The 142,564-nt window shown below is 44.0% G+C and overlaps 9 protein-coding genes across 13 annotated transcripts in view; 3 read left to right on the top strand and 6 right to left on the bottom strand.

Annotated features, from left to right (window-relative positions):
- LOC103716909 (probable lysophospholipase BODYGUARD 3) overlaps positions 1-1,174 on the bottom strand; it is a 3,079-nt gene extending 1,905 nt beyond the window's left edge. Inside the window, exons 1-2 of the mRNA XM_039126675.1 lie at positions 238-1,174; positions 1-134 (exon numbers count right to left, since the gene is read on the bottom strand). The exon at positions 1-134 is cut by the window's left edge and continues 201 nt beyond it. Coding sequence (XP_038982603.1) covers positions 1-134; positions 238-838 — 735 coding nt within the window. The 5' untranslated portion in view covers positions 839-1,174. The remainder of the gene's footprint in view (positions 135-237) is intronic.
- Positions 1,175-30,623: 29,449 nt separating this feature from the next.
- Positions 30,624-32,135, bottom strand: LOC103716907 (transcription factor MYC2-like). The gene has a single exon (XM_008805106.3). It carries the CDS (start codon positions 32,061-32,063, stop codon positions 30,747-30,749), a length of 1,317 nt encoding a protein of 438 aa, XP_008803328.2. The 5' UTR covers positions 32,064-32,135; the 3' UTR covers positions 30,624-30,746.
- Positions 32,136-50,496: 18,361 nt separating this feature from the next.
- On the bottom strand, positions 50,497-57,758 carry LOC103716906 (rho GTPase-activating protein 5-like). Its single transcript, XM_008805104.4, has 5 exons — positions 57,019-57,758; positions 54,230-54,350; positions 54,020-54,139; positions 51,329-51,559; positions 50,497-51,235 (listed from the first exon to the last, which is right to left on the bottom strand). Exons 1-5 carry the CDS (start codon positions 57,399-57,401, stop codon positions 50,687-50,689), a joined length of 1,404 nt encoding a protein of 467 aa, XP_008803326.2. The 5' UTR covers positions 57,402-57,758; the 3' UTR covers positions 50,497-50,686.
- A 3,604-nt stretch (positions 57,759-61,362) lies between these two features.
- LOC120110927 lies at positions 61,363-65,382 on the top strand. Its single transcript, XM_039126972.1, has 2 exons — positions 61,363-61,790; positions 61,902-65,382. Exons 1-2 carry the CDS (start codon positions 61,363-61,365, stop codon positions 65,380-65,382), a joined length of 3,909 nt encoding a protein of 1,302 aa, XP_038982900.1.
- Positions 65,383-68,583: 3,201 nt separating this feature from the next.
- Positions 68,584-92,754, bottom strand: LOC103716905 (ubiquitin fusion degradation protein 1 homolog). 2 transcript variants are annotated; one of them, XM_017845154.3, is made up of 10 exons: positions 92,557-92,754; positions 89,875-89,913; positions 88,203-88,283; positions 73,493-73,517; positions 73,362-73,394; positions 73,123-73,244; positions 72,881-73,011; positions 72,503-72,729; positions 70,007-70,260; positions 68,584-68,920 (listed from the first exon to the last, which is right to left on the bottom strand). In XM_017845154.3, exons 2-10 carry the CDS (start codon positions 89,875-89,877, stop codon positions 68,828-68,830), a joined length of 969 nt encoding a protein of 322 aa, XP_017700643.1. In that variant the 5' UTR covers positions 89,878-89,913; positions 92,557-92,754; the 3' UTR covers positions 68,584-68,827. The 2 variants fall into 2 exon arrangements, with proteins under 2 accessions (XP_017700643.1, XP_008803325.1); XM_008805103.3 differs by having other exon boundaries at positions 70,007-70,266; positions 92,557-92,704.
- Positions 92,755-95,491: 2,737 nt separating this feature from the next.
- Positions 95,492-102,511, top strand: LOC103716904 (V-type proton ATPase 16 kDa proteolipid subunit). The gene is made up of 3 exons (XM_039126674.1): positions 95,492-95,701; positions 95,818-96,103; positions 102,084-102,511. Exons 1-3 carry the CDS (start codon positions 95,626-95,628, stop codon positions 102,214-102,216), a joined length of 495 nt encoding a protein of 164 aa, XP_038982602.1. The 5' UTR covers positions 95,492-95,625; the 3' UTR covers positions 102,217-102,511.
- LOC103716903 (lysine-specific histone demethylase 1 homolog 3-like) lies at positions 102,326-117,124 on the bottom strand. Of its 3 annotated transcripts, XR_005511961.1 has the most exons (9): positions 116,752-117,124; positions 115,297-115,441; positions 112,374-114,890; positions 112,179-112,272; positions 108,106-108,593; positions 107,273-107,989; positions 106,714-106,788; positions 104,744-106,428; positions 102,326-104,654 (listed from the first exon to the last, which is right to left on the bottom strand). XR_005511961.1 is itself a non-coding variant. In XM_039126672.1 (8 exons), the coding sequence occupies exons 1-8, from the start codon at positions 116,976-116,978 to the stop codon at positions 106,363-106,365; spliced, it is 4,329 nt and encodes a 1,442-aa protein (XP_038982600.1). In that variant the 5' UTR covers positions 116,979-117,124; the 3' UTR covers positions 105,515-106,362. The 3 variants fall into 3 exon arrangements, 2 of the variants coding, with proteins under 2 accessions (XP_038982600.1, XP_038982601.1); XM_039126672.1 differs by lacking the exon at positions 102,326-104,654 and having other exon boundaries at positions 105,515-106,428; positions 115,297-115,438; positions 116,749-117,124; XM_039126673.1 differs by lacking the exons at positions 102,326-104,654; positions 116,752-117,124 and having other exon boundaries at positions 105,515-106,428; positions 112,374-114,874; positions 115,297-115,426.
- Positions 117,125-125,932: 8,808 nt separating this feature from the next.
- Positions 125,933-126,694, top strand: LOC103716902 (histone H3.3-like). Its single transcript, XM_008805099.2, has 2 exons — positions 125,933-126,078; positions 126,176-126,694. The coding sequence occupies exons 1-2, from the start codon at positions 126,007-126,009 to the stop codon at positions 126,512-126,514; spliced, it is 411 nt and encodes a 136-aa protein (XP_008803321.1). The 5' UTR covers positions 125,933-126,006; the 3' UTR covers positions 126,515-126,694.
- Positions 126,695-127,874: 1,180 nt separating this feature from the next.
- On the bottom strand, positions 127,875-134,274 carry LOC103716901 (NAC domain-containing protein 37-like). 2 transcript variants are annotated; one of them, XM_039126670.1, is made up of 4 exons: positions 134,119-134,274; positions 130,390-130,599; positions 129,913-130,184; positions 127,875-128,699 (listed from the first exon to the last, which is right to left on the bottom strand). In XM_039126670.1, the coding sequence occupies exons 2-4, from the start codon at positions 130,577-130,579 to the stop codon at positions 128,133-128,135; spliced, it is 1,029 nt and encodes a 342-aa protein (XP_038982598.1). In that variant the 5' UTR covers positions 130,580-130,599; positions 134,119-134,274; the 3' UTR covers positions 127,875-128,132. The 2 variants fall into 2 exon arrangements, with proteins under 2 accessions (XP_038982598.1, XP_038982599.1); XM_039126671.1 differs by having other exon boundaries at positions 130,390-130,555.
- Between the last annotated feature and the right edge of the window lie 8,290 nt (positions 134,275-142,564).

Here is a 142,564-nt window from a genome sequence, read left to right as displayed (position 1 = left end):
CAGGTCCACCGCAAGCAGCCGGTACCTCGCCCTCGTCTCCTCGGAGAAGTTCGGGAATACCGTCTCCGTCCAAAACGCCGACGACGATATGAATCCATGTATGAACAGCACGTCCTCCTCCGCCACCCCTCCATCTACCCACACCACATGCATCACATTACCCAATTCACTCTCTCACGCCATTTCTAAATCCTGCATTAAGTTTCAAGGCCATAAATTCTGACTGGTAGTAGTTACCTTTGGGGGCTTCGGCGTGGACGAAGAGGAGGGAGTCGCGGGAGCTCCAGGAGGTGCAGGTCGGGCAGTCGCAGTCGGACCACCGCGGCACGGGGTACGACTTGCCGCCGCCGATCCTGCCCTGGAGCATCTGAATGATGGTGGATTTGATGGTGAATTTCGTGGTGTTGGGCGACGCGGATCGAACCCCGCCTGCGCTCCGCGCGGCCGCTGCAGGACGCCGGCTGCCTTGCCGCCCCGTTTTAATCCTCCGGAGCTCACGTACCGTCGTCCGGGAGACCTCGGAGACGAGGGAGGGCCTGGAGTACAAGGTGTCTGAGATGTCCTCCAGCTGGAGTTTGGTGGAGGAAAGCCGGACTACTTTCGAGCCCCCATTCTCCGACACGAGGATCTCGCCGCTGCTGGTAACCATGTCCTTGGGGGAGGAGGAGCAGTAGCAAGGCTTCCACTCGGATTCCATGGCGTAGTCCACGAGCTTATAAAAAAGACATAGCATTACATCAAGCAAATCCAAAATGGTGAACACGATGAAGCTCACGACGTCGTTCGCCATCCGCCCGGCAAGCGCCGCTGCCGATCTCGCCGCCCCGCCACCTCCCATTTTGTGTCAGTACAACAAGAAACAAGTGCTGCCACTCCACGCTAGCCTCTGCGTCGATCAATAATAAGAGAACGAGACGAAAAGCTTAGGCTTCTTTGGATGATTAATCTCCAAGCAGCGAGAGAGTGTCTGGACTGGAATTAATAAGCCACCACTCAACAGAGTGGGATGGGGGTGATCGGGGGGTCGAGGAGGACGTCTCCGCCTGTGGGGGCTGTAAGATTAAGGGCAAGGGGAGGGATGGAGAGATGAAGGACTTGATTGTTTCATTAAAATCGTTCGCTGGCCTTGGCCTTGGCCTGTTGGCCATGGAAAAGGGGTAGGTGGTGGTTGGAACTCCCCGGCTAACACTTTACTTCGGCCACCCCAAGGCGCCATTTTATATGCGATGGGCACGTGCCTCGCACAGGAAAAGTCTGGACTCAAATTAAGGGACTTTTTCAATGGCTACTCACATCTCACATGAAATCTTTGTTCAGATACAGTTGTTGAGAAGAGTTTGATTTCAGACAAATGCAGGTATTACATAAAAAGCAACGTATTTAGAAATCATGTAGGTATCCAAAGAACCATAGCAGATGTCTAAATTGCCGCGAGGGGAGTAAAGAAGACGGTTATGAAATATATCTTTATTTATTATAAAAGAAAGTGACTATATCTTTAGACATGACACATCGCCTTCTTATTATAAGTTCACTTGATAAAAGAGCCTATAATCTTGGCGTATATGCCAGATGCATGACCGGATAGCTTTAAATTATAATTTATGCATTTTGTTTGTACGACTGGATCTAGTTGGGCATCAAATTAACCCCATCCTGTCGATGTTGCCTCTAATTGAAAATAACACGCCATGGCCACAAGCTAGGCTCTGTTGCTAACATGTTATGAAATTCTAATTCTCACAAAAGACTGTTAGTCGGGATGGATAATCTCGACTTGTTTAATCTATTTAACTTGATCCAATTCTTTGTAGATTGGATTAGTTTACCTATTTAATTAAAATGAATCAATTTCAACCCATATCTACTCCAACCAACTTGACTGCTAGCCCTAAGTTCACACTTTATCAAAATATTACTAAAATGAAAATTTTCAGTATTATAATGAGAATTCTAGCTTTCATCTATATATTTTTGCTATCAATGAGGAAGAATTTGCCTACCTTTTAGGTGATGGATCATATTTAATCAAATGTTATGTGGTAACATGAGAATTTGAGCTTCCATCTAGATATTTTAGTGGTGATCTGTCTGATGTATGTGTTTATAGACATTGTATTTATTTGATGAATGTGCAAACTGGTGGTTCAAGATCAAATATAATTGATGGCAAATAACTACTGTGTTCTCAAATAGAAAATACAATAATCCTCTCACTTGGCACCAGCCTTGCGATATGTGGGTCGGGTCCCATAGTTGTTTTTTTTTCTTTTTTCTTTTCTTTTCTAGAGAGAGAGAGAGAGAGAGAGAGAGTGAGTGAGAGAGTGAGTGATCTTGAGTCTTTTATATTAATACAAGAGGTTTTACTAAGTTGATTAACACCTTGGAAGAGAAAGATTGCGTCTTGCAGCATTACTCATTTACTTAATGTCTTTGAGAAACAGATCACAAAAATTTAAGAAAAATTCCTCATTCACTCAATGCAGAATATAGGCAAGTTCCAACCCGACCTCACCATGAGGTTGGACAACTGTTTTGCTTTCTGCTCAAGTAAGAAAGCTTAGATTCTTTTTGATACATTTACCTTTGGTCCTTAGGTTAGGAGATATGTCCTCTTGCAGATATCTACGTAAGATGATCTGATACTTGACTACAACATACTATTTTTTTTTCTCCTATATTGTATATATCTTTTATCTTGGTTAGTAGAAATTTGTTTCTCTCAATATTAACAAACATGCGAATTTCAAATCCCTCTAATAACTTTTGAATCTCCTATATGCTGGGTATGCATGTGCATGGATATAACTAAGCAATTTTACGTGTTCAAAGTTTGTTTAAAATTGAGTTTTATACATTACTCGATTTTTGTTTAGAAATTTTAATGATTCTTGTAGATATTTGAAGAATTACATGTCAAGTAAACAAATCTAGAAAAATGTCCACAGATATGTATTCTTGCTAGGCATAAGTTAAAAAGGAGTTTGATAATAGACTACTTTACATTACTATTAGTTCGGCGGGTTGGCACTTTCCTCTGAAAGGAGTTTGATATGCATTCTTGTTTTATTATCAAACACTCTAACCTAGAAGATCGATGCATTCATAATTGTCATATACATTTCAATGTTATGTCTCCAAAGATTTTGTTTTTTATTACATACTTTCTAAAATGGATCAAGATTGCCAGATAGCTCAAAAGTAGGCTCTAGTTTAACCATATTTTTCTTTTCCTATATATTAACCACTACCCCCATCATTCTATATTACGCCAGGCACATAACTTGCATGATTCGTAAGCCACACCTTTCCTACTTGTTGGGGGAAAAACCCAAGTCATGTCGCCTCGGAGGCGCCCGACCAAAAGGGGCGCCAACCAGCAGCGCTCAACTAGAGAGCGCCGACCAGCAGCGCTCAACTAGAGAGCGCCGACCAGAGAGCGCCGAATAGAGGCGCTCGGCAAGAAGGAGCCGACCAGAAAGCGCCGACCAGAAGCAACCCCGCCACAGGACACTCCCTTAGGTAACCAGCTCGGCTCGGAACCCGGGCCGGGCCCGTGCCTTAGCCAAAAACTCAGTCCCCGCCTAACCCTCTAAGGGACCTGACAACTCCACTACAACCTGCCACCATCTTTTAAGCCATCAAGACACAAGATCTCCGCAGGTATTCGGCACGACCTATCATTAATGCATGAGACCCCCTCAGGCCTCCAATGCACTCAGTCATTAAATGAACACGGCTCAAGATGATCTCCGGATCACTGAACCATCAAAGCGTATGGCTCTCCCTGACCGCCGGTTCACTCGGTAATTAATGCACTTACCATCTACGAACTCCAGGCCCACCACGGCCGACGGTTCAACCACTCCAACGGGTCTGATCAACCGCGACAACTCCCTGACTCCGGTCTGATTCGACCTTATTCTCCACTACGCCATTAATGAGCCAAATCGTGCTCAATTATCACGAAAAAGGACAAATCCCTTGTCACCTCCCAGGTAACAAAATACCCTTCTATAAAAGGAAACCTGGGGGGAAGGAGGAGGGGGACCAACACGAACACAAATACAAACATGAAGAACAAACATTCTCCTCTTTTCCCCCCCCCCACATATTAGCCCCCTCTGACTTAAGCATCGGAGGGCCGGCGCCGGAAAGCCCGGCCACCGGCTTCTTTTTTTTTGCAGGACTCTCTCTCTCTCTCCAAGGAGGACGCCACCAGCCGGCACACCGCCGTCCACCGTCCCTGCGGCGGAGCTCCTCCCCCCTTGGTTCGCGGCGGCCCCCGGGTCCAATTTCCAGCAACAGTTGGCGCTAGAGGAAGGGCCCGAGTCGCTGCCATGAAGCTAAGGAGTAAAGGGGCTTCCAACACCTCTCGACGTCCTCCACCTAGTCCTGAACATTCTGTCCGAAACTCGCCGCCTCCGGCCGAGACAACTCCTCAAGTTCGGCCGGAGCAGTTTGATGCCCTGGTGCAACAGGTGCAAGCCTTGGCTACCGCTGTCCAAGGCTTGCAACCTAGGGGCATCCCGACGGCACCACTTCCTCCGGCTCCAGTTCAACCGGAGCCCCCTACAAGCGGGCTCCCCCTTCAAGGCCAGGACTCTCAAGTCCAGGCCTCCCTCTGGAGAGAACACCCAGTCAGAGGCCCTGGAGGCTGGCCACAACCCTCAGAGGCTGAGTCGGTTCCAGGGCAACTTACACCCGAACGAACCGCCGCAGCGGTCCTCCAGAATGATGAACTCGACAAGAAGGTCGAGAAGTTGGAGCGCCAGATCCAGGCACTCCACGGAAGGAAATCAGGACGTGATGGTGACTTCGAGTTCACCACAAAGTCCCCCTTCTCCTCGGAGATCGAGGACGAACCAGTCCAACTGCGGTTCAAAATGCCCCAGGTGGAGCCTTACAACGGCAGGGCTGACCCCCTCCACCACCTGGAAAGCTATCGGATCTTAATGGCCCTACAAGGAGCCTCGGAGGCCATGATGTGTAAGGCCTTTCCAGCAACACTCCGAGGACCGGCCCGGCTTTGGTTTACCGGGCTGAAGCCGATTACAGTCTCCTCTTTTGAGCAGCTCGGCAGACAATTCGCTGGCAATTTTGCCGCCAGCCAGCCCCAGCGGCGGACATCGGACTCCCTCCTTGATATCAAACAAAAGGAGGGAGAATCCTTCAAGGAGTATTTGGACCGTTTCACTGCCGCAACATGGGAAGTCCGGGAGCTTGACCAGTCAATTGCCATGTCAGCACTAAAAACTGGAGCCCGGTCTTACAGGTTCCTCTTCTCTATTGAGAAGAATTTCTCTGCGGACCTCACCGAGATGCTTGTTCGGGCACGGAAGTACGCCAAGGCTGAAGAAGCCGTGGCTGTTAGGCGGAGCGGGGCTGAGCAGAACCCCAAGAAACAGAAGAGACGCCGCGAGGAACGTGGCCAACCCAGAAGCCCGTCCCCGCGTCGAGCTAAAAATCCGCCCCGCTTGAAGAGTCCACCCCGGTTACGGGGACCGCCTCAGCAAAGGTCACCGCTTCGCCCGAGGTTCCCACCACGGGCCCGTGCATCCGAAGGGAGGTATGAAAACTATACTCCCCTCACTGCTCCTCGGGCTGAAATCCTCATGGAGATTGAGGGTCGGGATTGCATCCGGCTCCCACCTCCGAAACAAGATTTCAGAACCCGGCGTGATCCCCGGAAGTATTGCCGTTATCATCGGGATCATGGCCATGATACCGAGGACTGCTATCAGCTCCGGAACGAAATCGAATCACTCATCCGCCGAGGGGTGCTTGATCGATTCGTGCGAGGCCGGCATGAAGAGAAGAAGCCAGCCGAAGGAGCCGCTCAGCCTGAGGGTCCAAATGCCAACAGGCCCATCGCTGGCACCATCAACACCATCCGAGGCAGGGCCTCGGCTGGAGAAGCTCCAGGGGAAGGAACCTCCTCGAAGCGCCTGCGCGCCTCGAAAGCTATCTCCTTCTCAGATGATGATTTAGAGAAAGTTGAAACTCTCCACGATGATGCCGTGGTCATCTCTATGATCATAAATAAATTCGATGTAAAACGCATCTTGATCGATAATGGAAGCTCGGCGAATGTTTTGTATTTTGATGCCTACTGTAAAATGGGGATGACAAAAGAGCAGCTACGGAGGATGAATGCTCCGTTAGTTGGATTTACTGTGGATTCGGTCCCAGTAGAGGGCGAGATCGACCTCCTGGTCACAGCCGGGCTCGCCCCCCGTGAAAGTACCGTGGGGACAAGCTTCCTCGTGATACGTCTGCCCTCGATCTACAATGCCATCCTCGGAAGGCCAGGTCTCAACGCCCTCCGAGCAGTGGTCTCGACACGCCACCTGCTCATGCGATTCCCCACCAGCCAAGGAGTTGGCGAAGTTCGAGGAGACCAAATGGTAGCAAGGCGATGCTACCTGGCGACCCACGAGGCAAAACGACCAGCCGAGGTGCCTATCCCAGCAACCGACCAGCCCCCAACTAAGACTCTGGAGGCACGGGTCAACCCTCAGAAAAAGCGGGTAGAGCCTGGTGAGTTATTAATCCCAGTTCCTTTACGCAAGAACTTTCCCGAGCTAACTGTGCAGGTCGGCTCTGGCCTCAATGAGTACGAGAGGGATCGCCTCGTCAACTTCTTGCGAGACAACATGGATGTCTTCGCATGGTCGCCCGCGGATATGCCGGGAATAGATCCAGAGATCATGGTCCACCGGCTTCAAGTAAAGCCAACCTGCAAGCCCGTGCGACAAAAGAAGCGAGGCGCCGCCCCTGAGCGACAGCGAGCAGCAGCCGAGGAGGTCGATAAGCTCCTTGAAGCTGGCTTTATCCGGGAGATATCCTACCCGGAGTGGCTCGCCAATGTGGTCCTCGTCAAAAAAGCCAGCGGAAAATGGCGCATGTGCGTGGACTACACCGACCTGAATAAAGCCTGCCCAATGGACAGCTTCCCACTCCCCAGCATCGACCAGCTCGTGGACTCCACCTCGGGTCACGAGCTCCTAGCCTTCATGGACACCTTTTCCGGATACAATCAGATCCGCATGGCGCCAAAAGATGAAGAAAAAACGGCCTTCATCACCGATGGAGGAACCTACTGCTACAAAGTGATGCCATTCGGCTTAAAGAATGCCGGGGCAACTTATCAGAGGCGGGTCAGCCGGATCTTCAAAGATCAAATAGGCCAGAACATGGAGGTCTATGTAGACGACATGCTGGTAAAAAGCAAGGTAGCGCAAGATCATGTGGCCGACCTCGATGAAGCATTCTCCACACTCCGAAGATACCAAATGAAACTCAATCCAGCCAAATGTGCATTCGGAGTCACCTCTGGCAAATTCCTCGGCTTCATCATTACACAGCGGGGAATCGAGGCGAATCCTGAAAAGATCCGAGCCCTCCAAGAAATGACGCCTCCCAGGACGGTCAAGGAGGTACAACGACTCACGGGTCGAGTTGCAGCCCTCGGGAGATTCATCTCCCGCTCGGCCGAGCGCTGCCTCCCATTCTTTGCAGCTCTTAAGAAGCCGAAAGACTTCTTATGGTCGGACGAGTGCCAGCGGTCTTTTGAAGAGCTCAAGCACCTTCTGGCTTCCCCTCCCCTGCTCACAAAGCCTCAACAGGGTGAACTTCTTTACCTATATTTAGCCGTTTCCCCTGTAGCAGTAAGCTCGGTCCTGGTCCGAGAGGATGGCAAACTCCAAAAGCCAGTATACTACACCAGCCGGGTCTTGAGGGATGCTGAGACCCGATACTCGAAGCTGGAGAAGACTGTCTATGCTCTGGTGATCTCAGCTCGGAGACTCCGGCCCTACTTCCAAGCCCACACAATGGCTGTGCTGACCGACCAGCCAGTCAAGCAGATCCTGCAAAGATCAGACCGTGCAGGCCGGATCACTAAATGGGCCATCGAGCTCGGGAAATTCGACCTCGAGTACCGACCCAGACCGGCGATCAAAGCACAAGCGCTCGCAGACTTTATAGTCGAGTGCACCATACCGGATGAGGTCGAGCCCGAGCCTGAACCACCAACGGAGCAGACCCCGAGTTTGACATGGACTCTGCACGTCGATGGCTCTTCAAACTCGGGGGGTAGCGGAGCAGGTCTCATCCTTACCAGCCCGGAGGGGGTGGTCGCTGAGCAAGCCTTGCGCCTCGAATTCCCTGCTTCCAACAATATGGCGGAGTACGAAGCACTCGTCGCCGGGCTCAAACTAGCCAGAGAGCTGGGAGTAAAGGACCTGAAGGCCTTCAGCGATTCTCAGCTCGTCGTCAACCAAATCATGGGTGACTTCGAAGCCAGAGACCCTACAATGCAGAAATATCTCCAGAAGGTACGAAATCTCGCCTCGACCTTGGATTCTTTCCACATCCAACATATTGCCAGGTCGGAGAACCTTAGGGCTGACCAGCTATCAAAGCTGGCGTCCTCCCGCATGAGCGAGCTCCCCAAGGCGGCAGCACTTGAGTATCTCCAAAAGCCCAGTACAGAGGAGCCCGAGCAGGCCCTTTGCATTGAGTACGAACCAAGCTGGATGGATGAGCTCATCAGCTATCTGCAAGATGAAGTCCTCCCCAGTAATGAACAAGAGGCTTGCCGAATAAAGCGCTCCGCCACCCGGTACATACTGCATGAGAGAGAGCTCTATCGGAGATCTTTCACCTCTCCCCTCCTCAGATGCTTTCGCCCAACGGAGGTTGATTATGCCCTGCGCGAAGTCCACGAAGGAATTTGTGGAAACCATCTGGAAGGACGAGCATTGGCCCATAAAATTCTGCGCCAAGGGTACTATTGGCCGACACTCCAGAAGGACGCTGTGGACTTCGTCCGAAGATGTGACCGGTGCCAAAGAAACGCCAATGTCCAACGCCGACCTTCGGCTCCCTTAACTTCAATCAACTCTCCTTGGCCTTTTGCCCAGTGGGGAATTGACATTCTCGGGCCATTTCCACTGGCTACCGGGCAAAGAAAGTTCCTGGTCGTCCCATCGACTATTTCACAAAGTGGGTGGAAGCCGAGCCTCTTGCCCGGATCACCGAGCAGAAGATGCGGGATTTTGTCTGGAAGTCCATAATCTGCAGATTCGGGCTCCCCCGCATCCTCATATCCGACAACGATCGCCAGTTCGACAACATTCACTTTAGAGAATTCTGCTCCGAGCTTGGCATTGACCACCGCTTCACCTCGGTCGCACACCCTCAGACGAACGGAGAGACCGAGGTAACAAACCGTACTATTTTGCAGGGGCTCAAAGCCAGGCTCGACAAATCTAAAGGACAATGGGTCGAAGACCTATACAATGTCCTGTGGGCTTACCGGACTACGTTCCGTTTCCCCACTGGCGAGACTCCCTTCAACCTGACATATGGGACGGAAGCTGTCATCCCGCTGGAGATCGGGCTTCCTTCTCCAAGAGTCGAGCATCACGACGCCAGCTCCAACTCCTTGCGGCTCAGAAGTAACCTTGACTTGGTCGAGGAAACAAGGGAGACCGCCCGAATTCGTATGGCGAGGTACCAGCAGAAGACAGCTCAGTATTACAACGCCAGGGTCAAGGTCAAATCCTTCAAAGCAGGGGACCTTGTCCTCAGAAGAGCCGAGGCCTCCCGACCAGCTGAGCAAGGGAAATTAGCTCCGAATTGGGAACGACCCTACCGAGTCACGCGCATCTGCCGACCCGAAACTTACAAGCTAGAGTCCCTAGATGGGACTCCCATTCCACGAAGCTGGAGTTCTGAAAACCTCCGCGTGTACTACCAGTAGAACCCCAGGGGGTCCTCAGTATTCAACCATAAGTATCATTTTATGATAATTTGTACTGGTTTGTGCACTTGTTCGAGCTCATCAATTCTCCTATCTTATGATGCCAGGCTCATTATTCTACCCTGACCACGGTCGGGATGCCTCCATATTTTGGGACGAAGTACTTACGTGGACTCCCTGAAGATGTTCGTGAGTCCGCGACCCGTTCTCCACCGACCAACGAGCTCGGCTCGTTCTCCATCGGCCAACGAGCTCGGCTCGTTCTCCATCGGCCAACGAGCACGGCTCGTTCTCCTACCCCGAGACGTCGGGATGCCCCGATACGTCGGGATGCCCCGAGACGTCGGGATGCGTTCTCCACCGACCAACGAGCTCGGCTCGTTCTCCATCGGCCAACGAGCTCGGCTCGTTCTCCATCGGCCAACGAGCTCGGCTCGTTCTCCTACCCTAACCACGGTCGGGATGCCCCGATACTTTGGGATGCCCCGAGACGTCGGGATGCCCCGATACGTTCGGATGCCTCGAGACGTCGAGATGCGGTCTTCACCGGCCAACGAGCTCGGCTCGTTCTCCATCGACTTCAACCAACGAGCTCGGCTCGTTCTTCATCGGCCAACGAGCTCGGCTCGTTCTCCTACCCCGACCACGGCCGGGATGCCTCGAGACGTCGAGATGCCCCGATACGTCGGGATGCCCCGATACGTTGGGATGCGGTCTTCACCGGCCAACGAGCTCGGCTCGTTCTCCATCGACTTCAACCGACGAGCTCGGCTCGTTCTCCATCGACTTCAGCCAACGAGCTCGGCTCGTTCTCCTACCTCGACCACGGTCGGGATGCCCCGATACGTTGGGATGCGGTCTTTATCGACCAAGCGAGCTCGGCTCGTTCTCCTGTTCATGATCAGCGGGAAGTCCGTGGTTGGCAATAAGCTGAATTCTCCTATCTCTGCCGACGTCCTCAAAGAACGGACTCCGAGCAGAGGAGCGTCTTCAGTCGCCTCGGCGTAAGAACGCTTGCGGTACCAGGTACCCATTTATTTAATATTTTTACATTATCTTATCTATTCCTGGATTTTTTCTCTCTGCCGACGTCCTCAAAGAACGGACTCCGAGCAGAGGAGCGTCTTCAGTCGCCTCGGCGTAAGAACGCTCACGGTACCAGGTACCCATTTATTTAATGTTCTTACATTATCTTATCTATTTCTGGATTTTCTCTCTCTGCCGACGTCCTCAAAGAACGGACTCCGAGCAGAGGAGCGTCTTCAGTCGCCTCGGCGTAAGAACGCTCACGGTACCAGGTACCCACTCAATGTCTACGTTCTCAATTTACTTTCATCCCTGATTAATTATCTGAATAAACCCCCGACTGACGTCAAGGTACCTGGTCGGGCCAATCATCGCCCGGCCTCGCCCTTCCTACGTACACCGATTAACAGCAAGCTTAGTTTATACTAGGCTCGGTGAATCCCCGTCGCGAGCTGACGAGCATTCAACCCGTTCGTCGGAAAAGAATCCGGTCCACCCCGGCAACTCGAGGCTCAGACTCAAGGTTCACTAACTTGCTAAAAAATTCAAGTCCTAGCGACCGTCCTAGGGCTCGGCCGAATTCTGGGCTAGGCTCGGAAAGACTTCCCGAGCCCAAACACCCTAAGCGTAAGCATCACTATATTGCTGGTCGAAGGACCGAGCAATGGAGCTCGGCAAGCCGAGCTTAAACGCAAGTCCTGTGGCGGACGAAGTTGGGGCCATAGAGCCCATGCCTTTGGAGCCTAAAGAGGATCCAGGCAGAGGAACCTAAGCCTATCAAAGATAAGGCATCGCAAATATAAGGAAAATACGTGTATATTCATTTCAAAAAAGGCCCGTAGGCTAAGTACAGAGCTCGGGCTCGGCCCTTACAAGTGTGGGGACCATCCCGACTTAAAAAAAAAAAAAAAACTACTACACTAAGGCTCGGCTTCGGCAGCTTCGGAAGCGGCCGGCTCTGCGGTCGGGGCTTCCTCTTCGGCGGCCTCGGCAGTAACAGGAGCAGCTTCCGAGGCAGTCTCGGTGACTTCAGGGACCGCCTTGAGCAGACTTCCCTGGTCAGCCTCCGAAGCCTCTGCCTCCGACCTTTCGACCCCTGCTCCCGGTTTGAGCAGGTCTACGTCGAAGTCCGGAAGGAGCCGCCGCAGTTGGTTGCGGAAATCTCTGAAGCCTTGGATCAGCCCTTTCACACCTTCCTCTTCTAGAAGGTCACGGAACTCATCCGACTCCCGGAAAAGCTTCACCGCGCTCTGAGCCTGCTCCCGAGCCTCGTGATATGCGGCTTTCCGCTCGAAGTTTCTTATTTCCCGCTCAAGCTCTAAGTGTCTGAGGCGGGCATTTCCCACCTCCTGCTCGCGGGTAGCCAGCGCCAGCTCGGCCTCGGCCAAACGGGCCTCCACGGCGCGCACTTCGGACCTCGCCAGCGTGTGCGCGCCCTTCTCCTCATCGAGCTCGGCGGTTAGAGCCCGAATTTCCTCCTCGGCCGCTCCCACCCTTGCCTGGAGCACCTGGCGCTCGGCCTCGGAGGCCTGGCACCTCGCCTCGGCCTCCTCGTGTCCCCGCTGATGCCTCCGGGCCCGCTCCCTGTAGTCTTGCACAATGTGCATCAGCGTCTCCGTCTCGTGCAAGTGCTGCAAAAGAGACGTGAAAAACGTGATGAACTAAAAGTAAAAACTTTTTATAACTATACCGACGGAAAAACTAACTTACCCGGACGGTGTTGCAGAGAGTAGCGTCCATGAAAGCGCCGTAGCTCATGGACCGTATTTTCACCTGGTCGGCCGGAAGCAGCGCGACCCGAAATACTTCGCGCGCCACTTGAGGGTTATCGAGGGCTGAATCACCCTCGAACACCGACCAGACGGGTGCGTGAGGCACCCGCTCCCCCGAGCCTGACGGGCCCGGAAGGCCAACTTCGGCTGGCCTGGGCGGAGCCGACCCCGAGGCCCCCTGGCTGCTCCCCAGCTCGGAGCTAGAGGGCTGGGGTCGGGCAGGCGGCCGATCCGACTGCCGCAAAACTGGAGCGGGGCGCGCAAGCGCTAGACCCGCGGAACTTCTCCCCTGGTCGGCAACTGGGGCATCCTGCTGACCAGGAATCTGCGCCAAGGGCACCGGGCATGGGAGCACCACCGAAGCTCCCCGGGGGCCCGTGCCCCTGGAATCCGCGCCCTCCCTCCGACCAGCGTCGGAGTGCGCGGGCCGAGAAGCGCCCGCCTCGGCCACTGCTGTCGCCGGGGTCGCCGAGGTTTTCGCTTTCTTCCTCGGCTCGGTCGGCTCGCCTGAGAGCTCGGCTGCCCTCTTCTAAAATCGGGCGTAGAGGACCTCGCTCTTGGTCACCATCTTTGCGATATCTGCAAGGACGAGCAGGATTAGACAGAGAACAATAAACAAATAAAAGAGACACTACCGTTACTCTTACCATGGGGACGCGCCGAGCTCAGGCCCACGTTCACTAGAGCGTCCTCACTTATGAGGCCGTTCAGTAAAATGCCGTCCCCGAGGCTGCGGATGGTGTCGATGATCCCCTGCTCACGTGGAGAAAGCCGGGGGGGCTTGTTGATAGACCTAAGCTGGGTCGGTCTCCACCTAGGGTCATACCCCCACGTCCGTTCAGAACCCAGGAAGAAGAATTTCTTCTTCCAGTCATGAATAGACGAAGGGGCACCCTGAAAGAGTGGCCGACCCGCCCGAAGGGCGATGTAGAGCCACTCTCCGTCTCCCGGATTCGACTTCAAAATAAAAAGCCGCCGGAAGACGTTGACAGAGGTCGGAATCCCGTGCAGCAAACACAGCGACAGGAAACCGATCACTGTCCTCCAGGCATTTGGAGCGAGTTGTGCCGGAACCAGTTGGTATACCGTCAACAACTCATTCACGAAGCCGTGAAGAGGAAATCGTAGGCCGGCCCAGAGTGATTCTAGATACACTCCAATCCGGCCTACCGGAGGATCGGTTACCCGATCCCCCCACCTGGCGGGTTCCAAACGGAACCCTTGAAGAGGGAAAAACAACTCCTCGGTCATTTCGACCTCCAGGACGCTCATAGTGGACTCGACTTCACTCGGAATAGAACCCATTACGAGGAAGAAAGAGATTAAGAGAGAAAAGGGGACCTGCGGAAGACGCCGGAGAAAGGAAACTTCGGACTGAAAAAAGCTGGAGGAAGAAGGCAATAAGAAGGGAACGGGAGACCAGGGGAGAGTTTATATAGACCTCCCCAACGGCCCAGATCAGCAAGAAAAATGCTGCATCTCGTTTAGATAACAACACGTGTCGGCCCGAAAGACAGAGCGCCGCATTTAATTTAGGTTGACGCTTCGAACACCGAAGCGCCCCACCGGATCGAGTGGCCCCATCATGAGCCCACGACACGAGGACGCCTCGGAGAAGGCGTCCCAATAATGAGATATATCGGAAAAGAGTAGACGCCGCCTACTAAAGGCACCTCGAAACGCCCGATAATTCAAAACGCGCAATAATTTAAAATTTTCGGAATCTGTAATGACCCAACTAAAACTACTTCCCGCGCTCAAGCTGGTAGCCAGCTAGAACTCGGAAGTCGGGGGGTAGTGTTGGGGGAAAAACCCAAGTCATGCCGCCTCGGAGGCGCCCGACCAAAAGGGGCGCCGACCAGCAGCGCTCAACTAGAGAGCGCCGACCAGCAGCGCTCAACTAGAGAGCACCGACCAGAGAGCGCCGAATAGAGGCGCTCGGCAAGAAGGAGCCGACCAGAAAGCGCCGACCAGAAGCAACCCCGCCACAGGACACTCCCTTAGGTAACCAGCTCGGCTCGGAACCCGGGCCGGGCCCATGCCTTAGCCAAACACTCAGTCCCCGCCTAACCCTCTAAGGGACCTGACAACTCCACTACAACCTGCCACCATCTTTTAAGCCATCAAGACACAAGATCTCCGCAGGTATTTGGCACGACCTATCATTAATGCATGAAACCCTCCTCAGGTCTCCGATGCACTCAGTCATTAAATGAACACGGCTCAAGATGATCTCCGGATCACTGAACCATCAAAGCGTATGGCTCTCCCTGACCGCCGGTTCACTCGGTAATTAATGCACTTACCATCTACGAACTCCAGGCCCACCACGGCCGACGGTTCAACCACTCCAACGGGTCTGATCAATCGCGACAACTCCCTGACTCCGGTTTGATTCGACCTTATTCTCCACTACGCCATTAATGAGCCAAATCGTGCTCAATTATCACGAAAAAGGACAAATCCCCTGTCACCTCCCAGGTAACAAAATACCCTTCTATAAAAGGGAACCTGGGGGGAAGGAGGAGGGGGACCAACACGAACACAAATACACACATGAAGAACAAACATTCTCCTCTTTCCCCCCCCCCCACATATTAGCCCCCTCTGACTTAAGCATCGGAGGGCCGGCGCCGGAAAGCCCGGCCACCGGCTTCTTTTTTTTTGCAGGACTCTCTCTCTCTCTCCCTCCAAGGAGGACGCCACCAGCCGGCACACCGCCGTCCACCGTCCCTGCGGCGGAGCTCCTCCCCCCCTTGATTCGCGGCGGCCTCCGGGTCCAATTTCCAGCAACACTACTAATATCTATGCCAATACAATTGCATGCAGCGTCCACATCATCAGAATTACGTCTCACGTTGCATACTTGTGTATGTACATCTTGGCATGCATTTCTGCCCTCTCGTGCCTCGTAAATCATTAAAAAATTCAATACGACATGTATCACCTCTCAAAAACCATAGGGTATGTCTATAATAAGTTTTCAAGCAGAAAGCAAGCTAGTACCTCTTAAATACTTCAAAGTACTGGTACTTCTTCAACAGTACCATACCTAAAGCCACCAGGTTCAATTTTGGTAAACGAACGTCAGCGAGCAAAGTCCATCTATGGGAGCCAAGGCAATGTCCCTATCTTTTCTACCACCCACGCTGTCACTCCGAGTATGGATGCTCCACGGCATAATATTGTTCAGTATTCGATGGCCACTATTAGGAAATAGATCGCTGTCAACGATCGTACGTGTCATATATAATATTTTTTATTTGATGCCCATCTATCTCCGTATTTATTAAGTACTATACAGTGCTTTATGGTGCAAACAGTATACCAGGGAGTGTCTTGAATCTGGTCACCCTCATCCCAATTAATGCTTGCTGTTTTATGGCACATGAAACCCCGTTCTTTTGCGACTCTAGCCTCGCACCAAAACCCCACCGCCGTCCTCGCTTTTATGAGTGGACGTATGATAGGCCTTCGTCCGGGGGATGATTTATTTGGAATTAGCAAACAGAGGGAAGCATGAATTAAAAACCATCACAAGCTTCCAAACACTAGCTTAAGAAAAGCTCCTTCATGTTGATGTGCCATCTAGCTACCTGGCCAGCCATTAATATTGGTCATGGTGAAAGTAAGCAAGCATTAGAAAAGGTTGGACTGGGATATGCTTGGCACCGAGCATTAGATAACATGATTGTTCTTATCCTGATGTTCTATAACCGAGAAAACGGCTTCATTTAATACGAGTCCTTATCATCAATAGCAAGTTTAATTTATCAACAACAGTAAGTTATTTTAATGCTAGAGAGTATGCCAGGTAGTAATAATTATAGGCAAGTTAAGTAAGCTCATCAAAGAGTGCATTAAAGCAAGGAGTCATCTTTCCATCAATCAACATATACAGTACATGGCCGCACTTTAATCTGCTGCATGACAATTAAAATAATTTAGGATAGGATCTGGGTCTGCTGCGAAACAAAGATAGAGGGCTGTCGGCCGAACTGGATGTCATTTGAGAATTTTAGATTCATGCATGTCAAACTTGTCACATCCCCGGGACCGAGTCAGATAGTCCTCTTTCCGTAGTCTGCGGTGCCTGGTGCATGAACGTCAAACCCTATCAGGAAGCCTTGTGTCGAGTTTTTTTATTTCTCTGTGGTCTGTCTTGACTTTTGCACTCCATACGGTATCAAGTTTTGGAAGCTTTTGGCATATAATTGTTTGCTCGATTGCCTTGCATCAATGGTGTTACAGTGTGCGATCGTCAATGGAATAGATGATTTCTCTGTTTTGTTCCACAAGCTGCAAGCACAGTGTGCAACAGATGTGATAAATGTAGGTAATTTTGTTCGCATAGTTTGATGTTTTACCTGTTGATACCTGTTGAGGTCAAGGTGAGGTCGGGCTTTAGCCCGCACGTCCAGCGTTACGAAAAAGTTTTCCATCTTCCGACCTTACCATTGATGAGGTCAAGTGAGGTCGGACTTCGGCCCATGCATCCAGCACTACGGAGGATATTCCATCCTCCGACCTCACCATTGATGAGGTCAAGTAAGGTCGGGCTCCGGCCCGCGCGTCCAGCGCCACGGAAAAATCTCCCGTCCTCCGACCTCACCATTGAGGTCGGCCTCCGGCCCGCGCGTCCAGCACTACGGGAAGATCTGCCGCCTTCCGACCTCATCCCAACTGGTCTCAGACAGCGGATGCGACTGTTTCTCCTCAGAGGTATTATTCGCTTTGGACGCGTCGTGCGCTTGGGGGTCCGCATAGGTACTAAACCCTTGGGTTGCATCATGCGCTACCCTCACGGTTTTGCCCCACAAAAGGCGCCTCTGAAGAGAAAAGGGTAGCCCCTCTCCGTTTAAGGAACAAACCTCTCTGCTATCTAGTCGATGTGGGACTAAGTTCATACCCTTTATTTCCACAACATAGCCCCTCCCCCCGCGGAGAGGTCTGTGCCGGGGTCAAGGGCTCTCAATGAAAGCACCATTATTGAGGTCAAGGTGAGATCAGGCTTCGGCCCGCGCGTCCAACGCTATGGAGGAATTTTCCGTCCTCCTACCTCATCATTGATGAGGTCAAGTGAGGTCGGGCTCCGGCCCGCATGTCCAGCGCTACGGGAGGATCTTTCGTCCTTCGACCTTACCATTGATGAGGTCGAGTGAGGTCGGCCTCTGGCCCGCGCGTCTAGCGCTACGGGGGGATCTGTTGCCTTCCGACCTCGTCCCCACCGGCCTCAGACAGCGGAAGCAACTGCTTCTCCTCAGAGGTATTGTCCGCTTTGGGCACGTCGTGCACTTGGGGGTGCGCGTAGGTACTAGCCCCTTTGGTCGCGTCATGCGCTATCCTCACGATTTTGCCCCACAAAAGATGCCTCTAAAGAGAAAAGGGTAGCCCCCCTCCATTTAAGGAATATATATCTCCGCTATCTAGTCGATGTGGGACTAAGTTCGAATCCTTTATTCCCACAACAATACCAAGAAATGTTAAAGATGTGGGCTTAGCAGCAGTTATGTGATAACTGATTCTGTCCAATTAAAAACCAACGGCTTTCCACATTTATTAGAAAATGCATGCTAAGAGAACTAACTCATTTCTCAGAACAAAGACGTACGGGGCTGTGGGAAGCTAGTTTATTAACGTGGCTTTTGGATGAAACACCGCATGGCTTACTCTTTTTTCAGAGATATGGTGGTTGTTTACCACCACTCAGATTTGCATAGTTATTAAAACAAGATGGGATCAATCAATTGAAAAAATTAAAATATTAAAAACGGAATTAATATAGAAAATGTTTAATTGTTGATAAGGTTTTATTTACATACTACCTTGTAGGTTACACGGATCAATATTTTTACACTACTCTCTAGGTGTATCATAAGTAGAAAATAATTATGAATCATTTATTTTTTATATTATAAGAATTTATATAAATCTAGAAAACACATGAAACTTACTGATGTTTTAATATTATTACCAAAGTGCTGGAGATATACAGAAAACAATGAGTATTTACATTGTTCATTTAAAATATATATGGAAACCTATTTAAAATAGTCGCACCCTAATGACAGGACTAAGTGTAATAAAACATCTTAATGGTTCAATGACAAGCAATTGTATAGTGGTTGGGAGATTTATGTTATTTTAGGTGTTAATAATTTGAATCCTAGTTTTGGCTCCGATGTTTTTAAGCTTTTTCCTGATTCACTAGAAATTGGCCGGCTCGGCAGTTTTTGAAGGGTCCAAATGCACCTCCAGTTTCATGAGAAAAGCCAACCAGCGAAAGATCTTATTCACATGCCGAGTTTAAGAACCATGCATATTTGATCTTAGGACGTCTCCTACCAAGCGAGGGGTGCCAACTAGCTAAGTTAACAGCTGGTGACCAGATGATAGTGTGAGGACTCGTATAAGCATATATTTAGTCCCATATCAGTTATACGCTGGACAGATTTTAGGTACTTATATAGGATCAACGAACCCAAATAATACATTTTGGCTAGCTATTTTGGATGAGGTTATAGGTTGTTACAAATGGTATCAGAGTGGACTCGGCTCATAACCTATGCGGACTCGGAGACATTGCGGCACGGATCTATTGAGGTTAAGTACCACGGGCTGATCGTGGTGCTTGTGATTAGATTTGAATATATTAGAATATTTAGTCTGACAAGTACGTCGGAGCTTAAACAAAGAGAGTATGTGAGAACTCGTGCAGGCATGTGCTTGGTGTCATATCGGTTATTCGCATCAAGAAATCCAAATAATACTCTCTAACTAGCCATTTTATGTGAGATCCTGAGTTGTTACAGTTAGTTTGACCACTCTATTCATAACAAGAAGAGCAATAAGTTGGAATCCTCTCAGATTACTGGTTGAAGCACAAAGATCCAGTCTCCCACTTACAGCTACTATGTATTGCATGGTCCAAGACTCTCGATCCTAGAAGAGACGAGGGATAGTACATTGCATGATATCATGTAGGATCCACTCAACGCACCGCCATCAAAGTCTGAAATAGTGATTCAGGGACTGAACGTCTCGTTCAACTCTAAAATAGAGAGAATCCTAATTCGAAGTCTGCGTGGGGTTAGGAGGAATGGGTGTCAATCCAAAACCGATTCAAAGTGTAGGATTTGGGTACGAGCAAAAACAAAAAAAAATCATTAAGCTATTCAACTTGAGTCTAGGTTTTAGTAGATTCATACACAAAAACCTGAAACCCAGCCCAACTATATGCATACGTACAAATATATGCATATACATTCTTGCACATAAAAATATATGGATACACATATTAATTTGTATGTATGTATGTATGTATGTATATATATATATATATATATATATATATATATATATATATATATATATATATATATATATATATATATATATTTGTGTGTGTATGTGTGTGTCTGTATATCTATCATTTCTATCCTTTTCATTCATAAAATAAAAAACTAAAATAGAGCATAGTAAAACCATTATCCATCTTGCTCGAGCAAATTTCTATCTATGTTATTGATAGTAGTCTTTTAATAATATATTTGCTATAGTTTAATATTCATATCGGACTTTATTATTGTAGGATCCTTTCATAATTTTACTCTTCATATCTTTTGTTGGTATGGATGTTAAAGTAACAAAGATATATAATAGTTGAGTACATACCCTCTTTTAATATAATTTTTATATATTTTATATTGTTATTTTTTGTGCATTTTAAGTTTATGAAGTAATATCTTGGGTGCATTATATAAAAACAGCATCCCAATGTATAAGAGTCCAGAAAAAGTTAAATATACACAGCTTTACCTCCATATGAAGACGAGCTATTTTCATGTTTCAAACATGTGATATCTACATCACAATGGAGCAGCTTCATTGCACCATGATCTACCCTCTTTCGGGTCCATTAAATAATTTAAGAAAGTAGTTCTAAAATATAGTAAAGTAACTTGCGAAATATCCAATTTCTTACCAAAAATCTAGCCCAACATACGACCTTTTTCTATGTCCAATATTGAATATGGGTAAAAAGTTTTAGCTGAATTAGGATTTAGATTTGGATCTAATAAACATATTTTGGATTTAGATATGAATATAGATATGGATATGTCAAACCCAACCTTAATACGACCCACTCACACCCTGGATAGAGGCAAGGATTTCAAATAGGCTTGTAAGAGCTCTAACCTTCCAGACCGTTCACTGTAATTTGATCATCTGATAGGGCCATTTCACCTCGTGACTCTTTGCTCAAAAATAAATAAATTGAAAGTAATTAAAAAGAATCACCCTGTGACACAATTCACCTAATATTAATAAATTGGCTAAGTTACTAGTTGACCTGCCGTGGTCTTCCGCAGGAGAGAGTGGATCCTAATAGGGTTCCCAAGTTCCAAACAATGCCGTGGGTCTTTGGAGGTTAATTAGCTGGGGACGGATCATTTCCGATGGAGACTACTCTATCAAAGACTCCAAACAACACAATCGTACTTTCCCCTGGTCTGCTTCCACATAATGACCAAGTCCACGCAGGCTACATGCACCAAGTACGTGGCTACCTACTTTGCAAGCTAGCCCATCAACACGTAAAACCAAGGTCTTGGGACTCCCTCATGTCTACATCCATCCAGTGCTCCTACTTGAAGCCTTTCACCCATCTCCTCGCCTTACTGTGTTGCTATCTCTTCATCTCCCTCCATCACTTATCTTTCTGTACGTATTTGGGGATTCACTCGTGGATGCTGGAAACAATGACTCTCTCTTTACCCTCTCAAAAGCTGACTTCAATCCTTATGGCATCGACTTTGCTCCTTCTGGTCGCCGATCGACCGACGGGAAGACTCACTAATGATAAACCATATCAGACATCACAGATATGAAAACCCGGTCTTAATAGGGGAAAAGATTACCCATGTCAAATCCTTGGAGAAACACCTTCTAAGGTTTTAATACAAACCCTCCTCCAATAAAAGGTGGGAGCCATAACTAAGCTATGGCCCAGTGTCCCACCGCCCCTTGCAGATTTATTTGTTCTAAATAGCTCGAGTGTTCTGAGTTCAAGCCACTTGCAGGTCGAGCTATGTGTGTTTTAATTACCACCTTTGATCCTTGAACAGATAGGCAAAGTACCATGGCGCAGCAGATAAATTATTTTGAGGAGACGAGAGGTTTCATGGTGGGGATGGTGGGAGAGAATGTTGCAGCTGAGTTCTCAGAGGCAGCTACTAAAATTCGTGCGGACGTGTGTTTAGTTTCATATTAGTATTTATTGGATAAATCTTGGGTACTTATACAAGATCAAGGAACCGAAATAATATCTTCCAGCTATTTATTTTGGGTAAGATCCTGAGTTGTTACAAATGGTATCAGAGCAGACCCCATCATAATCTATATGGACTAGAAGACACTGCAGCACGGATCCATTGGGACTGATTACAGGCTAATCATGGTGTTTATGATTAGATTTGAATGGATTTAAATTCTTAGCGTGACGAGGACGTCAGGATTTGAATGGAAGGAGTATATAAGGATCCATGCGGGCGTGTGTCTACTCTCACATCGGTTATTCGGTGGGTAGATCTTGAGTATTTATACAGAATCAAGAAACTCAAATAATACTTTCTGGCTAGCTATTTTGGGTGAGGTCATAAATTGTTATAGCAGTAATCCTAACATTAGTGTCTAATGACATCATGAACTACCTTGAACCCTTCATACCATTTTCCGTGTCGAGAAAAGGTGCCCCCTACGGTTTTTCAGGATATAATGGTTTCCAAACTGACCTTACGTCTCAAGGCAATGCTCTCATTGAAAGCTTGTCATCGAGCTGTTTAACAAAATTAATCCACGACTCTCACGTCATGCCTTTTTTTTTTCTTTTTTTTGTGGGTAGAACGTATATGTGAGTCGGGGGCCAGAAAGTTCGGCATTGTTGGAACTGGACCGGTATGTTCGTGCTGTAATGTTAGTCTAAAATGGGAAGTGCTCATCACGTACGAATAGGTTAATTCAAGGTTACAACATAAAGTTGAGGAAGAAGACCAACAGCTAAATCAAGGGATGGGACCTGAAATGATAACTGATTATATATATGCTAATTCTTATCGAATTGTAATAGAAATCATAAGAAACTGTTGTCGTTAAGGTAAGGGCTGCCCACCTCGTATTACTCCCACTTTAGCCTGTTGTGATAGAAGAAAATCAATGTGTGATGGTGTCTACTGAACTCAGTGTTGGAATGCAAGGGTTTGGGAATGTAAATGATCCCTGCTGCGGTGGCAGTTTTCACCCATTCACTTGCTTCGGAGGACCTGAAGCCAACTCGAGTTCTATTGTCCGCAGAGATCGATCTACGTATGTGTTTTGGCATGCTTTTTTCGGAAGGGGAGGTCAGGACCATCACAAATTATTTTCTTGAAAGAAATTATGTACTGGAGCAGTAATACAGAGAATATATATATATATATATAAAGAACTTGAGAAGGGAGCTAGAAAATATAAGATCAGGCCGACCAACTAAAAAACCAAATAAAACACAGAAGACAGTATGGTAGCAGAAAAGAAGAAGGGAAATTAGAATGCAGGGTGGCGATAGGGAAGAGAGGAGCAGCCAATTGTGTCAGTGGTGATGGTGATGTTAGTGCTGCCTATGCTGTCAATGTCCAAAAATTGTACAAGTATGCTACCTAATTTGAAGATCCATGGTAACAAGGCCTTCAATTAGCAGCATCAGGGCTGCTAAATCGAGCATTGTGGATAGCTTGTTCTGGTGACATGTTTATGTTCAAGATTCCATCAGCTGCTAAACAGAGCAGAACTGTTGATTCAGAGTCTTCTTTGATATTAGATTGGATGCTGCAATGCGGCTTGCTTGTTCATGTTGGATGTAAGAGAATTTAGCTTGCTAGTTCATGGATCTTAAATTACAGACCTCATGGTTAAGATACAATACAACTATGCTTGCAAGCATATTGTTAGTGAAATCCTCCCATCTTCATCGCACATGATGGTATCTAATCAAGCCAATTGTTTACAAAAAGCTTTGAGGTAGATAAAATTGTAGGCTGATTTTATTTATTTTGGTGTTTTGTGGAATCCCAGAGTTTTGGATTGTGTGATGAAATAATATTATGACTTCCTCTATGCATTTTCCATCTTCCCTTCTCGTCAATTTATTTCTCATACATGCTAGGAAAACCACACAAGTAGCATAATTATGAAGGTCATACACAAAAAAGTATAGTATTTAAGATGATCCAAGAAAACTCTTTTTACATCAGCGGGATCCATTATTTATCTTTGAGAAACTATAAAAGTAGAGTATAAAATAAACTTAAGGATATGCTGTTGAGCTCTTATTCAGAGATCCTTTAAATCACTTATACGATTGTTCAGCTTTTTAAATAGTTTAACAGGTCTACTTACATAACACTATCTTTTGTAATAGATTTTTATTGCTTTTTTTGTATTTTTTTTTGCAAATCCTTTATAAATAGTTTTTGTAATTTTTTTTCTAATAAAGATCGGGTGGCATTGCCTCCCTCTTCATAAAAAAAAGACAATATGCGACCATCATCATGCTTCAAGGATGGATTGCCTCGGGTCGATGAGTTGTTGGACCATGATCTTCCTCTGATGTTCGCGGCTGTGGATAATGTGATTTAGAAAACACATCCTGCTAGAAGGTAGGCGTGAGTACACGTAGGTTGTTGGCTTTTTGCATCATTTGGTTGTATCTTTTGCAAACCATCTAACAGTTGTTTAAAAATAAAATTATTTCTATTCTTGCTAAAATATAAACATCATCCGCTTATTATTAGAGAGACATGCAAGAAAAAGAGGAGACATATATGCAACAAGCACTTAGAGGAACGTAAGAAGAAAAAGAGGCGGCAGTCGCTCGGGACCAGCCTTATGAGGCCACACCAAAGCTTTCATGCTAAAGACGACACAGATCTAAAAACAACATTATTGTTGAGCGGTGCTTGATTAGTTTTCACTATCATTTCTGTGCCTGGTATTTTACAATTCTCGAGATCTGTTTGAATATTTCTAAAGAATTAGACTAAAAATTTTATAAGAATCGGATATGAAGGCCCATCTAGCTTGTATTTTCTAAAAACTTGTTTAAATCTAGCGTAGATCTTAGTTTTTGGAATATAATATTAAAAAAATACATAGAGATTTTTTTTTTCATATAATTTATGCTGGATGAAATTTGGTTGATATAGGATCATGCTTTACTAGACAGCTCAGTCTATAAATTTTATAAAATTTTCAATCTAATTCTATAAAAATAGAGAAACAAACTCTCAATTATTTTCTCTTCTCGTGTACCATTGGCTTCGATCCTCAAAACAAAACCTCGAGAGTCCTTTTTGCTTGGAATAAGAGGATCAGAGATGGGGCCTTTGGGTGAGGCGTCCTCGAAATAAATATATTTGGATGGAAAAAGAGATTTTAGGTTTTTTTTTGTGACTGCGATGCCTCCAAAAATGAAGGTCCTCGTGGCGTTTTAGGTTATAGAAGTAGCATTCATCTGCTTTCCTTTGAAAACCAACTTTGCTAATCCTTTTCTTTCTTATATCTGATGGAAAAAATACAGAACACTCCAACCTCTGATGCGAGAAAATCTGGTTATAAAAGTAGCATTTATCAGCATGAGTTGACAGGGGCTGACAGTTTCAACAACCAACAGCCCTATCAATCCTTGATCATGGTAGCCCCACACCTTGGTCCTTGCGTCATTCCTACACTGCACTCTGCCCACATGGACTGAGCCCGTGTTGTAGCCGTACTACCAGTCGTTTTTTGGCATTATTGCACATCACGTCGGTTTATGTAATGACAAGCTTGTCTCCCCTATATAAGAGGAACAATCCAAAAGATCCGAGGTACGCAATACGCTGCCCTTCTCAGAGAGTCCTCACTCTGCTAAAATCTCTCTCTTCTATACTATTGTCTTATTGTTCTGACTGCATCGAAGAATTTCTCGTCGAAACTCTTCCGGCAAGTGGATTTTTTATAGGCCACCCGGTAGAGGAATCCAGCGCCCAATGCCTCAACCAACCTGCTCGGTTCATCTCCAGCGACCTTAGGGTCGTCTGAGTTATGCTCCTACTTTTGTCCGAATATGGCGGCAATAATATTTTTCTTGACCAAGGCAAACTGTAGAGATAAATCTCTCCTCTCATCCTCCGACAGGCATCACCATCGTTTCTAGACGGCTAACCATGTTGACACACAAACGATGGTGATGCCTGCCGATTACAGGAAATAAGGCATCACCATCTTTCCCCCCTCTTTTTTCTTCAAAAAAATTGGAATTGCAGGAAGTACTAGCTCACCTCTCTAGGCGATAGCTGACAGCCTTTTGATGTTACATGGACAACAAAATTTCCGGACTCCCAGGTTTCGTTGTCAGCCTCGCTTTTGGCGTCGGTTCTTTAAGGCTGTTCGGCTGGATGCCTAGATCCGGAGGCACTTTACGCTCTCCCTCAAGATCTACAGCATGGTTAGAAGGCTCTGTGAAGCGCCCCTGCTGTCGTAACAGGCTAATTTGGGGCGGACGCCCCACTCGCATCCCGCGAGCCGTTTACCGCTCATCGTTGGGAGCCTTTATCTTGGATCAACTTCGATAGTTCATAGTAGTAGTAGTATGATGAATAATGGAAGAAGAAGAGGAGCCGGTTTTGTGTCCAAGACCCGATCTCTAGATTGGTGGCTGCTCAAAGAGTTTTGAAGCCAAACTAGCATGCTTTTGTATTTGGAGCTCTGAAGCAGTTCCTCACCTCAAAAATTTAACCCTCCCTTTGGGAGTTTTGGGAAGAAAAGAAAAGAAAGAAAAACTTTAATGAGGAGGAAAAAGAAAAGAAAGGAATGAAATAGACTTTCCTCTCCTCTTATTTGAGATTTTAGGAGGGAAGAGAAAGTACTTTCCTTACTTTTGTTTGAGAGTTTGAAGAGAAAAAAAAAAAGAAATACCCTTATTATAAAAGGGGCATGCTTATGAGTAGAGGTGCAAATGGATCGGGTCGGACCGGGTTATGAGTGACCATGACCCAACTTGGATCCTTGTTCGGGTCCTAATTTTAGACCCAGACCCAACCCACAGAAAGGTTAAAACAAAAGATATCCTAAGATATATTTGTTCTTTTTAATTTAGTACTTTTTAATTTTAATGTTAAAATAAGTATTATAAAAAATTTATTAAGTTCCAATTCCTTTCTTTTCAAATCCTTCCACTTATGGGAGGAAAGAAATGAGAGAATTGAAGCCCAAAGTTTTTCCTCATATTTCCTCCTATTCTCTCCTCTTTTTTTTCCTTTCTCTTCGGTAAAAAACTTCCAAACATCAAAATTTTTAATTTTTCCTTCCATTCCATTCCTTTCTCCTCAATTCTAAGTTTTCACACGGAGCCTAACTTTTTTTTTTCGTTTTAACAAAACAGTGGAAAGATTACCACACATTTTATTTTTGTAGGATGTCTTGGTTGAGCTTTAAAGCCAGTTGAGCTCTAACCCAGCCGGCAAAAATAAAATGCCATACCCAACCAATCCAGGGATAAGCATATCCTGCAACATTAAATAAAAAAAAAATAAAAAATCTCAGGTCCAAACCATAGTTATTAAATCCCAAACAAGAACCACCCAACTAAGATGGTAGATCATTTAAATATAATATGATATTATATATATATATATATAGCTATTGATAAATATATATTTTTAAATAATACTCTTTGAATTACATTAATCTGTATTCTATATTATTTTTAATTGCAACATAAATAGAAAATCGTGATTCATGTAAGTTCTGAAAAAAGCAAGAAAGGTGAAACATGATGTAGGAAATTATGACGAATTTATTGATCTTCTTGAATTTTTAAATAGTAAGCTTTTAAAAGAATTTTTTTTGCATAAATACCCTTCTTAAAATTTAAATTTGTGTGAATACCATCTTAAAATTTATATTTATTTCTATGCCCTTATAAAATACTATTTTTGCTCAAATGCCTATAATATAACACTTCTTCTAACACCGTCAATAAGAACCATATTTATTTTAATTAAAAATAAAATAAAATTTTGAAATTATTTTTTTGTCCTCCATCGTGATCGCCTTATAAATATTTCTTTTTGCACATCTATTTATTAAGGGTATTTTAGTCATTTCAATTTGAAATCATTAATTTTTTAACGGCATCAGATGGCGTGGGTACATATGCAAAAATGTGAATAAAAAAAGAGTAAAATAATAAAACAAGTGTTTTACGAGGGTATACATGTAAATATCAATTTTGGAAGGGTATTCAAGCAAAATTCCATATGTTGGACAATATCCATGCAAAAAAAAAATCTTTTTAAAATATCTAACTAAATAAAATGAAGTGTATACTTTTCTTTAAATTTATTTCAAAGAGAAAATGGTTGATTTTTTAATGGAAGGAATTGATTAATGAAATATTAAGTATATAACTTCTTTTGTCTCAATAGTAATGAGAGGTTCCTAACCTTAAAAACATCGTCTTAACCACTGATTTAAAAGCTCATTTTCGCGATCTAACCCTCTGCTCCAAATTCAAATTTTAACCAAACAAACAAAAAATAAGAGTTCAGCCGGACTCCATCAGCTGGCCGGGCTGCAACCAGTGCCGGCGGCGCGGCAACCGTCCCCCGACACGGAGGACCGACTTCCCGTGCTTCCGGGATCGTCGCCCACGTGCCCGAGCGCTTCCGCCCATCTCTCCAATCACGGGGGGCTAGCTCCAGCGCCGCGGCGGGCTCCACCCCACCTCATCCATTATTCCAGGCGCCATGCCTTTCTCTACTGTAATTCCATCACATTCTTTTGGTAGTGGGTCTGCACTACTGTCGTCCTCGCTAGGTCAGTCAAGTTTACTCGCAAATTCTGTTTTGATACCCAAGCTCAAGTACTTTCTTCATCCATCTTTTATGTAGGGCTGCAAATGGCTAGGTTGGTTCAAGGCATGCCCGGCCCAGGTCCGATCCAATTTCAGGTACGAATCTTGATATTGGACATGAATCGACCAAATAGATGATTGGGCCAGGTTGGATCTAATCCATGGAAAATATTTTGGATCCAATAAATCGTGCAGATCGGGTCAAGGTCATGTATGACCTGGACCCAACCCAAAATATTTGAGTCTAGGTTAGGTCCAATCCAGGTCCAAATTTATATTTGTTTACTAATAAGATTTCATGGAGAAAAATTTATGCCTACTTATGAATCAAATTGAATCTTGATTGCCACGTTGTTTGCTAACATAATCAAAACTCCATGAGTTAATACTTATCTAGAACTACGATATGCTTCAAGAAGCTAATAACCTCAATAGGTAGCTTTCCTTAATGCAGTAAGATTAGTTTGAGCATTTTTTTTTTAACAGAGAAAAAAAAGAAGTCATTTGGATTACTTTCCTCAGATCAATTCTAGTCAGATAACTAATAGAAGGTTTCAAAAATTTCCATTAAGTGTACGGATAGAACATGATAGAATCAAAATTTATAAAATTTAGACCCAACCTGAAATATGGAGCAGTTCGAAAATATATGTGAACCCGACCCAACCCCGAAAGTCTTCGTGAATAAGTTGGGTGGGGTAATGAGTTGAGTCAGATCAAGCTATGGATCAACCAAACCCATTTGCAACCTTACTTTTAAGCTTAATATTTCGAGTTCAGCATGCTGGATGATACCTCCTTATGTGGCCTTACTTTTTGAAATTTCATTCCCAAGTTCATGCTTTTAATTTTTTTGATTTTTGTAGGTCAATATTCTTTGAAGGGCTTTGATATCTCTATTTAGACGAACAAATTCATTTCACTACCTTGTATGTTGAAACCCAATTATATTTGTTGAGATAATCTATTTTTTTAATGTCATCCAAGTTAATAAAAATAAGTAACTTTTAAGGAAAAGCTCTGGAAAGGGCAAAAATCCTTTTTCACACATGTTTAACTCAGGGATAAGTGCGAAGCACATATTTAGACCACTTGGGATTGTTACTCCTCTCTCGGACATCCCGAGGGGGGGGGGGGGGGGGGGGGGGGGGGGGGTTGGTGGTGGTGGATTTGCAGTATAACTTAGCATTATGACTATATAAGCTGAAACATACCCGATTCGGTTATCATCATTTAGAACTATATAAAAGTGGCTATATATATTTCGTACCTTTTCAATGTTCAGAAACCCTAATATCACCATTAATACTAAAATTTTATATAAAAGATTCTAAAATTACTAGACTATGAGAAAGAATCCATAGGAGTCAGGGATTTGCATTTGTTTATGGATAATAAGAGTCCAAACTCCTCCAAGATCCATACTAATCCACAAAATTCACCATAACTTGGCAATTCATTCATCAAACAACTTTACGAGCAAGACATATTAGCACCTATTCGACATTGAATAGGTGATGCATATTTGCACATGCATTATGACTAGTCCCAAAAAAACCATCTCCTTTCTAAGTAGATCTTAACAGTATTAGCCAAGTTTAAATTTTTAACCTGCTTTTAATGTTGAAAAAGTTATTTGGTGAAGAAAGTGATTGTGTGATGATTCTACTTAGTTATAATTAATTATGGAATCAAACAGGATATCAGGCCAACCTGAACCGAAAATACTGGTGAAGATCATGAATGACCCGGAATTTTTTTCCCACGATGAATATGGTCTATGTTGTTGAGTAGCTGCTACATCCTAGATGTACTGTTTAAAAGAAAAGTTCGTGTTCCTTTTCTCTCGAGTTTGATGAACTTGGTGGTTCCGTTCTGCTACCATGATTGCCCAGTTCTGCTACCATGATTGCCCATGTATGCTCAATGGTCATAAAGTATCGAGCCCACTGTATATTAAACAGTAGCCACTCCCATAGACAGAGAGGCCTGTGACAAAATGCAATGGCCCGTCGTTACCCATTACTGTCTCCAGGTTGACATGCTCCAAACTTGTGGGAATCAAATTAACCCTACCACCTTCCAGAACTACCAGAGGCTACACCTCCATTTGAGCATCGACTGAATAAAAAACCATCCGATCACATTCTTATTATTTCCTGGAATAATGTATACAAGCAAACGGGAGAACACAAGAGAACAAGAAAAAAAAGACCAACTTCTCCGGTGGGGAAACGAAGCTACCTCAATCCATCTCCAGCTTTGCAAGAAGAGCAGTCTTTAGGCTCTCCCCGCCCCTCAGGCCCTGAGGCACCCTCACCACCACATCTTGGACCATGACTCCTTTAAGGCTGGCCACGCTCGCATGGTGAACTCCCACCTCCAGGTCCCGCAGCGCCCCCATCAGTCTTGCCGGCGGGTGCTTCACGTTCTCCGTCTGCACTCTCAGCATTGCCTCCTCCGTCCCTACGACCACCACCTCCAGCTGCACCACCTTCTCTCCTCCCTCCCCCATCTCCGACGACACCGTACTGTTACTACTTGTGGTAGTGGTAGTAATTCCATGGCCGCTACCACCCTGATCTACGACCTTGGGTTCTTCCTTTGCCTTCCGGGCCTCGCCCTCTAGCTCCTCCACCCTCGCCCTCAGCTCCTTTATGTAGGTCACGGCGTCGGCCAGCAGGGACGCCTTGTCCATCCTTGACACGTTCGGCACCACCGACCGCAGCGCGTAGAACCGGTGGTTCAGCTTCTCCCTCCGCTGGCGCTCGGCTTCCACGTGGTTCACCGGCACCTCCTTCCCGGTCCCCGCCCGCCTACCCCGCTTCTTTCCCCGCCGTCGGTCCACTACCGTCCCTTCCTCGGCGTCGGAGTGCTCGGAGTCGACCCAGGACGACAGGCCGTCCCACCTCGGCTGCAGCGGAGGCCTCCCGGGGACGGCCAGGGGAACCGTGGCGTCGGCGGCGACGTCCGTGGCGGCAGCCAGGAAGGTCCTGGCCTGCTCGACGAGAGCCCAGTCCTCTGGGATCAGCTCCGCCGAGCCGAGCTCCAGGACGCCCTCGCCGGCCGGAACGCAGACCAGCGTCTCGATGCCGTGGAGCTGGGCCTCCCGGGCCCGCTCACACCCGCACACCTGCAGCGCGTGGGCCCCCGCCAGCCAGACCGGGGACAGCGATCCAAAGGCGCTGGTGAGGACGGTAGCCGTGTCCCCGGCCGCAAACGACCGGGTCAGCGACAGGACGTAGAACCACTCCATGTCGGTGACGCCGGACCCGTCCGCAGCGCTGCCGATAGGTTCATCCCTTGCCGCCTTCCGCGGAAGGTCGGCGTCCCGGGGCCCGCGGAAGTAGCCGTCCCCCCAGGAGAGGACGGCGGAGCGATCCTCGGCGGCGGACGGTCGCCAGAGGATGGCGTACGCCCACCACTCCGGTCGGGAGTGGAGAAGGCACTGGAGGCGGAGCTGTAGAGTAGGGGGAGTCCCGGCCGGGGCGGAGGAGGAGAACAATGGCGGCTGAGGAGGCGGAGGGGAGGAGGAGGAGGAGTGGGAGATGAGCTCTTCCATTATCTTGTTATCCTAAGGGTGGTGAGTAGAGAGTGACGTTGGGGGATTGGCGGTGGTTTCCAGGCGTGAATGCGGGGTTTATAACGTGTGGCGGAGAAAGAAAGCTAGCGACAGCACGACACATTATCCTCCTTTTGGACGTACACCTATTAATTGCTCGACTTAGATCCATTGCCGTTCAGTGGCTGTGGGGAAGTCTAGAGTCTACACCGAGAGGCCCACTTGTTTCCAATTTCGGTTGATAAAAGTTCACGAGACGCACCACTTACCAGGTATGGAAATATTGGCCAAGAGACATGTAAACAGTGGTCGTTCACCAAGCAATCATCTCCTCCCTCTCGGAAAGGCGTGATGCTATGAGTAATGGTGGTGGCTTTATCAACCAGTTTTCCTCTCACGTGGGTGGCATGATGAATGCACCATGGCATTTGTAGTACGAGAGGCGACGTCGACGTACGCCGGGGCGGGTGGGGGAGCCGCGATCCTTCGCGATGGCTTCCGCGCCGGCGTGAACGCACAGTTCCCGGCACGGGCGCCTCGGTGGCCGTGCCAACGTAGGACTAGCTGCGGCACCCCCCCCCCCCCCCCCCCCCCCTCTCTCTATATATATATATATATATGTATCATGCCTTGTTTCCATCCAGAATGTGTACGTACTCGTCCGTCGTCAGTGGAAAGCCAGTGCTTACGTAACGTACGGCTGTGGATGAAGCCTCCGGGAAGGTGGCGATGTCGCTCCTTAGGCTAAAAAAATAAAAAGTTCTTTCGTCCTTCAGTGCTTTGTATTGGTAGTCTGCGGTGGCCCGGATCCTTTTACCGAGATCTGGTTGAGTTCGTTCCTCTGCTTCAGTAATGGCCAGCGAGTAAAAGGCCTTCGTAACTCTGCCAGTGTAGGTCTCCGGGCTAAATGACTGGATAGATAACTGGAAGAAAAGAGCCGTGAGAAGAGAAAAAACATTGGTGTAAGCGAGTCACGTTAAGATAAAATGGCAGTGATTCATGCTGCTGATAAATGGCAATTAATCACAAGATGTGCTGTAAGTACGGCACTTGTGAATGAGGAACAAATTGCAGCATGGTTACATGAAGGGAGGGTTCGCATTAAGCTCATATCTCTATCTATAATTCATATATCTAAGAAGAATTTCAAGATTTATACTGCATCCTGATTCCTGAATGATGTAGTTTTAAATTTATTTGATCAAAGAGAAGATCAATTATAATGCTAGGAGTTACACATCAAATCTATGGAGAAAATCGCCAACACTGGTAATATCAGGACCAAAACTAATGGACAAAAGGTAAATCAAAGTAGCTATTTTTGTTTCCCTGCATTTAATATACAAAAATTGGGGAAGTTATATGAATGTAATAAACAAAGAACAATTTAACATCTTGTGAGAAGCAATGGAGTAACAAAATCATCGATTTGCAATTGTTATATTACTCCAATCATTTAAGAACCATGTAATATCAGCTAAGGGATCTCACTTGATTTAAATATGAACCAACCTACAGTTGGTATTGACTCAAAAACAAATTGGAGTGAGTTTCAATGTCTTTTTAATTACACATTGTTGATTAGAGGCACTCACTTGAATGTACAGTAATAGATGGTTTAATTGGAGGTACTAGAGAGAAATATGAATTGTAGCTGGGCACTTGTCTTTTTTCTCATTTTGTTATTAATAGCAGGGTTTTATTTTTATTTTTATTTTTATTTTATTTTTTATTTGTTTTTGAAGGAATGCCAACTACAATGGTTCAAAACAAGTGCCAAGTATAACTACAATTGTTGATTCTGAATGTAGCCATTTAAATCCTTGGCCACCAGAATGGCATCACATGAATTCTCGGATAATTATTTTTATCAAAATCGAGGACTACAACTCATAAACTTGTTTTAATTTGCTTGAAATAGAAAATTATGAACTTAGTCACATCATTTTAACGTAGGTTTAGTTGGACTAAAAATATTAACCCAACTTGCCATTGACACAATTTTGATTATTATTTTTTTTTGAGAAACTGGTGGTTATCCCACCAGAGATGTATTAAAAAAAAGGTTGGGTTGCATCTTTCGTGTGAAAGAATAATTGATCTTTTTTCGTAACATTGATCATTGGATCGCACTTTGCATATATCTCAAAGTACTTCAAACTTTTTCCTTCATCTACTTGCACAGGTCTCAAAACAACCATTACACAATCCAATAATAAACTCTTGAGAAGTAAGGTAAATTCTTGATTCGCACGAAATATACATCCCATGTCTCATTGAGAAAATGAATGAGATAGTACGAGATTCGAATACAAGATCATGGAGTGAATTGGGAGAAGGCATAGGAGGGCTTGGGGTTTTGAGTTTCTCCATAAACGTCTAGCAAGCATTGTCTCTAAGAAGGTTGGCTTCTAGGTTCGAAATCACAAACAAAAATCCATTCCACATATAATGATGCTATATTCAACCATTAGTTCCCATTTTTCACAATTGCATAGTGTTGGGGGAAAAACAAATTGCCCCAAGGCACGTGGGTGCGTCGCCGGCACGTGATGACAGACGCCCGACCTCAAGGCGCCTGACCTCGGCAAGTTCGACCTCAAGACGCCCGACCTCAGCACCTCCGACTTCAGTAGGCCAAGCCGAGTTCATGAAGGCCGAGCCGACCTGAGAAGGCCGACCTTGTCGTCCACATGTTGCGGCCACGTCCTGCAGCAGCCTCACCGCACCATGCTTCGCTCGCCAGCTATGCCATAACATATCAATCAGGGACCATGCCCTGCTACGACTGTCAACCATTAAATGCATACGATCTCCACGGACCTTCAGCCTATTCAAAATCTCAAGCCATCCACAGCAACTAATCGACTCACTCAACTACATCCGGTCACCCACAACAACTCATTGGCTCCAGTCTAGCCCTCCACGGCAATGCATTAATTCACACAATCGTGCTCAATCATGACGGTAACTCATTTAATTCGCTCGGTCACATCACAGGTAACCCTGTACCCCTCTTATAAAAGATGAACCTCTTTCTCTTGAAGGAGGATTCTGACTTTTAAACTCTGATATACAACTCATCTCCTTCTCCAAATTAAGCCTTCCTCTGACTTAAGCATCGGAGGGCCAGCGCCGGAAGCCCCGGAGGACGCAGCCCGTGGACGTACCATAAGCACCGGAGCTCCTCTTTCTCGGCTAGTAGTCACCTCTGGGTCCAATTTCCAGCAGCATATAGTATCCTCCCAGATGGACTCCATTATTCTGATCCCTGTCTCAATCCCTTGGACTGCATCCTGCAGAGGACAATTCTATCAAGCACAACTTATCCACACTCATAAAAACTTACCTGCGGATAGTCTCCACCTCTCATCCGAGCAAAGCCATAGAATTTTTTTATTTTATTTTTTATGTTTTTTTCCTTTCTTTCTTTAAGGTATAAGTCAAAGGAAAGTCATAAAGTCGTGCAAAAAAGTGAAGTAAAGAAAAGAAAATGCTGTAAAGCCCGTAAAGCTGGTTGCTGTTTTTAAGAAGCCACATCACAGATGAGACCTTTTTTTTTTCAGATGAGACCTTTGAGCCATCGATGATAAAAAGAAAAGCAACGTTAGCCGCAAACCGGAAGCCTCCGTCGGAAACCCAGAACAAGTTGTGTCTCCCAGCCCCAGCGGACGTCTTGCCCTTCGTCCCTCCTCGCGACGCCGAGTGCTGATGTCATCAAGAGGTGCATATGGCCACTAGCTCGCCGCATGTCCCAAGAACCCACTGGCTGGCTAATTTGCTTGCAGCGCGATGCATTCGATTGATAAGTAAAGCTGCAAATGAGTCGGTTGGCCGTGACACAACCCGGCTGGCCCATTCAAAAGACACGTGGGGCAATGTTGGATTTTAAAATTGGATCTATTCTATTTTTTTGATCGAATTTAGGTTTACTAAAATTCTAACCTGATACTGTTACGGGGGAACTTAGCCACCATGCCCCACGTGACCGGCACGCGCGCCCAGGAAGACTACGGCAGCCCCTTGATCCAGCAATCCGACCCCGAGTCGGACATCTTCGGCTGCCCCTTGATCCAGCAATCCGACCCCGAGTCGGACATCTTCGTCTCCGCAGCCCGACCTCGAATCGGACATCTCTCGACAACGACAGGCTATTCCCCAGAGGCACGCCGCAGCCTCCTGCTCCACTACTCCCTGCAACGGTTGTATCTGGCGCTGCTCCACGATCCCCTGTAACAGCCGTACAAGGCGGAGCTCCACTACGCCCTGTCATGGCCGTACCCAGCGCTGCCCCACGACGCCCTGTAACGGCCGTGTCAGTGGCAGCTCCATCGTGCCCCACGATGACGAACCCCCCTGAAAGACCCCCTAGCCTGGTATATATGCGGCTGGGGGGAGAAGGGGGGGTAAGCAAGGACTTCCAGAGCATTCTCTTACTTGCTACTATTATCTCTCCTTCTCCCCCAATCTCCTCTGACTTGATCGTCGGAGGGCCCCCACTACCCCAGTGGTGGTGCGAGGCTTGCTTGCAGGTTTTCCGGTGGAAGGTGGAGCGCAATCAACACCAACCAAGGCAACTCAAACGGAACCCCGTTCACACCGCTGTGCCAATCGTTCTCGGTTTGGACCACCAGCAACAGTTGGCGCTAAAGGAAGGGCCGAATCTCAGAGCGATCGTAATGGCACGGCGAGGTGGTCGTGGAGCTTCCAATGCCTCCGGTCGCGGGGCCTCTCGCGCCTCCGGCCGGGAGGCCGCTGCGTCTCCAACACATTCTCAGCAACACTCCACCGCTCCACCTCCCATTCAGATGGTCGAAGCCGCTCAGTTCGACCAGTTAGCCCAGCAGGTTCGCACCCTCGCGGAGGCAGTGCAGAACCTGCAGGGTGTGATGTCTCGGGCGCCGCAGCGGGCCCAGGAGCCGTTGCTCCCTGAGCGCTCACCTGTCCTCCTCAACCCGCGCTCCTTCCTCTCCCATGGGGAGGAGCGCCGGCGCGAGGAAGATTCTCGAGCACGGTCCATTCTGCCGGGACCTTCCCATCGGAGCTGCGCGGGGTACGAGAGGCGGGCCCGGGCGCGTTCCCAGACCCCCCAGTCCTCAAGGAACCCGCGCTCCAGTCGGTCCCCCTCTCGGTGCTCCTTGTCTCCCACCCATCGGTCGCGCTCCCTGGACCGGCGGGTGGACGATCTCCACCGACAACTCCAGGTCCTGAAGGGCCACTCCAAAGATCCCTTCGCCGACTTGGAGATCTCCTCCCAGCCGGCGCTTGCCTCGAGGATCCTGCGGACCCCGAATCCGCCAGGGTTTAAAATGCCGGCGATCGAGCCCTATGACGGGGCGGCGGACCCGCGGGATCACGTCGAGAGTTTCAGGACCCTTATGCTCCTCCACGGAGCATCAGATCCTCTCCTCTGCAAGGCCTTCCCGGCGACCCTCCGTGGCCCGGCAAGGGCGTGGTTCGCCGGCTTGGAGGCTAACTCAATCCAGTCCTTCGACCAGTTTACTCGCCTCTTCATCACCCATTTCGCCGTCAGTAGCCGGCGGCGACTGGTCTCCGACTCCCTCTTTGATGTCCGGCAAAACGAGGAAGAAAGCTTGCGGGATTATCTTACCCGCTTCAACAAGGCTACGCTGGAAGTCCGGAACCTGAGCCAGGAGGTGGCTCTTTCAGCCCTGAAGCGTGGCTTCCGAAAGGGCAGACTCACCTTCTCCCTGGACAAACGCCTGCCGCGGAGCTTCCCGGAGCTGTTGTCCCGGGCGAACCAGTATGCGGACGCCGAGGAGGCGGCCGCCCACCGGAGCAAGGAGGCCGCCGAGATCCCTCCAAAGCTCGGGAAGAAAAGGCGAAAAGAGGCACGCCAGAGGAGGAGCCCGACGCCTCAACGTCGGCGCAGGAGCCTGTCGCCGGCGAGGAACAACGGCGCCCTACGCCCTCGTTCTCCGCCCCGACGTTTCAACCGGTACACTCCTCTCCTGACTCCCCGGGCCCAGATCCTCATGGAAATCAAGGGGCGGGAGGACCTCCCGGTCCCGAGACAGATGAAGAAGATTCCTGGGAGGAGGCCCTCTCGGGCGTACTGTGAGTACCACCGGGACCACGGCCACGACACCGAAGACTGCTTCCAGCTTCGGGACGAGATCGAGGCTCTCATCCGCCGGGGGCGTCTCGGACGATATGTGAACGACCGACGTCCCCCCGCGGACCCGCGTCCAGCCGACCCGGCTCCTCCGGAGCCTCGGGAGCAGAATCGACCCGTTGCGGGCGTGATCCACACTATCACTGGGGGCTGCTCACGGCCCGTGAGGAACGCAGGGGGCTAGGTCCTTAGCACACAAGATCATGAGGCAAGGCTATTATTGGCCTACCTTGTTGGAGGACTCGAAGGATCACGTGCGGAAATGCGACGCCTGCCAGCGCCACGCCAACATCCAGAGAGTCCCTTCTGTCCCCTTGGCCCCGATCACCGCACCCTGGCCCTTCGCACAGTGGGGAATGGATATCCTCGGACCATTCCCCGTCGCTTCAGCTCAGCGGAAATTTTTGATTGTTGCAATCGACTACTTCACCAAGTGGGTCGAGGCAGAGCCGCTGGCCACTATCACGGAGGCGCAAGTCCGGAAGTTCGTGAAGAAGAACATCATTGTCCGATTTGGGGTACCTCGGGTCCTCATCTCGGATAATGGTCGACAGTTCGACAACAAGCATTTCCGTGACTTCTGCGAGGAGTTCGGGATCGAGCATCGGTTCACATCTGTGTCGCATCCCCAAACCAACGGCGAGGCCGAGGTCACAAATCGGACAATCCTCCAAGGAATTAAAGCGCGAATCGGTCGGACGGAGCAAGCTTGGGTCGAAGAACTCGAGAATGTCCTTTGGGCGTATCGGACCACGCATCGGACCCCTACCGGGGAAACGCCTTTCAGCCTAACCTATGGCACGGAAGCCGTTGTCCCCGTGGAGCTCGGACTCCCCTCACCTCGGGTGGCCGCGCACCGATCCGAGGCCAATTCGGAGCAACTCCGAGGGAACCTGGATCTCTTGGAAGAAGCGAGGGAAATGGCGCAGGTTCGGATGGCGATGTATCAGCGGAGGGTGGCCCGATATTACAACTCCAAGGTCCGACCGAAGCTTTTCAGAATCGGAGATCTGGTGCTAAGGCGAGCTAAAGCATCTCAACCTGCGGAAGGTGGGAAGCTAGCGCCAAATTGGGAAGGCCCGTATAGGGTTCGCTGGGTAAACCGACCTGGCTCCTACCAGTTGGAGGCCCTAGATGGTCGAGAAATTCCAAGGAGCTGGAATTCCGCTGACCTGCGGATGTATTACCAGTAGAACAACAATGCCAGAAAGACAGTTCAAAAATGTATAACACTTTTCATTTCAATAATTTCCGGTTACAATGGCGTGCTCGTGTGATTACAAGGAATTCCCAGAGGGGAATTAGGGTGTAAAGAAAGTAAAGAAGAGGTGGAGACTCCGAGGAGCTGAAGATCTGGGATCCCGAAACCTCCATCCGAAGCGGCTGCAATCCCACCGGAAGTGGGTGCTTCCAACCGGAGGCGCCATCGACGTCTCACGAAAAAGACGAAGAGCCGGCGCGGATGAAGAAGTGGACGAAGGAGAAGTCCACACTGCTCCTACCCAGAGGCGCCATCCACGCCTCACGAAAAAGACGAGGAGCCGCCGCAGAAGAAGCTCCCGCTGCCTCCAGGGGAACGCCACCTCCAAGGGATATTCCGGTCCTCCCCAGTGTTAGGGGAGAGAAGGGATACAAGGGAGAAGAGCATATGGAGGCGCGGTCCCGGATCAAGCGTCTGGTGCGGAGCTCAATCGGGAGGCTGAACTTCAAGGAGGGGAGACGTGATCCCGGATGAAACGCCTAGAGTGGAGTTCCGCCGGGGAGAACCTCCTTGTTGATCCCAGATGAAACGGCTAGTTGGCGGAAGTCGCGAAGGGCGCGCCTCCCGTTCCTTCGGTAGGGGTCTCTCAACCATGCGCCGGAGAGGAGGCCCACGATCCATGGCAACCTGAACAGCTCCGGCTTGGCAGGCTCCATCGCACCTGCACCTATATTTATAGCCAAACTGCGGCCCCCCGGTCGTTCCGATGCGGGTGGCTCCAATAAATGCGGGCGCATTGAATCCGGAGCCGATCCGGCTCTCGAGGCGTATCTTCCCGCGATTTCCTAAGCGTTATTCTCCTTAATCGCATTCTTTGTGCAGGACACTCCGGGTGGCCTGTACCCCTAGGTCCACATATCTCCGCTCGCGCCCAGGCCGCATCCGCCTCGAAGAACGCGCGTATCGCGGCCGCTTAACTGACACTCCTCGCAAGCAGCAACTGGTGATCCGATTTCCCAGGTAACCCCTCAATTAGCATTTAATGCCCATCTGGTGTTCCCCAGGCGACGCTTGGAGAGGAGGAGAAACACGATCGCAGCTAGCCACGGAGAAATCCCGTTGGGCGGCAAGCGACAGGCGCACGACCAGCGAGCGGAATTTCCCGAGGCTCGGCCCTCGGATGCCAGGCCGACCCAATGATCATCCCGGGAGCAGACTAGCCTGAAGCCCCGACCAGTCGCCTCGGCTTGCGCCAGCCTTGGCCGACCAACGAGCGGAATTTCCCGAGGCTCGGCCCTCGGATGCCAGGCTAACCCGATGATCATCCCGGGAGCAGACTAGCCTGAAGCCCCGACCGGTCGCCTCGGCTTGCGCCAGCCTTGGCCGACCAACGAGCGGAATTTCCCGAGGCTCGGCCCTCGGATGCCAGGCTAACCCGATGATCATCCCGGGAGCAGACTAGCCTGAAGCCCCGACCGGTCGCCTCGGCTTGCGCCAGCCTTGGCCGACCAACGAGCGAAATTTCCCGAGGCTCGGCCCTCGGATGCCAGGCTAACCCGATGATCATCCCGGGAGCAGACTAGCCTGAAGCCCCGACCGGTCGCCTCGGCTTGCGCCAACCTTGGCCGACCAACGAGCGGAATTTCCCGAGGCTCGGCCCTCGGATGCCAGGCTAACCCGATGATCATCCCGGGAGCAGACTAGCCTGAAGCCCCGACCGGTCGCCTCGGCTTGCGCCAGCCTTGGCCGACCAACGAGCGGAATTTTCCGAGGCTCGGCCCTCGGATGCCAGGCTAACCCGATGATCATCCCGGGAGCAGACTAGCCTGAAGCCCCGACCGGTCGCCTCGGCTTGCGCCAGCCTTGGCCGACCAACGAGCGGAATTTCCTGAGGCCTGACAACCCTCAGATGCCAGGCTAACCCGATGATAATCCCGGGAGCAGACTAGCCTGAAGCCCCGACCGGTCGCCTCGGCTTGCGCCAGCCTTGGCCGACCAACGAGCGGAATTTTCCGAGGCTCGGCCCTCGGATGCCAGGCTAACCCGATGATCATCCCGGGAGCAGACTAGCCTGAAGCCCCGACCGGTCGCCTCGGGTTGCGCCAGCCTTGGCCGACCAACGAGCGAAATTTCCTGAGGCCTGACAACCCTCAGATGCCAGGCTAACCCGATGATCATCCCGGGAGCAGACTAGCCTGAAGCCCCGACCGGTCGCCTCGGCTTGCGCCAGCCTTGGCCGACCAACGAGCGGAATTTTCCGAGGCTCGGCCCTCGGATGCCAGGCTAACCCGATGATCATCCCGGGAGCAGACTAGCCTGAAGCCCCGACCGGTCGCCTCGGCTTGCGCCAGCCTTGGCCGACCAACGAGCGAAATTTCCTGAGGCCTGACAACCCTCAGATGCCAGGCTAACCCGATGATCATCCCGGGAGCAGACTAGCCTGAAGCCCCGACCGGTCGCCTCGGCTTGCGCCAGCCTTGGCCGACCAACGAGCGGAATTTCCCGAGGCTCGGCCCTCGGATGCCAGGCTAACCCGATGATCATCCCGGGAGCAGACTAGCCTGAAGCCCCGACCGGTCGCCTCGGCTTGCGCCAGCCTTGGCCGACCAACGAGCGGAATTTCCTGAGGCCTGACAACCCTCAGATGCCAGGCTAACCCGATGATCATCCCGGGAGCAGACTAGCCTGAAGCCCCGACCGGTCGCCTCGGCTTGCGCCAGCCTTGGCCGACCAACGAGCGGAATTTTCTGAGGCCTGACAACCCTCAGATGCCAGGCTAACCCGATGATCATCCCGGGAGCAGACTAGCCTGAAGCCCCGACCGGTCGCCTCGGCTTGCGCCAGCCTTGGCCGACCAACGAGCGGAATCTCCCGAGGCTTGGCCCTCGGATGCCAGGCCAACCCGATGATCATCCCGGGAGCAAACTAGCCTGAAGCCCCGACCGGTCGCCTCGGCTTGCGCCAGCCTTGGCCGACCAACGAGCGGAATTTTCCGAGGCTCGGCCCTCGGATGCCAGGCTAACCCGATGATCATCCCGGGAGCAGACTAGCCTGAAGCCCCGACCGGTCGCCTCGGCTTGCGCCAGCCTTGGCCGACCAACGAGCGGAATTTCCTGAGGCCTGACAGCCCTCAGATGCCAGGCTAACCCGATGATCATCCCGGGAGCAGACTAGCCTGAAGCCCCGACTGGTCGCCTCGGCTTGCGCCAGCCTTGGCCGACCAACGAGCGGAATCTCCCGAGGCTTGGCCCTCGGATGCCAGGCCAACCCGATGATCATCCCGGGAGCAAACTAGCCTGAAGCCCCGACCGGTCGCCTCGGCTTGCGCCAGCCTTGGCCGACCAACGAGCGGAATTTCCTGAGGCCTAACCCTCGGATGCCCGGCTTAGCGCCGGAAGAAGTTCCTGAGGCCTAACCCTCGGATGCCTGGCTTAGCGCCGGAAGAAGTTCCTGAGGCCTAACCCTCGGATGCCTGGCTTAGCGCCGGAAGAAGTTCCTGAGGCCTAACCCTCGGATGCCTGGCCTAGCGCCGGAAGAATTTCCCGAGGCCTAACCCTCGGATGCCTGGCTTAGTGCCAGAAGAATTTCCTGAGGCCTAACCCTCGGATGCCCGGCTTAGCGCCGGAAGAAGTTCCTGAGGCCTAACCCTCGGATGCCTGGCTTAGCGCCGGAAGAATTTCCTGAGGCCTAACCCTCAGATACCTGGCCTAGCGCCAGAAGAATTTCAAGAGTCGGGAGTCAGCGAGACGCTACCAAGAGTTAAAAAGAAGAAGGACGAAAGTGAAATGAAGAAACTCTATTTGCATTAACTTTCATTGTTTCAGGGCCGAGACCCATACAACTTGGCAAAACGCCAACACACAAAGAAAAGAACAAAAATACAGAAGGTCAGCTTGGAGGAACCCCCGGTTAAATAGGCGGAAAGGTGGGTGACGCCTCGGTGACGCCAGAGGACGCCTGGCTGCCGAAGGGTCGCTCGCGCCCCAAAGGCGAATCGACGCCATTAAGGAAGGATGTCCGCCGAAATCCTCAGACTGCCAGGTCAGCAACAACCGCCATACGCCATAAAGAAGGCGGGGAGCTCGAAGCGCGCGCGCCTCTCCGAGGGATGGCGGCAATCTCGAAGCATCACTCCCTTCATCCGTTCCCCTTCTGGTTCCAGGCTCGGAAGTGGGGGGCTACTGTTACGGGGGAACTTAGCCACCATGCCCCACGTGACCGGCACGCGCGCCCAGGAAGACTACGGCAGCCCCTTGATCCAGCAATCCGACCCCGAGTCGGACATCTTCGGCTCCGCAGCCCGACCCCGAGTCGGCTGCCCCTTGATCCAGCAATCCGACCCCGAGTCGGACATCTTCGGCTCCGCAGCCCGACCCCGAGTCGGCTGCCCCTTGATCCAGCAATCCGACCCCGAGTCGGACATCTTCGTCTCCGCAGCCCGACCCCGAGTCGGACATCTCTCGACAACGACAGGCTATTCCCCAGAGGCACGCCGCAGCCTCCTGCTCCACTACTCCCTGCAACGGTTGTATCTGGCGCTGCTCCACGATCCCCTGTAACAGCCGTACAAGGCGGAGCTCCACTACGCCCTGTCATGGCCGTACCCAGCGCTGCCCCACGACGCCCTGTAACGGCCGTGTCAGTGGCAGCTCATCGTGCCCCACGATGACGAACCCCCCTGAAAGACCCCCCAGCCTGGTATATATGCGGCTGGGGGGAGAAGGGGGGGTAAGCAAGGACTTCCAGAGCATTCTCTTACTTGCTACTATTATCTCTCCTTCTCCCCCAATCTCCTCTGACTTGATCGTCGGAGGGCCCCCACTACCCCAGTGGTGGTGCGAGGCTTGCTTGCAGGTTTCCCGGTGGAAGGTGGAGCGCAATCAACACCAACCAAGGCAACTCAAACGGAACCCCGTTCACACCGCTGTGCCAATCGTTCTCGGTTTGGACCACCAGCAACAGATACGATTTGACCCGACTTGTTTGATTTTTAGGAAAATTTTGGGTTTCTTACTCTAAAACTCGATCCTTTTGATTTTTCTTACAATTGTGGGCAATTTTTCTTGTTATTTTCAAAAAATGGAGGATATTGGGTGTTAAGCATACTCGGAGTTCTATGGCTTTTGGTATGTTCTCTCCCTCACCATATGTGTGCACTTCATTTTTTTGGATATTGTGAGAGATGTTGACTCTTTTTCTTCTGATTCTCTGAGACTATATAAATATTGATGTCATGTTTGGAAAAGACAACAAGATCAGCAAGAAGGATTAAGAGCTCAGTTTCTACATATCAATTGGGAGAATTCATTCCAAGAGCTACTAGTCTGAAATGGCATTCTCCGAGCATTGGCATCCTTCATGCCTTTGTTTCTTAAAATCTCTATAAGTGATGGATAACATGAATCGTTGTGTTTAAATTGCTATCATTTATAATATACCCAACTTCATTTCCAGTTGCCAAAGTGAAACATTTGTTGGGACATAAGGGATTTGTGCAAATATTGAAAATTATTTTAATAGTGAATTAAGCAATGCCTAAACTTGGTGTCAATAAACAGTTTGTAGAGTGAGATATGTATTTCAATACTACCATGCAAATAATTTTGCAACCCATTTGAAAGTTTTCTCTAGGCTTATCATACAAGCACCACAAGATAGAGAATCCCATAGACTCTAATTTACCAATTTGTTCATTCATATTTCGGTGGGGTTCAAATTTGTTAATTGTACATGAATTTTTATAATGCGTTGTACATGAATACTGAAATCTGTTTCATATTTATTTTGTAAAGTTGAATAGAGTCCGAACCCAACCCGAATTAGACTTGAATTTCTGAGGTCGGGACCCGATTATATATAGACCCGACTCGACCCGAATGACTCGTTGGGTTAAAAATTGTAGTCTTGGATCCGACCCGACCTGATCCTCTATTGGATTGGGTTTGGATCCAAAATTAAGACCTGACAAGAAACTGAATAGAGTCGGGGTCACTCATGACACGATCCGACTCAACCCATTTGCAGCCCTATCGATAAGAGGGTGCGGCATTGCGTGATTTATAAGTTTTTTTTATTTTCTTTTGGAATTTAGTTACAAAATAACGGAAGCCATAAGTTTTTACTGTCGTCTCATTTTCAGTAACTAACACTACAGTGCACGTGAACATCACTGACGATGGGGGTTGTATCTTTTCGCAGGAGAGAAGGATTCACCTTCCTTCGTGCGCATCCACCGTTGGTTCATCTACCGCACATCTTTTAAAGTATTTCAAACTCCATCATTCATCCATTATCATAAATCTTAAAGTGACCCAAAAATAATCCAATGATGAATGTACAAAAAAAAATAATAAATTCTGCTTTCATGCAAAAGATATAGCCTGCCTCCAAAGTAGGACAGAATAGTTGTTTACCTGTGACATTGTTAACAAATATCTAACCTAAAGGTCTTTTTGTAAACTCGAATAAATTTGATGATAAAAATAATAATTTTTAGTCTGACTCGGCACCCATATTTATATGTATATCTGCAGGCGTTCAGCATTTATTTGTTTGAATAGGTGGCCCATAATTTTTTGACAACGCCGCTTACAAGCTGCAGCACTGCGTTCAATAAATTTAGCTAACTTGCACATTAAGAAGAAGAAACAAAGAAAACCATTCCAACGCTGCTATGTGGTTTCAACCTCCAAGGGAAAGTGACGGTCACTCTAGGGTAAAATTAATACACACAATAGATTAGACGTCTCCAGAATCAAAATTCTACTCCACGAATCCAAAAACTGAAGCACCCATAAAAGCAGCCGCAAGTTGAAAACTGAGAGAAAAATAACAATTAACTCAACTATAAAACCTATTCTATCCTTTTTAGATAGATTACAGCCATCTGCAATAAAATCTATTTGTCCAAACACATGTTGAAATCTCATTGGCGTGGTTCACTGCTGGCGTGGTGCACCTGGTGTGGTATAATTTTTTGTTGAACCACTGGTATCGAGCAATGGTTTGGGATTGGGTAGGCCAATTGCAACGAATTAGACGCCCTAAAGTGGAATCACCTGATCTTTGGTTTGGGATTGGGTAGGCCAATTGCAACGAATTAGACGCCCTAAAGTGGAATCACCTGATCTTTGGTGTTATGATGAGTAGGTAGGTGGGAGTGGGTCGACTCGGACAGCTCCGCGCCTTGGTTGGTAGTGCGAAAGAAGGACGAGGGCCACTAGAAAATGTTTTGGAAACCCATTTAATTTAGCCCTGTTTGGGTTGGGTAACTCATTCAACCTGTTTAATTTGTTTAACCCGTTTGAGATCTAATTAATCGGTTTAAAATCTGCTTAATCTATTTTTGTCCTATTTAACTCAATTCGCTTAACTAATTTAATCCGTTAAAAACCAACTTAGTCTATTTAAATGGATTATGTCGCTCGGATTGAGTTGTCTATTTAATAAATATGTTAGATTCAGATCAAAATTTTTGACCTGTTTAATAAACAGGTTGGGTTCGAATTGACGAATTTTCAACCCAAAATGCATCCAAATTGACTCAAATCTGACGAAACCCAACCTGATTGCCACGTCTAGCCATGGTTGTCATGAGATTGCTGTTATGGGTTGTAAATTACCAATTTTTTTAAATCAAGAATAAACAAATAAATAATATTATCTACAAAGATAATAAATAATTTTGTTAAATGGATGAGAAAATATGCAAGAAAAACGTCAACTATATAACTTGCTACATGCACGTGTAATGCACATAAAAGAAAAGTAATAAGGATAAAATATAAAAATATAACTAATGAAAATAATACAGAAATAAATATATAATTTTTACTAAATATAATACAATAAATAAAATAAATATATTAAATAAAAGGATAAAGAGATTAAATGAGAAAAATTAAAATTGACTAGATGGTCCAGATCATAAATTGATATGAACGTAAATTAATATTTGGAAAAAATAAAAATAAAGCTTGGGAACTACAAAATATTTAACTGATAGAGCAAAAATATAAGAAAAATTATGCACAAAATTAATAATAAAATGAAAAATGAAAAATATGATAGAAACTTTAAAATATAAGAAAAAAAATAAATTAAAAATATGAATATGAGAAAATGAAATAACAAAATGAAAATTGATGACAAAACCTAATAGCAAACTAAAAAGAAAGGATGATCCATAAACTAAGAGAAAATCAAAATAAATTTAAAATGTAATAAGAACTAAGAAATAATTTTTAGAAGTTAATATGAAATATTAAATATGCACAATTGAATTATCTAAAGTACTAAAAAATTTAAAAAATATTAAAACTATTAAAATGAATTATTTATATATGGATTCCGTTGAGAAAGGTGGGGATTGCAATGGTAAGGGAAAATGATGAAATAGATATAGAGGGATGATGGTTGCGGAAGAGAAGGGGAGATGATAGAAAGGGTTTGTCAAGAGAGGGAGGTGACATGGGGAAGGATAATAAAAGCTAGAAGGTTTAAATTTTGTTTTTGGTTGGCAAGAGGGAGGTGAATCCGGTTGGAAAGAGAACAAATTAAAAAAATAGTTTGGTCGGAAGAAATAATTTTTTTACTAAAATATTTTTTTTAAAAAAGCTGATACTGAGAATAGTAATTTTTGCATGTTTGATTAACTATGAAAATTTAGCAAATTTCAGAATGGTTTATGCTTGGTTGAGCATCTATTTTTCTAAAAAAATTATGTAAAATACCTGTTATACCCTTAATAAACAACTATATTTCATTCTATCTAAAAGGTTAAGGGTACTTTTTAAAAAAAAAGTTATCCAAATTTCTAGTCGGTGGGGATTGAACTTTCTCGTGTTCTATATGAATTTTTCTTTTCCATAAATGTAAAAGTATTATTCCTACGAGAAAGTTACTTTTTCATTTTCCTTTTTGAAAACTCCAACCAAACTCATTGACCATATTTTTTCCCCTCTTCACGCGAATCAAACGAATCCAAAGATATGGATAAAACACATCTAGAATGGTTAATTGATTTTTGGTTTTCCAAGATTCCAATCAAATTAAAACTCTAATATTATTGTCAAAATAATGCTGTTAACAGAAAAGATTAAAGAAAATAATTAGATAAAAAAATTGATTTAGTTTCGAAAGGCATCTGGTAGAAAGAAGTATTTGTAAAATTTGAAATCGTTTTTTCTCTCCATGATTAGTAAGGATATTTTGGTCAAAAACTTAATGGATGGAATTTATTGAAGGATATGCCAAAATTTAAAACTCTTTTATAATATAAAGTATAGACTAACATTATTGTGCAGCTTAGTTCATTAAAGAAACTCCATTAAGCCCGGCTAAGATTATGAGCGGAGCATGAGCAGCCTATTACTTTCGGATTGTTTCAGCTTCTTTTCGTCCATGAGCACCGGAGCTAACGCTCAAAGTACTCCTTCCGTATCCTGGAAATGAGAAAAAACTATGAGACTTATTTTCCCTTCAAGAAAAAGTTCTTCTTGAGCTTAGTCTAAGAAATAATTGGTTTATTTGAAAAGCACCGACTTTCGTTTTTGCTTTTGGACCAGCCGGCCGAAAGGAATACGTTGCTATGGATCATTTATGGACATTGTTACCATCTTTTCCTATTTTAGACCGACCAAACAATATGAAGATAAGAACGGCTTGGTTGTCTTCATCCAAAATCTTAGAGCTGTCCATAGTAGGTTTTCTTGTTCCTTTATTTCTCTACAAATTAGTAAATGTAGTGTAGAGATGGACTTTAAAGAAAGTATTTGCACAAAATTTTTATTATTTCTTACTTTTATTTTTTTATATATTTTTTTAAAAAAATAAATCTCTACTGCCCTAAGCTCTAAAGATTATATATATATAATTTTAAAAATATAATAACTTTATCATCCATATTATTCAATTTAGCTTTTTTTATGGATTTTCTTGAGTTTTTAAGATTAAAAGTATAAAATAAGAGCAAGATCAAACAGGCTCTCAATTAGGTTTGGCAATATTTAACTATTTAAGTCATTTAACATGTTTCAATTCATTGTTGATTGGATTAAATTATCTATTTAATGAAATAAATGGTTATATTTAAATTTAAATTTTTAATTTATTTAATAAATAAATTAAATTTGAGTTAATATATTTTTGATCTATTATCCATGGCTACAAAGCCCGCCTGTTCTTTTTCGAGATGAAAGTCCGGTCGGATTCACTTTTCCGATCAAATCCATCTACGCTAGATTGGCGATCGGAGACTCAAGACCCAAAATGCCCTCTTCTCTCTTGGTCTATGACTTAGGGTCCCTCTCAGTCTGAAAGAGCATCCTTGAAACTGAGCCTGTCCTGTTTAGGGGGCAGCTGTATTTTATTTGATCATATACGGTCCCATCCAATCGCCACCCCTATCCTAAATTATCATATTGTTTGTATCCAGGTCACAGGGTCCTATCCAATGTGGCGCGCTGGTCTTATGGACCATCCAACGAGGCTTGACATCTCCGATCTCATAGTTAGACGATATTGTCTGAACAAGGCCAACACGAGTGAGCCACCAAGACACGATATCGGTTTATCATGCATACAGTATGATGGGACAGATCAAAAATATCATAATCATCTTTTTAAATGATGGGATATTGTCTCCCCACACCTTGCTCTCCCTTCCTGTCAAGCAGGAATTATGACGCTGACTAGGGGAGCCAAGCATCCAATTTCTGAAGAGTTTTTAAAGCCTTTGAATTAGTTGTCCCATGCAAATTAACAAACTCTACTGTTCGAATTAACAGACTCTTTTCACATATTCAATCTCGAGTCATCCGGCGTGTAAAACTTAAAAAAGGCTATATAGCTCTCACAACCATTTTTTTTTTTTTCGGTATAAGCATAACTGGCATCATAACCAATATCTGAACTATACCAAGCACGAAGCTATCTCGATGCGAAATGCATCTTGTCAATCAACGGCAGGAGTCGGTCTTCCAAATACCGATCCACTCTTTGATAAAATCAATCAACATGGAGAATATATAGGTACAAATTCAAACCTATAACTTCAAAGACGACCTACGTTTTAAAAGCAAATAGAGAAAATCATAAACTGTGAATACCTCCCACGGTACTTCAATGCTATACTAAAGATCATTCTATTTAATACTCCTCCAGCTGAATTATGAACATTAACCTACTAAATTTTTGAATTCCCGCGACCCATCACAAACATCAGATAATCACAACTAAAGACACCACAGATAACTACTGAAACATGTTTCCATTATATGATACACCTCATGCCCAAGCTTCTCTTCCTTCTACCCTAGAATTTACAATGCCAAGCTCTCCTGACTTCTTGCTGGACCTGCTTAATTGAAACACAGGGTGCCTGCAAATCTTCCTTGCTCCTTTCCTCCAATTCAACCTATCCAACGAGCCACCTTTAGAGCCATCTTCTATTGAATCTAAATCACTACAGACGGGCGAACTTTTTCCAGAAATGAATCCACAGTCCTCACTGCTTTCACTCTTCTTCTGGAAGCTCTCAAAGCTCTCATCAACATCACTATCTGGAGCATGTTCTGCACCGAACAAGAATTTGCTGAAGGCAGTTCTGTCAACGAGACAGATGTCCATAGTTTTCTCATTAGAACCCACACTAGATTTTTCAGTTGGTTTTGCTGAATTGGGCTCATCCTTGTCACTAGGAGACTCAGAACAGGGACGGAAAACCCTGGTTACTGCAGATGCCTCCTCCCTTTCTCGCAGCGTCTTTATGATCCATGTCTTGAGGAAGTTCATTACTTGAACTGCATGGATCAATGCAGTTAAGGGATCGGCCATCTGAAAGAGAAATGCCACAGCAGTTATTTTATATTCAATTTGATTTACATGCAGAATAGCTGGACTCTTTGAAATCTGACTTTTTCTAGTAACCTGAGTCATGTTAGGTGCAAAAACCATAGCAATATTACGAGCATTCATCTTGTTGTAATGTTCATGCTCCACAACATCAGCCATCAGATTGATGGCCCAGTCAAGCAATGCTGCTTCCATTGGTGGAAGAATCCTTGCAAGTTGACAGCACTCTTCTTCAGTGTTGCAATGCATCACCTGATCTGGAGTCAGCGAGTCAAGCACCCCAGTGGGGAGTTCCCGAAACCATGCCTGCAACAGCACTCACTTCAGGAAAGAATTATAGGAACATGCATGTGAAGAATAAATTTTTAATACAAAAAACATGAAACTCAAATATGGAGTAATTTTGGTGTGTTCTCGCACTATTTTTTTCTTGTGCAACATTCAGATATTGATCTGAAGATATTTCTATTTTTCCCTAGAGTATTGAGTTTTATATATGTAGTTTTTTCAGATTATATGAATATAAAATTGGCCATTCCTCCTTTAGCTTCCTTCTCTAAATATCTACTCTGTTGCTTCTTTCTCTTTACTAAATTCCTCAGTTGTTTACAGAATAAAAGATGGTAGCATTGCAATAGAATTTAATATATGAAAATAACCTTTTCAGCAGGATATAACTTTACATCCTATGTGGATATTTGAAAAACAACAGATTTATTAGTGTCGATAACTAAAAATGAATAAATGGAAATCTCTTGGGCATCCTTCCTATAACTCGGCAAATAAGATAAATAATAGAACCCAATAAGCTTTGTGTTTTCAGAGTGGTGCCTCAAGAGTTCATTTGGATGCATAATTCAAGTATCAATTAATGTTTCCCACAATGAACCATCTACAAAATCAGGCTGATGAACAAGCTGCTGACGCTCACTTACATCGACTCTGACATCAGCCAAGTATGTATGACTCCATGGAGGCATGATACACGCCACCAAAAATATGCTTAAGCATTCCTATCTCGGGCTGCAAAGAAACCTAATCAAGGTTAATCATGCTCTGTACCAAATTAAATTTGCATACAAGGCCTGCCACTTTTCAGTCCAGACCCAATCACAATTTGAAACTGGTAATTTGTGTTACTGGTCAGTTCGGATCCTATTTAACTGGGTCGGAACCAAAAATTTTTGACTCGTTATTTTTAGTTGTTTTATTAGTAATAGCGGGTTGATTAAGGTCTAGCCCCTTTTCTTTATTTTAATCGAGAACAGAAAATGGGTCTAATTGCTGGTGGACTTAATAATAGATCCAAATATCAGGTTTTATTCTGGTCATTTTCGGTTCAGTTCAATTTTTTGTCAGGTTTTCAACATGCATGCGAACCTAATCATATCACATATCATGGACCTCTTCAATTCTCATCATTACCATTTGCTATGCATATGGTGGATAGGTCTGCTCTCACTAGTCATGTATCATATGACACATAACGGGAGTGACCAGATTTGTTATTATAAGTACATCTTTTTGCCTTACCCATAGCCACAGCTGCGTTCTTCACCAAGGCCATGTTTATTAATAATGATTACTAAATATAAAGCAGGCTTCGCAGAGTCAAGGCCAGATGGAGGCAAGAACAACACTATCACAATGCAAAGCTAATTACCACAGATCATGGCATACATTATGTTTGAGAAGATCATTCAAAAAAAAGAATGCCAGTCTATGCTTTTGCAAAGACATGATAAAACTGCAAAAAAGACCGCAATGATACAAATATGAGGAAGGAAGACTCACAGTGAGAAGGAGCTGGGCAGAACAGGATCCTTTCCAAATCAGGTAAGCTAGACCTCTAATGACAAAGTTGTTATATATACATTTTTTAACAAAAAAGAAAAGCTAACATGGATACGATCTCCATATTCAGATATACAGAGCTGCAAATCAATGGGTTCAACAAATAGATAATCAGAATCCAACAAAAAGGATAAAAGATGAGTCTAAATCAAAAATTTGGTTCAAATCCAAGAGCAATCATGTTGTCCTAGCCAGCTTGGATCAAAAACTACATCCTGTTTACCTTAGATATAAGTACTGCATGAATCCAAGTAAAACTAACCTCTTTAGAGCCTCTATCTGATGGCTTTAACTGGTCACAAATGATAACAGCAAAGTTATTCCTTTCATGGCAGAAATATAATTAGCATGACTTATTCCAGAATCATCAAAATTTTTTCTAGTATATTTTGCTTATTAATCAGTACATCAGCAATTTGTAACACATTGATTGCCATCAAACATGGAAAACCTGACAATGGAAATGCTGATAACTTGACAACAATGCCAAGGTACAGTACAATCAAAATGAAGAGGACTTGGAAAAAATCATCCACATTTCATGGAAATATAGGCACTTCAGTTCTTTAAACAACATATTATGAACCAAATTTTCAAGTTAAGAGGCCTCACAGAATTATCCAAAATCTAGAACTTGATATCAATCAGAGCAATACACAGATGGGTTCTTCATAATGTGTCGGTGGTGAATAGAGTTCTTGTACCAATATTTCCCAGGGATTATAACACTTGTACATGGATATGTCATGACTGGGACAGGTATATAAAGAGCTCAAATGAAATCTATGCACATGTAAAGAATGAGAATTGCATAAAATTATTTCAAATATACAGTAAAAAGAATATGGACCAACTGGAATACTCAAAGAAACCGATGCTTAAGATTACAAAGTTTTGGAAGATAATGGTTACCTTTATCAGACCAGCTAGACAATGTAAATCGATTCCATGTGGCACGATTCCTCTATTTAATTGGTCTCTAACATATACTTCTTGACTATTCTCAGCATTAATTCTAAAGATTCCTTCCATCTTTCAACAAAAAAGGAATAGTATTAACTTTTACAGATCTTACAAATAATATCACCAACAGTCAGCAAATTCCGACAATACAGAACTTACCTGAAGGCCTCCTTGCGAATACAAGTGCTTTTGCATCAAAAGCAAAATTGTTGGCACGCTATTCCCTCTTTTATCATAAGAACATTGCATAGATTTGGCAGAAACTCCAAATACACTTACACTGCAAAGAAAGGATGGACGCATTGTGTCCATAGGATCTTTTAGATAGGAACATCACAATTTGCAAAGTCTGAACAAGATCATGTAAGGCTTCAATCAAACAAAAGGCAAAAGTAATTAGATTGGGGACAAATATGGCATACTCTCTGGGGACAAAAACAATACATCTTTAAATGTTTACAAATTATGAGCTCAAAGTTTACAAATCCAAACATTTTCCTTACGAATTCAATCCTATGGGAGTTCAATCTACTACACGTAATCTCTTTCTCTTCTTTTTTTCTCAGAATATCTCTCAAAAACTCAAGAAAGGTCTCTTACATCTGAAAAAAGGTCAACATTCTGTATATTTTTCTTAAACAAACTTCCAATTGCTTCCTGTGTTCTCAAAAATTGCATAAAATCAGCATCTAATTGTAAAAGAATGCTTTATGGAGGCTAGACTTGGTAACCATGAACTAATAATCATTAGTTACAGATTAAGTTCAAAAGTTTGAAAGGATAACTATGAACAAAACCAATTATCCATGGAAATGATGGTTTGTCATCCCTTCTGCTACATTTTCCATTATTTACATTTGATTGGAAAATTAAATGCATTGAATTTATCTGTTTTATTTTCCATAAATAATATCTGGTGAGTACGCTTGGAAATTCTAGTAAAGAACTACTAGTATTTTTCAGATACATTGAAGATGCTACTGCATAAGTCAAAGCATACCTTGGTGTAACAAAAATAATTTTAATAAACAACCTGGAAGGAAGGTTAATTAGCCATTGCAGTTAAAGAGATTGAAGAGTTATCCTAAAATAGGATTATAAGGACAAATAACAAACAAATAAACCATCTGTGATCAATTTCAGCCTGGACTGGCTGAAATCACCAAAAGTAGCAGTAACCGGATAGAAACTGACTGAAACAAGCTGAAAACCTGAAATATAGGAGTTGGTTTCAGTTCAGTCCTAGCCAAGATGGATCAGTCACAGCCAAGAACATTCAAACCAAATCATTCAATGCAATGGTGTTTCCACTCTGTAGCACAGAAATTAATAATATGATTGAATAAGTGATTCCAGTATTGTCTCAAGATAAATGGTTTTTCTAGGGAAAAAATGCAGGCATAAAGCAGATAGGGTGACAAGAATGTTTTAGAGTAGCCAATCGCTCTAACCCACCAACCAATCCCCCAAGAACTAAGGAAAAGCTTCACCTATGCACATATACAAAAATACAGTCAAAGTTAGTTATGTAACATTTGATTCTGTGCTATCCTAATTCCCGAATATTACTACCAAGGATGAAAGAGACCTAACTCCATTTTAAATCAAACCAATTTGATTCAGAACCAGGCAGAGCCAAGGAGTTGACTGCAATGGATTAGATGTCAGTTTCCAAGGAGGCAACAAGAAGACTGGAGACCTAATCAACAAAAAGAATCGGACCTGTTGTGCTCTCACAACTGCTAGGGGCAAAGGAAAAGAGGAACTACTAGCTGTTGATCCCAGTTTACTTCGCGATAAAAGAAGGTATGAAACAATGATTTTGGAGAGAAATTACTGACTGGATAGAAGATTCCAGATCTCCATGAAAATATGTCCAACAACCCAATAGTCAGTTGATTTTGGTTTTTCCAACACCGCCGATGGCCAATCACTTCAATAGCCTAACAGTTTGCACCAGAAATGGTGCCACTTGTTTAGATATGTTGATGTCCAAAGAGTAGCCTCTAGAGCCACATGTGAACTCATGAACATCAATACAAACTCTGATACCAAAGAGAAATGGGGAGGGAATTCTGAAATTACTAGATAACCTGACTTGTGCATACAGCCAAATATAAACACTTGAAACACACAAGTAGATAAGCATGTCGTGCATCTCCGTGCAAACTCTATTCATTATTTGTAATGCATAGTCTGCTATTTACACGAAATAAGCGACCAATCTGACTCTCTCTATTATGTTTCATTCATAATCTAGATTTTGTAAGATTCGTTATCTGAAATTCCTAGTATAAAACTCAACTACATAATTGAATGAAATCAGCTAAATGATTCTTTTATGCAAGTTGTTTCTCATTATCCTAGTTCTCCTTTCAGCACTCCCTGCGATTCATATTTTGGACTAGCTACGATATCATACAGATTTCTGGTAGACCTTCTCACGAAGAAAAGCTATAGATGCAAGACAAGTGTAGCAAATGGCCTAAGCAATTGAGCCTATGAATTGATCCACATGTCATTGTGAATACCAAGTATATCTGCCACTAAGGTACAGAGGAAATTTTGAACCAATGGAAGATGAAAACGCCCCAACGATGGCATCATCAGGGTAATCATAAGAATCCACGGGTTCACATCCCATACCTCACTAGATTGAAAAGAGGGGAAAAAGTTCCCCCGATAGGAACAGATTATACACACGAAAGAGGTTTAGAAAATTTCTGCAAAGATTTACAAGAAACAAGCTGTTGGGAAAGAAAAGCTTTCTCTGTAGTCAAACAGATTTCCCCGCAATTCCAAACACAAGTCTCAGTGCTCTCTCTTATTTTATTTTAACAAGTACACAGAAACGAGAAAAGGAGAAATCCCATCGCATCAGAAACGGATGTCAATAAACTTGCTAGAAAAATTCAAGAATCAAGGGTGTTGGAGATTTAGAAACCGACCTGGCGCTTGGCACCCTTCTCGGAACCTCGGGCTCGAACTCCACGGGCAAGCCGAGGAAGCCATCGAAGCGGTCGAAGGTCACGTGAGCAATGTGGCGCACATCGGTGGGCCAGCCGATCTCCATCGGGGAGGGGCAGCCCCCGTCCTCCGCCGCCGCGCCCACGCTGCACATCACCAGCGACCTCCTCAGCGCCGCCACCACCACCGCCACGATCGAAAACTGGTGGCCATGGCCGCCGCCGCTTCCCCTATCCCCCGCTCCACCGCCTGTCCCCGGCAAGATCAACGGCGACGAAATCGGGCAATCCTCCTCGGAGGCGCGGCAGCCGAGCGAAAGGGGAGGGGAGGGCTGGAAGCGGAGGTGGAGGTGGAAGCGGGCCATGGCGAAGAGATAGAGATAGAGAGAGGGAGAGATCAGGGTACAATGAGGGAAGGGTAAGGATTAGGGTTAGGGTTTGGTCGCATGGTGGAGTCGGGGACAAGTGAGAGGAGGGATTTGAGGGGAAGGTGGATGGGGTTTGGAGAGAAGAAGGACGAGGTGGTGGTGGAGGAGTGGAGAGTCTTGGGGGATTGATGTGGACATTTTCTCCCCTTTTTGCAATCTTTTATCACTATTCTCGGCGGCAAGCGAGACGAGCGCGGCGCTGAGCAAAAAGTTGACGGAGCTTCTGCGTTGGATTTGTTACGACCATATTTTCTGAAGCGTTTCATGTGACATATGGCTTTTGCTACTTGAGAAGGAAAGGTGTGATTGGAAATTATGTTCGGGAATGAAGTAATGAGCTCGTTTTAGAATTTGTTTATAGTAATATAACCCGCCGCAACGAAATCTATTATAAACTATTCATACCATGAGCCGTTATTCATGCCTTGTCACTTTCTTTTCTTAAATAAAAATACTCACTTAAGACTGTCCATATATACCAAAAGAGTCTTTTGACTCTGCTGATTACACTTACATTAGATTGGCGTGATCAACCATTGTACTAAAATGATAAATAAAATAAAAACACTAAAAACACTCTGAGCGTTAATAAAAAGGTTATTGCAAAAATTATAGCCAAATCGAAATAGAAATAATCTGTGACATGACTCTTCCAAGAGGCATAGTTATCTCTATTCCGGTTTCCTTATGTCTAAACCATATGTAGGGTCAAAGAATAGGAAAGTATCAAGAACATTGAGTGATTCCTAGATCTCAAGTTGTTTAATCCATTGAAGGTGTGAATAGTTATAAACTTGAAGGCCAATTGTTGCTGCTCCCTAAGCCAACCTTCTTTATTTCCTTTCATGTGCTCGTTGCAAGCTTTTAAATTTATATACACGATATGCATAGAAACATACGCTAGGTACTGTTATGTTTCATTATTTGCACATGGATCAATATAATCTATAGATTTAGCATTGACTTGTACCTGTTACCAATGAATAAATAGTGGTATTATGAAACCATCATCCAAAAAAAAGAAAAAAAGGTTGTTCTTCTCCTCATCACCATGTTCGAAAAGGAGGGGGTGATAGTGAAAAGAAGCCAGGTGATAGTAAGGCTGGTAGAGGATCTAGCTAGTAAATATATCCAAGGCATGTAATTTATGTAAATCAGAACCATTTTTTTTTTGTCTAATTTTAATTCTAGTTGGTATTTGCAGGCCTTGTTTGTTTAGGGTTGATCCTATGAATTTCGAGGGTAGGTTTGATCAAGATCAGATCAAACGCAAGTCGCATTCAGATTACTCATGATCAATCCAATCGCACTGCTACATGCTAAAGTATTCTCAATGAAGGACCTCTTTCGCACTTTTTGATTTAAACCATCCAACCCTGTGACAGCATTTCAAATCAACACTAGAACAGGGGTATTGGTGAAAAATTTCAGTAACCTTATGTTGTTTATTGAGTACGCAAGAAGGCCGCTTGGAATAGAGAAACTTTCTTTTCGTCATTTGGTGGTGTCAAAGAGCCTAATAGGTTCGCGTACTCAATAAACAACATAAGGTTACTGTCGAGAGAAAGTGAGGAGAGAGAGAGAGCGGGTGCATCAATGTTCGCGTTTTCGGATGGGTCTGTGGGGTATTGTGTCGAATAGGTTGAGGGTGTGGGGATGTCCGGCGTGGGGGGTGGTTCTGCGGTCCGAGGATCGACGGGAGCTGGGACGGGTTCAGGCGAAGGGAGGAAGGATTCAGGCGCTGGGGTCGCGGAGGTGGGCCGCTCTTGGGCGGATGTGGCGAAGGGTGAGCAGTGTCGGCATGATGGACCCCCTAACCGCTCCTCCCCTCGGGTGCTGGAACTGTTGCAGAAACGGTTCTCCGAGGTGGTCGACGTCCCGGAGGAGGAGTTAGAGGGTAACCGGTCGGAATGGCGGTCCTCCACGATTCTGGTGAGAAGTCTTGGGAGGTTCGTTCCGGCGGAATGGGTGGTGAGGGAGATCAAAAGGGTGGGGCGGTTGGGATACGAAGTGGAGTGCTTTACCTTGATGGATGGTTTCCTCGCCGTCCGGTTCGCGAACGAGGCCGATCGGGAAGCTGCGATGGCAAGCGGGCCGTGGATGGTAGCCGGTCAGCTCCTTGCTGTAGACCGGTGGCGCCCGAACTTCATTCCGGGCGATGTGGGGCTGAGCCGAGTGGTGGTGTGGCTTCGTATGCCAAGGCTTCCCTTGGATTACTGGAAGAAGACGACTATCATGCGGATAGCTGCCTCTGCCGGCACGCCTTTGGCCTTGGATGGGGTCACAGAACAGGGGAGGCGGTGCGGTTTCGCCAGGGTGAAGATAGCGATGGATTGCTCTGCTCCTCTCAAGCCGGGGACGCTAGTGAGGGGTTCATCGAAGGGGGTGGCGGAGGTCTTCTGGCAAGATTTCGTTTACGAGAACTTGCCGGCTCCCTGCTCCAGGTGTGGGCGAATAGGGCATGGGTCGACCGGCTGTGCTTTTTCAGTGGCGGAGGCCGTGGTGGCGGAAGAAGGGGAGGTTCACGGGGACGGGTCAGAGGCATCGAGGTCGCCGTCGGTCCAGGAGAGCAGGGGCAGTGATGTTCCGGAGGAGGTGGCTATGTTCGGCCCGTGGATGGTCACTGGCCATTCGCAGGCGGCTAATGTGCCGGCTCAGAGGAAGACGACGGGCAAGTCGGGGGTTGGCCCGAACTCTCCGCGATCCGGTATGAAGCCAGGCGCGACCGGGACTGAAGCGGAGTCTTCCCCGGTAGATCTCGATGGATGGCAAAAACCCTCCAAGGTCGCTCGCCGTCGAACGCCGGAGAAGGATGTCTCCGAAGCCGGCGGGGGTGGGATCAAGGGTGGGCCGAGTCACACTACTCAGGTCGCAGATGCGCCAGCTGAGTTGGAATCGGGTCCGAGTTCAGGGGGGAGTGACCCAGGACCGACTCGGGCTGGGGTCGATGGTGTGGGTGCGGCGGGACCTGACCCTGTTCGGGTTGTGGCTGATTGCGATGACCTTGTTCGGTCTGCGGTCAGGGATGTCGTCGATGCTCGTGGGGGAAAGGGTCGGAGCCAGAAGCGGAGCAGAAGCCCGGCAAGACAGAAGGGGCTGCTCCGTTCGATCTCCCCCGGGGGAGGTGCTGGGATGTTGAGGAAGGAGCGGCCGGGGGGAAGCCATCGCTGGAGGAGCAAGAGCTCCCCCCCGCCTCTCTCGGCGGTGTGCGGGCGACCTCCCCGGGCGGAGCGGGAGTCCAAAGGAGGCGGTCCATCCCGGTGCGGGGTCGGGGGGGCGACAGTGAGGACGATGGCCCGGTCTCTCTCAGGGGCGGCGCTGGTCTCGGACTCGGGGGTTGACTCGGGGGTATGGCCGACTGGGTCGAAGGGAGAAGACAGCAGTGCGGTGGGGCTGGGGGTGCGGCCGGGCTGCACGACCTGCCATTGAAGGCGGTGCCCGTAGAAGTGGTACCGGAGGCAAGGGGGGAGCCCTCTCTGCCGCCGACTGCAGAGTCTTATTCTAAGTCCAGTGGAAGGGGGTGCGGCCAGAGGGTGGACTGTGGGAGTGGGCAGTCTAAGGGTCGGGAGATAGTTGAAGCTGACCAGGGGGAGGTGGCGGGACAGGGGGCCATGCCAGTGACTTGTGATGTTCACCTCCGTGCCTTGGATCAATTGAAGGTTGCAGTGGGGATGGTGAACACAGGAGGATTGGGTAGTGATGGTGCTGTGAATGAGGTGGTGTTTCATGATTGCAACCCCAGGATGGCGGGTTGTGATACTCCCATGGGTGAACAATGAAGGTTTTCCTATGGAATTGTCGTGGTGCGGGGAAGCCCTCTTTTGCCCCGGCGTTCCGAAGGTTTGTGCAGCAGAACAGACCGGATATTTGTATTTTGTTTGAGACCCGTTTATCGGGTATGGGCCTTCAGAAGGCAAGGAGGGTGCTCCCTCGGACATGGGGTTTCTATGCTGTGGAGTCCCGTGGGTTGTCGGGCGGGATAATCGTCACGTGGAGGTTGGAGTCGTGTAGATTGGATACTTTTCATGTTTGTGGCCAAGAGGTGATTCTGGTGATCTCGGAGGGCATGAACGATCCCTGGGTTCTTGCGGCGGTGTATGCGAGCACTGACTTCAGGGAGAGGCAACGGCTGTGGGAGGAGGCTTCGCAGTTGGTTGATCAGGGTCTCCCCTTTCTGATGGCGGGTGATTTTAATTGTATTGTCGACCCTCAGGAGAAGATGGGGGGCAAGCCTTTCTCCCATGAGAGGAAGGTTAAGGAATTCCAGGATTTTATGACTATAAATGGGTTGATTGATTTGGGCTTCTCTGGTCCAAGATTTACATGGTGCAACAATCAACAGGGTCCGGCTAGGGTCTGGGAGAGACTTGATAGAGCTTGTGCGACAGCGGGGTGGGTCTAGAGATTCCCGGATCATCGTGTGTCTCATTTACCCAGGATTGCATCTGATCACTGTCCCTTGCTGTTGAGTACTGATGCCTTTGTTCCGGTGTATCCCCCTTTCAGGTTCGAGAAGATATGGCTCTCTTACCCTCGTTCATGGGAGATGGTTAGGGAGGCGTGGAGCACTCCAGTGAGGGGTGATGCCATGTATCGGGTGTCCCGGAGATTGAAGTTGGCGAGGAGGAGGCTGAGGAGATGGAATCGAGAGGAGGTGGGAGACATCTTTAGGAGGATTGAGGAGTCTGAGGTGGCCATTGTTAGGTTACAGGATCAGGAGGCTCGAGGGGGGGGTCTGTCAGATGAGGAGGTTGGGGAGCTTAGATCCTTACTTGTCCTGCATGATGGTCTACTTAGACAGCAGGAGATATTCTGGAGACAGAAGGCGAGGGTACAGTGGATCATGGAGGGGGATAGGAATACCAGATATTTTCACCAGGCGACAGTGATTAGGAGGAATCAGAACAGGATCAGAGTTATTAGGGATGAGGAGGGGCAGCAGTCGGAGGAGCCAGAGGTGATACAGAGGATTCTGGTGAGCTTCTTTAGGGGCAGATGGACAGAGCAGACTGGAGGAGCGAGTCTAGCAGAGATCCCACTGCCAGGGGTGGTGGTCACAGAGGAGGAGAATTCTGATTTGATTAGTCCGGTTTCAGAAAGGGAGATTAGGGAGGCGGTGTGGTCCCTCGGAGGGGACAAGGCGCCAGGGCCGGATGGGTTCCCTCCGGTGTTCTTTCAGCGATATTGGTGGATAGTTGGACGGGATGTGATGGCAGCTATACAGCAGTTCTTCAGCACGGCTGTGATGGCTGCTGAGTGGCAGAGGACCTTCATTGCCCTGATTCCGAAACGGCAGGATGCTACGGAGCCGAGTCATTTTCGTCCGATTAGCCTTTGTACGACTTTGTACAAGGTGACGGCGAAAATTCTTGCTATCAGATTGAGGGGGGTACTCCCTAGGCTTATTTCCCCGGAGCAGGGGGCTTTTTTGGAGGGACGGAGTATATCTGACAATGTGCTCATTGCTCAGGAGTTTATGTTTGATCTTAGCAGAGCACCGATGAGCAGAAGCTTGATGGGGGTCAAGCTTGATATGGAGAGGGCTTATGACAGGATGAGGTGGGATTTTGTGCAGCAGTCCTTGCGGATGTTTGGGATACATGAGACTTGGATCAGGTGGGCGATGGGCTGTATCAGGGTGCCCTCCTTTGCTATTTTGGTGAACGGTACGCCCTCCCGTTTCTTTTCATCTTCTGGGGGTTTGCGTCAGGGATGTCCCCTCTCTCCTCTGTTGTTTATTATTTGTGCGGATGCATTGTCTCGATTATTGCGGCAGGCAGTGTCGAGTCAGGAGCTGGAGGCTTACAGACCGGTGGAGAGAGCAGTGGCGATTTTCCATTTGCTATTTGCTGACGATTGCTTGCTTTTAGCCAGGTCCTCGAGGCAGTCGGCTCGAGCTATAGATCAGACTCTTCGGGATTACTGTGCTCTTTCTGGGCAACAAGTCAATTTGGACAAGTCTTCTGTGATCTTTAGCCCGAAGACGCGCGGGGCGCTGAAGCTATCTATACTGGAGGTTCTAGGTGTGGGAGAGCAGGGGGGCATGATGTCCTATCTGGGGGTGCCTTTATGTGGACGACGACTGAGGATTAGGGATTGTGTGTCCCTTGTGACTAGAGTCAGATGCAGGCTGGAGGGCTGGCAGTCTCATTCATTGTCTATGATGGGGAGGATCATTCTGGTGCGCTCTGTACTTTCATCTGTTCCTATTTATCTTCTATCCCACGTCGATATTCCGGTGGCAGTTTTGAGGTCCCTTGAGCAGCTGTTCAGGGAGTTTATCTGGGGGAGGAGTAGCGGCAGAGGCGGGATCCACTTGGTGGCCTGGGAGAGTGTATGCCAGCCGACCAGTGCCGGGGGGCTGGGAGTGCAGTCCTTGATGACGAGACGGGAGGTGTTAGCGGCTAGGCATGTAGTCAGATTTGTGCTTGAGCCAGAGAGCATGTGGTCCTCACTGATGAGGGCCAAATATGGTGTCTTGGTGCCTGGAGGGCGGGTGGAGCGTCACCACTCTCCGATATGGCGTGTGATGTGTGCCAGGGCTATGGTGGTGCTTCCGGAGATTAGATGGGTGATCGGTGATGGGTGCTCGATAGATGTGTTGGAGGACAGCTGGGTGACCGATTGGCCGATTTGTCGTTTGCCGACCATGGTGGACTCTGCGAGATTAGATGGATGCAGGGTCAGGGATCTGCTGGATTCTGAGGGGAGCCACTGGAGGGTGGGGCTGATCAGGGAGGTGTTTGGTGAGCAGTTGGCGGAGTTGATTCTGGCCCTGCCTATTCCCTCTGGTGGGTCGTCAGATAGGCTGCTCTGGACACCGACGGGGCGGTCGCGGGTGAGGGCCAGGGATCTTTCGGCGTTGTTCTGCAGGACGCCAGCGCGACAGATCGTGGGAGGATGGATATGGAGATTACGGATTCATCCACGGGTGGCACTTTTCATCTGGAAGGTGGCTTGGGGATGTCTCCCGACTAGGAGTTTGCTTGTTCGGCGTGGGATGGGGGTATCTCAGTTTTGTGAGACGTGCGGTGATATCGTGGAGACCACCGAGCATGTTCTCCTGCTGTGCCCTAGAGCTCGACAGATATGGCAGTGCTCTTCGGTCCCCTTGCTTGATGCGGGGGTCTCGACTCAGGATCTGTTGCGGATGTTGAGAGAGTCCATGTGTAGGCCCAGGCTGGCAGCGGAGGGTATATTGAGGGCGTACCTGTCTTATCACATTTGGTTGGATAGGAACGCACGCATATTTGAGGGGAGGCGGGTGCCTCCGAGGACGGTGGTGGACAGAGCGGCACGACATGCGAGGGAGGTTATGGCGGCTGCCACCGAGATTTCTTCTGGGATGGTCAGGGACACCTGGGGTACTTCTTACGCTGTTTCAGCGCCCCTTTTCGTTACTGTCTCTTGGGTACCCCCACCCCCTGACTATCTCAAAATAAATTTCGATGGCAGTAGGTCACTAGACGGTGTGACTGGAGGGGTCGGCTTTGTGATCAGGGATCACGGTGGTAGGTTGGTGGCTGCAGGTGGGCGTCGGACTCCCGGGATTACAGTTGTTGGTGCGGAGCTGCGGGCTGCTTGGGAGGGCTTATCATATGCCAGGCAGGTCCTTGGAGCCGAGCGAGTGTTCCTCGAGGGAGACTCTGCGGTGGTGATCGATTGGATCCGGGGGATGGACAGATACGGTGACGGTCACCCTTTGATTCGGGAGACTCGGAGGATGGCTCAGATGATGGTCGGTTTCCAGATTGGTCATGTGTTTAGAGAGGCGAACAGGGCCGCCGACTGGGTCGCCTCTTTTGTGGCCCGGCATTCCGGGGATGTTTTGTGGACGTCTACTATAGACGCTCCTTCTCCTTTGTCGTCTTTTATTTCTTCGGACATGGCGGGTTGTACTCATGTTAGATCTATTTGAATGAGTAGCCGATTTTACCAAAAAAAAAAAAGAGCCTAAAATCTATATATTCTTTTAGATAAACATCATGGGGATTTGTGTGGTGTGTGCTGGAGATGATGTGAATTCTAACCTCCCAACCAACCCCCTTTTAGTGGATTAATGAAGCAAGTTATTACATGTTGCTTTGTATTGATCAAGTTACTATGAGCAGGACCACGTTTGACCATGAAAGGCTGAAACTAAAGGCTTAAGCTCTTGATGTGCTTCAGCTACGCATGCATAAAGAAAAATTGGAGTGCCAATATTATAATTCCTATCAGCTCAGAGAGGAAATCTTATGCAATACGAATTTCCATTTATTTTTAGCTCGATCACTTATCTGCTTTTTCTATCTCTCCCTATCCCTATTATTGTAGGGCAATCTATTGAAGAAGATCCCTTCTTTCATGCAATCTCTTACTTTGGAGGCTAAAGTTCTACTCGCTGTTGCACAATTTTAGCCTTTCAGCTTCTCTTTACCTCAAAAAACAAAAGGGTGATAACTTTACTATTTACCGGGATTTTAACTAGATCAGATGCAAGCAGTTCCTTAAAAAAAAAAAAAACTTTTTTCGATCATTGTTCAAAGGAAAGAACTCTATCTTAAGCTCAAGAATCTTATATGAAAGTTGTTTAACTCTTTTTATCCACAAGATATGAGAGAGAGAGCAAAGTACATCCTACTAAACAAGAAAGAAGAATGCCAAATATATTTTTTTTGGTAAAAGCGGTATGTTATATAGTTCTAACGTGAGTACATCCTACCAAATCAAAAGAAAGTAAAGAATACAGGCACGAAGGTAAAACTGTCGATGTCGTCCAGATGAACTCTCCGAAGTGCCGAGCTACAAATGAGGTGACCCAGTCTGCTTTGCTGTTCATTCAAAGGCACATGCATGCGCCTTAATTTAATCCACCAGGGTAGGGCTCATTTAAAGCAACAAACAGCTGAAGCAGCAAAAGGGTGGTCGACAGGTACATGATGCCTTGTGGCTCCCTTGTTAAAGAACAGGATATCTTTCGATTCTTTGCAGCTCCTGAAACGCTGGGCGTAGCGACGAGAGAGTAGGTCCACCACCTCCGAGGGGGAGCATGTACATGTACCATCTCTGTCATGTCTCACTGTAGGTGACTCCTAACCACCAAACACATGGGTCCGACCCCAAAAGGTTAGAATAACAGATGACAAGGAAATTATCTGCAACCACCCTGCAATGAATTTATAATCTTGACAAGTTGGCACCCGCTTTTTTTAAGCCATTATACGTTCTCCTTCATCCTACCATTGTACCTTCCTCACCTTGTTTCAGATTTCCTTCTAAAACCAAAATTTCTCATTGATTTTGTGCTTGCAATAGTGTTGTAAAATTGTTGCAGGGAAAGATTAATTGCTTCTGATTTTGATTGTAGGAGCTTCCTAGCCAACTTTTCTCTCAAAACTTGCATGCACATGCACGTACGTTGCTGCACAAGATAATCTCCGGCGTTTCCGTCGGCTGAAAGTCCTATGGTGCTTTTTCCTCCAAAGAAAGTCCGACGGTGCAATTGAGATCCTCAACCCATTTTATTCCTCTCATAACGAAGGGCAGTGTCAGTTTTACGAGACAAAGCCTCTCCACTATATTTCCTGACCAGTGTTTGGACATGGAGGCTTGATCCAAAGGCAACAACCTTCTCAATGCGCAAACATAATAGCACGAAACCAGGCTCATGAGTTAGGAAGGAGATTAAAACCATCAATCGTCTGGGTTTGGAATCACCTGTCCATGGCGATGATCATGAAAGCAGTGGCTTTAGGTCAGAAATGGCCTTATGCGACTATTATGGCATGAAAAGTGAATTCTTTGATGAAATATGACAACAGTGGTGGTCTTGGCTTAGGATCTACTAGAATCAAATCGAAAGAGATAACACATGCAACTTGTTGGCATCTAAGAGTACCCATTCGAACTCTGCCACTGCTGAACTCTATTGGATCTGGAAATGAGAAGGCGAATCAAAAGTGCATCTCTTTCGGTGGAAATTATGTCGCAAACAGCTGGTTGCCAGAAAAGTCCTGCTCCATCACCAAAAAAGTTACTGCAATCTCTGTTCCGATCATGCATACAGATATCGAGCCTTTCTCCTTTTTTTTTCGCTAGCGCTGTTTTCAGTAGCCAATTTACTACTATTCATAGACCTCTCGTGCTTGAATCCCTCTCCCAGCTCATTGAATATTTCTCCTAGCATGCCAGAAGATGTCAAGGGTGCAGACTGGATGATTTGGAATGGTCGGAATGAGAAAATTTTCCAGGGAAAGATTAAGAATGCTCATCCACATCACATCTATATGAAAGAAGCAGCAGTTGGGTATTATGTTTGCGCATTGAGAAGGAACTGGATTTCTTGTTACAGACCATGATGGCATATTACTGTGGGCTTCTTCTACTCATTTGCCTACTTGTTCTGTTCCGCAAGATGAGCAGCGTGGGAAGGCTTGACAGCTATCCAAATATTTCACCCTGCAAGTATTATTAATGAAGGGGATTTTCTATCGATCTACCATTTCATGGATTAATGGACCTCCATTGGGAGGTCATGGAAACCGAACCTTGCTGCGGGACGTCAAGAACATCCCTCTCTAGTTTCCAAGCAATCCACATTTTGAGAGAAGGAAACCAGTCACAAGACTAGCTGGCTGGGCAAGGAGCTAGCGGTTTCAATGGATATAACGATTAAACCAATTACCATCTCATCTTTCTCAACTCGTTGCTGCTAACACCATCTGATGGTATCTTTATTGGAGATTAACAAGATTTGAGGCTTGACCTCCCTTCTACCGAAGAACAAAAAAATTGTAAAACTAATGCAACATCATTGGTTAATAAGTTAGCAATTTATTAAATCTTTCATAAGCGGTCAATATTTCACCTTCACAATAATTTGGGAATAATTCATAATATCCCTAAATAGCTTAACAATGATGCTATCGTTAGTGAAAATTCGGGAACCATTCAACAAGATTCAGCATTTCAGATTCCAAGTTTCTGAGAACGAGTAGACTTACCGCATGTTTTAAGGTTACAATAGCTTAATGATGCATGACACCCCAAAAGCCTCTCCTCTGTGAGAATTGCGTTGCTTCCCTTAAGTCATATTCGCTTAGCCAACAAAGTAAAAGATCTGAGACTCTAAAATCCAGATCACCACTGACTAAAATATCAGGGATTCACAATACTAGATAACTGACTTAGACTGGAATGTGTTTGTGCAATTGCATCACTTACAGACTACCTGTAGATAAATAAGTTCACACTCCAAGGGATTTGGAAGGTTTCTATGTGAAAATATATTCTTATCAGAGAATGCCTTGATACACACAAAACAAACAAACAGATCACGTGCGTGAAAATAAGTACTTTTGATCCATGAAAAGAGCGATTAATTAGCCCTTCAATGAGTAACTCTTCCCGGTAAATGCCTGGAACCTGGGCTCTTCTTTCTTGGGCGGCTCAGCCTTTGTTTCTTCTGTAGCAACCTGCAACACAAATCAGCATATATTAATTTATGGTGGAGTTTCATTCAGGAATTCTAATCATGTAATAAAAAATGTGGATAAAAACTGATTGGTTTCATAGGCATGAGTTGTTTGTGATATTTACCTCAGTTCCCGTATTTTGTGTTAACATAACAGGTGAATATAACGTAAGGTGACAAAGCCTGAATACACTGCAATAGGTATATAATTGATTGATAACAATGTCTAGTTTCTAGGCCTGATTTATGTTGTTGATCCTTTCCTAACACCTCAACCTTTTAATGTGTAATCGTAAGTTAAAATAGTATGAGATCCAAATGTCATAGGTTCTTATTCAGGCCTTTTTTTTTCTTTGTATCACCATTTGTTATCTTGAATCTTTCCTTCTCGTTCCCCATTGAGTCATTCTTGACTCATTCAAGTCATTTACAACTCATTTACGCCGTGCCTTCACGTGCATGATTCGGGAAGCATGTCAAGGGGATGTTGAGGCCTGATATACATCAATGACCCCTTCCCTAACAGCTAAAAGCTTTGGGGATGAGTTGGTTAATTAACACTTGATGAGCAAAAGGAGGCATGAGGCCAAAGGAATTATTCTTACTACTACTCTTTGTTATAGAACATTGCTTGACCATCTTCCTCCTCTTCAACTTTCCTTTCTTGCAAGAATTAATAAAATATATTTGATGACCAAGCTCTAGTAACATAAAAATGAATAGTTAATTCTCTAGAAACAATTCAATCAACAACGCTTATAAAATGAAGCTGCAGAACAGTGCTTAGTATTACAAATTATTTGCACTTAGAAAAGTTAACTACTACCGGCACAACTATGCACATTAGAATCAGCATGCATATCAAATTTCGAGTAAGTAGACTGTATGAGTTGGCCAGGGAAAAGGAGAGATCTACTGGAAGAGAAACTGGCCAAATTCCTTCACTTCCCCACATAATCAATTTACACTCAAAGAAGAAAGATAGAGATAGAGGGGGGGGAAGGGGGGGGGGGGGGGGGGGGGGGTAGGGGAGGGGTGGTGTTGGGGTGGGTGGTGGAGAGATGATGTTAGATTAGCTGAAGCGCACCTTGGGTGTTTCCTTGGGAGCATTATTTGCATTTGAACCAAAGATAAGCTTTCCCACAGATTGACGGGCAGAACTACTGGATGAAGTAGATGTTGCTGAGTGCTGTTTTGCATTTTTTGGTGATTCTATCTGATGATTCACTAGTGAAGAAGAGATGGCTGGCTCTTGGTACTCTGAAGGCTTTCCATCCAACCGTCTTCCAATGCCAGTAAAGGGGTTGAATTTTGGTTCAGCATCAGCTTCAGCCTCTTGATCTGAAACTTTCAAGACAGTAACACAAATCACATCAAATTTTGATAGAACACAAGTTCTCTCTTATTTTGCTAAATCAGCAGATGCCTTGAAACATGGACAACCAACTAATCAAGTACACACAAGAGGAACCAAAATTTCCTTTCTCAGACTGACTTCAAAGATGGACAAGGAACACTTCGGGCAACATAAGGGATCCAAATAGTGGTGCCTTAGTATAAGCAAATATCAAAGCTGCGAAAAAAATATGTGCATACAAAAAAAAAATTGAATCTTCAACTACAAAAAAGTGGGTAGTTCAAGTATGTAAAGTGAATTAAATAATCCCAGCAATACAAATGAACTAATTTTTCAACTGTAGCATGACAAGTGAATGTTAAAATTAGCACAAACCTTTACCCACAACCACAAATAACATTATTGGGTTCCAATAACAGCATGCTTGGTATCACTGGACCCACTCAATAAAAACCAGCTTGACATCCACACTTAAGTTGTTACAAGTAGTTATTTAAGAGATATGTTCAGATAAATGCATGTAAAAGAATTTCCCTATCCGCAAATTAGTGCCGGAAATGGGCTCAAGCTAGCCTGAGGTCTGCTGGGCCAGGCCAGCTTTATATCGGGCTTCGGGCCTAGCTCAAGAGAGTAGTTCTTTGGATTCAGGTTGAGTTTTAGAGCCTCTAAAAATTAGGCCCAACTCAGAGCCCGACCACTGGCCCACTCCAAACCCTAATTCAATCTAACCCTAACCCATTAACCCCACACTCCCACCCCCATGCTGCAGCCTCTCTCCCATCCCATTCCCCTTCTTTCAGCCTCTCTCTCTTAGTGTGTGTGCGTGCGCGTCTCCCTCTCGTTCCTTTCCTCTTGCTCTATCTTAGCCCCCCAACCCTTACCCTACCCTCCCGCCTCTTCCCCCTAGCTGCCTCAACCTCCACTAAGCCCTCTTCCCTTGCCCTACCATTTCACCTGGATGAAGGGGTCAGAGATCCCTCTCTCTCCCTCTCCCACTCTCATGGCTTCATTCCACTTTGATCTCAAATCCTAATCCTAAGCCCAATCCATCCACAGCTTCATTTTTGTGTTGGCCGCCTCTTCAATCCCACCCTTGACTGGAAGCACTCCAACCTTGTTTCCTTTTGCAAGGCTACCCTCAACCACCTTGACTTCGTCTAGCCAAGGTCACCGAGCCCATCCTTGACCACGCATGGAGAGTCTTCTCCTCGGTCTCATCCATGACAAGATTGACCACCGATCTAACACGATAACCACCCCCATGTTGCCTCCCATCTTGCCGCCTCCAATTGCAAGTCACAGGCTCGACAATGTTGGATCGAGCTCATATGCTGTGCCAAGACCACAATCAATGCCCTCCACCATGTCAAGCTCGAGTCTAGACTTAGATCAACCAGCTCGAGCTTAGTACAGATCATGCCCCCACCGATCTAACACAATAACTAACCCCATATTGGATCCCGCCTTGCCACCTCCAATTGCAAGTGCCGCAGCCTCCACAATGTTGGATCGAGCTTATCATGCTCTACCGAGACCACCATTAATGCCCTCCACCATGTCAAGCTCGAGCCTAGACTTGGATCAACTTGCTCGAGCTTAGTTCGGATCATGGTCATCTAGTCTACAGGCCAGCTCAAGTAGAGCACGAGCTTAACTTTGCAGAAAACTTTCAGGCCTAGACCTATATTTTGGCGAATAAAAAATAAAAGCAAGTTTGTCCCAATCAAGGTTCGCAGACCTGGTATCAAACCCTATACTAGCATCCAATCAATACACCCATGTTGGTATGGCACATATCTTGGTACCGACACTTGATAGGGGGGAGCATATCGAGTCTCAATACCCTACAGCCACAATATGGTACACGCCGTACCAGGTAGTACAGTCTAATACAACAAACCATGGTGCCAATACATTTTAGCTCTTCCCTTGAGATCTTTGGCCTCTAGAATCGTGACACCACACCATATCTTCTAACTGAAAACAGCACTAGGAAAATCCAACACAGGTAAAGTGTATCTAATTACATTTACGAAAATATCAGAGCAAGCAATGGATGATGGAACTACCAGATCTTAGAAACATTTCTAGGAAGAAGAGGGACCTATATTTTGCATGGATAAGCCATATTAATTTGCAGGTGTATAAATTTGAAAACCAAAAGGATAGTGGAAAGAAAATCCAAGAAAAAAAATAGAAACTATAGGGGTCACCCAGAATGGAAACCTTGATCTGGAGCTTCACTGGGAGTAGTTGAAGGTTGTCGCCGTTGTTCAGGTTCTTTATAATCAAGTGGAGGTGCAAAATCCACCTCACAGTCTGTCTCAATAATACTAATGGCAGAAGCAGGTTTTGTTTCCACAATATCTATGTAGTACTTTCTATTGTTGTAAGCTACCATGATACTGTCACCTGTAGTTAAACAGGAGAAGCTTCTTAAAGTTGTCTCCAAGCTGCAGTACGAAAAGAAAATGTTAATACCTCACCATGCTAATAAGTTACTAGAAAAAATGACATTCCATTTTATATCCAAAAGCATCGACAACAAATATGATACAGAAGCATGCTGATATAATAGTAATGGTACATAAGCAAATTACTAACATCGCCTTGGGGTTTGATATATCTAGAAAGTCTTTTGTGTGAGGCTGCAGTTTGACATATGTACCCTTAGGGAGGGTGGCATTTTTGACACGCACAGTATCTCCCTCTTGTAAAAGAAGATTTTGCATCATCTAAAGACAAAGGAAGAAAAATCAAAAGAAGCAGAAGGTTCCTTTTAGTTCCATTTGTAGATAAATTAGATTAAAACAAATTTAATTAAAAATTCTCTGAGTGATGCCAACCCAGTATGGCATGTAGATCATGCCCTCCTCTGCAACAAACTCTAGAACTCCACAATGTGAAACTCGTTCTGCGGCAGCATTGTAGAGTTCAAACAACATTGGATAATCAATGTGCAAGGATGCTGCAAAGTAAAGAAAAATAATAAATAAATAAAAAGGGAATGACACAAACAATCAAATAAATGAACATTTAATTTGACACAAGGTCTAAGGGAAAAGAGGACAAAAGGTCAAGTTACCAAGTCGATCAAGAGCAGAGGGAGGCATGATAACTGAGATAACAGAAAACATGTTAGATCATCAGAAGTTGAGGTAGCATAAAAAGAAAGATGGAAATTTGACACTGATCTAGAGGAATGAAGGTACATACTTTTATCACCACTTTCCAGCTGGGGCTGCAGAGAGAGAAATTAGAATTATCACAAGGATAAAAATGATACAAACACCAATTTTAGAATGATGGTGAGAAGCATCCTCCTCACTGAAGTCCCAGATAATATATTTTTGTTTCTTTGCTTATATTGACGCTTCAAAAAGTGGCAACAAAAGAAATGATATGAATATTCTGCCATGCCAAAATTAAAGGTTTCAAGAAAGAAAGCTAATTTATCCCAGTAAGTTGCCTAAAACCTTTGCATCGGTGGCGTAGTATTTCCCCTGGACTAGGTTGGATTTGGGTCAGGTCGATTGTGTGTTGTCAAAAAATGCTTATCCTGAACCAACCCGGATACTGGAAATCACTTCTCAAAAGAAATCTAGTATTCTCAATTTTCAGAATTGTATAATCTGCAAGGTACCCATCCCGTTAATTTTTGCTACAAGGCGCTCTCTCTATTTAAAGAAAATCCATTTCTAGGGCAAGTTATCCTTGGATAGCTGGTTCAGGCATCCAAACAGGCCCTATGCGTGCAATGAAAAGATATTTGCGAAGTCAAGTTTCATGCTTAGCTTCATCCCTATAATTATGATGTTATGACTTTCATTGGGTCAAGAGTAGGAACAAATTCAAAAACTATCTTAAAACTGATAAAGATCAATTTGAACTTTGGACGATATGATTAATGCATTACTTTCTGATGTAAATCATATAAATGGGGCTATATTTGGTCCTAATCATAGAGGAAAACGCAAATGCTACTCAGCTGCTATTCAGGGATATTTTGGTCCTTTAAACCAACCTTGGCTGCCCTAACTTTAAAGACAGCCAGGAACACACAAATGATCATAGCAACCAGTGTGCTCCTCATCTCTAATCCACCACATCTCTCTTTTTCTTCTCTCTTTTTGCACTTTTCTCTTATTTCCAGATTCATTTCCTCCTTTTTCCTCCTCCTTAATACATCCTTCAGATCTCACTTTTGCATGCGTCGTTAAGGCCCCGTTGCTGCTCCAATATATTTCGTGTGTTTACAGGTGATTGTTTACTTGTATAAACACAGATTTAGGTAGAAATTGAAGAAATATGAATGGTCCTCAGTCCTCACAGTGCATCAAATCAGCATTGAGATCAAATCTAGTGCTTCCTTGGTCTTGATATCGATCATGGATACTGTTGCTGGAAATTGGACCCGGGGGCCGCCGCGAAGCCAGGGAAGGAGGAGCTCCGCTGCTGCAGGGGGCGGACGGCGGTGCGCCGGCCGGCTGCGTCCTCCGCCGCGGGGGGTGTGCAAGTCCGAAGAGGGGTGGTGCGTCCAGTCCTGTCCTGTCCTGCAAAAAAGCCGGTGGCCGGGCTCCCCGGCGCCGGCCCTCCGATGCCTAAGTCAGAGGGGGCAAGTATGTGGAGAGAGCAGGGAAGAGAGTATGTGGAGAAGACAGAGAGAGCTTCGGGTTTTTCCTCCCGTTTTGGTCCCCCTTTCCTCTTCCCCCCAGGTTCCCTTTTATAGGAGGATTCGGTTACCTGGGAGGTGGCATGAGGTTTGTCCTGTTATGTGATAATTGGGCACGATTTGGCCCATTAATGGCGTGGTGGAAAATAAGGCCGAATCAGACCGGAACCCGGGAGTTGTCACGGTTGATCGGACATGTTGGAGTGGTTGAACCGCCGGCCGTAGCGGGCCTGGGGTCTGTGGATGGTAAGTGCATTTATTACCGAATGAACCGGCGGTCAGGTAGAGCCATGCGCTCTGATGGTTCAGTGATCCGGAGATCGTCTTGGGCCGTGTTCATTAAATGACTGAGTGCATCGGAGACTTGAGAGAGTCTCGTGCATTAATGGCAGGTCGTGCCGAATACCTGCGAAGATCTTATGCCTTGATGGCTTGGAGATAGTGGCAGGTCGCAAACCGTAGGAGTTGTCAGTCCCTTGGACTTTAGGCGGAGGTTGAACATTTGGTTAAGGCATCGGCTCGGCAAGAGTGCCGAGCCGAGCTGGTCGCCCAATGGGGCGCCCTGTGGCGGGGTTGCTTCAAGTACTCCTGGTCGGCGCCCTTTAGGCGAGCACCTTCTAGCAGAGCGCCTTGGCGCTGTCTTTGGTCGGCGCTTTCTAACCGAGCAGCTTTGGGTGGGGCACCTCTTGGCGCGCGCTCTGGTCGACGCCCTCTAGTCGAGTGCCTTCCTGGTCGGCATCCTTTGGCCGAGCAGCTTTCCGGTCGGCGCTCTTCGGCCGAGTGGCTTTCCAGTCGGCACTTCTTGGCCGAGCAGCTTTTCGGTCGGCGCTCTTCGGCCGAGCGCCTCTGTGGATATATGACCTAGGGTTTTTCCCCTAACACTACCCCCCGACTTCCGAGCTCCAGTTGGCTATCAGCTGGAGCGCGGGAAGTAGCTTTAATTGGGTCATCACGAATTTCGAAAATTTTGATTTACTGTGCGTTTTGAATTATCGAACGCTTCGAGGAGCCTTTAATAGGCGGCGTCTCTTCTTTCCCGAAGAGCCTCATTATTGGGACACCTTTTGCGAAGCGTCCTCGCGTCGTGGGCTCATGATGGGGCCGCACGATCTTCGATTGCGGATGCCTTTCCGCACGATCCGATAGGGCGCTTCGACATTCGAAGCGCCAGCCCTAATTAAATGCGTCGTTCTGTCTTTTAGGCCGACACGTGTTATCATCTAACCAGGACGCAGCGCTTTTTTCGCTGATCCGGGCCGTTGGGGAGGTCTATATAAACTCTCCCCCGGCCCCCTGTCCTCTTTCTATTGCCTTCTGCTTCCAGCTTCCTATTCTCCCAGCCTTCCTCAGACCGAAGTCCCTTTTCTCCGGCGTCTTTCCCAGGTCCCCCTTCTTTTTGATTTCTCTCTCTTGTAATGGGTTCTTTGCCTAGCGAAGTAGTATCCACCATGAGTGTCCTGGAGGTCGAGATGACCGAAGAGTGGTTTTTCCCTCTTCACGGGTTCCATTTGGAACCCGCCAGGCGAAGGGATCGGGTAACCGATCCTCCGGTAGGCCGGATCGGAGTGCACTCGAAGTCACTCTGGGCCGGCCTCCGATTTCCTCTTCACAGCTTTGTGAATGAGTTGCTGGCGGTATGCCAGTTGGTCCCGGCGCAACTCACTCCAAACGCTTGGAGGGCAGTGATGGGTTTCCTATCACTGTGTTTACTACAGGGGATTCCTACCTCTGTCAACGTCTTCCGGCGACTTTTTATTTTTAAGTCGAACCCGGGAGACGGGGAGTGGCTCTACATCGCCCTCCAGGTGGGTCGTCCACTTTTTCATGGTGCCCCCTCATCCATTCATGGTTGGAAGGAGAAATTCTTCTTCCTGGGTTCCGAACGGTCCTGGGGGTTTGACCCCAGGTGGAGGCCGGCCCAACTTAAATCCATCAACAGGCTCCCCCAGCTTTCTCCGCGTGAGCAGGAGATCTTCGATACCATCCGCAGCCTTGGGGACGGGATTTTGCTGAACGGCCTCATTAGCGAGGACGCCCTGGTGAACGTGGGCTTGAGCTCGGCACGTCCTCAGGGTAAGGATAGTTACAGCAACTTCTTATTTCCTTATTGTTCTAATGTTCTAATTTTGCTCATCTTTGCAGACATCGCAAAAATGGTGACCAAGAGCGAAGTCCTTTACGCCCGCTTCCAAAAGAGGGCGGCTGAACTCTCAGGAGAACCGACCGAGCCGAGGAAGAAAGCAAAGACCTCGGCGAAGACCTCGACGACCACAACCGTTGAGGCGCGCGCTTCTCGCCCCGTGCGCCCTGAGGCTGGTCGGGGAGAGGGCGTGGGCTCTGGCGGAGCCACGATGGCACCTCCGTGTCCGGTGCCGATTTCGCAAGTCCCTGGTCAGCGGGAAGCTCCAAATTCCGACCAGGGAGGGAGGACCTCAGCAGATCTGGCGCTCGCACGCCCCACCTCTACCACGCAGCGGTCCGGTCAGCCGTCTACTCGACCCCAATTCCCCAGCTCTGAGCCGGGGAATAGCCAAGAAGCAACGGGGTCGGCCGCACCCAGGCCAGCTGAGGCCGGTCTGGCGGGTCCTTCGGGTCCTCAGGAGCGGGTGCCTTACGCTCCTGGATGGGCTGTTTTCGAGGGCGACTCGGCCCTCGATAATGTACAAGTGGCGCGCGAAGTTCTTCGGGTCGCGCTGCTCCCGGCCGACCAGGCCAAAATTCGGTCCATGAACTACGGCGAGTTCATGGACTCCGCTATTTGCTCTTCCATCCGAGTAAGTCAGCTTTTATCTCTGTGCAAATTTGTGTTTTGGCTTAACTGTTTCTTACATGTCCCTCTTGCAGCGCCTCCACGAGACCGAGACGATGATTCACATCATCCAGGACTATCGGGACCGGGCCCGAAGGCATCAAAGGGGGCGCGAGGAGGCCGAAACAAAGTTCCTCGCGTCTGAGGCCGAGCAGAAAGTGCTTCAAGCGAAGCTAGGGGCGGCCGAAGACGAGGTTCGGACTCTGGTCGCCGAACTTGAAGAGGAGAAGGGCGCGCACTCTTTGACTAGGTCCGAAGTGCGCGCCGCGGAGGCCCGCCGGACGGAGGCCGAATCGTCGCTCGCTATACGCGAGCAGGAGGTGGGGGAGGCTCGAATAAAGGTCCGAGATCTCGAGATCCGTCTACTTGACGTGCAATCTCTGCTCGCGGATCGCGAAAGAGAAATAAAGATTTTGGAGCGGAAGGCCGCCTACCATGAGGCTCGGGAGAAGGAGGCCCGGGAGCAGGCCCAGGACGCCGTCAAGCTCTTCCGTGAATCGGAAGAGTTTCGCAACTTGATGGAAGAGGAAGGCGTCAATGGTCTCATCCAGGGCTTCAAGGACTTCCGCAATCAGTTGCGGCGGCTTCTCCCAGATTTCGACCTTAGCCTGCTTCAACCAGGCGCTGGGGTCGAAAACCCAGAAGCGGAGGCGGAGGTAGAGGTTCCAACCTCTGGCGGGACCGACCAGGAGGGTCAAGCTGAAGAAGGCGAGATCGTTCTCGAGGTCACCGAGGCAGCTCCTAAAGCCACCGTGGGGGCCTCGGCCGCAGAAGAGCCAGCTGTTCCTGAAGTCGCCGGGCCTGAGCCCTTTGTGTAGTTTCCCCTTTTTCCTATCTTCTTTTTCCTTTTTGTAAGCCGGAGCGGCCTCTATACTTTGTTAAGGCCGGGTCCGAGCTCTTGTACTAGGCCTCCGGGCTTTTTGAAATGAATATTCATGTGTGGAAACTTGTCTATTGTAGCATAAGTTTCTCTGCTCGGATCTATTTTAGGTTCCGAGGATATGGGCTCTAGGGCCTGAGCTTAAGTTTTGGCTTGCCGAGCTCCATTGCTCGGTTCTTCGACCAATGGTATAGCAACGCATAGATAATGTAAAAAACATTAAATAAATGGGTACCTTGTACCGTATGCGTCCATGCGCCGAGGCGACTGAGGACGCTTCTCTGCTCGGACTCCGTTCTTCGAGGACGTCGGCAGAGAAATCCAGAAGCAGAGTAGATAATGTAAAAAACATTAAATAAATGGGTACCTTGTACCGTATGCGTCCATGCGCCGAGGCGACTGAGGACGCTTCTCTGCTCGGACTCCGTTCTTCGAGGACGTCGGCAGAGAAATCCAGAAGCAGAGTAGATAATGTAAAAAACATTAAATAAATGGGTACCTTGTACCGTATGCGTCCATGCGCCGAGGCGACTGAGGACGCTTCTCTGCTCGGACTCCGTTCTTCGAGGACGTCGGCAGAGAAATCCAGAAGCAGAATAGATAATGTAAAAAACATTAAATAAATGGGTACCTTGTACCGTATGCGTCCATGCGCCGAGGCGACTGAGGACGCTTCTCTGCTCGGACTCCGTTCTTCGAGGACGTCGGCAGAGAAATCCAGAAATGGAATAGCGGGCCGAGCTCGTTGGCTGAAGCCGGTAAAGAATGAGCCGAGCTTGCTTGGCCAATAAAGACAACATCCCAACGTATCGGGGCATCCCGGCCGAGGTCGGGGTAGGAGCACGAGCCGAGCTCGTCCGGTCAGAGGACCGCTACACAATAATCGATGGAGCACGAGCCGAGCTCGTCCGGTCAGAGGACCGCTACTCAATAGTCGATGGAGCACGAGCCGAGCTCGTCCGGTCAGAGAGGACCGCTACACAATAATCGATGGAGCACGAGCCGAGCTCGTCCGGTCAGAGGACCGCTACTCAATAGTCGATGGAGCACGAGCCGAGCTCGTCCGGTCAGAGAGGACCGCTACTCAATAATCGATGGAGCACGAGCCGAGCTCGTCCGGTCAGAGGACCGCTACTCAATAGTCGATGGAGCACGAGCCGAGCTCGTCCGGTCAGAGAGGACCGCTACTCAATAATCGATGGAGCACGAGCCGAGCTCGTCCGGTCAGAGGACCGCTACTCAATAGTCGATGGAGCACGAGCCGAGCTCGTCCGGTCAGAGAGGACCGCTACTCAATAATCGATGGAGCACGAGCCGAGCTCGTCCATGGAGAGCGCACCATAAACTCATGGACATCTTCAGGGAGTCCACGCAGGTACTCCATCATCCCGAGGTATCAGGGCATCCCAACCGTGGTTAGGGAAGAATAAACCTGATGCCATGAGATAATCAAGAAAATTGGTGAGCTCGGAATAAGTTCGCAATCCATCAGTTAACCGTGAAATGAAATTTATAGAGTGAAATTCATAAGATGAAATTTAATGGTTGAATGATGAGGGACCCCTTAGGGTTCTACTGGTGGTACATGCGGAGATTTTCAGAGCTCCAGCTCCGCGGAATGGGAGTCCCATCTAGAGACTCCAATTGATAAGCTCCGGGCCGGCGAATGCGCGTGACTCGATATGGTCCTTCCCAATTCGGGGCCAGCTTCCCTCGCTCAGTTGGTCGGGAGGTTTCAGCTCTTCTTAGGACAAGGTCCCCTGGTCTGAAAGATTTGACTTTAACCCTGGCGTTGTAGTACTGAGCTGTCTTTTGTTGGTACCTCGCCATACGCACTCGGGCGACCTCCCTTGTTTCCTCGATCAAGTCGAGGTTGCCTCTGAGCTGCGAAGAGTTGGAGCTAGCATCGTGGTGCTCGACTCTTGGAGAGGGGAGCCCAATCTCTAGTGGAATGACGGCCTCCGTCCCATATGTCAGGTTGAAGGGAGTCTCGCCGGTGGGGACGCGGAACGTAGTCCGGTAAGCCCACAGGACATTGTATAGGTCTTCGACCCATTGTTCTTTGGATTTGTCGAGCCTGGTTTTGAGACCCTGCAAAATAGTACGATTTGTTACCTCGGTTTCTCCGTTTGTCTGAGGATGCGCGACCGAGGTGAAGCGGTGGTCAATGCCAAGCTCGGAGCAGAACTTTCTGAAATGGATGTTGTCGAACTGGCGACCATTGTCAGAGATAAGGATGCGGGGAAGCCCGAATCTGCAAATGATGGACTTCCAAACGAAATCCCGCATCTTCTGCTCGGTTATCCGGGCGAGGGGCTCAGCTTCCACCCACTTAGTGAAGTAGTCGATGGAGACGACCAGGAACTTCCTTTGCCCGGTGGCCAGAGGAAATGGCCCGAGGATGTCAATTCCCCACTGGGCAAAAGGCCAAGGGGAGCTGATAGAAGTCAAAAGAGCCGAGGGCCGGCGCTGAACGTTGGCGTTCCTTTGGCACCGGTCGCATCTCTTGACGAAATCCATAGCATCCTTCTGGAGTGTCGGCCAATAATACCCTTGGCGCAGAATTTTATGGGCCAAGGCTCGTCCTCCCAGATGGTTTCCACAAATTCCTTCGTGGACTTCGCGCAGGGCATAATTAGCTTCCGTTGGGCGAAGGCATCTGAGAAGGGGAGAGGTGAAGGATTTCCGATAGAGCTTTCCCTCGTATAGTATGTATCGGGTGGCGAGGCGCTTGATTCGGCGAGTCTCTCGTACATCAGCAGGGAGAGTTTCGTCTTGCAGATAGCTGATGAGTCCATCCATCCAGCTTGGCTCGAGCTCGGTGCAGAGGGTCTGCTCGGTCTCGTCCGTGCTGGGCTTTTGGAGATATTCCAGGACTGCCCCTTTGGGAAGCTCGCTCATGCGAGAGGACGCCAGCTTTGATAGCTGGTCGGCCCTGAGATTCTCCGACCTGGCAATATGTTGGATGTGGAAAGAGTCCAAGGTCGAGGCGAGATCCCGTACCTTCTGGAGATACTTCTGCATGGTCGGGTCTCTAGCTTCGAAGTCGCCCACAATTTGGTTGACGACGAGCTGGGAATCACTGAAGGCCTTCAAGTCCTTCACTCCTAGCTCTTTGGCTAGCTTAAGCCCGGCGACGAGCGCTTCATACTCCGCCATATTATTGGAAGCAGGAAACTCGAGGCGCAGGGCCTGCTCGGCGACCACCCCCTCCGGGCTGGTGAGAATAAATCCTGCTCCACTACCCCCCGAGTTTGAAGAGCCATCGACATGTAGAGCCCATGTAAAACTCGGGGTCTGCTCCAGCGGTGGCTCAGGTTCAGGCTTGACCTCATCTGGTATAGTGCACTCGGCCATAAAGTCTGCGAGTGCTTGTGCTTTGATCGCCTGTCTGGGCCGGTACTCAATGTCGAATTCCCCGAGCTCAATGGCCCATTTAGTGATCCGACCCGCACGATCCGATCTTTGCAGGATCTGCTTGATCGGCTGGTCAGTCAGCACGGCCACTGTGTGAGCTTGGAAGTAGGGTCGGAGCCTCCGAGCTGAGATGACCAAAGCATAGGCGGTCTTCTCAAGCTTGGAGTATCGGGTCTCAGCATCCCTTAAGACCCGGCTGGTGTAATACACCGGTTTCTGAAGTTTCCCCTCCTCTCGGACCAGGACCGAGCTTACTGCTACAGGGGAGACAGCTAGATACAAGTAGAGGAGCTCACCCTGTTGAGGCTTCGTGAGTAGGGGAGGGGAAGCCAGCAGGTGCTTGAGCTCTTCAAAAGATTGCTGGCACTCGTCCGACCACAAAAAGTTCTTCGGCTTCTTGAGGGCTGCAAAGAATGGAAGGCAGCGCTCGGCCGAGCGGGAGATAAACCTCCCGAGGGCTGCCACTCGGCCCGTGAGCCGCTGTACCTCCTTGACCGTTCTGGGAGGCGTCATCCTTTGGAGGGCTCGGATCTTCTCTGGATTGGCCTCGATTCCTCGTTGTGTAATGATGAAGCCGAGGAATTTGCCGGAGGTGACCCCGAATGCACATTTAGCTGGGTTGAGCTTCATCTGGTACTTTCGGAGTGTGGAGAATGCTTCATTGAGGTCGGCTATGTGGTCTTGCGCCGCTTTACTTTTCACCAGCATGTCATCCACGTAGACCTCCATGTTTCGGCCTATTTGGTCTTTGAAGATCCGGCTGACCAGCCTTTGATAAGTCGCCCCGGCATTTTTTAGACCGAATGGCATCACTTTGTAGCAGTAGGTTCCCCCGTCGGTGATGAAGGCTGTCTTTTCCTCGTCTTCTGGCGCCATGCGGATCTGGTTATATCCGGAAAAGGCGTCCATGAATGCCAGCAGCTCGTGACCCGAGGTGGAGGCCACGAGCTGGTCAATGCTGGGAAGTGGAAAACTGTCCTTCGGGCAGGCTTTATTCAGGTCGGTGTAGTCCACGCACATACGCCACTTTCCGCTAGCTTTTTTGACGAGGACCACATTGGCGAGCCATTCCGGGTAGGATATCTCCCGGACGAAACCGGCTTCAAGGAGCTTGCCGACCTCCTCGGCTGCTGCTCGTTGTCGCTCAGGGGCGGCGCCTCGCTTCTTTTGCCGCACGGGCTTGCAGGTCGGCTTCACCTGAAGCCGGTGGACCATGACCTCCGGGTCTATCCCCGGCATATCTACAGGCGACCAGGCGAAGACATCCATATTGTCCCGTAGGAAGTCGACGAGGCGACTCCTCTCGTTTTCGCCAAGGCCAGAGCCGATCTGCACGGTTAGCTCGGGAAAGTTCTCTCGTAAGGGAACTTGAATTAACAACTCACCAGGCTCTACCCGCTCTTTCTGGGGGTTGACCCGTGCCTCCATAACTTCAGTTGAGGGCTGGTCAGTCGTTGGGGCGGGCACCTCGGCTGGTCGTCTTGCCTCGTGGATCGCTAGGTAGCATCGCCTTGCCACCATTTGGTCCCCTCGGACTTCACCGACTCCCTGGCTGGTGGAGAATCGCATCAGCAGGTGGTGAGTTGAGACCGCTGCTCGGAGGGCGTTGAGTCCTGGCCTTCCAAGGATGGCGTTGTAAACCGAGGGCAGGCGTATCACAAGGAAGCTCATACCCACGGTACTTTCACGAGGGGCGAGCCCGGCTGTGACCAGAAGGTCGATCTCGCCCTCTACTGGGACTGAATCCCCAGTGAATCCAACTAGCGGAGCATTCATCCTCCGTAGCTGTTCTTTTGTCATCCCCATTTTACAATAAGCATCAAAATACAAAACATTCGCCGAACTTCCATTATCAACCAGGATGCGTTTTACATCAAATTTATTTATGATCATGGAGATGACCATGGCATCATCATGGGGAGTTTCGACTCCCTCTAGATCGTCATCTGAGAAGGAGATGGCTTCAGAGGTGCGCGGGCGCTTCGAGGAGGCTCCTTCCCCTGAGGCTTCCCCAGCCGAGGTCCTTCCTCGGATAGTGTTGATGACGCCGGCGATGGGCCTGTTGGCATTAGAACCTTCAGGCTGTACTGCTCCTTCGGCTGGCTTCTTCCCTTCGCGCCGGCCTTGCACAAACCGATCGAGCACCCCTCGGCGAATGAGTGCTTCGATCTCATTTCGGAGCTGATAACAATCCTCGGTATCATGGCCGTGATCCCGGTGAAAACGGCAATACTTCCGGAGATCACGCCGGATTCTGGTGTCTGGCTTTGGAGGGGGGAGCCGGATGCAATCCCGATTCTCAATCTCCATGAGAATTTCAGCCCGAGGAGCATTGAGGGAAGTATACTTTTCATACCTCCCTTCAGGTGCACGGGCCTGCAGTGGGAACCTCGGGCGGAGTGACCTCTGCTGCGGCGGTCCTCTCAACCGGGGTGGACTTTTCGGGCAGGGCGGATTCTTAGCTCGTCGTGGAGACGGGATTCTGGGTCGGCTGCGTTCCTCACGGCGCCTCTTCTTGGGGTTCTGCTCGGTCCCGCCCCGCCTGACGGCCACGGCTTCCTCAGCCTTGGCATACTTCCGGGCTCGAGCGAACATTTCTGTAAGGTCCGCTGGGAAATTCTTCTCAATCGAGAAGAGGAATCTGTAGGACCGGGCTCCAGTCTTCAGCGCCGACATGTCGATTGACTGGTCAAGCTCCCGGACTTCCCATGTTACGGCGGTGAACCGGTCCAAGTATTCCTTGAAGGATTCTCCCTCCTTTTGTTTGATATCAAGGAGGGAGTCAGATGTCCGCCGCTGGGGCTGGCTGGCGGCAAAGTTGCCAGCAAATTGTCTGCCGAGCTACTCAAAGGAAGAGACAGTACTCGGCTTCAGCCCGGTAAACCAAAGCCGGGCTGGTCCTCGGAGTGTCGCCGGGAAAGCCTTGCACATCATGGCTTCCGAGGCTCCTTGTAGGGCCATTAAGACCCGGTAACTCTCCAGGTGGTCAAAGGGATCAGCCTTGCCGTTGTAAGGCTCCACCTGGGGCATTTTGAACCGGAGGGGAACCGGTTCATCTTCAATCTCCTGGGAGAAGGGCGACTTCGTATTGAACTCGAAGTCGCCGTTACGTCCCGATTTTCTCCCGTGGAGTGCCTGGATTTGGCGCTCCAGCTTTTCGACCTTCTTGTCGAGTTCATCATTCTGGAGGATCGCTACAGCGGTTCCTCTGGGTGCAGGTTGCCCTGGAACCGACTCGGCTTCTGAAGGCTGTGGCCAGCCTCCGTGATCTCTGACTGGGTGCTCTCTCCAGAGGGAGGCCTGGACTTGAGAGTCCTGACCTCGAAGAGGAAGCCCGCTAGTAGGGGGCCCCAGTTGAACTGGAGCCGGGGGAGGCGGTGCTGCTGGGATGCCCCTGGGTTGCAAGCTTTGAACGGCGGTAGCCAACGCCTGCACTTGCTGCACCAGGGCATCAAATTGTTCCGGTCGAACTTGAGGTGCTGGCTCAACCGGGGGTGATGAGTTCCGAACGGAACATTCTGGGCTTGGTGGAGGACGTCGAGAGGCGTTGGAAGCCCCTTTGCTTCTTAGCTTCATGGTAGCGAACTCGGGCCCTTCCTCTAGCGCCAACTGTTGCTGGAAATTGGACCCGGGGGCCGCCGCGAAGCCAGGGAAGGAGGAGCTCCGCTGCTGCAGGGGGCGGACGGCGGTGCGCCGGCCGGCTGCGTCCTCCGCCGCGGGGGGTGTGCAAGTCCGAAGAGGGGTGGTGCGTCCAGTCCTGTCCTGTCCTGCAAAAAAGCCGGTGGCCGGGCTCCCTGGCGCCGGCCCTCCGATGCCTAAGTCAGAGGGGGCAAGTATGTGGAGAGAGCAGGGAAGAGAGTATGTGGAGAAGACAGAGAGAGCTTCGGGTTTTTCCTCCCGTTTTGGTCCCCCTTTCCTCTTCCCCCCAGGTTCCCTTTTATAGGAGGATTCGGTTACCTGGGAGGTGGCATGAGGTTTGTCCTGTTATGTGATAATTGGGCACGATTTGGCCCATTAATGGCGTGGTGGAAAATAAGGCCGAATCAGACCGGAACCAGGGAGTTGTCACGGTCGATCGGACCTGTTGGAGTGGTTGAACCGCCGGCCGTAGCGGGCCTGGGGTCTGTGGATGGTAAGTGCATTTATTACCGAATGAACCGGCGGTCAGGTAGAGCCATGCGCTCTGATGGTTCAGTGATCCGGAGATCGTCTTGGGCCGTGTTCATTAAATGACTGAGTGCATCGGAGACTTGAGAGAGTCTCGTGCATTAATGGCAGGTCGTGCCGAATACCTGCGAAGATCTTATGCCTTGATGGCTTGGAGATAGTGGCAGGTCGCAAGCCGTAGGAGTTGTCAGTCCCTTGGACTTTAGGCGGAGGTTGAACATTTGGTTAAGGCATCGGCTCGGCAAGAGTGCCGAGCCGAGCTGGTCGCCCAATGGGGCGCCCTGTGGCGGGGTTGCTTCAAGTACTCCTGGTCGGCGCCCTTTAGGCGAGCACCTTCTAGCAGAGCGCCTTGGCGCTGTCTTTGGTCGGCGCTTTCTAACCGAGCAGCTTTGGGTGGGGCACCTCTTGGCGCGCGCTCTGGTCGACGCCCTCTAGTCGAGTGCCTTCCTGGTCGGCATCCTTTGGCCGAGCAGCTTTCCGGTCGGCGCTCTTCGGCCGAGTGGCTTTCCAGTCGGCACTTCTTGGCCGAGCAGCTTTTCGGTCGGCGCTCTTCGGCCGAGCGCCTCTGTGGATATATGACCTAGGGTTTTTCCCCTAACAGATACTATATACTGCCATTATCTCTTTGTAAAAGAACTTCATTCCTCCTTTGATTCTTTAAAGAGAATAAGTGCCAGCTTCAATAAGCCATCTTCTTCTCCAGATGAGTCCAAAATAATCATGCAGCAAACTCAATGGTTTGTAACAACTGCTTTGTTCTTGGTGCCTTTAAAATGTTGTAACTTCTTCATGCATAGACAAATGTTAACAAAGAAGATCCATTATTATGTTTCTTTTTGAACAGGATTTATTGCAATGCTAAGAAATGACATATGGACTGGTATCAGTAAGATCAAGGTCCCTACTGCAGATTTTGTATTTATAAGCAAATTGATCTTGCATGTCCGGATGAGCATGCTGTTTTTTTTCCCCAAGTATTATAGATGACTTCACATTCATGTTAGTCACTTTGTTTCTGCATGTTACATGTCCCATGTACCAGAATTACTAGTAAATCCACTTGAAATGATATCACTTCTGACAAGTTGAATGGTGAATAAAATACAAGTATTTGAATATTTTCTAAGCCAAAACAAAGAAAGATGATTTTGTATCCACGGTTTAGTTTCTGTATTTACACATCTCATGGACTAGAATTATTAGCTGATCCACTGGAGCTGAGTATCACTTCCATCAAGTTGAACAGAACTACCATCTCCAATGTCCCACAAGCATACAAGAATTTTCTAAGTAAAAGGACAAAAAGATAATTGATCAATTCCACTCCTCATATAGACAATGCTAAGTATGGAGAGTACGGGAGAAAGGATTTCCAGATCATGGTCACAGAACAGCGTGACACCCAATATTAGTTCCAATGTCATGTTTCTATAACCTCAGAGCAAACTTGAGCGCAGAAAATGTATCCAGCACGACCTAGGAGGATCTTCTTTCATTTTTCTGCAAAGTCAAGAATCTCGGAGTCTATTGACAAAAGAACATGATGAAAATATTTGATATCTTTTCTAGCATTTTCAATCAAGGAGACAAGTCCGTAAGACCATGGTACCCTGGTGGAAAAAGTATATCTGTGGTGTAAATAGTATATCTGTTGACCTTCTTATGTGTCATGATATCCCAGAAAACAATTATTTGATAAAAATCTATACATGGGAGCAACTAAGTAAACTGTCAATTATTCTCCTTAATAAGTAGCTCCATTACGAATGATGATTCTTGCAACCCAAAGAGTATTTAGCAAGGGTTTTTAGCATACGACATATTTTGGATAGTCAACTATAAACATCAAGCAATCATTGGACAACAAAAAAATGGCAGTTAAAAGCATAAACAGCATTCAGTGAACATATAACTTAAGATGTATAGCAAACTTAAAATTTAGTAACACCATGTGAGTTACAGCATGAAAAGAACACCAAACCTTATCAATAAAAGATGCAGAATAACAACGGTACGTCTGCTCAAAAGAACTTCCATGATAACCATAATAATCATCGAAGAACTGCAACATTTGAAAGCAAAAAAGTCAAGGAGAATGAAGATAATTGTTGAGATGCTTATTTTCAAAATTTTGCATATGGAAAATGCTGTAAACAAGGTTTCAAGTACCAATTCGCTACCCATGCCACCACCCAACTATTTTGGGCGTACAGAGTGTTGGTATAGTAAGCCGCCCCAGTACCTAGTGTTAATACAGGGAGTATACTGAATACCAATTCTCTATATGTCCTATACAGTATGCATGGTACAGACTGGTCCACTCAAGTACTTAAAACCTTGGTTGTAATGCTATGAAGAATGTTAATCCAGCATATCAACAGATCTGACATTGAGCTTGACCACAAAGTGCCAACATTGCCACTCTAGTTATTATGGAAAAAGATGTCAATTTATTTATGAACAAATGGTGGAAGAAGTCAATAAAACTACTAGTAAGCAAGTGAATGTCAATAAAGTTATTCAAGGCAAGGTACGTCGTACCAGCCTGAACCAGGCAGTACGGGGCTTACGGTACTACTGGTTCAGTATGGGTACCCAGTATGAATGGCGTACCGACACTCGGTATGCGACAAAAACTCTGTATCATACCATACCGATACTATGCTAGTGTGGCACCGGTACGGATCCAATACCGAGACAGCGAAGCTTGATTCAAAATTTTGATAAAGATGGAGAAAGGCATAGATTTATTGTCTACTACTTATTTTAATTATTCAAAGAAAAGGTAAAAAATAAAGGTAGGCAACCGAGAACCCAGAGAGGTTGGTTCCTTTAGAATCCTCGATAAACTGACAGGCAAAGCATAAGCTTCTGAGACTTTTTAAATGATAGATCCAAAACATTAGAAAAATCATGTGAAAAAGCAAGGTTAAGTAGTTAAGGATATGATTGTTACATTTGACTGGGCTGCTAAAACTTGATTAAAGATCTAGCATTTGGTTCAAATATCCAGCATCATATGATTATTTGTACAAGGTAACATTACATATCTATGTAAAGCACTAAAAGTACAGACATCACAAAAAGATGACAACAATGGCAACAATGAGATGTTGATGACTATGATGATAAAATCATCCCTCTCCCTACTGGCATGCCTCTCATAAAGTAATCAGAAGAGGCATGAAGCAAGTACCGCACATGAGACTCTATTGCATGTATTTGTATAATTTATAATACCTTATTAATTGCTTCATGACTTAAGGCGTGGCAAGTTTCAATTTTGTTTTCTAAACAGCGAGTAGTAGAGCAATCTACCTATAGCAAAATCTTCAATACCAACAATTTGATATTTCCACAGCAAAAAAAAGGCACAAAACCTGAATTTAATAAATACACAACCTTCTAATCAGATCCCTCAAAGGCATATTCCAATATTCTTAAAAAAGCAATAGTGCTACAACATGTAACAAACAATTAGGAACATAAAGATCACAATGAAAGATGCAGCATTTATGAGACAATATCATTAATATAATAGAAAATAACATATGGATTTCAAAAGTTAAATTTAACATTCTAATAACTCCATATATAATAAACGAATACTGTAGTAAGGACAAAGTTTTGAGAATTGCACCAATAAAACATACCATTTTGCCTAGATCCCAGCACTTAGCCCTCCAGTGATCCTATCAGTATGCAATTCAACACACGTAAGTAACATTTACTATTGAAAATATGTATATTTCCCATGAAAATGTCAAACAGTAGTTACAAACTTAAAAGAAAAATACATAATGGCTCATCTGCAACTGCATATATACACTGAATACTTAGTTAACCACAATTAGAAGCCTATGTTATCATGAATAAGCTTAGTCATAGAAAATAAGAAGATATTCATGAAATGAATTCATGCCCTGACTTTATCATGTATAAAATACTCACATTCAAGGCAAGTTGTCTAGCAACTTGAATAGGTAAGATAACAGATGAAGGTTAGCCAGCTTGCCACTTATTTAAGAAATAAAAAGAATAAGAATATTAGGTGTTTAATTTTAAAGGTTAGATCTCTAGGAGTTCACTAAGAGAGTTGATAGGATTTCTAAGTACATAGAGAGCTACGATGGAGAAGAAAATGAGAGAATATTACTTGATATTTTAAACCTAAAGTTTCATATACTTCCTTCTATCTAGCGGTGGTGGCTAAAATGGTGGCCATTGTGGACAGAAAGGTCAAGATCAACTCTGAAGGTGCAAATAATTTGGATAAGTTGTGAACTTGACATAATCCAACCCAGATTGGCTTTATTTCTGACTCTAGATTATTATTAAATGGTTCAAGTTCACCATGCATCTAGTTTAGGTTGAGATGTACAATCTCAATTTATGGGGAAAAAATTTATAAAAAAAAACTCACCTTTTGAATTATTTCATCCTGGACTAATCTATATTGTTCATGTCTTTCAATTTTGCAGTTTTGCAAATGTATGACCAGTGTGATCAAAGTATTGGATCAGGTTCAAATGTCGTATATACAATCAATCAATCCATTTTTCCTCGATCAGGTCTAAGATCAGTTATAGTTGGATTAAGGTATATTAAACGCAATCACAACCGCTCTGTAAGTATTAGGGAAGTATCATTTAGGCCACAGACCCTTCTTCATCAAGTCAGTTGAACTCATCATATACCAAGGTCAAACCTCTCAGCAGAAGCCTAGGATACTTCCTCATCATAAATAGAAGCAACTAGGCAGGTTATACTGGAAAGTGATACTGCATCACATATAAAAATAGTCATGGGGTGAAAAGGGGGCGTTTTGTACTTATATCCCATTTTCAGTGATTGTATAAAGGGAACTAGAACAAGAGATAGTTCAAATAGCATACATTGTATAAAAGAGGCGATTCAAGTAGAGAATCAAGATACAAAAAATGTGAATTATTGAGCAGTTTTGCTGCGATCTTCTAAAGTGTCAGAGTTTTTTTTTTTATTAAAGCTAAACAGAGGTTCTTTTCCCTTCTCACCCTTGAAGAAGAGAATTCAACTAGGAAACCTATTCGGTTCTCTTGCTAGAAAATATACTAACTTGTAGCCATAATTATTTATACACTGAAATTTCAGAATTCAGTCCATGTGATCCTAAAGCTCCATGTGATCCTAAAGCCACGACCATCTTGTTGAGCTGCAATATCAATGTACTCAAAAGCTCATGACCCTCATCATATGTAACTTAAATCCCCCATAATTAATTAAACACTGGAATTTCATAATTTAATCCATGCAACCCTCAAGCCATGACTATATTGTTGAGCTGCAATATCCTTGTATGCAAAAGCTCACAACCCTCATCATATGTAAGTCAAAATCCTCCCCTTGAAGTTAACTTTTTTACATAGCTTTGACTGATTGAAGAGCAGTTTGGATGCCTGACTAGGAAATCCCCTTAAAACATCCACACGAGTGCAATTCAGCTGAAAAGAATGGATTGGACATCCAGATTAGCCCTGTAACCCCAGGAGGATAGCCAAACCTATTTAAGATGGTAAATCTTGGTGCCCCAGAAATCATGAAGTAGCAAGATTGATCGGACAGCCTGGTTTTCCTGATTTCTCCCTTCTGTTGGCTCCTCTCATCATCCGATTCCTTCCTTTTGCATGATATTCAGCCGGCATGGCAGTGAAGAATCCAGACAGGCCCTTAATTAATTTCATAGCTCAAATCTCCTTTCTGCAATTTATGAACATGTTTAGCGCACCGTAGTTTATCATGTCCAAAGGAAGGACACGCTTGTTGCTATTTATCACCCATCAATTTCCAATTGTCATCTACGCATCGGAGAAAACAATTTATAAAATTAAAGATTTCACCTACTAATTTAGTTTTCTTGGTGATCCTCTGAATTCATCAGTGTGTTTACAATTCACAGACGCGCAAACACACAGCATCCTGCCGAGGCCAACGTACTTCGAGTGTTGGCATCAGCAAGATCATAAAAATTCGACCATAAACACGTCTTTTCCCCCCACCGCACCCCCCCCCCCCCCCCCCCCCCGCGCACAACAAACCTGCCCAAAAAAAAAAAAAAAATCTGAGCCTTGTCAAACAGTCTCACATGGACACAGATTTGTTGGAGTAAGCTACAAACCCTAGTTTTCAAGATTGCAATTGGGGGGACGCAAACAGCGAGCTTAGAAAAAGGGGGAAAATCCAACATTTCAGATGCATCGAAGATCAAAGGAGAGACAAATCAAGAATTCCCAGTTTTCATGACTTTCTCAAGACGAGATTGAAGGAAAAATAATTGGAGGGCGCAGAAGAGAAAATACCGCTCGGTGAGAGAGGATTTTGCCAAGGCTCCGCTCTACCGCGCGGAAGGGAAGAGACAGGAACGTGCACTCCGAGGGGAATATCTGGCGATCGATGGGGAAAGCATCAGCCCCGGACGGCGGTGAACCGGGAGTCGACTTGGGCTTTCTGAACCAGACTAGACCCGGTTCACAGCCACAGGCGATGCGTGCGGTGCCAGCGGGTCCGGTCGGATCCAGGTACCCTCGAGCCGACGTGGACCAGATGTTGGAGTCTAAGGTTTTAATCCAAGCCGCGTCCATGAAAGGATGGGGCTGGGCCAGGATATAGGTCGGAGTAGACCAGATGCCATATGGCTCGTCGATTTTGCAAATTGGGCACGAATATGTTGACGTATATCCGACACTGCATTCATCTGGTTGAAATTAGATATGGATCTGGATTCCAAGAGGATTGTAATTTTCAGCAAGCATCAAAGCAATAAGTGGAAAATATAATTTAATAAATTCAAAAAAATTGAGGGGTACAAGTGTGCTGATATGCTATGCATTGTATATTGGCTAAGCTATGGTGCCATGATCACATCCATGTTTGATCCTATTCATACAAATCGATCTCCTAGCCAATATTGGATAGGGTTAGACTAAGATTAGGCCGATACATTTTCGGTAGACTAGACCTGGATCATGATTTTTCCGTTATAGATCTATTTTTGAACCCATAACTATCCGTAGGTTGCTGATTTGGATTAGATTCAGATTTGCTGGTCTTAATGATAAACCTACCGTGATAAACAAAGGATGGGTTGGTATCCAACTTATTCAATAGCATTAGGGTTTTTTCATTGGGCGAGCCACGCAGCAACAATAACAACACAGTGAGCAAAAAAAAAAAAAGAAGAAGAAAAGAAAACAAGATGAGCAAAACAAAGAAAGGAAAAGAAACAAAGGAGAAATATGAAAAAGTAAATTAGTTCAAATGTCCATCTATGGACCTGACATGTTGAAGTTTAATCCATGGACTATGAAAAGAGCCTTCAATAACGACAAATTTATGATCTTTAAGATGATCAGAAACTACGATGGATATAACGTAGAAATATACCAGTAGTTACAAAAAATTTTCAAAGCATGCACAAATAAATGATTCAAGGCTTTAATAAAAAAGGTAGGATGTGCCACTAAGGTGGTAGTCTGGTGGTGAGGGGGCAATACTTCCATCCAAGTTATCCAGGTTTGAAACGTGCGGGCGTCGATTAAATTAAGGGACTGGATGCTCTACGCCCGGACGGCTTGTTGGCGGATATGTTTTTCTTTCACCTGTACCAAGGTGGCGCTGGGGTGACATACCCACACGTGAGGCGGTGAGTTCACAAGTCGGAGAAGGCACGCGAAAACCTGCGATCTGTATCAAACATTTTCTGGTGAAAGGGGGCCCCAGTAGGGGCTGCTATGCAGGTGGGCTGGTCCCTCCCCCCTCATATTTTTCATCAAAAAAAAAAAGGCAGGATGCATACATGTATTGTTCTATCATATAAAAGTCAAATGACAATGTCAAAATGTACCTTACTTCTATCCAAAAAAGGAAAAAATGTACCTAACCTTATAGTATGAACATTATCATCGAAGTGTTGGATGGCTGTGTTACCTTTGTTTAAAGTGTCCTTTAAGTGGTTGATGATAAAGTGAAATGCAAGAGAACTTGTGGCAGTGGAGCGTGAAGAGAGAAACTATGGTTGAGAGGCAACATTTTAGCTTATAATGAAGAATTTTTTTATATATTTGGCTTCTTGAAATGTTCTTATATGTATATTTGGCTTATTGGAGTATCCTTTCCTAATGGAAACATGGAGAAAGAGAAGATAGTCATGTTCTCCAAGACCATACGCTGAGAGTGAAGTGAAAAAATAATTGAGACAAGAAGTTAACAATATAATACATCAAATAAAAAAATCTAAAAATTTTGCTGAGCAAGGTATATTAGCAACTAATTCATGCTAACATCCTCTTAAATTTGTTCTATATCTAAAATCTCAAGGAGTAGCCACGTACATTTGCACGTGCATGATGATTAAATTCTAGAGCATTATGGATCATCCAAATTTCCAGTTCCGATCACTCCTAGATAGCCAAACTATTATATTTAGATTTTTTAATAAATCAAGAGGGTTTCAATACTCTTGTTTAGCAAATCATTCTCACAAGCCTAGCCCAAACTACTGTATGCATCAATACTCAAGATTGTGAGACCAATTGGTCCTAGAATCTTAAAATCCAAGTTTAGGCTTAAATTTTTTGTATCTTGTCTTAAGCCTTCTTGGACCGCCGTGGCTATTGACAGTTTAATCAGCTACCATCTAGGCTCTTATAGGTAAAACACCGGCCATCTAGATTGGCGACAGGCCGTGAGACGAACTAAGATCTCAATATTTCTTAGTCAAGGTGTGAGCAAAATATTAAAAAATTATAGTTTTCGAGATCTCTACCAATATATATTTAGTATCAGAACATTGAAACATTGACTGATAATGTAAATCATACAATATCTAATTTTCGATATTGATGGTAAAATTTCATAATAAAAATAATTATTTAAAAATAATGAAAAAATTTGATTGGATTTATATTATTGACCAGTTTCTTAAATCATATCATCAAGATTTTGTATGTCACGAGTCTCCCATGCGGGCGCTCGCATATAAAAACTCGGCCGCTTCCAATGCGGTCCCCAATCCGAGGCCCGACTTTCCATCAGTTCACGTGTGCCAGCGAAAATCCAGCCTTTCTCACCACGAATTACACGGTTTCCCTCACGCGCTGGAATTTCGCCAAAATCAGCTGCCGTCAAAATCGAGCTGTACGGTTCCTTACGCTGTCGCGCGGAAGACCACAAGCAGGAACCTTCGCCGCAAACCAATACCGTGGAAACAACTTATTACTTTCTTTTTTTTTTCTTTTTAATAAAAAACGGAGAGTTGGGATGCCTTTTCTCTTCTGCCACTCCATCTCCTCCTCTTCCTCCCGCTTTGGAACGGAAAAATAAAAGGGAAGCGTCTCCGGCACCGCCTCTCAACCCCCTCGTCTTCGAAGATGTCTAGCTTCAGCGGCGACGAGACCGCACCCTTCTTCGGCTTCCTCGGCGCCGCAGCCGCCCTCGTCTTCTCCTGTAAGAATAAAAATAATCATCCCTTTCTTTCGTTTCTTTCTTCTTCTTGGCGATGATGATGATCATGTCTTGGATCTGATCCGAGCTGTCGGTTTGTTGGACTCTCTGAATTACAGGTATGGGGGCGGCGTACGGGACGGCGAAGAGCGGTGTGGGGGTGGCCTCGATGGGGGTGATGAGGCCGGAGCTGGTGATGAAGTCGATCGTGCCGGTGGTCATGGCGGGAGTGCTGGGGATTTACGGCCTCATCATCGCGGTCATCATCAGCACCGGGATCAACCCTAAGGCCAAGTCCTACTACCTCTTCGACGGCTACGCCCACCTCTCCTCCGGCCTCGCCTGCGGCCTCGCCGGCCTGTCCGCCGGCATGGCCATTGGCATCGTCGGCGACGCCGGCGTCAGGTACCAATCAATATGCCCCCCCCCCCCCCCCTTCTTTTCTCTTTTGAGATCTGCTGTTATTTTGCTTTGATTTTATAAAGTGTTGTGAATATAGAATTCTTTTTTCTTTCTTTCTTTCTTTTTTGTCTTATTTTTGGTCGGAATGGATCTGTTGGGAAATTGTCTAAATCTTGATCCTATTCTTTGTTCAAGCTAGGCTTTCGCAAGTTCTTTCCCTCTAAATCAAAACGCTGTCCACTTTTTTTTTTCAGAAATGTAGGATTTTGATTATTGGGTTTTCACTCAGGATCCGTTCAATGATTTTTTTTTTTGATGAATTATGGATGAATGCTGAGATTAAATGATTCTTATGCTGTCAGCTTTATTTTTATGTAAACCATTAAAGTTATTTTGATTGCTGGGTTTTAATTCGTGATCCATCGCATGATCTTTATGATGGGCTATGGATGGATGTTGAAGATAAAAAAGCTAAATGCATCTTGTTGACCCGTTTACTGCATTGATGTGCCTCTATTTATTTGTTATCTCTAAGCTGTCTTAGTCAATGTGAGATTTTTGCTCTGTTGCAAGATATGCATGAGCGATTTATGGGGTAAATTGATCTGAATGAGACTTTAAATAAAACTGACAAAATTATGGTGCATTGATTCTTCAACAAGGATCTTGGTGCCTTGATTGGTTAGATGGTGTTCAGGTATCAAGTCACAAATTAATTCTTTCCAGTGAAATAGGTTAGCCAATGCACTCTTGTTATGGTGATAATTGATTTATCTATCAAATCATTCATCATTTTCTGAGAAGATCAATGCACCGATGGGTTTAATTGAAAACACACTACCAAATTTCCATTTACTTAAAGCCTGCAAGATTCAGCAGAATGAATAGTGTGCCTTTGCAGTAACTGTTTGCAAAGAAGACAAAAGAGAATAAAATGAAAGGTAAAAAACTTTTTAAAAAACAAAATATGTTAAATAAAATATAAAATAAATATAAGAAAATAAGATATAATATATAGAACAGAAATAAAATAATAATGCGAATGCTTTAGGGAAATATGGAAACTAGGAAGAGGTTAATGAGAGACACAAAGAGATTTTATAAGGGGAAGAGGGTAAAAACATTTCTTTCATCACCCCTATGATCTCTCTCTCTCCCTCTCTCTGCATGATTTGCTTCCCTTGATTATTTTTCATTCTCCTATCCCTAGAATCTCTTTTTGGCATGATCAAGGCCCGTGGTTCCAATTTCGAGTATCATACTGACACCTAACCGGTACAGTATGATACCAAACCATATCTAACTGGTATAGTATGGTACCAATACTCGATATGCAAATGCATACCGGTTTGATACTGGTGCGATACTTTTTTGGGTTTTTTTAATTTTTATTTTAGGATTATTTTAATGTTTCATGGGTGTTTGAAAGTACTTAATTAAGCTTTTACTGGTCAAAGTCCCCAATTAAGCTTTATGGATGCTCAAAGTACTTTACATGGTAATACTGTTTGTTCAATTCTTGTTCAACCTATCGTATGCAAACATTTATCTAGTCAGGAATATTTGTTCATGGATATTTGCCTAGAATCATATAAAGTGGTTCAAAACATATTATTTGTTACTCCAGAAATTATTATATTGATAGTTGCAATATTTGAGTAGTGAAGGCCTGGTTGAAGACAAGATAATATTATCGAGAGCAATAGGATCCATGATGTGGAAAAAGGTTGATAAAAGAAGTTGACTAGATACAAAAAGTTTTTGAGATTTGATGAAGTTCACAGCAGGGTCGGCGGAACTGGTATCGGGCACCATTCCGGTTGCTCGATGGAACGAGTCGGTACGAGCTCGTGCTGTGCCATGTCGAGTCCGTATAGACATAGTAGAAGAGGCGGGGGAGAGGAAGAATGAGAAAGGAAAAGAAAGAGAGAAGGAGGAGGCCGAGGAAGGCCGAAGAGCCGCCGCGCAGAGGAGGCTAGAGAGTTGCCGGGAAACCGTGGAAGAGGGGCTCCCTCCGGTCCCTTGTGTTTAAAACAAATTAAGTGAAGTTGGCAATTGGTTTGCCGACTTTCACTTAAAAATTTTAAAAATAAAAGGAGCCCCTCCGGCCTCTGTTTTGAAGGAAATATGGGACTGGAGCGAGCTCCTCTTCCGTGGCTCCCTCATCCACGTGGCGGCTCTCTGTCGGCCGCGGAGGCCAGCCTCGATCTTCCTCTCTATTTTTCTCTCTCCCTCTCTCCCTCACTCTCTCTCTTCCTCTTTTTCCTTTGTCTTCTCTCCCTCCAGTGCAGGTCTCGTTTTTGTCACTAGAACCATCTCTGTCTGCGGCCGGTACGACTCGAGATGCTTCAAACTGGGCGGTTCGGAACGGTTCTGCCGACCTTGGTTCACAGAATCCATTAATCAAAAATCTTAGGAATAATATAAATTACCTGTCTAACAAAATCACTTATATGCAACAGCATGCTCCTTATACAAGTCACAAACTCTTTATTTCATGATTCCTATGTGCTTCTGAAAATTTATACTATGAGAAGCAAATTATACTATTGATTTGGCTCATAATTTCTCTGCAGCACTTGCAGATATTTTTAGAAATGATACTAGCACTATAGCCTCTTTTTAGAGTGCAAGTATAGGCTTTGCTTTGAAAACAAAAAACAGCGTGGCTGTCTGAAAATATTAAGACCTGGTGTCTTACCGGCCACACATGAACACTTCAATTTATCCTTGATGAGACCACCTTGGCCCAACAACTCTCTTCAATTTTTCCTCCATGAGATCACCTTTACCCAACAACTCTTAAACGATTGGGGAATAACGTCCCAATGATGATATGGTCGGTCTTCAAACTTGAAATAGGCTGTGGTTTGGTAGAAGAATTCTTAACAAGAAATTATAAAACTGTAAAAAAAGAAATAAAATATAATAGGAAAAAAATCTTGACTACTATATGATCTTGCAAGTTCTATACCTTATCCTTGGGTTACCTTCTTGAGTCATACCAGAAACATGAAAGTTAAATTTCTCCTATCAATGCATAAAGTGGTGTTGCAATCATCACCAAGTCGTTTGGGGGTAAGAAAGGATTGGCAGTCCTTGTTGCCATCTGATGTAAACACGGAAATTGACTCTATAGCAACTTCCACTAGGGAATTTGAGGAACTTTTAATGGCACATCATTATATACACAAGTCCTTGTCTTATTATTGTGGCATGTTGACATGCTAATGGTATAAAATCAATATTGCCGGTTAGTCAAATTACCATATGGCAGGTCGAATGTCTTACATGTAGTAGTTTTTGCCATGCATCATAAGCATCTTTCAATTTCGGACATGTAATCGTTGAAGCTTGGATTCCCAGAACTATAATTTTTGCTATAGGTTTAATATTGGAGTATATCATAGAGCTAAGAGTCCACTTTCTGAGGCTGGCTTGTCTCTCTTGACTAAATGAAGGAAAGAAGAAGAAAAGGAAGGAAAGAAAGGAAGGAAAGAATAAGAAATGGAAAGAAGGAAAGGAAGGGAAGAAGAAGAAGAAAAAGGAAAGAAAGAAAGGAAGGGAGAAAAAGGAAAAGGAATGAAGGAAGGAAAGAAGGAAAAAGGGAAAGAAAAAAAAGGTTAGGGGCCTAAACCGCCCCCAACAGTTCAAAACTGAGTAGAATCGAGGCAGGTAACTATCATTTGCTAGATAGACATATCACTTCAATAAGGATAGCAGAATAATTTAAATATTGATTTCAATCTAGACCTTAGGATCCAATGGCTGGAAGAGGAGTGTTATGTGGTGAGTTTAATCAGTGCTTTATGCTGTATAGGATCGTTTATTTTAGGTGAGCACCTGATTTGAACAGACTACAGCTTATGGTCGTGACAAGGATAATGAGGGAGATTAAGGGGCTATTGCTTGTAGCAATAGTAAAAGGGTTGTGTTGAGAAGCACAATGACACAAGTTCAAGTCCTAGGCAGCTACTTTGTGCAAAAATTGGCCAAAGGGGCAGGTATGTCTTAAGTTTGGCTCTCTTATGACCCCGAATTGCTGGGATTATAACAAGATAATGCCCCTATCGAAGGTGGATAGAGTTTGGACCGAGCCTATTATCTCATCTTATTTTTGTTGAGCCAAAATAGATGCAGGGATTCATAATCCCTTGCAATTCAGTCAAACCTAGGATATCTTAGGAGCAGCCGTTCCATAGCATCTCCCTGCCATTTTATCCCCACCTGCTTTTTAAAATGACCCGAAAATAAAAACACCCCTTGTTAGCAAAAGTTAACAACAAAGATTGGAGCATATTTGTTTTTTTAACAAAAAAGTAACCACACTGTTGTCAGCTGTATTCTGGTATTATGCAATTATTAAATGGGGATAAGAACACTTTATGCAACCACAATTTTAAGACGCATCCCAATTTCCTGCAATTAACTTTGCCTATTGAGGACTAGAAAAGTTATACCAGAAATTTCTGTTCCTTTTCCTAACACAACCTAAAGGATACAGTGATCATACTCTTTGCAGCAGGACAGAAAATCTGCTGCCTAGATCTTGTCGCAGCAGAAAAATAAAGTTGTAGGATGAAGAAAAAGGGGAAATGATAGCTTGCTTTTGTGCATTTTAAAACTCGTAAGTCTGTCTTCACTCCCAGTTTGTCTTCCCTTATTCATTTTTGAGGGGAACAACCAACATTCCAAATCGAGTTCCATGGGACTCTTGTATAAAAAATATTACATGCACAATATTTCCTTAAACCTAATAGATTCTTCCACGTCTGAACAAAAACAGAGGGAAAGTCAGGCCTTATTGGCTGACTGATCTATTTCTCCAGATTTTCTTCAGTTATTGATTCCAAAGTTACTAAACAGTGCTCCATAGATCTTCATACCACATATTATTCATTGGTTACTTTCTGGCTTTCCTTTGGGTTTTCTTTTGGGCAGTCTTTTTGGCTTGTTGCCGCCCATGCTTGTTAAAATTGACTTCATTGGCTTGTTGCAAGCTCAAATGTCAAGGGTAAGCAGAAATGGGTCATGAATATATGGTTAATCGAAACAAGAAAGAAATAAAAGGAAAGCTCATCCATGTGGGCAAACATTTAATTCAGTAAATTTCTATCATAGCAAATCTGTGTGGGCAAAGATTTAATTCAATAGTTTTCTTTCTTAGCAACTTCTACTTCAAAGCATGAGAAAGCTCTCTGTGAAGGCCTTGCCTACAAGAAAGCCATCCTTAAATACAAATATTTTAACAAATACAAATTTTCATGTTCTTCTGTAAAAGAAAATATGGCTTTTTTGTCATATTCAAAGGTTCACTGATTTTTGAAGGTTAACAACTAAAATTTTATGAAGATAAATTTTACCTAGTTTAGGCTTTTAACATCTTTGTTAAAAGAGGGAGGATTGTTATCAATGCAGAATAAGAACCAGTGGATCATCTAAAATATGCTCACTTCGACCAAATTTGAGAAACAAGCCGATCCAAGTGGGAGAGCATTTATTCAATATGTTTCTTAATTAACAAATGGACATAAAAAGATATAACAAGTTTTCTCTCCAGACATATTCTTCAATGATACAGTTTCTTTTTACATGTTTGGTGAACAAATGATCCTCATCAAGTTTTCTCCAAAATAAGAAAAACAAATGGTAAGGTCGATAGCTAAAATTTAAAAGATAGTTTCCTGTGATGATTGATGAGTAGAAGGAAGCCCAGCCGACTGTTTTGCTAAACAAACAAAGAAGATCGCTTGATAAATTCCATCAGCCAAGTATCAGAAAACCTGGTGGTTATGATAGTTAGGACAAGCTAAGGCTTTCAAATTTTCAGGTTTTCCACAAAAAACTGGTTTCGAAATGGCCCTGGCCTTTACTAAATGAAAATAAGTGGTCTTTGGAATGTTGGTGTTTTATTTGGATAAAATGGTTTTACCACTAGAATACCTTTTGAAATTTGCTGCGGTTTGTCTTAATTGTTTTGCAGAGCTAATGCACAACAGCCCAAGCTCTTTGTTGGAATGATCCTTATCCTCATCTTTGCCGAAGCGCTGGCCCTCTATGGCCTCATTGTTGGCATCATTCTATCATCTCGCGCAGGCCAATCAAGAGCAGACTAAAAGAGGGCGGAGAGTCATGCTTGGTAGGCTTGTTTGAAAAGTTAGATCCTTATCTGCCTCAAAATCATACCAGGTCTGCAATTCTTCATGTGCTTGTATTCTCGTGAAATTTTGGACTGGTCATTTTCTATGTAGGATTACTCTTTTAGCACAATAGGGATGAATATGTATGCGAATAAAGATAACATAGCTGTTACCTTTTAGGCTGCAGCTTTTGAATTAGAGCTTCAGCTATTGTGAAAACTGCCAATGTAAACTTGACCAATTTTTTCACCTGGTGGCCTAAATTTCTTTATTTTGTTTCATTAGCTTTGATGCTGATTCAAGGTGTCAGTCTTGCCTGCTCAGAGGTGGTAGCGTTGGATTTTTTTCGATTTTATATTTTGGATCTATATTTTGTTGGTGCTTGACAAACGCTCACGCATCATAACGCTTTTGCACCTCAACTGTAACTTTCACCAATGAAATGATCCAATGCCCACTACATAGACAGAATTATCCATCTAAATTTGTAGTTTTATATGCCAGCTTGCTGGTGTATAGCTAGAATCATTTTCTACATAATGTCTACAGCTTAAAGCTTCAGCTTGATGGATTTTTGTGAAAAGGTAATAATAATAATAAAATATATAAAACTAAATATTGCGCACATTTATTTATTTCAAGGCTAACTTGATATGAAATCTTTGGCATGAAAGCGGTTTATAATTATATATGACTCTTGTTATGTCAGTGCATGGACCGACTGCTTGCATAAAACTGTCTCTAAAAAAAATAAAAGTGAATAACATGCTTCATATGGAGATAAGGTGGAGCATGCAAACGTAGCGTTTAGAGTAGGCATCGTTGCTGAGATTGCTATGACAAGGTTGTTTTTAGGAGCCAAGTCGGCCATGATTGAATGGGTATTTGTGTAGGTGCAATCTTTTATTCTTTTACGCACACGGTCTACTGTGCCGATATCGGTTGTCCGATGGCCCGAGTCGGTATGGGCCCATATCGTGCCGAACTTGTACCGACACAAGAGAGAGCGAATGTAGACCGTGAGAGAGAGAAAAAAAGAAAGAAGAGGGAGAGGGAGGAAGAGAGAAAGAGACTGGCAGATGCCAATACTGGTGCAGAAGATGATGTTACAACTGTTTCGAACTGGATTTCTTATTTTATTTGAAGTAAAGATCCTTTCACTAAAAAAATTTATAATTTTTAAGTGAAATCAGCAAATCTTTGCATGCTGCACTCTTCTTAATATACAAAGCCGAATCTTTCTAATAAAAGAACTCGCCACTAGAACAAGCTTGAGCTAGTGAGAACAAGATAACGCCTTCGAAGATCTTGATTTAGTGGTGCTAGCGTGTGCTTTTTAAACCAGGTTGCTTTGTTACAATGTGAAGCTGCGTGGAGAAGATTGGTCATTGTTTTTGGGATAAAAGTTACTTGTATATAAAACGACAGATATCCCTATTCCTTTAAAACTTGAGAGTAACACAAATGATCCTGACAAGAGAATTATTGGAGATGGTTGAGTTATAGGAGATCCAGGACACAAAAATGAGGCTTAACCCGTACTTTTCTCTTGATCTTAGAAGATCGTGAAAGTCAAGACATGTTGATGACTCAATGAAATAGTACGAATGGAAACTTTGAACCAGTTTGACGATCGTATACCATATCATAGAATTGTCAAACTTAGGATCGGTGGCTCTTAGAGGACACCAAAGGCCATTATAACCATGTATTGTTAACAGATGCTGTAAGTAGTGCTATAATCAAGTACGATCAGTTGGATTCTGATCAGGTTTGGATTCTGATCTTTCATGAATGCAACTCTAATCCAAAACAGTTGCATCTCCAGTCATTCAACATGATTGTCAAGTACGATCGTCCCATTTTCACCAGCCACCAAAACACTGGATATGTGTCTCACTCCAGCACGCTCTCAGCTGAAAAAGTTGGTAGCGACGATACCATTCCATAAAGCGCTTGCAATAGTAATCTGAAACAAAGAACAGAAGGATGCTATCAAAACAAGAACTTCAGAGTAGTTATATATTATGGTCATTCGACTTTGTATTTCATCCACAGGATTGCATTCTACTGCAAAAGCTTAAAAAGGTAATATCAAGAAAACAATATTCGACATGCTTGCAAAAGTTGTCGTTGACAAATTGCTAGCATTTTGCATAGCATGAGCTGCAAATTATTCTACAAGGAGGCAAAAGTGTCAGTATAATAATCACCAGCAATAATGCACGCTTGCTTATGTCACCAGCGAACTGTGGCTTGTGCAATATTAATATAACCAAAGGAATTGCGTGCTGGGCTAAATGTAAAGGCTTACAGCATCAGGAGAGAGCACTGAATGGAGAGTAAACCTGTCTCGCACATAAAGCTTATCGTTTTGTTCAGTGTCCAAATGTTACGAGAAGTTATTCAGGATTCTGCTCAGAAATTGTTAAGCTTTAGAAAAGCAAGTATAGATCACACATTGAGAAAGCTTGCAAGTATTAAAATTGGAGATAATGCTCACCCTATGCTGCCTCAATCCACCAAAGCACCAGTGTCATGGCAAAAGGCTGTAAAGACGAGTCATACCATGGTCATGGAGGTACAGAGAGAATGTCGTGCTAGGGTCTACAAGGAAAAGAACTGAACGTCTGCTTAAGAGGACACAACCAGCAAAGAGACATAAGAGAATATAATCAACAGCAAGTCCCATAGCAAAACACACATGGAGTGAAATTCAACATCACTGTAAACTCAAAATTTTATATTGAAGTAGTCCCTTGACACAGCAAAAAAACATGTAAAAGTAACAGGTTATTTTAGTCAGCTGTGGAGCCCCCATCATCTGAAGAAAATGCAGACATTGCGACTGTAAGCATTTTTAAAAGAAACCTTGTCAAGTCCGCATAAACAAACATGGAAATTATAGGCAAACCCCATAAAGAATGGACATTGCAAAATCAAACCTACTTTAGGCCCAGAATCCTTGTTGACAATTATGAAATGGCAGGCGAATGCGATCTAAATGCTGCGTTTGTGTTTGACTAATAAACTGCATTCATACAAATCCAGCATCATTGGAATAAATGAGGAAAAGTTTAAAAATGTCAGTAATGCAGCATCAACAGAAACCTACCTTTCAACCTGTTCTTTGCAATTTCACCATTCTAACTGTTGGGAAAGAGGACGACGAAAACAAGCCGGTTCACACAACTGCTATTGATGCCGGAGTTAGGAAAATAGATTAGGTGATATTCCATTTAGGATAAAATCCATTATTCAATTAAATCAGAGCTAAAGAGGAAAGCTGGCAAGACCAAAATATCTAAACTTCAATTAATATATGGTACAAGAAAATTTTATGATCAATGTCTATTTGCATGAGAACAAAGAAATGAGGGGTCCCATCTTACAAACCCACAATTAAGTTAGATTAAGTACAATTTGGACTAATTTTGTTTGTATACAAAACTCGAGCAATGAACCACTTCAGAAGAGGGATGAACAGGTTATGCAAGTTGTCAGTTTTTTTTTGTACAGAGATGAACAAAGAGCAAAAAGATCGCCTCATGTATGGGATCCTTGAACAAAGAATAGGGTTAATCTGTATAAAGAATACAAGCTCCGGTTGATACCAAATGGAACAACTGCACTTGAATCTAATTGATCCTCGACATAATACCAATGGTCAGGCAAAAAATCTGTTGCTTTAAGATCAGCACTAGAAACCAATGTCACCCAAGTCCCTATATGACTTTATTTCTCCTTCCTCTGAAGCATCCTTGTGAACCCCAAAGCACATGAAAGAAAGAGGCATGTGCAAGTCCTCAAGGGACTGTCCCTGAAGGAGAAAGATCTGATTTTGCATGAATCTTGGAATGCTAAAGGTCCATAGAGTTGCTCCATATGGTTTGACAGCTTTCAACTAGATGCTTGTGCCATATCCTAGAGTGCATTTCAGCATTGACAATTTATGGGTTCTGCATGAAAATTGTAAAACAGACAATCGACTGGCAAGCATTTCTGATTCCATCGAACTGCAGAAAGAGCTCATAAGCCATTTTGGTTCTTCAACAGGATGCAGGTTATAAATAACAGGCATCACTTGCAGATGATTTGCTTCCAAGACAGCCATTGGAAGCATCAGGACTTTGCTTTTTGATTCATTTCCATATGCCTTTCAATCAACTTGTCCACAAAAGATCGAATCTGCAAAAATATATATAAAACAGTCAGAGTCAAAAGACAAACTGTAGCTGCCAGGTACTCACTCTGGAGAGGAAAATGTACAACAGGTCAGAGGACAAATTTCAGATGTCTAGCACAAGGATATTATAACTACACCAAAAAAAAGGCCAGCATATTGACAACATAGCAAAAACAATAAACAGCCAATAAAAGTAGTTGCTACTATGGAGATAAAAAAAAAACATGATTAAGTAGGTTTTTGCATGAAGCAAGATGGAAAATTTCGGTCAAAGAACAAGTGCAGACCTTGTTCTTCCGCTTAGAATCAAGAAACTCGTAAACTGCCATCACCTTTTCTGCTTCTGTACATTGTTCCATGACCTGAAAAATCAGAGCAAAGAAAATAAACATATGTCACAAAATGTTACAGTTCAAACTTAAGAAAGAGGGAAGGGGTGTTTCCAATAATTTCAATGTTTCCACACCTAGTTCCCAATGATAACTAGTATGAATAATCTAGATGTGATGAAAATTATGACCTTTGAATCTCATACTACATATCGCAACTCATCTAATGAACTAGCAAAGTTGGCAGAAAAGGTACATGACAGGCATAAGCATAAGCAGACTCAGAAGATAGCACAATCAGAACTTAACCAGAGTCTACAGACATACTCATAAGAAATAAAATGACATATAGATGAAAACTTGGCAAGACAAGGACTCTTCTCCGAGAACTTATAAATGACGAAATACGAAAACCTGTAGAGTACATACAGCAAAGATATGCCAAAATTGCAAAATGCAAATCATTGACCTAAATCCTCCTAATTTTACATGAGATAAGAATAGAACAAGAGCTTACCTTGGCAGCAGTTTTCTTCATTATAGACTTATATCCTTCTCTGTCAATCTTCCTTATCTTATACAGAGGCATAAGCAATGATGCCACATAGTCCACCACACCTTGTTTAATACAGTCTGCTCCTCTTGGTTGACCATCAAATGATGATCTGTTGCCTGCAACTTGTGAGGCAGAACTTCCTCTCATCTGCCCTTGGTGCCTAGCACTGGATACATCTGACATTCTATTTGAATCTTCCTCGTCCCTTATGTACATATGGCTATAAAAATCAGCATCTGCATCCATTGCTTGAGACTGCCACCTCTCAATGGCAAGAGAACCCTTGACACCCCCACTTCCATCTGTATCTGTATCAACCCATGCCTTTGTCAATCGACTATCTATCGCTCCACTTTCTCCAGAATGTTCTCTTAGATTTGAAGGGCATGCCATTTCATTTGAATAACTCCTCTCTGTACAGTTATCACCAGACATTTTTGAATTGTCAAGCTTCGCACAGGAGGCGGTAAAATCAACCGACCAATTTCTCACCCTGCAGTTTCTCAAGTCTATTTCAGATATACAATCTTGCCTTCCAAGAACACCACCAAACCATTTCTTTCTTATGTCAGATTCATCCATCTGTACATATTGTTCACGTCTTGCAAATTTATGGAATGATGGTATCTTTGGAAGATCGCGCCATGCACTAACCTCTGCTTCTGAAGATGCATATGCCTACAAGAACCACAAGATATCTAAATTCAGTCAGTTGATGGTAGAACAAGAATATTGATACTCAATGAGAAAACAGAATAACTTCTAATTGATGATGGAAGAAGGAAAAGAGGGACCTCAGCAGCTTTAAGAGCAGCAGCACGTGCAGCTTCAGCAGCAGCAAAGGCTGCAGGTGCTTCTTCAGTCATTACCACATTATTCTCCAACATAGATTCCATACCCTGTATCACTCTCTGGGAGCATGATGAGTTAACCTCAGAATTTATTTCTATTAAAGGTTCTAACTTGGCTATCCTGTTATCAAATTTTTTATTATTTGCTCTGGAAGGTGAATGGGTTCTAGCAGTTGAAGGAACCTGCCAATTGCCTTTACTATCCAATGCTTCACTAGCCATATGTAGAGGTGGCTTTCCTGATATCAGATCTTTAGATCTGACCATCGATGATTCTGATTTTGTTGTTTGCCTTAATAGTTTCACCGCACCATTTCTGGCCTTGTCCTTACAGAAAACTTCTATCCACATACTGACCAGCTGACTTGCTATAGCACGGATATCTCGACTAGTATGCACACAGACTTTCTCCTTTACAGTCCTTCCAATCCCTACAACAGTGAAAACACACACAAAAAAATTGACAACAGGTTTAAAAAGCACTAGCGTGCGAACCAAAACAAACTTCAAAAAAGAAAAAAATTTGTTCATCAAATAAATTTGCTTCATAGTTCAAAATGTATCAATACCACCATTTCAAAACCATATGTCTGATAATGCTATACATTCATACATACATACATACAATAAGAAAATCTAATGCTTGTTAACTAAAAGGTACATCTTGCATATTAAAAAAACTGAAAAAGACATGATGTGGCAGAAAAATATGCAAAAGCATGCTACAGTATGCTATAGAGAGCATTTATTTGACTGGTTAAAATTTAAAAAAATACATGTTCCAAATGAACCACAGCATTTTGGGTCAAAACAAGAAATGCATGCTCCCTGTTCACAAAAACAACTGACAGTATTACTGTATTTAAAGACAAAAGTTCCTCACTAATCCAATATTGTACATGAAATAATAAAAGTAGTACGCTAAACAAATAGATATCAGATTACCTGCCCTCAGTCCAGGTCATATTATTTATTACTACATGACCTTATGAAGATTCTCCAGTAGTTGTGCATCACAAGATCCCATATTTCTAATTAGTAGAACATATGCAGAATATCCATGAGAGGTGCTAGTTAAACACTTCCTGGGGATGCAGAGTATGACCTCTGTTACCCTCCTTGTGATCCCTCTAAAATTCTTGGAGCAGAAAAATAAGCACCTCAACATGCAATACTCAAGTCCTCTCATCAATCCCAAATATCTCTTTGTTCACTTGCATCACCATAAGCAATTTCACCGATGTCACGAAGACTAACAGCTTAAATGTCTTGATCAACCAGGCACATTTTGTACTTCCCAAGAAATATTGTCGTGCGGGGATGGTCCCATCTTGGAAAGAAAGCTACCCAGCCACTTATGTTCCTTCACTTACAACCTCTTTTTTTTTGGGTAAGGCACTTAAAACTTTCATAAGGTAAAACAAAAGGAATAAACCATCAAGCATTATTCCAGCTACTTCGGATCAGCTTTAGATACCCTCATTTGTCAATTGTTTCCACTAAAGGCAGCCTTTGGAGCTACTGCAATTTTTTCCAAATTTTTTGTCCACCTTTCCCACCTCTTTCTAGACCCTAAGTCTCTTTGCCTCTTGTAATCCTCGTTGCACATAAATTTCAATAACTGTAACAAAACTACTGTTCACAACTTATACTAGTTTTCACAATGTAATACTATCAATTAGTAGCTCATATATGCTTTATTTATTCAGTCATCAATCAAGACATAAAGATTAAATAAGCAAAAAGCTTATGTACTGATAATAATTTTTAGGTGGCAAATGGAATACTTTGAACATGTTTTACTCTTTCAAGATTAACAACCTATTTGTTACTCTAAATTAAGTAAGCTTGTATCTGTTTTGACACCAGAAAATAAGCATAAACATGAATGGATTAATTTTGTGAACTTGTGTCAAGGTGTGTTGCAATGTATTGCCGAGGTTTAGGCCAATGTGGAATGATATTGGACCTGTGTGCAATATGCTCATGGTACATTGCTACCCTGATAGCAACCTCGATAGCATAGAATTTACAATATAATTTCATAGCAATCTTAAGAAAATGAACTAAAGAACATTTCCTATGCACATTTATGAGAGTGCACAAAAACATACATATGTCAGTAGTATAAACTAGCATTTAATGCAATAGTAGATTAAAGAGAGAGGGAACGAGTGCGACACTTAAGAAGTGTCTAGAAACATTAATCTAACATTGTTAAAAATCTAAACAAGTAGAAAGGCTTTAAGTTACAATGTCACAACTTCAAATGCCTTTTGCTAGTTACTTAATGATCGTTCCGAGTGCCAATACTTTTATCTAACATAAGCATAACACTGCATTTTCGGGGTGCCAAAGAGTGTCATGTCTTGGTGTCTACATGTCCTGAATGCTGCAAAAATTTAACTACTGCAGCTATGCTTAAAGATTACTCAATGCCAATACCTATCAAATGGCACTCATAAGGAGTCAACAGCTTGAGGAAGACAAGTTAGTTCTATCTATTCCTTTGTGCTTTAAATAAAGAACTCCTCAAGGTGAGGAGAAAAAGAATATTGATTATGCTAAGCCTTCTGCCAAGGCTACTTAAATATCAGAGTTTTGCTACAAGCTCTCAGCTTATATTCAGAATGTACTACAAAATCATGATATTTCGTGATTCCACATTCTGCTTGAATTTACAAGTTATGTTTTTATACCATCATGTTTTTGGTTTTGCAACAAAATTTCCTACCTCAAATCACAAAAACAGGTTTCTACTTCAAGAAGAAATTTTTGAATTCGTGTTTCACTCCCCATCATCCTACTTTTTTCCATTAATCTTTTTTAATAGCTAAACACTTCTTACAATTCTCAATTCTAGAAATTCAATGACTTCAAATATAGTAGAGGATAAAATCATGGTTTCAAAATCAGATGCCCCAAAAGCAGCCGTATGATTGATTTCAAATTTTGAAAATCATCTAAGTTTTTTGTATGAATTAACAAAGATATGCAAGATTTTGAAAGCCAACACTAGCAAACACAAATCATCACATCCTTGGCGATAAAAAGAGAGAACCTTTCCTATGAATAATGGAAGAGAATATCTTCTTTAAGCATTCAGCCACTCAATGAGGTTTTCCATAGAGCAGTCACACTTGCATGCAAGGCTCGCCGTCTCGGTATCGGACCACGTACCAGTGCCACACTCGCACAGTGTCGGTACAGTACAATACGAAGTTTTTTTGGCATACCAAGTGTTGGTAAACCACCCATACTGGATATACGGCACGCCGCATATCGCCTAGTTCAGGCCAATACATCGTACTTTACTTGCATGTTTTTATTAAAGACCAAAAGAAGGGTAAACCCCGGGCATTTGATCATTTGATATACATGATGGGATCTGAAGATGAGAGCTTATGCTAAAGAAGCAATACCCCAAATGACTGTATTAACTAGAGAACAAAAAATTGTTTCAAGCTAAAACTAACTACAACGATTAACCTTGACCTAATTATTTGGAGTAAGCTCCATAGCAACTGTAGGACTACGTTTAACAGCAAGTTTTGTTAATTCCTTTGTAACAATTATAAGCTTTGCTCCTTTTCATGATCCTATAGTACAAATTTAAATACTTCTCCTTGTGGGTGCTTCCACATATCCTCAATCCATAGGCCCATACTTTATTAATTAGTTATTGATCACTTTGTACTTAATTGGTGCAACTTCTACGTCTCCACTTATATTCGCATTCCTCCCCTACTGTTCCTCACTTAGTCACTAAAGTTGGATAAGATAAACACGTCTTCACCAGCATGCTGACCGTTCACTGGAATGAGTACTTGAGAGAATCTACAGATCTACATGAACATCACAAGAATTACATAATAGACAACAGAAGAGCAATGGATGCAACATGAGGCATTTAGAAGTTACAAGATAGGCAGAGCAAATTAATTCTATTTTAGTGATGCAGAAAATTCATGCTTTACTGAAATCTTAAATAAAACATCAGCTGGAAAAATACCTACCAGACAAACGAACAGCAAGAAGATCCGTTGATACAAGCACAAGCAAGCGGACACAATGACGCAAGAGCTGTGTAGCATTTTTGCCCAACGAATCCTAATTTAAAATGGTAAAGAACAGTGTTCAGATATTCAAGGATCTTAGTAACCTGATACTGAAATTCACACATGTAACAATTAAAAGAGGAATCAGCTTACAAGGATCCAAGTATTGAGTGTGCTAAGTCCCTCCTTGGTCCCAGCAAAGAATTTGAGAGTTTCAACAGGAAGGCATAACAATTCTTTTGCCAGAAGTAATCGTCCAGAAGTAGTCTTTGCACTAGAGAACATATCTTTCAGTAAGCCTTCCTTTGTGGGCAAGCAATGCATGTCATCTACGTTCTTGCAAAGAACACTGGAAAGTTTGCATGCATCAAGTCTCTTTGACATGTCTCTGACTTCACTTCTTTCACTATCTGACCGTCTTTGTACAGCTTCCATTGCATCAACCTCTTCCCCATGATCCTTGCCAGTACCGAAGATGTCAATAATACGAACTGCTTCTCGAAGACCACTCAACATTGCACCACCAACGGTATCTGGATGTTCTTTGCAGGTTGCTTCGCCAGCAAAAAATAAGCAGTTTGCAACAGGTCTCCCCAAAATATCATAGTCCTCCCCAGATGCGCCCACAGCAACATAGGAATAAGCACCCCTACTGTAAGGATCCAAGCCCCAGTTTGTTACAACAGCAGCTACAGGATCTGGTACAGCAGCTTCACCAAAAAGTCTACGAAGAACCATCAAAGCATGATTTACATGATCAGACGTGCTCATAAATTGTCCATCTATAGCTGCTTTCCCAACCACAAGTGCTATAAGAACAGGAGCCCCAACAGTCTTCTTGACATTCCAAAACATAAAACATTGGCCCCTCCGACTTGTTTCTTCTGCAGTAACCCCAAAATAATCTACAGTATCATCCCAAAATACTACAGGGAACTCTAGCACTACTTTGTTCAGCACACCAAAACCAAGCCTCTGGATTGAGGATTGTTTCCAACCTGGTAAAGTAGGAGAGAACTTAATGGTATCTGCCTTTAGACAACCAAGTGGCACGGTGATCAAGACTGCATCTCCCACAAACTCACCACCATTGGATGTGCTTACTTTCACTTTGTTTTGATGTTGGCCAACTTCACCTGAGTCCTTCACGTCATAGACGACTTCTGTAACAATTTGGTTTAAGTGAATATCAAGTCCCTTATCTAAACTTTCTATAATGGTGCTGTAACCCCCTTTAATCATGCAGTGAGCCCCTCCAAATCCTCCATAAACATCATCCTGGTTCCAGTAGGGAAGAGATACCTCCTTAAGCAAGGTAGCACAACCATACTCCAGATTCGCGAAGTGCCAATCCATCACTCTTCTCTCAAGAGGACTCAATATGTTCATAGTAGGACTGTCCTCAGCACCATTGGTGATTTCAGTGGCCATGGGAGGATTCATAACAGTATTCACCATTCCAGAATTGCAGACCAACTTAACTTGATCTAAAGCCACTGATGTTGACTGAGCCATACAACGCCTTCTAAGAGCATATTCTAGTCCATCCTCAAGTGACATCCTCATTGCACCTTCACCATTTTGTGCAACAAGTACAACCATGTCATCAAGGAGACTATTATATTCAGCTTCCAGAGTATCATCCAATTCAGTAGGAACTTTATGACCTGTGACTATATCATAAAGAGGGCAATCACTGTTCAAAACAGTTAATTCAAGTCCTAACTGCCTACAAATTAGAGAGGAGGGATCTGGCCGTCTTCCAGTCGCAACATCAGCCTCTACACCAGTGATAATGCTGGCACCAAGATCTACAGGAACTGAAAGTGATTTGCGGTCCGTATACACACGACCCCCAATTCTATCACGAGCCTCTAGAACAGTGACAGAAAAACCTTGGCGTTGCAGATGGCGTGCCGCGGTTAAGCCAGCAGGACCAGCTCCAACAATTATAATTCTCTTGAGAACTTTTAAATCAGATTCAGTACTATTATCCACCTTGATAGAGTGTACTTCAGTCGAACGGGTCCCAATATTTTCAATATATGCAATATTTTCTCTTTCACTTTCTACTGATTGATGCATATCAGAGAAATCTTCTATCTGCTTCACAGAAACATCAGGATTTGGTTCACGACCAAAGACAGAAGATGAAACAGAAATTGAACCACCATGTGGTTTTGCCTGTCGATCATTGCGCTGAATCCCTTGGTTATCTGGTACGACTTTGCCATACCCACTCCTCGGGCTGCAATGCCAATCCATGCACATATCATCTCCAACCTTAACACTGTTGATTATTTCTGTTTCACATTTTCTACTTGCAGACTGCACATCTAGTTCCATGCAGCCAACTGTTTGTTCCTTTGACTTCACCTGAGAGGATAACTCTGATCCCGAACAAGGTGATTGGAGATTATTATTTTCACTAGCTTCAGCATCAAGCTTCAATTTTGTTTTTTGAACTACAAAGGGCATATCATTCTCCTTTATCTCAAAATTTTCAGAAATACTAAACTGACTTTGAACAGAGGGAATTCCATGCTCAGAACCAGCTGTATTCACCCCATTAGTTTTGTTAGGTTTGAATTTCTTTGGAACTTTAGAATGAGGTATACCACACAGATTTGTTGTCTCCTTCTCTGATGCAATCCCTGTATTAATATAACCCTGCAAGGAGCTTGTTAGAAGTTAAATTCTGTGCTCTATAATGATATTGTTTTTGAAATGGAAGAAGAGGTGTAAAAACACAGAAATAAATATGGTTATGTACTGCAAAGTAGGTTATGCTTGAGAAAGATGAGTGGAATGTACAAGTTTTTTAAAAAAATAATAACTAAATTTTCTTTAAAGGGAAAAGAAAATCCCTAAGCCAGTCTTTCAATATCAAGCTTGGTGATAATTAAACTATCAATTGCCACCTGCCCATCACAATTATTGATTCGACAACTTAATGAAGAACTAGTCATATGATGAAATTTTCAAAAGAAAAGAGTGACTTGTGTAAGTCAGAACTCAAACTCACTAATAAAAATGAATATCATGAAACATGTGGATGCTACAAAAGAAAACTTACATTGCGGTCCAGAAACAAGTAAATTTCACGAATGAGAAGATCACAGGGTGATTCATCTTCTGAAGAGGTATCATATACACCACAATCTACAAGAGGCAATATGTGCTTCACATCTTTATTCCAGCGACCTAGAATTAAATTCCTGGGATGAAATGCAAAAACAAATTCAGGCATGTTTAGCGAATCATCATCAAGTCAAAAAACCACTGATGCAAAACCTAGGTAGTCCTACGGCTGTAGATGATCACAAGCCACATCAGATCAAATTGTTTGAGTTAAAATGAGGAAAAATGTCTGAAGAAAAAGAATATTAAAGATTCAAAGACTGTGCTACTAAGAGAAGATGTTAATTAGAATACATCTCGATCATTAACACCGATCATGTCAAAGCATATGAAACATGAAAAAAAGTGGTGGAGAAAGGAAATTATACAGATTCTGTGTCAATTCATAATTATAATTGTTATCAAAAATTTATTACCTTTTGGCATGCAGAAATTCACCATGAGAATGATAAATAGATAAACATTATTGAAAGAAAAAAAGATTAAGCAGGGCTATTTGAGGAAGGCCTAGATAAGAGATTTTCAACATATTCATAGGATAGTATTCCTTGTCAAGCTCAATGCCGTAAAAAATATAAAAATATATTTTAGAGGTTGTACCCAATTCGTTATCCTTCAAATTATACAACAAGCTATAAATGCTAAAACTACTTTTACATACAAGAAATCTGATGACTCACCTTCAGCAATGATGTTTTTTTTATCATTCTACCCATATTGTTCACCATGTCACTCCAATTTCAGCTCCATTGACAACAATTTAGTAAGAATGACCTAGAACAAAAATCCCATGGCGGTTCCTAATGACCGCTCATCCCCGTTAGTGCATATTCCAACAAACAACCATCAAAAGATGAAAAGTGTGAAACATTTTCTCAAATGATATTCAGCTTGGTCATTATCTTGACAAAAAACCATGGTGCACAGTTCACTCTAATTACATCCTTCAAACACTGGATAGATGATCTATTCCAAACAATCGATTTGGTTTAGACTATTGGGAAAATATCAAACTAGCCTACCAAATAATAGTACTAATGAGATGTACGCTTTTACTGATCATGGGATTGGAACTGAGAAAAAATTGAACTAGACATATCAAATATGTCAGGGAATATAAAACTCACAGCTTAACTGTAAGAGAGTTTAAACAATGATTGATAAAAGAAAACCAAATTTCCTAAAAAACATGAGAATTTAGAATTAAAAATACAGTGCCATCATATAAGTCAATGCAAAGCCAATGTAGCCAATGAGGACATGTTAAAAGTTATTACCCACTCAGAAACTTAAACTCTAAGAAACATCATTGTAAAGTTAAGCAACTTTTCAATGGGAAAATCATGTGGAACAACAACCAACTTTAAAATGAAGGGGATTTTACAGACTGCATTCCAGATATTCCTGAAGACCGTCTTTGCGTTTTAAGACATCCTTAAATTTGATCTTTTCAATTGGACTCATGGCACGAGCTTTCAACCCGGCTGCTACTGCTGCTGTACGAGAATTACTTGCCTCATCCAGAATATTCGAATGTGAATCAGATTTATCCTTTGCTCTGACAGATCGGTCTCCATCATATGCAGGGGTATTTGTAAACGATCCTTGCTCATGCATCAGTTCCCAGTCAACATCTCCCTCATATGCGGTGTCAACATTCTGCACCTTTTTATATTCCGCACCACCCAGGGCACCACTGACTGATTATCTGCATTATCATGATCTGACACAACAGTTGCAACAATGTGATAGGTTTCTTTTAGATCCAACATATTGGCCTAGAAAAGGCTGCACAAGTACTGTTATCCTTGGTGACAAGAAGATGTGGACTTCTTGCAACAGATGGCTCTTTGGATGCATCAACTAAATCTTCCAGCAAGTTTTCTTCAACAAATTGGTCCAAAGATTCACCAGTAACAGGTAAATCCTTGCAGTTGATGGCAGAAGAAAGAGCTGATTTTTTATCTACTTGAGAAGTCATAACTGTGATATCTACATCGGAAGGTTGAGGTAATCTATTACCATGTCCCAAGTTCTCTTCTAGATGCATGATGACCGGCATCCATTCTGACTTAACAGATAGAGGAACATCTCTGGGCAGGTTTAAATTATCATCATAGTCATGAATATCTTCTGCCTTTATACCACAATCTGACAATGATACACAATGTGAGAGAGTATCATATTGTTCTTTGAAACGGTCATCAGGATTAACATCCATCTTTTCTGGTATAGGAGGCTCACATTTCTGACCTAGAGAGTTCCACAAAGACTCTTTCAGATTTACAGAGGATGAGACTAACAGAATGTCGGAGCCATCAGCTTCTGTCAATTGCTTGCATCTTAAAACAGAAGATACCTTATCATTATGAGGAGATGGTTTTCCAAATGCTTCCTTGGAAGGTAGATTTAGACTGTCAGTTCTCATGATGGTATCCTTAGCCATTGTTTCTTCACATGGATCATCAAACTGATTATCTAAACACTCTATGATTTCCTTCTTTTGTATTTGGAGTAAAGAGTTTCCTGTAGGAGCACCACCAATTATTCGACTCAAAGCATTGCCAGATTCTAAACATCCCTCTGAGATCCTGGCTGCTTGCACAGTAATTGAATCTTGAACTAGAAGACGGGTGCTATCAGAATGTTCAAATGTTACATCCTTAGATGCTGAGGGCCTCCTGCCAATAACTTTTTGAGAACATGGTTTAAATTCAACAACATTACCCATCCATGTTGAAATGGGCTCAGGAGCTGATAATTCATCAACCTTATGCATCAAGTGACTCGTATTCCCGTTTGAGCATTGCTTCAAGCTATCCACCAGCCCCAACAACTCATCCTTCACCTGGTGAGGCAGCATATCATCTGAGTTTTCACAAGAAGTTTGATTCAACTTACTGCTGTCTCCTATAAATGTACCCAATCCATCTTCCTCGGTTGCTGCAGGCCTTGTCTTTTTTGTTTCCAGAACCAAATCAGAACTCAATTCTTTTTGAAGTAGAGAAGGTTCCAAATTATCTAAATCCCTTTCAGCATATCTGTCAAAACCATCAGCATCATACCTTGCACTTTCTACTCCAACTTCCAGATGGGAAATAGAAGGAGATTCTTGAATAGGAAGTGATTCTTTCCAAGTTCTGCTGGAACTATGTCTTGACTCAAGGGATTTTTGACTTCCGACCCGCTCTTTCGGAGCCAAAGAAGAGAGGGTTTCCCCAAAGACAACAGACAATTTTTCTTCCAACATTTCATCATTAGAAGTCTGATCCATGCCCTCAACAACTGCAGCACTAACTTCCTTCATCTCTGCAACAGAAGCACCACGAGGTTTTCTACCCTGCCATCTGGCAACGAGACATTGTTGCGCTCCATCAGAATGTAAACATAACCTGCCATCCAATGAAGGGGTTACCTCAACCACTGGTGAACTTGAATCATTTGAGTTCTCATGAGCACGTCGCTTCAATTCAATTTCAGTACTTGCAGTTCTTTCTGCTGTCTTCCTCTTCTTAGAAACCGACCAAGTTCTTTTTGCCAAACCTGAACGAGCTCTCTTGAAAAAAGAAGAAAGCGGATCTTCCAGACTCGCATCTGAAGAACAGTCGGAACTCTCATAAAGCCCTGAAATTCCTTTTTTCTCATTTTCCTCTTCCAAATCATTCTGAGATATTTTGCTTCCAGATTTTACTGCATCTTCAAGTGGCACATCTAAACCTGAATCCTCCACCCAGTCGGGCACTTCCACCCCATCCAAAGAGGAAGAATATTTTTCAACTCCGGATCCCGCATCGCCAGCACCTTTAGCCCTCTTTGGGTCCTTCACCTTCTTCCTAAAACTAGCCAATGTATCATACAACTCACCAGAATCCCCCTTCTCATCCCTAGGGTTTTCTGCCCTAGCTTCTACCACCAGAGGCTTCCCCTTCGTCGCCACCTGCGACCTCTTCAGCTTGAACAGCGATCCAAGAGGACGCTCAGCGTCATCCAATTCGCCTCCCATCGTTACCGAAGGCAATGATTTTCCATACTGCTGCTTCTCCACCTCATCAGCCACCTTCAAGCTCTTGGAACAAGGTTTCAAATAGGTCAGTTCCGTGGTTCCCAACCCTACCATGCCACTATCATCGAAAGAGCCACCAAAACCGGATTCTTGTAAAACACCTTGCATCATTCATATGGTTATTTTTCTAGTTTTCTCGACGCCAAGAGCCGAAAACCTCCAAATACTCACAAACCCACCAAACAAAACAGAACGAAGGGAAGGTGGGAAGAGGTTTGGAGGAAGCTCAGCCTTGTTGTTTGTGACGAAGAAACGATGGAAACAAATCTTTCGAAAGAGGACGAGGGGAGAGAGCAGCTGACCTGAGAGAGATAGTGGCGTCCGGAGGCGGCACAGCGAGGCGGATTGGGCGACCTCAGATGGATATCGGCAGCTCGGCGCTCGGAGGACCGATGAGTCGGAGGAAAACAGTGCGAAAGAGATAGAGCAAGGAAAGGACGAAGAAGAGGGCCGTTTTTATAAGAGAAAGGGGGAGAGAGGGAGGAGGGCGGGGTTGGGGTTGCCTTCGGTGATTCCTTTCGGAGTTGGGTTTGTGCTTCTTATACAAGTCTTCTAGGCTGTGGATTCTTTTTGTATTTATCCATCTGCCTTTTTTTTATTTTTGAGGCTGTTTTGTGAGAAGAGGATTCTTATGAGAGATGGGCAGCTTGATATTAAGCATACGTTCAAAGAAGAAGAGTGATTGAGAGAAAAACTGCAGAGTAGCAAGGCTTCTGAAAATTAAATAAATAAATAAATAAATAAACAGGCATATTTATATGAATCTATTTTTTTTATAAAACTAGAAAATTGATGTAATTAAATATCAAGCCAAAGAAATCCTCCAAAGTTTACATGATGATGTAGACCAAATGAGACTACAATAGTCTGTATGAGGCACAGGAAGGATGATGAAGGTCTATTTGGTGGGTACAAACAGAATTTTAAGAATCTTAATTTAGTTTTTAGATGTGTATAATTACAAATAGAATCACATAATAACCGAGTTCCGCCGATATCGAGTTTCACCTTCATGAAAGAGAGAAGTGGAAGGAAGATTACTATTATCTGTTTTTGGAAAAGATAACTGCTAACGAACTTTTGAAATATCTAATAAAAACATGATATGGCGTAAGTATAAAAAAATTGGTTTAGATCACAGTTACATTGAGTTTTACATAGTAGAAAGAGCATTGGATCTTGGTTGTATCTAGTTTGCCCTTCTGTGCAATCATTGACAAGCACACTATAAATGAACCCTACTTTCACCTTGTATTTTGCCTCCCAATATGGACACCTCATTTACTGAAACTCTAATTTGCACATGAAGTGGTTGATGGAAATTCTTTCCATGCCTTAATCTAAGATTGGTGATGCTAATATTCTCTGTGGGGGTGATGGATTTAAGTGCAGGGTAGCAGCTGCGGAGGTCCTTTAAGGACTCGAGGTTTGGTCATTTTGCACCCAATAAATTTGATTAGATTTAGAAGGTGGAGGCATATCCAAGATATGTTGTTTTATTTGGAAAATAGATTTGGTATTATTAAGACAAGGAAAGAGATTATTGGACTCACAAGTTATATCGAGTATTTTAAACAGGGCAAAAAAACACAATAGCAAGATTACGTAGAGCTGTTTGGATATTTCTGTAGGAATCAAACCTGTTGGCCTACCTAGCCTACATCTTCTAATGGCCTCCTAGCTTGCTGGATTGTTAATCTACAAGGAGAAAAAAAGATTCATGGGGATCTTTTTTTTTATCCCATGTGATTATGGCTAGAAAGTGTTTGATTGATATGAGTCATAGTTAAACAGGCTGCCCAATCTATGAATCCAGCAGGAAATTCATCCTAATCCTGTTGGATTACTCAAATAGGCCCTTAATATTTTATATGGAAATTTCAAGTTTTAAATCTTTTTATCTCGTTCATGCGAGCACTTGGGAACTCGATTGGTTGGCAAAGAAATGTGTCAAGTCTCAACAGTAACAAGGTTGATGTGTACAAATGTGCCACTGACATTTGATCAACTGAAAAGATGATGATGGGGATGGAAAGAAGGATAGACAGTAATATGGTCCGTGTACCTTGACTTTTAAGAACTTTCGTCTTCATTACATTACAAATTCAAAGAAGATGGATCAGATAAAAGCATCGCATTGGGCTACAATAAGAGTATAGTATTGGGCTATGGCAGTTACAACTACTCCTATAGTAGAACTACTAATAGAGTAAAACTAAGACAAGGTAAAAAGATACATTGAATTAATTGTGGAATGGTGCTTCATATAAAGTACAATCCAATATATATACTAAAATAAAATAACTATCTGCTATGGCTATTGCCATCCACGTCTGCATCCACTCCTAACAGTTATAGTAACTGACACCAATTCTCTTCTCACTATACACGTTCTTCAGCATGATTGCTCCGCACCAACTGTCAGCTCGATATCCTTATTTAATTAGCTGAAATCCTTGCCATTCTTCCATTTGACCTATTTCATGTCAACATTCTTGTGGCCATTCTTGCATATTTGGTCTCTAATTAGATGCCTTTAGTTGACTTCTACTCAATGCCCATTTGGTCTTTATCACTTTGAATTTTTTTCCGAGGCTCATTATACATGTTCTCCTTTTATCTTATGGCGAGTTATGCATGTGTCTCGCACGCATCAATCCTAGCAAGGATGCATATATACATGCATGCATGTATATGTGAATATATATATATATATATATATATATATATATATATATATATGCACACACACATACATACATACCTACATGTATATATGGATGTACATACGCATTTATATGCATATGTATACTACTAAAGCTGGCGAGAAGCCAATAGGAAGCTAGTTCCTTCTAAAACTAATTTCATGGCCTTAGATCTAATTCCATGTGGTAACTACATCCATTTTTTTGTTACAATACATCAACAAAGTTTTACTCTGTTCTTGATAAAAACTCTTTATGTACCAAATCGCTCTAATGTGTATAAGAAAACAATAGCATACATTCTTGGATAAAATATCAATTCTCATAAAATCATTTAACTGAAGTGCCCTGGTAATGCATGAGTCTTGATAAAAGAAAGCTTACCTTGATAATGGGTGAATATTCACTGCTTTCATAAGTTCTAATATATCTTAAGTGGAAAGCTTATATTTAATTAAAAAAATGAATTACCGAAACAAAGATAATATTTATGTGATTTTTATTCAGACTTAATTTATATGGTTTTCCACATCAACAGTTTGTTTTAGATGCAAGCTTTTTCTTTTTCCCTTTTTTAACATCCAGCTCTTTTCCCCCTCCCCCTATTGAACATTCAAAAGGTTTTTATATTCAAGGTTACACGAACATACAGACAAATCATAGTTTCTGGAGGCACTAAAATGAGGATTTATGGGATATATTTCCCCTTCCAAGTGTCAATAGCTAGAGGAAATCCACAAGCAAACTCTAATTTAGTGATGTATATAGAGATGGAACCTCAAGAAGCACTTTGGCAAAAACGAGGGATTATTAGATTCCTGATTCATCGAATGAGGTTTGTTAAGCAGCCGAGAGAGAGACTAACTCTTTACATAGACTACATCACAAGATATTTTCTGAGATAATAAAAATCATTTATTTTAGGACGTTTTTATATAGCATGGATGCTTAATATATAGCACACAAATCCTTCTTTTCAGGTCATGTTAACCTAATTAGCCCATGAGATTGTGAACAGGCTCTCACAGGAGAAAAATGTCGCCATTTATTGTTCTTCTATCAACGGCTTTAATATAACTATAAATTAGTTAAATCCTAAACTAGTTAAACTAAATTTAGATCATAAATATCGTTAGTCTAAGCAGTCATGATTACTATCAAAAACTTATGATTAATATACAAATTAAACCAGAAAAATTACTTGCCTGATTCTGCTCAAATCAAATCGATTTAAAATTGAAGCAGATTTGTCGCACAAAGGCCTAAACCTCAATTAATCTGTGGACAAACCAAAGAAATAATTCCTTGACTAGTTCGAAGTTTCTGCTGTTTTGCTTTTCTAAATTCAATTTTTTATATGTTTGTTTGTTGGGATTTAGCCGGCCGAATACTAAATTCATCAAGAATAAGTTGAACAATGTTTCATGAATTCTAATTCACTCGTGCTTTTACATCATATCGAATCGAATTACGCATTGACTTGACTTAGGCTGCATTTTTTGCAGAATAATTTTAAAGCGGATAAGAAAAATTGAGCACTATAGAACGGATAGGTTTATTCCCTCTCCTGTCATGAGATATGTGGTTTTTGGGGTTTAATTGAAGGAATAAGTGAGAGGCCAAAAGATGAAGGAATATAGTGCATTATGACTTCATGATTTCATGATGATTTAGATTTTTTTCACAAATACAAAATTATTCCCATTGCTTTTATACTTGACAGATAGAAAAAGTGGGAGTGTAAAATACAAATTGACTTAAGATGTGAAAGTGGATAAGTCTATTCCATCCATCCTCATGCATAGGCTTATCCCCTGAGTGGGAGAGATATCCTCCTACATGTCGCGGCATGGGAATAGGCTAACCCGCCGGCACAAAAGCCAAAAATGAGAAAGGGTATGGGGGTTATTGATGGAGGCGCCCGCTGCTGTTTTTTTTTTTTTTTATTTGAATTTCGCGAAACGCTTTCGTTATTCCAATTTCGCGAAATCACCACGGGCGCATCTACGGAAAGCACGAATGCATCCGCAAAACGATCCATTTGCCCCAGCACAATTATCCCTAATAAATACTTCTTGATTTCATCTTTTTGGGATACGAAAAATTTATAAAAATACTAAAAAAATTCTGAAAAAAAATTCTGCCTCTTAACCCCTTCTGATTTTCATTTTTGCAATTATATTTAATTTATTTTATTTTTTTTATGCCGTTCTTCGCTGGATCTGCAAGTTCGATCAGATTTGATTTGGATTCTTCCGAGACGTACCGAAGAAGAAGTTTAGGATCGTCGTATCTCTGAGGAAGATTGCCGGAAGACCCGTACGTACGTGGGGGCAAACACTTCTTTGAGACAGCGTTTACGCGCTTCGATCTGCCTTCAATCAGGCTATTTTTTTAATTTTTATTTTAAATTTAATATTCATAGATCTGTAGTATTTGCAATTTTATGATTTAAATATATTAAATTAATAGGTTTATTTTGTGCTAGAGTAGATTTCTTTTGTGTTAAAATAAAATTATTTTGATGCTGAATAATATATACATATATTATTCCCTTTAAGATTTTCCATTAATTATAATTTTTAGATTTATTTGTTTATTTAGACAATATATTGCGAACAATCCAAAGAAATGCTTGTTTATTTTTTTTAGTAATATATAATTCAGTAAATCATTTTAAAAAGGTAATAAGGAAAATTCGGAAATTAGTTAATACATAATAATTAATTCATTAAATTGACTTATTAGATCTAAATCAATTATTTTAATAAGGTAATAAATCTTATAATTCATTGAATTGACATTTTAGATCTCAATTATAATAATTGATTTTCTAGCACAAAATTAGTAATCAATTATTCTAATAAGGTAATAAATCTTATAATTCATTGAATTGACATTTTAGATCTCAATTACAATAATTGATTTACTAGCACAAAATTAGTAATCAATTATTCTAATAAGATAATAAGTCTTATAATTCATTGAATTAAAATTTTAGATCTCAATTATAATATTTGATTTGCTGGCACAAAATTAGTAATCAATTATTATTAATTTAAAAAATTTCAAACGGAGAATTTAAAAATTGGTTAATTCGTAACAACAAATTTAAGTTTGCACTTAGGCTTTTGCAAAAATTGAATTTGTGTGATTTCTAGTGATTATATCCACTAACTAATAGTGTCAAATTACCTTTAACTTTTATTTTAAATTTAATATTAGTACATTTGTAATATTTACAATTTTATATTTTAAATATATTAAATGAATAGATTTATTTTGTGCTAGAATAGATTTTTTTTTGTATTAAACTAGAATTACTTTGATGCCGAATAATATATACATATATTATTCCCTTTAAGATTTTTCATTAATTATAATTTTTAGATTTATTTGTTTATTTGAATAATATATTACTAACAGTTATTCCCTCGCCCCACTTAATCCCCATCTAAACACAGCATAAGCGAATCAGGTATGGTCTGGATCATTCACAGAATCATAGTCCTTCCCCAGGACTTTGTCCATGTTTGATGTCGTTAATCTGTACGAGTTCAGATCGTTTCCTGACTCTTTTCTCCGGTTCAATCGCGGACACGATTCGTAAACCCCTCCCCAAACCCGACTCAATGGTAAAAGCACACGGATCGACTGCTTTTCCAGAGAAATCCGCAGCCGTCCGATTATCCAATTCCTAAGCAACAGGCGGCCCCGCTCCCAAAACCGCCAACCCACGTCACCGTCCCCTCTCTCTCTATATATATAAGACCCTCGTAGCCGGTTCTATTCCACTAAATCCCATGTTCCTACTCCCTCTCCGAGACTCGAGGTTTTAACAACCTGAAACCTTAGCCCTAGCCGTCCGCCTTCCTCCATGGCTCGTACGAAGCAAACGGCCCGCAAATCCACCGGCGGCAAGGCTCCGAGGAAGCAGCTGGCCACCCAGGTATTGATCTCTTCCCTGATTTCGCCGACTTGGTGACAAATTTTTCTTTCAAAGGTCTAATCTTTTTTCCTCCTCTTTGTTGGATTTCGTCGTGAAGGCGGCGAGAAAGTCGGCTCCGACTACCGGGGGAGTGAAGAAGCCCCACAGGTACCGGCCGGGGACGGTGGCGCTTCGGGAGATCCGTAAGTACCAGAAGAGCACGGATCTCCTGATAAGGAAGCTGCCGTTCCAGCGGCTGGTGCGGGAGATCGCGCAGGACTTCAAGACGGATCTCAGGTTTCAGAGCCATGCCGTTTTGGCTCTCCAGGAGGCGGCGGAGGCCTATTTGGTCGGGCTGTTCGAGGACACCAACCTCTGCGCCATCCATGCCAAGCGCGTCACCATAATGCCCAAGGACATCCAGCTCGCACGCCGCATCCGTGGCGAGCGCGCTTAGAGACTCCTCTTTTCCCTTTCTCGTTTTCTTCCCGTACCCGTTCTTTCCTTGTTCTCCGTTCGTGTCTCTCTATCTATTCTTTCTTTTGCCATTTAAAAAAATAGTTTCGATGTATATGTTTATCTTAGAGATAAAACATTGGAAATAGAGACTATGGCGATGCTTCTTTTCTTGTTCGAAGTGTTAATCGTTAGAACGATTTGTTTGATTTTGCGGACAAAAACCGAGCCTTTGCAACGCCAAGAAAGTGTGATGAGAGGTCGTTGGGTTTTTTTGGGGTTCTGTTCGACATGCCATGATGAATTTGATTTGGGAAATTGTCGTCCATGGCCGGATCTCCTGTCATGATGGTGATATGAGATGTCTCGTGGTCGGGACAGGTATGGCCTGTCTCTGAACTGTGTCGGCCAGTTAGATTTTGGTGTCGCAGGCCCTGTCCCGTAGAAAGTTAGGGCGGGGTGCTCAATTGACATGACATGCACTTGTCTCGCCGCCCGTTCCTAGTACATTTGTCTGGTAGGATTCATGTCAATTTCCATTAGAAGAGGTTAATCAGTTTTAAAGGTTTGGGACGTTATTGTTACTCAATTCTGTAACTTGACCGGATCAAAACTCAAAAGTATTGTTAAATGAGATCAGCATTTGTCTCCTTTCTTGTTATTATTATTTAAGGTTAAATTAGTATTTAATTGATCCGAAGAATGAAATGTATAATATATAATTGAAATATATCCGAGTCTTATGGAGCTGTATTTGACCGAGTTGGGTTGATTTTTGATTGGCTTGAAACTGATTTTGAGCTAATGTTGCTGGTTTAAGTCTGATTTGTGCGGCATTTGATGGAGCTTGACTCGAGCTTCTTTGGAGCGGAGCAATGAATTAGGTCAGATTAAGCTAATGATATCTTATCTGGGTCCAATTAGTTCATTTATGGGTCAACTCACCCTCCCTCGTCCAGACCTTGACCCGACCTTTGACTCTTATCTCACGTGAGCTGTTAAGACTATGCGGGTTTTCGTGTTTCAGTTGTGAAAAGAAAACAAAAAATCGAGGCACAAAAAATTCAGTTAAAAAAAAAAAAAGGCTCGATGGCTCGTGACTGAGGCTTGCCCAAGCAGTAATATCTTAAAAATTTAGGTCATAGCACGGATGGTTCCCTCCCCTTTCAAAATAAATAAATAAAAAGAAGACACTACTCTCTGTATCTGGCCTCTGCTCTTTTTTATATTTCTGTTTCTTGTTTTTGGCTTGCAAGCCTTTGTTTGGGGTTCCTCTCGCTATTTGTCGTCCAAAGAAAATATTCTAAGATGATCGTCTTTAGCCTGCTTATGATTCATGACTTCTTTTCAAGTGAGAGAGGTTATAAGACAATCCTTTTTTTTGATAAACACAACACAGTATTAACACACAATACTTCTTTCCCATTCTGCGACAACCAGATATGCCAGTAGACTCGCAATGGGAGATAGTAGAGATAATGTAGTAGCTCATTGCAACTCTCTCTCTATACACCATAAAGCCCCACTTTGTAATAACCAATCACAAACATACATAGAATAAAGAAAGAAGAAAGAACAAGTCTTGATCGAGCAACTCCCTTACACCTCTCCATATAGGCTCATTTCTCAAATACACAGATGCCTATGTCACATTCCGGTCCCCCGGAGGTCAAGAGCCCATTCATTTTGCCCACCTCCTCCCTTCCACTCTGAAGCAATAGCAGCGCGATGTCCTCCGGGTCACTGTCTACACCAAAATCTGAGACGACCTGTTGGGCGCTGAACCTATCTTCCTGGCTCAACTGGGATGCAACAAACTTGTCAAGGGCCCTCCAATCGGTCACCTTCTCGATGGCATTGCACCCCCTTGTTTGCTCCTCGTCTTCGTTCTCCATGGCTGTAGAGAGTGGGCTGGGTTGCTTCACTAAGGGAAGGGGGGGGCTCTCGAGTTGCGGGAGTTGGAACAATTGTTTTGAGTGCAAGAGGTTCAGGCGATCGCGCTCGGTCTCTTGCTTGCAAAGGAGAGTCTTGGGCTGCATCTGGAGGTATTCGATTGGGTTGACCATGGCGGAGATCACCCTGCTGGGCTCGTCGTAGCCATAGTTGGAGTCCCACACATCGACGACGCTCCTTGTTGGGCAGGCAAGTCGTTTCTTGAATGCTCGACAAACGACCCATCCTTCTTCCTGCAAAGAGCACCAAGGATAGGAGCAGGAGATGAGTATTAGTTAGTGCGTACCATAGAGTGAGAGAAGAGGAGAAAAATCTTTTTGACAGGAGTCAAGAGAGGTTGACAGGAGTTTCGTTTAAAAGAATCTTCTTTCAAAGTGAGGACAAGCTTATAAAGTTTTCTTGAGGGGTGAGACACGTTGGTTAGTTGATAGATGCGAAGGGTGACATTTGGGTGGATATATAGTCTTGTTCTAAAGTGAATAGGAGATAAAAGCTCCTTTTGTGAATGGAATGGAAACTTTTCCATATATTACAAACGATTAATATGAAAACAGAAAGGGATGATGGCTTTCGGTCCGTCCCTTGGGAGGGGATAAGTGGGACATCTCTTGATTAAAAGAGTCTTTAGCTCAAAACGTTCCACTCGGGCGTCGGTTCAGAAACTAGGGTTTGTACATTACCCACCTAGTGTTCTTTTTTGCAAAAAAAAATCCTTTGCGAGTGGTCTTTTTTCTTGAGACTTTTTGTTGCTGTCTACCGCATTACTCCATTAAGATATTAAGACCTTCTGAAGAGAGATTAAAAGGAAGAGGTTAAGAAAAGATAGCGGAACATAATGTTTTACTGTAGCAATATATATAGAATAGGACTTTGACTAAAAGGAGTCCTGTCTCAAAAAGAGAAGGTGTACATATTTGACTTTGCAGGCAAAAACTAGGTGTGTGAGTTCGCAACTGGGCTACTTTGTTGCTATGCGTATATATCCACAGTCCACAGACAGAATCTCTAAAATCCATCTCTACCAAGTCTCCTTTCAGGATGAGCACTGTCTAAAGCAATGGCCATTAATCCAATACAATTCTTCTATACTAAGCAAGATAGTAAAGCAATTAACGTTTTCTACTGCAAGGCAAATTAGGCTCAAACTTTATCCATCCAGTTATTCTTCATGTGCTTTTGCTTAGACCAATCTTCTCCTGAAAATTCGACCATTTTGTGTTCTAGAAAACAAATGTTAAGGTTTTTTTTGTGTGTGTGTGTGTGTGTTGGGGGGGGGGGGGGGGTGGGTACGTAGGTATGCAAAAAACTATTCTTAGACATATCCTTTAAGAAGATTGTCCATAAAAGTAACAGAAGAGATAACCGACTATTTTAGCTCTGTACCATTTCGATATAACCCTATAGTTTGTAAGCTTAAGGGGGGAGAAGGTTTGTTTTTGAGCTTGCCTGGGGTGGTCCATTCTCTTCAGACTCAAGCCTGTACTCGTGAATGATCCAGTCACTCTTCTGTCCATTGGGTGCTCTTCCCTTGTAGAAGACCAGTGTCTTCCTCATGCCAATAAGCTTGTTCTTGTCATGGACGGCCTTGTCCCGGCCTGTTGCCTTCCAAAAACCAGCCATGGTTGCCCGATTCGTCCTTGTGCCCGTTGGGTACTTCTTGTCCTTGTGGCTGAAGAAGTACCACTCACTTTGCTCTTCATATCCGATCTGACACCATTCTTTTAGTACATGATAAGAAAGAACAATACTCATTATTTCTGTATTCGTAGAAAGATAAATATGAACCAGTCCTATATATGTTGTAAAAGATTTAGAAGGGTAACTCCAAAACTAAGACTAAGAACTTTTAGGAGCTAAGAAAAAAGGTAGATAGCTACTAACAATCCCGAAAGGAGAGATTTTTAAAGTGTACATCGTTCCAACCTTGAAGATCCCACGGTTCGATTCTGTATAGATCAATTTCTTTGATGACATCAAGGTCTATCTTTTGAGAGGCCACTTTCTTCTTAAGGTAATAGCCGACAAGCTCCTCATCAGTAGGATGAAATCTAAACCCAGGAGGAACACACGATTCCATGGAGTCCATCACCTGCATCAAATTCCACCCACCCATGATTCCATCACCAATCGTTCCTAGGCAATGCAACAACACAAGCACACAGATGTTATTATATGTTAAAAGAACTCTTCAAATCACATGAAGCCATGTGTCATACGTCGGGCTTTTCATATCCCAAAAGGAAAGGCAGCCTATTTACTGGACACAAGGCCTTGGAGAAGAAAGCAGCTATGATGTGTTTTCACAGTTTGATTAAGTCAGAAGGGAGTTATGGTGGTTCAAGGTTAGCAGCTGGTGCTGCAATGGTCTGAGAAGAACCACAGGCAAGTTGTACAATTCCTGCTAATGATGTTGTCCCCTGAAGGGGAATGGTGTAAATGATTCTTTAAAGAACATGTGTTCCATTAGTCCATACTAAGAATCATAGCTCCAATATAGAAAGGGGAATAAAAGAAAGACTGATCAAGAGAGAAAGCTCAAAGCCGCTCTACATTTTTTTATTTACAGAACATTTGCCATGCTGGAGATGATCTAAATATGGAGAAAAGTTTGTAGAGAACATCTCATACCCATGATCTTATATTTTTAACAATCAAAGTATATAGTATTACCAACAAAAAACTTAGAATCGGTCAGCAATATAACTTCTATTTGACTTTAAAGAAGACAACCAAAAGAGTAACTATGAAGTTCTTATTGTCAGGCTTATTTGTATTCCTAGATGGAGGAAATAGTTGACTGGATATAATTATTATAAAGATTATGGAAATGAAATAAGAAATGAAGATCATTATTTCTGTAGGCCAAAAAAGTCCATGCTCACTAGAGTCCGCACAGGGTCATACATCTAGTTTCGAGTGAGAATAAGAAAATAGCAAGCAAACAAAAATAATTTATGCATTTCGTTTTGGAACCGCTAGCATTTTGCTCAAAAAAAATAAAAATAAATCAACAGCACTACCAATTCATAACATCATAAAACATTTCAGTAGTAGCATACAAAGAAAACTGAATTGTTCCCGGTATCCATATGAGAACTCAAGCAGCAAAGAAAATAGATATTTCTTTTACGCATGTTCTTTAAAATGTAAAATTCATGTCCTTTTACAATCTAAACTATACAGGCAGAACGTAGATTTTCTGAACTCCTTGATAACTACAAGTCTACAACTATCTAATGATGTAACAAATCATTTCAGAATTCATCATGCCCTTAGTGTCATCACCTTGAGCACTTTCTTTAGAGGGACTAGGAAGAGCCTTGACTTTGCAAAACAATTCTCATAAATTCTCTCGCTAGGAATTGCGGATCTCTTCTTCCTAAGAAAGAGAAAATCCATCAGAAAAGGATCACCATCTATTTATCTTCTCTGAGCTTTTTAAGCAGTCCTCAGCTTTCCATCGTCATGCAACTTAATTTTCTATTGGCTGAGAAAGTCTCCTCGTGCAACATAGAATAGAGAGAGAGAGAGAGAGAGAGAGAGAGAGAGAGAGAGAGAGAGAGATGATAACACAACTTAAAAAGAGAACAGAAGGTAGGTGAGGTCCCCAGAGCATGGGACAAGTGGCTGACGTTTGCTAGGAGAGAAAGCATGCGCTTCTTGTTCAAAGGGAAAAAGTTGGTCTGGGAGCAAAAAGAATGAACGGGGAGAGAGGGAGACTCTTTCTTGGATCAGGCCTGACAAGGAGAGGCTTAAAAAACGAGCACACTAAGCCTGCACAGCTTTCTGATCCTTTTGTCCCTTTGTCTAGGACTTCCATGGCACATCTGACGACCTCGGCCCCTGTAGAGTAACTAACTCAGAATGCCAACTTCATAAGTATTTTATATTGAAGCAGCAGCAGCCGCGGCAAGAAAAGTCTAAATGTGTCAATCCTCTTGGGTATTGGTGTTGTATTATGGATTTTAGCTATGTATACGCTAGAGAGAGAGAGGTTGGTGGGGGGAGGGTGGAGAGAGGGAGAGCGAATGAGCAAAGTAGCTATATTACGTAAAAGGTAATAGCTAGATTGATTTGTTTGAGGAAGAGATTGGCCGGCTCTAGAAGAGAGATTATTACAAGCATTATGAAGAGATAGAGAGATTGTGGGACTCGGCAGGAAGGAAGAGAGGCTATACAATGAAAAACCTAATAGCTAGGCTGATTTGTTTGAGAAAAGAGGATTAGTGGACTAAGTGATTGGATCTAGAAGAGAGATTAGAATTGTCAAGAGAGAGAAAGATATTGGTGACGGAGGGAGTTCTTTCTCTCCGTTTTTTTCTTATTTATTCTTGAGAATGGGAGAGAAAACACTTTGAAATAGAAATAATTAGGAGAGAATAGCAAGACTGGCTTTTGGAGAAAGATGGATTAACAAATTTTATTCCAAAATAAGAGATAGGATATTATACAAATATTGAAGCTGGGCACTTCTAGCTGAAATTCAAAAATGGATGAGGGAATGGGAAAATATAATATCTATGGAAAATTAATTTTGATAAGAGGGAGGCAAAGCCACCCGGACTTTATTAGAAAAATGGAGTTTACAGAAGCTATTTATAAAAAAATTGCAAGAAAAAAAATAAAATAAAAAATAAAAATTTGTTACAAAAATAAGTGGTTTATAAGTAGACCTGTTAAACTATTCAACAAGCTGAACAATCTAATAAATAATTTGAAGAATCTCTATATCTTTCATGTACAAGCTCTATATCCTAATTTGAAAGATCTCTATGTAAAATTAGTCTCTGATTTTCTCCTGGAGAATAAGATGCAAATTTACGACAACTTGAGTGAGTTCTCCATCCAAAAAAAAAAAGACTATGCCTAATATAATTTGATATATTTGTGATGAATTTTAGACTTGAAATGGGACAAATAATAGAAAAGAAAAAAAATTGAATGACAACTGAAGCTAAGAATTAATAGAACTGCAATGCCATTAGCAAACCACGCTTTCTTTTTAATGTCAACCTACTGGCAAAAACAAAAGGTGAAGAAGGTTGAAGCTTGAAACAAATAGCAGAATAGCATTGCAACAACAACTGTAATAACTACTCTAATTAATGATATATATCTACCACTTTTAATCCTTGTAAAGGAAAGATATACACGTGAAATATTAATTACACAAAGAAGAACAGCTATCTCTGAGATGGCCTAGATCACCGGATGCGAAAAACAAAACCAACAGAAACCCTAATGCTTCAACACCACAACTATGAAAATAGAGAAGATCGTCACAAAAGTTATATATGAACTTGTCAAAGCTACAGTTGAGCGCTCTTAAGAATTATAAAACGCAAACAAATACGAGGAGGAACAACTCAGGTGCTCTAAATCTTTAACTGTATGATATGGATAATTCCTTCTCTTTCTAAGATGTCTTGTATCATCACAACACTCAAATCCAAGACAAAACCCAAGCACTTTTGATAGCTACAGCAGCATAAATTTGACACTTAGAACAAAACCAAGATCTTTCATCATCGTGAGTCAAAAAATGGGGAAAACAAACAGATCGAGATAGAAAGATCATGGAGCAGACGATAGAAAGATGCTACACCCATGCATTTCTTATGAAGGGGATTCAGTGTAGCGACTGCAACTCACCTTAAAAAAACTATAACCAATCAAAGCTTCCCCTTCTAGAGAGAGAGAGAGAGAGAGAGAGAGAGATGGAAGGGATCTTAGAAGATCGAAGAGGCGATGGTGAGACTTGAGAGGAATTGGGAGCTCCCGTTAGAAGAGAGAGGTGAAAGAAGAGGGTGGAGGCATAAAAAAGAGAGGACCCCCTTTCGATTGCGCGTGGGTTGATGGAATGAAGGACCTGCTGCCCCGTCGCTGACGTCGCCCCTTCACCCTCCTTGGCCCACCCCACCACCCTCCAAAGCCTCTCTCTCTCTCTCTCTCTTTCCAGCCTTCTCTATGTATTTCTGAAGCACCTTTTCTTTTTGCTATCTTATCATAAAGTGTCTTTGCTCACCATTGGCGACCATTCCATCCCGTCTCGGGGCGATAATCTTAACATCGACAATATAATTGTCTGGGGGCTGTGGTAGCGTGGAACGTGCAGCTGAGCACGGCCATGGATAGGAGCATGATGTGTGCGAGCTGATGCTGCCACCTTCCTTGTTTGTTGACATTCCACCTAAAATTTTGGGTGGTCTCTCTCATTGGGTGTACTAATCTGATGATGACTGGCTTTGTTGGGTGGTAAAATTGAGTGCATGGGACATGGTTGAGAATTTCAAAGATAAAACAATGTCTTCAGTGTAACATCCTTGCTACTTGATGCCATAATCACCTTTGTTTGTGGCTTCATAACTCATTGTGGATTTGGGATTATTAGAGTAATAAGGAAATGGCATTGCGAACACGACTACCTATCCATCCAAGAGATGGCATTAGTCATGTTGGAGTAAGCCGAGTCAAAGATCTTTGGAAATTTCTACATCTGCTTAGGTAAATAAGCATATATTAAAAAGCTGACTTCAAGCCATAGAACATAATTTTTAAATATTTTTATCTGTAAGAAATGAATTTGACTAGAATATTGATATTTTGGGATTTGATTTATCATTTTTGAGTTTGGAAAGATCTTGTTATTTTTCGGACATTATTAAAAAACTAATTTGCCAACAGTTTGCTTTTCTCTTTACAAGTAAATAACTTGTTGCACTTGCAAAATCATATTTAAATTCAGGATTACAAGCACGACAAGTGGTATTCGGGCCTAAGCTATTTATGTTGGTAAGACACTGATTTTGATTGACATGACGCATTGCAAGTCAACAGCAACGGCATACCTGGGGAAAAATTAAACGAGATTAATCTAAAATCATTTGCTTTCTTTATGAACCAAAAATTACTCTTATAAAGATGTAGAGTTAAGATTTTTGAGCAACAAATGCAGAGTTAAGATTTTGAAAGTGGACATGCACGTTAAAGGAGATACACGAAATGGTAAACTTTGAACATTAATTTGGTACACTGAGAAAAAGGTTATTTTTTCTCTAAAGGCCCATATACTGAACAAGGTGACCCAGACAAAACCGCTAGATCCTCCGATTCACAGCTGCTTTCCTCTTTGACGCGGTTCAACTGTGGGTCGATCGGTTCAACTTACATGCAAAGAGAGCCCTGCATTTCTCATTTTTTTCTCTACCCTCTCGAAGCATCCTACGTCCATATTCTTTGCCCTCAATGCCACCTAGAATTAGAAGATGGACAGGGAGAGAGCCTCTGTTCATAGGGTCCGAACTGCTTGATCTTGGAAACCTGGTACAGGCTATGAGTTACAGGTCTGTTGGGTCGATGGGTTGATCGGATCAACAGGTCGACCGAGTCAACCAGCTGAGTCTCTAAATAAAAGGTAAGAAGTTGAATTAAAGTTTCAAGAAAAAATGTCCTAGTGTGTAAATGACTTAATCTTATTGGATTAATAGAAGTAAATGAAACACTAAATAAAAGAACAGTGGATGCACAAAGATTAGTTAACAATAACCAAGGGCTTATTTGGTTCGCGGGAAGCATTTTTCCTTCTAGGAATATAATTGCTGCGAAACAAATTTCTAGGAAGAGGATGCCTAAGAAAATACTTTTGACATGTTTGGTTGACCATAGAAAAGTGACAAATTTCCAAAGTGCTTATGTTTGGTTGGCCATCCACTTTCCTAAGAAAGTTATGTATAATTCCTATTATGCCCTTAATAAAAATTAAGTTTTTAATGTCTCTTTAATGCTTCTTTAATGTTGAAGGGCCTTTTTGGGAAAAAATAAAAATAAATTGATTCTTGCCTCATGGAAAAGTAACTTTTCCATATTTCTCATGGGAAAGACTTTCCCATGAAATGTGGGAATTATATTTCTATGGGAATACAACTTTTCCATCTCTCTCCTTTGAAAATTCCAACCAAACAAGAGGCATCTCATTACTTTTCCGTTGACCACACTTTCCCCCCTTCTTTTTCCGCGAACCAAACGAGCCCCAAATGGCAGGGCAACATTTTTTAAATGCATGCCTGGGCATGTTTCGCGCTGTCTCTTCTTTTAATGAATCATTCTCAAGAAATCACTGTCATTTGAGTGCTTAAACAAATTCTACTTTGTTTTTTATGGTACTTACATGTTATAGAACTACTTTCTATGGGCTCACCATATTTGAGATTGTTGAAAATTATTTTATTTTCATAGCAAATGAGAACTCCCTGAAGCTTCCGTCACGGTCTCAGGGGGCACCAGGTTGCTCGGCTCCCATTTTATCAAAATATAACCTTAATGTGCCTCTTTATGCTCGAACCCCGTATACATGGAGAGTTCTAGTGAGGCATAATTCCAGTTCCAAAATTCTTCAGTGTGTGTTGCATCACAAATAACTCCAACAACATCATACTTGTGATAATTTAAATATATATCTACAGGGGAAAATAAAATCAAGAATAGCTCTCGAGCAATTTCTAATGGAAAGAGTATATACATCATCAAAAGACTACATTATACTAATCGAACATTATAAGGTGTCTGTCACGATTCATACTGTGAGATATTAATTCCACAATATATAATGAACCGCTCAAAGCTAGCTTATATATCTCCATTGCATATATATATATATATATATATATAACGGCTGGTCACAAAGTTCTAGTGTGAAGATAACTAGCAAAGTGCCAGAGTCAAGAGAAAGAATATAACATAGGGGTGGAGGAGCAGTTACAGTACATGTCCATGTTCACCTTCAGATACATGTCTATTGTATCGTTCATTAGTTAAAAAGAGTAATAGCTCAAAAGTACGAGCTGTGACTCATTTCAAGGACAGCCATTGTTAAATGCCACCAATATTGAGTAAACAATACACCAAGGATTGTCGAACGCTCTTGGGACCATGGGCTTCCACTCAAAGCCCTAAGATTAGAGCTTTCAAGAGTAATGGAATTGGTAGTCAAGAGACATGAAGGCCCTAGTTGTACCTCCATCGTTTGGATAACTGGTTATCATTCTCACAGGGGAGTGACCACACCCCCGCCCCACGGGCCACGGCCGGGTTCTTCCTCTCGAAGGTCAAAACTATAGGTAATAACTATAGGCAATAAATTGCCTTTGACCAATTTCTCACGTTATCCTCGCAATCCACCTTTTGGCCCCGCTGGCGCACGTTATTCCCTTTCTTTTTTTCTCCAACCAACACGTGTGGAAGGAGATAACATAAAAGAGACGAGCGGCTCTGACTCCAGTCACCGCCCCTTCCTGGCTTCGCTAATTGGCCTACGAAAAATGATTTTTAGTTCATTTTCCTGCTGTTTGAAAACTGGTGTCCAGAATTTCCAGCTCTAATCCTGTGGTATACCACGCAGCTCAACATAATATTTATTTGATACTCTGCCATCCATGCTAACGACCTCGGAATGAACCAAGTTAAATTAGGATGATGCATGACCATACATAATTTTGCATGGTTTGCATGGGCCATCTATTGAAATGGTCCTCTACCTCATTCTTAGTAGCTCATAAATCTCGAATCAATGTCGCAAGGTGTGCTAAGAAAAGCCTAATTGGTGCTTGGCATCCATTCTATTGAAGTTAGTAGCATTGGCTAGATAATCCATAGCGTAATTCGCTAATCTTGCGAATATGAGTAATCTCCCTTTTTAAGGCCTTTATGTTGGTAGTTCTATTTTTTTTGTGAAACTGGTTCTAGAACATCTACAATCTAGAAAGGAAACCAAGGATATCTTTTATGTGTTTTTTCAAATGAGGCACCAATAAAACTTGGTCTACTTTGCCCGTACCCTATTATTTTAAGATGATCTTGGATGTATTACAAGGTGATGGTACATTCATTACCATTGCATTTTTCAAAAAGTACTATTAAATTGATAGAGAATTAGTAGTGAATAATGCAACATCCATGAATCCGAATATTTGTTTGTCTGATGTCTAGCTTATTCTATATGATTGGCTTCACCAAACTATGCAACGGAATATTTTAGCACTACAATTAGCATTATCTTGAAACCAAAGAAACTAAATGGAGGCACTTTTTGCGTATGTAAACTTTTAATACACGAAATATGATATACTTTCCAAGATCTCCATAGATTAGAGAGAGAAAAAGAGAGTTGTTGCTGCCCACTATCTAGGGTGCTAACTATCAAAATACTCTCCCTAAATATCGTGTTTATAGGTATTGCATACAGTCTCGACTTTGGACCATTTTTATCACTCGACACAATTTTTCTCTACGAAGTTGTTAAGTACCCCCCTCTCCAAATAAGCCAACGATAAACAATAAAACCTCTCTCCTTTTTCCTTGCCCATGGGCTCCTTGAAATGAGAGAGGTGAGTTCATCATGCAGGTGAATGGACCAAAACCTCAAAGCAAACGCTCGACATGTATCTTGGAGGAGACGTTGGCGACACACGTGTCGATCTAATATGGGTAAGGAATAAAGTACTTTACGTATAAGATAAACAAGAGTACGTTGTTATGAAAAAGGTATAGACTATTCCAGCACTTCCTATTTCAATGAGACAGAAGAGAAAAACCGCAATGACCGCATGGATAGGAATGATATACAATCCGGGAGCCTTTTTGCCTCCGGCGACAGCTCCCAATCGTCCAATGCGGTATAGCTTGTTCACTTTGTTTGTGCTCATTTTGGGACCACTTATGAAAGACATACTTCTCACTTTGATAGAACATCACAGATGGAGCTAGTAGTTGTATGCTTGATGTTCTTTTTCAGACAAGATGCAAGTTTTCGAGCTAATGCTTGAAATCCAAGGTAATATGTGTCGTATGATGCCCATTTCTTAGCACGTATACTAGAGAGAGGTTGAGTTCGAGATGTATGCTCTCAAAAAATATTACGAAATCTAAGGGCCGTATCAACAGAGGATCTGTAATTGAACACTTACATGTCTTAAATATGAGTCACATGACATGGACTTGGATCTTCGCTTGGTTAAAAAATAAGGGCGTCGGCATGTTCCTTAGTAGTGATGAGTTGTTATTTCTCGAGATTATGAGGCTCAAGAGGCTAGAGTGTTCGGATGTAAAGAAGATCATTTGGGCAAGAATCCATAGGATTATATGGTGGGACATGCCTATGCAAGCTTAATCTTCTTAGATGCACATTGTAGCTATGCTCAATGTGGTCATGATCTTATCAATCTCTTTCCATATCCGCTGAGGCTTGACATCCCCACTACCAAAACGTCGTCTTTCTGTATGCTTACCTCGTAATATGCCTTTCCAGTGGTTAAATTATCGAAAAAGTGTAAGTTAAATTAAGAAGGAATGCCTTTGTATTGGCTCTAGTACACAATAATGAGCTAGACAAGCTTAGTCCTTAGTTACATCACATTATACCGAGACCATACATACATACATATACTTACATACATATATATACATAGATAGGTAGATATATACATACATACACACATTCTAGACACAAGGGCCCACGGCATTTTCACTTGGACTGATTACTTCTTTTGAGAAAGACTTGGTGTCCTCTAACAAAAACTAATTGTTTGAATGTGATTGGCCATCGCATCAATTGCCCATCGAGTATATCATCTATGCTCATTGACCGGCATTGTCCCTAAATGCCCACAAAATAAATGTTAGTAAACTTCCATCCACATCAACACTATGGAATAAAAAAGTATTCATGATTACCCAAATCATAACTTTAATAAAAAAAATAAATGAATCTAGTAATGATATAATTTCTCCATTATTTGTTATAAGGATAACAAAATGAAGACATTGTTTAAAACAGGATCGAATATAGACAATAAATATGCAATAAAGGACGTCTTGTTTGAACACTGAACGGAGAAGCAGGGGGAAAGAACCATTAGAAAAAGAACTCTTTACCTCACTTTGCACGTGCGATTAACAAGGTATATTTACAAAAAAAATAAATCAGGAGCAATACTACATTGCTACCATTCTTGTGATTACACTACACGGCATGCATCGGCTTTGTTTTTAAGCACATATTTCTCTGAAGTCGGCAAACAGAGCTACAATTGGCAACTTAATTTGAAGATATGCATGTCAACATGCAAGGCTTATCATCCCCAAAAGATTACAATTCACAATAGCTAGCAACACTGACATCCTAATTGATCAAGTTCACAAAATCTCTTTTGGCTTCGTGCTAAATATTAAAAAAAAAGGCGTTCAATATTCCTTCTATAAAAACTTGTTCAATATATTATAGCAATATTCAAAAGGAAAGATTGCAATGACACTATAATGCTTGATCTCAAGAAATAGATGATCAAGTCCGGCATATCACTCTAGGTGAAATAGACATCACATCTGCACATACTTAGTATATACATTTAACATCTTCATAATTTTCTTTGTTTCTTTGCCATGGTGCATGTGACATAGAGATGAACAGCCATCAAATAGTAGTAGAATGGATACATGATGGAGCACTTGTGGGTCTAGATTTCATCACTTAAAGCGACCAGTTTTGAGCAAAGTAAGGGGAGGGACTGCAGCCAAGGGAAGTGGGGCGGCGGAGGGAGGACAGCATCATTGAACTCGTTGAGCCCCGCACCTTACGCGTTTCGCTCTGGCCCTGCGGGCGGTGACCCGATCCGGCTCCGAGGGGGACAGCGGCCATAATTGAACACCCATACAAAGAGATCTCTTTAGGTTCGCATCAAAAAAGTAACCAGCACCATAGCGTAAGCTTCAAAAGGTTAGATCCTCGAGGGCCCTTCCCTCTCTCTAGAAGGAGCCGGGGAGGGGCTCAAGGTAAATTTGATACAGCTTGCCATTTTCTATTCTTGATGGAGGTTGGTGAAAGGGGAGGAGTGCGATGCCTCGATCAATAAAAAAAAGAAAAGAAGAAGAAGAAATTAATGGACACGCACTTCATCTGTACTCCTCCTTTGAGGTTGTGACTCTCAAGCTTCTCTCTACTGGACATAGCTTATGATTGCTCCCTTGTATGGAATAACGGTCAAAAATTATTGAGAGGTAGCTACCCCTCGCGCCATGCCTCGTTACCACATTTTTCCACTAAATGAAACAAGAAATGTGTTCACTAATGATGGCAGTAAAACAGCATAAACACATTCTATCAGTCTGATTTTCTCAAAATGATAGCTATCACCTCCTTTTTTTTGTTTGTTTGTTTGAGAAAACCATAGACGTTTGACCAGATCCTTCCTTAGTTCCTCAATAGATGAGCAGTCTTAATTCTAAGAGCTTTAGTTTGGATATTGTAATCATGGCATCAGAAGAAGCCAGATGAAAGAGAGAGGGAACAATAGCGTAGAACCTTTAGTACCAGTGGAGTGTGAAAGGAGTTGAAGGGAAAAGCTGAAGAGAGGGTAAGTACGCGTGTGCGAGCCACTTAGAATGGTGACTCGAACGCAGAAGAATGTATAAGCGAGAGTAGCAGCCATGATGTTTGCAAGCGAGCAAGCAGGCACTGCCGCATGGATCGTCCATGGACAGATGGGTTGGCGCTGGTCGTGCCTCGGTCGTCACCAGTGATGACTACTTTTCTCAGTTAATGGTGAGGGTCCATTGCGTACATGATGGCATCTTGAGATCGACTTAGCCCAAATGTGTTCATGCTTGGGGAGACACGCCTGTTTGATCCCGTTAACATGCCCGTGTTCGCTCCTCGTTGCAAAATTTCTTCATCCATGGGCATAGGCAAAAGAACATAAGCTCTTGGATCCGGATCCGAGTAACGGATGCGACCACCCATTGCTCCGAGATATCCGAGCAACGTGGAGGGATAGAGGGGCTTTCCAGGCCAAGCATATTTTTCTAGAAGCCAATGGAGCTGCGGATTGGGTGGCTGCTTATGTAGCCAGTCATTTTAGTAGTACCTTATGAGGTGGAGATGGAGAGTTGTTATGGGCACTCCGAGATATTTTGTTTTCTAACTTTATTGGGTGCATCCGTACTCGTTGAGTATGATCTACCCACTTTAGCAAAGAAGAAAAAAAGAAGAAAAAGAACATAAACTCATCTGAGAACAATGCCGAATTTTGTTGAAGAATTTCAATTG

This window comes from Phoenix dactylifera, chromosome 5 (genome assembly GCF_009389715.1).
Source record: "Phoenix dactylifera cultivar Barhee BC4 chromosome 5, palm_55x_up_171113_PBpolish2nd_filt_p, whole genome shotgun sequence".
In the NCBI taxonomy this organism is placed as follows: Eukaryota; Viridiplantae; Streptophyta; class Magnoliopsida; order Arecales; family Arecaceae; genus Phoenix; species Phoenix dactylifera.
This window is presented reverse-complemented; position numbering and strand designations above follow the sequence as displayed.

What these genes read in the sequence shown, in the direction of transcription:
- LOC103716907 (XM_008805106.3), bottom strand. Translation starts at nt 32,063, where the DNA reads ATGGAAGAGCTCATCTCCCACTCCTCCTCCTCCTCCCCTCCGCCTCCT.
- LOC103716906 (XM_008805104.4), bottom strand. Translation starts at nt 57,401, where the DNA reads ATGGCCCGCTTCCACCTCCACCTCCGCTTCCAGCCCTCCCCTCCCCTT. An exon ending in AGAAGGGTGCCAAGCGCCAG is followed by an intron (nt 54,351 to 57,018) that starts GTCGGTTTCTAA and finishes CTTTCTTTGCAG; the next exon opens with TGTAAGTGTATTTGGAGTTT. An exon ending in GTCTAGCTGGTCTGATAAAG is followed by an intron (nt 51,560 to 54,019) that starts GTAACCATTATC and finishes GTGCTGTTGCAG; the next exon opens with GCATGGTTTCGGGAACTCCC.
- LOC120110927 (XM_039126972.1), top strand. Translation starts at nt 61,363, where the DNA reads ATGGGCCTTCAGAAGGCAAGGAGGGTGCTCCCTCGGACATGGGGTTTC. An exon ending in TCTGGTCCAAGATTTACATG is followed by an intron (nt 61,791 to 61,901) that starts GTGCAACAATCA and finishes TCATTTACCCAG; the next exon opens with GATTGCATCTGATCACTGTC.
- LOC103716905 (XM_008805103.3), bottom strand. An exon ending in GCTGGAAAGTGGTGATAAAA is followed by an intron (nt 73,395 to 73,492) that starts GTATGTACCTTC and finishes CTGTTATCTCAG; the next exon opens with TTATCATGCCTCCCTCTGCT. An exon ending in CTCCCAAGGAAACACCCAAG is followed by an intron (nt 68,921 to 70,006) that starts GTGCGCTTCAGC and finishes TTTGTGTTGCAG; the next exon opens with GTTGCTACAGAAGAAACAAA.
- LOC103716904 (XM_039126674.1), top strand. Translation starts at nt 95,626, where the DNA reads ATGTCTAGCTTCAGCGGCGACGAGACCGCACCCTTCTTCGGCTTCCTC. An exon ending in AGCCGCCCTCGTCTTCTCCT is followed by an intron (nt 95,702 to 95,817) that starts GTAAGAATAAAA and finishes TCTGAATTACAG; the next exon opens with GTATGGGGGCGGCGTACGGG. An exon ending in GTCGGCGACGCCGGCGTCAG is followed by an intron (nt 96,104 to 102,083) that starts GTACCAATCAAT and finishes ATTGTTTTGCAG; the next exon opens with AGCTAATGCACAACAGCCCA.
- LOC103716903 (XM_039126672.1), bottom strand. Translation starts at nt 116,978, where the DNA reads ATGCATGAGCAAGGATCGTTTACAAATACCCCTGCATATGATGGAGAC. An exon ending in CAGGAATATCTGGAATGCAG is followed by an intron (nt 115,439 to 116,748) that starts TCTGTAAAATCC and finishes ATTTCATCCCAG; the next exon opens with GAATTTAATTCTAGGTCGCT. An exon ending in TGAAGAAAACTGCTGCCAAG is followed by an intron (nt 106,789 to 107,272) that starts GTAAGCTCTTGT and finishes CTGATTTTTCAG; the next exon opens with GTCATGGAACAATGTACAGA.
- LOC103716902 (XM_008805099.2), top strand. Translation starts at nt 126,007, where the DNA reads ATGGCTCGTACGAAGCAAACGGCCCGCAAATCCACCGGCGGCAAGGCT. An exon ending in GGAAGCAGCTGGCCACCCAG is followed by an intron (nt 126,079 to 126,175) that starts GTATTGATCTCT and finishes TTCGTCGTGAAG; the next exon opens with GCGGCGAGAAAGTCGGCTCC.
- LOC103716901 (XM_039126670.1), bottom strand. Translation starts at nt 130,579, where the DNA reads ATGGGTGGGTGGAATTTGATGCAGGTGATGGACTCCATGGAATCGTGT. An exon ending in CGAACCGTGGGATCTTCAAG is followed by an intron (nt 130,185 to 130,389) that starts GTTGGAACGATG and finishes ATGTACTAAAAG; the next exon opens with AATGGTGTCAGATCGGATAT. An exon ending in AAGAGAATGGACCACCCCAG is followed by an intron (nt 128,700 to 129,912) that starts GCAAGCTCAAAA and finishes TGCTCTTTGCAG; the next exon opens with GAAGAAGGATGGGTCGTTTG.